General features: G+C 33.0%; 2 protein-coding genes and 1 long non-coding RNA gene across 3 annotated transcripts; 2 read left to right on the forward strand and 1 right to left on the reverse strand.

Moving 5' to 3' along the window:
- The first annotated feature begins 7844 nt into the window (after positions 1–7844).
- On the forward strand, positions 7845–10454 carry LOC129957686 (piggyBac transposable element-derived protein 2-like). The gene has a single exon (XM_056070142.1). It carries the CDS (start codon positions 8406–8408, stop codon positions 10257–10259), a length of 1854 nt encoding a protein of 617 aa, XP_055926117.1. The 5' UTR covers positions 7845–8405; the 3' UTR covers positions 10260–10454.
- Positions 10455–59750: 49296 nt separating this feature from the next.
- On the forward strand, positions 59751–88962 carry LOC129957422 (uncharacterized). Its single transcript, XR_008782763.1, has 3 exons — positions 59751–59992; positions 61698–61749; positions 85842–88962. It is a non-coding gene; the product is annotated as an uncharacterized LOC129957422 (long non-coding RNA).
- On the reverse strand, positions 67108–69653 carry LOC129957421 (uncharacterized). The gene is made up of 2 exons (XM_056069733.1): positions 69534–69653; positions 67108–69205 (listed from the first exon to the last, which is right to left on the reverse strand). Exon 2 carries the CDS (start codon positions 67925–67927, stop codon positions 67139–67141), a length of 789 nt encoding a protein of 262 aa, XP_055925708.1. The 5' UTR covers positions 67928–69205; positions 69534–69653; the 3' UTR covers positions 67108–67138.
- Positions 88963–144179: the final 55217 nt, after the last annotated feature.

The following is a 144179-nucleotide window of genomic DNA, read 5'->3' on the forward strand; positions in this document are numbered from 1 at the left end:
CTACGAATGCTATGAATGTCACAGAAGCGGCGCATCAGTTCTGAAAAATGACTCAAAGAGAATTAAACATTCCAAGTGTTCAGGATCAGTTAAATTAGACAAAACTTGCCCTGCAACAATGAAAGTGACAAAACAAACAATACATGAAGCTACAAAAATTATAGTGGAATACCAGGCAACTCATGTGGGTCATGAACATGAAGTAGGAAAATTATGACTGATAAATGAAGAAAGAATAGGACTCGCAGAAATGCTACAAAATGGAATTTCATCCAGTTTTGCGCTTGACAAAGTCCAACAAGAATATTCTCCTACTAAACGATACAAATTAACAAATAGAAAGGATATAAATAACATCCGAAGAGATTTTCGAATTGAAATAACAATAGCCCAAAAAGAAGATGCAATATACAAGGATATAATAGTACAAAAAAATGACAAACGAAAATAAATACCTATGAAAATCAAGATTAATTAAGTATAAAAGAAATTTTTCTTCCCTTCATATGCAAAAGAATACAGAAATATATATATATATATATATATATATATATATATATATATATATATATATATATATATATGCAGTGCAGAGATTTCACTGAGATAGTTAGCACTAAGACTTAAAACATTATAAATACTGAGTAAAAATTAAATAGATATTCACTAAAATTATTATTCTTGCACTCTGAAGAAATAAATATGGCCCATATTTATTTTTATATTTCACTGACTCCGTACATTTTCTTTAAATTTACCTGCGCTGAATTCAGCTTCATTTCGATGAAAAATGAAAATGTATTTAAATGAAATTTTGTAAACCAGATTCTCATCTCTATAAGTTGAAAACTCCAGCCACTACGGGAAAGATTTGCTACAGTTTTACATGCCAAAAATCATCTGTCATGAAAACAAAATTTTAGATAATCACAATTTTTTGTAACATTTGAAAGAATACGATTATGTTAAATCTGGGTTAAAGTAATCAGCAAATGATTTATTTCTTTTATAAAATGACATGAATGTTTTATATATAACTTCCATTTATTTTATGAAAAAGATTGTGTAAGCAGAAAATTTGCTGGTGTTTCGTAGAAAACATGGGATATTTTTGATAATCATGAAGAGCACAAAGAAAAAATGCAAGTATTTTTTATTTCTTCTTCTGTTAGTATGATGATTAAATAAAGTAAAAGTGATGAACAATGATTTGAAATCCAATTTTAATTATGAAAAAAGAGTGAAATATTTGTCTTGTATCTTATGTGTGCTCAATAAATACATATTTTAAGTCTATGACATTTATGCATCTCGGTGTAAAGCTAAATAACTTTTTTTCCCTGTAGTTAAAAAAATTAAATTAACAAATGAATTCGCTTTGCCATAACTGCATTCCATAAATTTCTATATCTTTCAAAAGAAATGCATGTGAAGTTAGGAAATATGAATTTATTGCTTCAATATATTCTAAAAAGATAATACAAAGTTAAATTAATCAAGAAATAATTCCTTAGGGTTAATTTGTTCAAAATTATAATTGAACAAAAAAAATCTTGAAAAAAAATAAAAGGGAATTTATTTGAAAAATACTTTATACTTCTTAAATTGTTTATCCTCGTATTTTAATATATCGATATTCTACGAAAGGGCTAATTATTTTCTGTCCATATGATAAAAATAAGTATGACTTTATTTTAAATAAACTTACTATTTTTTAATGAAATTTTCACACGTTTTAAATTCTTAATTCTTTACAAAAGTGGAACTCAAAAGGTGTGGAAGAAATGCTAAATAGGATTTTTTTTTTTTTTTTTTAAAGTCAGACAAATCGATCTTCCTACTTGAGTAGCAACCCTGTTAAAATCTGCAGATTGCTTGACAGTTTAACAGGTCGCAGGCCCCTGTTACTAAAAAACTTTTTTGAAGATCCCACATCCGAATTGTGGCTTTATTTTTTACACGTTCAGTCAGCAAGTTTGCATCAAGCTGTATTAAAACTAGAAGGTCAGACTGTATCGGCAATTGAAGCTGCTAAAGAAATCAATCAACTAAAAGACAATTTGACTCAGAAGCAGACCAATCAGTTTCTTCCATTTAGGGTCCGTCAATTAATAGTGAAATAGAAAGATAATGTTACTGACATAGATGAAGAGTTTGTGAAAAGGGCGACTACAGAATTTTATCAAACAAGACGTGAATATCTGGAGCAGTGGACTTGCTTTCAAAGAAATGGAGATATTTTATTGGGCAGAATTGAAAAAGGTCCCCGCATGAGAAGACGTTCAAAAATCTCTGGATGTATTAATTGAAAAGGATTATATTGACTGTAATAAAGATGCAGAAGTTTTTGACGAATTTTCGTTAATTTGTAACTAAATTACTTCGCAGAAAGTAATTGAATGGAATAATCTAAATGTTTCCACGGAAACTTGTTGGGTGGAAGTATTCAAACACTTTCAAGCCAACAATCTTCAGCATAATAACTTTTCTATTTTAATTGAATATATTTTATGTTTGCCTGATACAAATGCTCTAGTAGAAAGATTATTTTCTATGATGAACAAATTGTGGCCATCTGAGAAGACCCAGTTACACATTTCAGTTCTAAAGGGAATGTTGATAATTAAGGTGAATATAAAAAAAAAAAAAAAAAAAAAAAAAACGTGCCAAAAGTTTAATTCTTACTTAAAATCATCACCAGCTATATTAAAGCAAATTTGTTCCTCTGATAAATATAAATATAACTAAACGTTTCGGGTATATATATATTTTAATTCGTAACTTTTAAGCTAACTGACTTTTTCTGAATAAATAACTTTGAAAAAGTGTTTTTTTTAATTAACCTAAATATACCAATGTCACGTTATGCATGCATGAATCACTAAGTGAAGTTCTACGTAAACGTTTCAGACTGATGAAGCTAGGCCATTTCAGGCAAAATACGAATAAAATTAAGCTGATGGTATTAAGGTGAATGAAATAGTTCCTATTGAAAATAAAAATCTAAAAGGACTCTACTGGCCTTTAGGAAGAATCACTGACATATTTCCTGGTAAAGATGGTGTTACACATCTAATGAATGTGAAAACAGCTAGTGGTGAAAAATTACGCCCTGTGCAACGTCTGTATTCACTTGATATAAATGCAGTTTCTTCAGAACCGCTTCGACATTGAGCATTAAAAAGGTACAAGAAAACTTTCTCAATCTACGGAAAAAAATCTAAGAAAAAAGACTGCTGATCCTGTGAAATCTGAAGTCGATAAACAACCTGTACTGAACCAGAAAACCAGATTGGGACGAGAGATTAAGACTGTCAAGAGGCTTGATGTTTCATCTCTTAATTTAGTTTTAAGTTTTGAATTTTCAAACTCAAAAGGTGGGAGTGTCACGTATGCGAGAGAAATTGTATGCAACTCAACTGCGGAGTTTCTTGTCCTAAAAAAAAAACTACTTCAACTAGATTTTACACAATCTATCAAAAATAATCATCAAATTATGTATTAATTTCACTGGTTAATTCTAGGACAATTTAATTTAGTAACTAAATTTTTTGAAAAATAAAAATGATACTAATAATGAGCGTCATTCGGCAATTTGTAAAAAAAATATATTCATTCAATAGTTTGTTTCAAAATTAAATCGAACAATCATACTTTTATAAACGCTAATTACTCATAACCGTATCTGAAAATTAGCAATGAATATTTTCGCTAACTCTGGCGATTTATTGATTGATTGAGTTTTCTGGCGCAAGAGCCATGCTTGGCCATGCTGCGCCAATCTAATGGTAGAATTATAAAAAAGGTTTATAAAACATTCATTTATTAAAAAACGAGATCAGCGGTGTAAAGATAAAAACATATGCAAAAAGATGAAACATATACAAATAGAGTCGAAACTATGATTCAAAAGAAAACAAAACAGAGAAGTAATTTATTTAATCTTTTATAGCAGTAAAGGAGAAAAAAGATGCTAAATACAAGTGAAAAAACTAATAGCTTTTAAAAAAATTAAAAATATTTGGGTGGTATTTTTCACCCACCAGGTCTTGTAATGTTAAAGATACCGAAGTAAAAAAACGTGCACGATAAGAATTAAAAACAGGACATTCAATTAACACATGATGAACAGTAAAAGAAACTTTGCAACTGTTGCACATAGGCACATTTTCTCCAAATATGAGATGTTATGGGTGAAGCGCGTATGCCCTATACGGAGACGAGTGAATTTAACATCCATCTCACGTATAGGATGAACAGGCCACGAAGCAATGTCCGTTTTAACAGAATGCAATTTATTTCCGATCTGCAGATCCCATAACTTTTGCCAGGTAGAAGAGAAGTGATGAACAACAGACCTTTTGACATCACAAAAGGGAAGAGCCATGCACAAAGAGGTCGATGCAGATTTAGCAGCCAAGTCTGCCCTCTCATTTCCCAAGATGCCGACATGACTCGGAATCCAACAGAAAATGATTTGAAACCCATCATTCTGCAGCAATCGCAAAGTAAACAAAATTTTAATAGCAATCGGATGTGTCCGATTGTCGTAATGCGAAAGTGTCTCCAAAGCACTCATACTATCGGTGTAGATAATAAATTTACGCTGAGTAGAGGGTGAAATTTTCTGTAGAACACAGAAAATTGCCACCAACTCAGCAGTAAAAACAGAGCAAAAATTATGAAGACGGTGGCTCAGTGTATCAGATGGAAATATTATGCCACAGCCGACATGGCCATCTGATTTCGAGCCATCCGTGAAAATTGGATGAAAGGAAGAGTACTAATTGCGATGGTAGAAAAAAATCTGTTGGAAAACCACAGGAGCAGTTGAGAATTTATCGAATCCAATGAAAGGATTCAAGTAAGAAAACTGTGGGATATCCCAGGGTGGGATACTATAGACATCAACAGCTTTAACACGATTCGTGTTAAAGTCCGAGTCATGAAGGAGCAATTTGGCTCTCTCGCAAAATGGAAGGATGTGAGAAGGGCGGGCATTATAAAGTCGACGAAGACCTACTGGCAATGCCATTTGGCTCAAAGGATGTTTCGGAACATATTTCGTTCGGAAATAAAATGTGGCAGACAATTTCTGTCGCCTTAAAGAAAGGGGTAGTTGGTGACATATAATATATAGGCTTTCAACTGGAGATGTCCGGAACGCACCAGAGCAAATGCGCAATGCTGAATGATGGACGGTATCCAATCGCCTCAAAACAGATGAGCGGGCGGAACCATATACCATACATCCATAATCTATCCGGGAGAGAATGATTGCCTGATAAATACGGAGAAGGGAGGTTCGATCGGCACCCCAAGATGTTTTTGAGTGAACTTTTAGAATATTTAATGATTTCTCACACTTCTTCCGCAAATATAATATATGCGGAAGGAAGGTGAGTTTCCGATCGAGAATCACTCCCAAAAACCGTACTTCATTCACCACAGGAATTTGAATATTCTTAACCCGAATACAAGGATCCTGGTGAATGTTTCTTTTCCGACAAAAGTGAATGCAGCTGCTTTTCTCTGGGGAGATAGTGTGGCCATTGTTATTGCACCAAGCTACCACTCCATTTACTGCGTTTTGCAATTGTCGCTCTATTAGTGCCATGTTACTACCTTGGCATGAGATCTGCAGATCGTCGACATAAAGAGTTCCATTAATAGATGGAGGCAAATGATTTAAAATCTGGCTCAGATGAATAATAAACAGTGTGACACTGAGGACACTTCCTTGTGGAACTCCCTCAGCTTGAATAAAATGATTAGAGTAAAAGTTGCCAATTCGAACACGAGCTAACTCTGGCGAATAACGAGTTGAACTGGTGAAAACAAAGGCTTGTTATTTCCAAAATAAAAATATTAACAAAGAATTGAAACTTAAAAAGATTTACCGAAAAACAGGCGGAGATATTGGAATATTGTTTTTGCGAAAGAAAGCGACACCAAATAACCAGCCTTGGATTTATGGGGCAATTGATGAATTAGGCCCCCAAATATATCTAATTCCAGGAACAAGTAAATTTTCTGTCCCAAAATTGATTCTTTGTCAGAACAAAAAAATTTGAGGAATTCATTGACGAATCTTATAATGAAAGGCAATCGTATTCCATAAAAATAGATCATATAGATGCACAGTTTATAATGCACAGTATTGTGCATTACTTAAATACTAAAAAAATTTGAAGTCGATAAAGAAGTCTGCCTAAGAGAATTTTTTTTAACTTTATTGTGCAGCACATAAGTATCGTATATCTTCTGGACGGAGTAGAAAAAGATATTAAGAGGAAAATCAATAATCATTAAGAGAAACATAATAATACTGAATTATTAAAACTTTTCTCAGAATGAATGGAGAGAAAGATATCTTAATCTGTCTCTGGTATTTTATTGAAGTTTTTCCGGAACTAATTACAGAAGATGAATAATTTCGTTGCCTTTTTTTCTGCGAATATTTATTGCAACTCTGTGCAATGAGAAGATAACTAAAGATAAATCTAATTATTACAACTTCTTCAAATGAACTTGCATTAAGCACCAAGTAAAATGTTGCAGATACTCCAGAATGTGGTAAGATAAATTATGATTGCTCTATCTGGTTTCTTCAAAACCATCTATGTACCTTCATATAAGAACTATTTCATATCAATTACAACTCTGTGTCATTACAAAAATTGATACACCGATTGACACACAGGGGACCACAGTGCACTGCCGGTCTAATGGGTCTCCACGCAAGGCCAACACGGGGGGGGAGGGTGTTGGCTGTCCATGAGAAACAAGAAGCAGAGAGAGAAGGTGTAGGGTACTAGGTACCTCGGGATCGGGACACCCATACTCACCTATAGTAGGTCAGCCCCTGAGGGGCTATGTCTGAGAGAAAATTATTTTTTGCTATCTTCCTAGTTGGTTTTAGTGGGAATTTTAGTACCATTCCAGCGCTTCAACTGTGATATTCGAAAAGGCAATTGTTATAGACTATGTGAAATACAACGGGAGCACTTTAAGTATTTCTTATTTCATTTTTTTTTTGTATTTTATGTTTTATAAATTAATACTTTTTATTCCTGTTTTAAATATTTATTCTCAATTTTACTGTGTTAAAGTATATTGTATCTGCCAGATACAGCGGGACCACATTTTTTCCATTTGCATGTAAATTATTCAACATAATTTAAATTTCGTAAACTAACTATAAAAAAAAATTTTTTTTTTTTCCTTTACATGTATAATATGGCTTCCAGAAAAGTTTATTTCAATATTTTAGATACAGTTTGGTGCAGCATTGTCAACATCATGGCTCTTGTGCCAATAAAATCCAAAAATTCAATCGTTCAGATAAGGAATATTTAAAGGAAATTCAAAAGTTATTGACTGAGAGTGATAAAGAGGAACTGGAAACACAAAAAGTGCAAGATGAAGAGAAGGAAGATTCTTATACAGATGTACCTGAAAATATAGAGGAGGGCGAAGAAGATTCTTACAGTGAGCAGAACGATACTTATTCAAGTGCTGATAAATGTGGTGAAGAAAGACAGGATCAATATGTTGCTTTTAGAAAACACAGAAATAAGGTAATTGATTCAAATTATTGGAATAAAACATTTTCACTATTCGAAGAAAAAGAACTAAACACGACTGACTTGTGAGGCTTCCAGGTGTAAAGGGTCGAGCATAAAATATAATGACATTTTAGAGTTTTGGCAGTGTTTATTCGATAATAATATCCTAGATATGATTGTAAATTATACCAATCAGTATATTGATATTATAAAAAGTAATTACATGCGTGATGGAGATATTTTATATAGTGATACAACTGAAATCAAAGCTTTAACCCTACACTGCATCATGTTGCCATTTGGCTACACTGGCGATTTGTCATCTTCATGACCAGAAAAATGTAGCCATGAGGCAACACTGTGCATTAAAAGTAAGTTTGGACTTCTTTGATTCAGTTATCACCATTTATTCTCAATAGATGGCGGTAGGTGTCCGTGGATAACAGTAAATGGAGACATAGCAGTAGACTTTTGCAATCACATAAATGGCCATATTTTGAAATTTTTATTTACTATTAAATGTTTTCCTAGGTCCATTAAAAAAATCATATGCATAAAATGAACTATTAAAATTCGTTTATTAGGCTTTTTATGATAAAGCGAATATTTAAAAAAAATTTAAGCCACAATATGTATCTGTAGCCATTTGGCAACATCATGCAGGAAGGATGCGATGAACAATTCAACTCAACACTGTAGTTCAGAAAGCATGTGCTTTGTTTATACTACTTATGTTACATTTTGTCTTTCTTTTTTGTCTTTGCAGTTTTAATTATGAGTTTTGTGATATAATTAGAAGCAATTTATTTTTTCTTTGAAATTCTATAAGCTAGAATAATGGAAGAGCATAGGTCTGTTTACTTTGTTGATACAGATGGTAAAAAGAAATTATTGACAGATGAAATATGGAATGCTCTTTCGAGTGGAAGCGATGATGATTTTGATGATAGCGATGAAGATCCTACATTTAATCCTAATGTTCTCTTCAATAGAAATTCAGAAGATATTTCTGACAATAACAATGATTCTGAATCATCTGAAAATGAAGTGAATATTCAAAACGAAAGTTCGACTTCAGGTAACAAGACATTAGAGGAAAAAAGTAAGAAAGTTAAAAAGGAAAAAATTAAACTTGTATGGAAGAAAAAGTCTTTGCAAGTAAATCCTGAAATCATAACTTTCAGTGGAGATACACAGTTACCTCAAAATATTTTGAATTTGGAAACACCTTATGAGTTTTTTTCATATTTTTTTCATCCGGATCTCATAACTTTTATTTCTGAACAAACTATTCTATATAGTGTACAACAGACACCTGAGAAACCTCTGAATGTAACATCATCTGATATAAGAAAATATTTGGGAATTTGTATATTGAGTTCTGTATCAAGTGTTAAAGATTTTAGATTGTACTGGAATCCTGCTGTTGGAATATCTCTCATTCAAAATTCTATGCCCGTTAACGAATTTGAAAAAATAAGAAGATATCTTCATTTCAATGACAATAATGCATTTTCAACTGATTTGCAAGGAGGCCAGGATAAGTTTTTCAAACTGAGACCTTTGATTGATGAACTTCAAAAATCTTTCCTTTCCATTCCTATGGAAGAATGTTTATGTGTCGATGAACAAATGTGTGCTACTAAAGCTAGACACCATTTAAAACAGTATATGCCTGACAAGCCCCATAAATACGGTTACAAACTCTTCATTTTGAGTGGAGTATCCGGATTTGCATACAATTTCGAGATTTATGGTGGCAAAGAACTTGATGTTGCTAATATACTTCAAGAGCCTGATTTAGGAGCTAGTAGTAATGTAGTTATTAGATTAACTCGTCCTGTTCAAGAAAATGTTAATCACAAACTTTACTTTGACAATTATTACACTTCTATTCCTCTGCAAGTATATTTGAAGAAAAAGGGAATTTTATCTCTTGGAACTATTAGAAGAAATAGAATTCCAGACTGCAAACTTCCAACTGAAAGGGAGCTGAAGTTACAAGTTCGTGGATCCATCACTGAATTTGTGGCTGAATATGATGGCTGTGAACTGTCAAATGTATCATGGAAAGACAATAAAACTGTCACAATGCTCTCTACATTTGCTGGTACAAACCCGGTAAGTGAAGTACAGCGCTTTGACAGGAAACAAAAATGTCATGTAAAAGTAAATTGCCCTTACGTTATAAAAACTTACAACAAGCACATGGGAGGTGTGGACTTACTTGACAGTTTGATTGGAAGGTATAAAATAATAATGCGAAGCAAAAAGTGGTATTTTCGGTTGTTTTATCATTTATTAGACCTGACGATTATCAATGCTTGGTTGCTGTATAAGAGAGTGCACAAACAAAAGCGTAACAGTGAAAAGCCTATGAAACTTGTTACTTTTAGATTGCAGTTAGCAGAAACTTTGTGCTTACATGGACAAGTAAAATCACTAAAAAGAGGGAGACCATCAAGTGCAGAGGAAACAGTTGGAAAACAATCAAAAAAAGCTTGTCGAAAAGAGCCTCCAAAAGATATTAGATTTGACAGAATTGATCACTGGCCAGAGCATTCTACAAATAAACAACGATGTAAAATGTTGAATTGTAAAGGATTTACAAGAGTACAGTGCATGAAATGCTCAATTCCTCTATGTTTTTATAAAGAGAAGAACTGTTTTAGAGACTATCATTTACAGTAATTTTTCTCTCTGGAATGCATGGTGTAGCCATTTGGCACAGTTTGTTTTTTTATTTTTTATGCTTAACTGCATGATGTTGCCACTTGGCAACAAACTAACATTTAATTAAAAAATAATGAAAATTTAGACTTAATTTTTTTTAAATATTTTTTCATGTTTTATCATTACACTCTATTACATATATATTTTTTTCAAGGAAAAATAAAAAATCATGCAGTGTAGGGTTAATCGGACTTTTGTTCTTAATTGGAAAATTCATCATTGAGGAATACGCGTCAGAAGACATTGAGGAAATCCCGCCAAAAAGCAAGAAAACTCAATCTACTCAAGTGGAAAATACGTGCCATTCAGTCGGAGTACAAACCGATAATTTTGCAAATTGTAAATTTTTATTAATTGAATTTTTTTCAAATATATATTTTGACACTTTTAAACTAAATGTTATTTCATTTTTCAGTTCGTCCGATGGACAAAGTACAAATGACGCAATCTTTAATGAATATCGAAAAATTCATTAAATTTTATATAAATAATGGGTAATTTTATTTCATTATTGTTTAAATAATATTATTTAAATCATAATATAATATTATTTATTTCATATTTTTCTTTTTTTATTTTTTTAGATATTCAGGGACAATGGCCATCGGTAACAACGATGTCAACATGGCAAATATTATTCAATTTCTGTGCAACCACCAACATAAACATTTTCCAAAGTATGTTGTATTTATATGTATTTTTTTTTTTTTTTTGATATCTACAAAAATGCGTATTGAAAAAAATTGGAAATTTGTGAATATTTTTTTAATTTATAAATTAAAAAATATATATTTGGTTGGTTAAGACATTTATTTTAAATTTTATATTAGTTAAATTTTGTAATTTTATTATCAACGTTTATTTATTTGATACATAAATAAGATGTATTAATATGAATTTTTTTGATCTACAAAAAATGCGTACTAAAAAATTGAGAATTTGTTAATATTTTTAATTTATGAATTAATAAATAATATATTTGGTAGAAAGATTTATTTGGTAATTGTATTTTTTCTTTTTCAGATAAAACGATTATTGGTCTATTTCTCTTCTCTTTACTGAAGCTGAATACTGACTGACATATGCTGAAGAGTTTTATAAAAATTCTTTTCGGAAAGTCCTGCTTTAAAATAAAGGTACGAGTGTCTGCAGATCAGTGGACACAGGCGTTTACATTATTAAACTATTTATCTTCTCTTTACACGATACAAATGCTGAAGAATATCCAGGGTAAAACGAAACCCCAGATCCTAAAGAATTGGAAGGCCTTGCGTCATCTGTGGCTTCGGTCGCAGGGAGGAAGTCCGGTGACTCCTCTTGCAGAAACGGTAAGAACCGAGAGTACTCTCGAGCTAGAACCGACCACTAGAGAGTATAAGCATAAAGCGGTGCAAGAGCTGAAAGAGAGCTGGAGATAACGTTGTTAAAACGACAGAGTGATCAAGAGTATTCAGATGTCAGGGCCAAAAACCCAAGATTGCAAGCCTAACCGAAAGGGAGGCAATCAACGAGTGGGTAAGCCGTTCTACTGTCAGAAGCATAAAAACCGTTTTGCCGAAGTGAAAAAATTGTGGGACATTGTTCGTGACAAACTCACGACCACGATCATCGACGATGCCAATACCCGGATAACGCCGGACCTGAAGACAGCTGAAAAGCACTATAAGGCACTCTTTGAAACGCGCAATGACTTGTGCGGCCAGCTTGAATACGCAGGGAGAAGCAAATGTACCCTTCCGCCTGAATTTACACCTGATGAGAAAATGCGCGTCATCACAAGATGCCGCCTCCGTGGAGCGAGTGTTCCGGATGGCCTACATCCCGTGAGCCTCAAGCGGGCTCTTAAACGCGTCGTGGAGCGTGAGCTGGCCATCGTCTTCAATATATGGTTGAGGTTCCGTAAGGAGCCCATATTTTAGTGCGAACACAGAACGGTCCTCATCCCGAAGGCGGGTGCGACGCCAGAGGACATGGCGACTTGGAGGCCGATTACCGTCGATAATCTGCTTCTAAGGGTCTTCTGTAGTGCGATTGCAAAGGGACTCTCTTGTAGCATGCCTATCAATGAGAATCAGCGCGGGCTTGCGCCATGTGATGGCATAGGTGAGAACAATTTTCTATTCGCCTGTTTGTTCAGAGATGGGAATGTGTCAACACCTGAGACGGCGATAGTACTCCTTGACTTCACCCGTGTATTCGACTCAGTAGGACATGTCCACTTGTTCGCTGCTCTGGATCGCTTAGGGCTTTGCAAAGCGTACCAAATTATTTTTCGGTTTCTCTATAGTACTAGTATTACTAGTATCCAAGTGGGACGCGAGTTCTCTTAGCCGATTCGCTTCACGAGGGGTGCTATGCAGGGTAACCCGGCTAGTACGGAGTTATTCAAAGCAGTCCTGGACCCGCTCATATGAAGGTAGCTACGAAGTGATTTTGGAGTTATGCTCCGTGGGACTTCCCAGCGACTGGATTGCCTCGGTTTCACCGACGACATGATCGTCGTGGCAGAAAGCGTCCAGGGAATGTCTGGGCAACTGGCGATAGTCTCCGACTTTTGCCAGGAGTTCGGATTGGAACTGAATGTTCGGAAATGTAAATCTCTGCTGCTTCGGCGTACCCGCGAATGTGTGGTCGTGGATACTGTTGTCAAGTGGTCGGTTGAGGATAGATTCCCCAGGTAGTTGTCAAGGACACAATGCAGTACCTTTGCGTGGAAATCACTCCCTTACGGGGACCACGCACGTTCGACCTAGAAGAACGTTTAGGGGAAATGGTAGAAGGTCGGGGAGAGAGGTACCGGCCTTAAGTCGGACCAGCGTGTGATACTCCGTCATCGCCGTCAAGAAATCGAAAGTCTCTTAACTGTCTTCGAAACTGCCTTCTGATTAGAAAATTATATTATTACGTTATAATTAGCCGGCAGGATAGTTTCCTGTGCAAAATTGTTATATTTATTAAAAGAATTAAAATTAGATCCGCGGTAGAGGTAAGGGAAATGGATCACGCAACAGCTCCTTTCGACACTAAAACTTTTCGTTCAACTGCGCTGTTTCCATGGTGGAACTCCTTTGTCGTCTTTCTTCTCCAGCCACGTCGTTTGATGCCAGCCGATGGGATATGCTATGCCGTCCATATTCCAGGTTTGGTCCAGTTTCTGTTGAATTATCCTGCTCCTCATGGCTATACCTTCCGTAGCCCGAGACATCATCGGACATTCCTGCTCCTGTCCTGTGCAAAACTGATTCATCCAATTTCAAAGATGTGATTTGTGTGCTATATTATCATCAAAAAATAAAAATCGCCTGCTTTACTCTCAAGTTCAATCCTCAAAATTGGCTTTTGTAAATCATCAAAAAGTGATTTTTTTTAAAAATCTTCCTGTCTCAACAGGTGAAAGTCAAGATTTATATTTATTATGAAGATTTATATTTGTTATGAATTGTATTTTTTACTTACAATACAATTGCAAATTTTTTCATATTATTATTTAAAATATTACGAGTTTTCATTAAAAATATTCAGTTTTTAATTTTTTCAAATCTATTATTTAAAGTGTGTTGCGTTTGAAATTTATTTATATGCTATTAAAATCAAGAAAGATGATTTCCCCAAATAAATTTAACTCCGATGTTTTAAAATTAAAGAATAAATAGAAGATATGACACATTATATCAGAGAAATTTAGTGAGTACTTCAGAAAAAATTTGTTACAACTCCGATTGTAATTAAACTATGCTCTGGTATTTATTGTGTCAGAATATTTTTATGTTTTAATATGCATAACAGACCTTGTGAATGAAAAAAAAGTAACAGACCAGGGTTTTTATATACTGCATAATGGCACGTGATAGTTAGAATAATGTAGTAAATGCCTCATGGAAATTTTTACACCTCTGACAGTCATTAAGCTAACCTCTATTATCACATGTGCTAAAATACTTGTTTCTAAATACATTTTTTTTTGTCTGCTGTTGTTCCGCGAAAAAAGAGCGGACGTGCCTTGTCCGCGTCTCCTCTTGTAAATAAATTGTGCCTTCCCTGGGATGGATTAAAGCGAACTTAAAAATGCAAAGTGTCTTCTCTATCGTCGAACTTCCATCTGCTTTTAAAAAATATATGATTACATTATATATATCAAGGCATGCATTTGTTAAAACTCTGACACGACTGTATGCAGCCCCAATTCAAAAGATATAAATATCTGTTTTTATATCTTCATGAATTCCTTCAAGCTTTCACATATTGCATCCAAAATTTCGGAAATCGCAGAGCTTATAGTGTTCTTTGGAACACGGAAGAGATGACTTGGAGTTCTGTAATTACTCCCATTAGATAAAAATGCAAGAGTTAATTCCAGTTTAATTTTTTGCAGATAAATTGTCTCTCATCCATGTGTTCTGTCGTTGAATGGTAACTGAAATTCGGCAAAGCAAATTGTCGAACATCTCTGCAGTAAGTCATTAAAAAAAAGCCGTACTCTTCCGGATCCTCGGCAGCTAATTCTTTTATAGGAAGGTTAGAAGTGCCGAGTTAACCTCTTCTTCCAATCCATTTTTTCACCCAAGTACACTTTGTGGCGTTCATTTCTTTCCCTGCTTCCTCGGAGAGAATAGCAAGAAGACGAAGTAGATATCTTTTCAAAACATCTTTCTTGGTCAAATGCCTTCTTCGATGCTTCGTTCAGCCATGATGGTATGTCGATGGCTCAAATACTTTCAGACACGAGACTACATGAAATGAGAGTGAGCGCCAAAAGGCGATTCATGAAGCGATCTGAAATGCACTCTAGAATTTCGGACAAATTTATTTAACCTGTTTGAGGAATGGTTACGTGATCATCTTGTGGTAAATACAATTCTTTATTGCGCGCAATAGTTTGACACGTGTCAACCCACCTTAACGGAAAAAAAACTACTTCGTAAAGATGTCGAACGTCTGCGTCGTTCAAGAAGTCATTCTAGAAATCGTCAGCCTCGTTTTCGGCAGAGAAGCTCCTCTGTCAAAGAGAACAAATTCAGAGTGTATCTATCGCAGATCGGTATTAAAGGGATGCAGGCATTTTCATAGTGGAAAAAGCAGTACCGACACGTCACGACCTGATCAAGCGTCAAGGGGTTATCACCAAGGAAGCAATTGCAGATTCGGCGAAAAAAATTTCACAAACCTTTTCAATCCATTTTATCGGCAGCATCTCCTGAATGCAAATTTTTAGCTCTTTATCTAATTCGATGCAGTCGCCCAAGAGCTAATATCTAGTATGATATGCTAATAAGATGACTCGAATTAGTATATCATTGAAGAAGATGCATTTTTTTTATTTATCACCGCATATTATATATATATATATATATAATGGTTATGTTGTACAGTAAGGTTATTATTACTGTACAAGCTGATGTACACTATACGATAAGTATGTTCAAATTACGAGATGTTAATCGCCTTTTAATAAATATTCAAGTTATCCTCTAATCGTCACTGTGTGGATTTCTTTCTTGATAGATAGATTGAATTCATTAATTTAAGCTAATTATTATCTCAAGATATGGACCGTCTCGTGAGAATTCACCACTCGACAAATAAAGGAGGAAATGTCTATGAGCAAAGAAAGTATTCACACAATACTACATGAAAGGTTGCAATACCGAAAGGTTTCCGCGCAATGGATGCCGAAATACTTAACAGATGAGCAGAAGATTCATCGCATGTCCGTTTCTATGCAACACTTTATGCGATACCAAGAAATGGGGAGCCAATTGCTTTTAAGGATCATTGCTGCTAATGAAACATGTTGCTATCATTTTGATCAAGCCACCATAAAGCATGAACATAAAATAGCGACACCCTTCATTTCCATGGCCGAAAAAAGCTTGCTCGTCAACTAGAGCTGGTAAGGTCATGTTAACATTCTTCTTAGACGTCGATGGCCCACTACTGTTGGAATGACTACCTACGGGCACGACTGCCACGTACTGTGCTACATTGCACAAACCGGTTAAGAATATCAAGAACCACCGACGTGGCATGCTGTCTAATGAGGCTATCCTCTTACATGATAATGCTCGTCCTCATGTGGCTGCGACGTGCCAAGAATTGTTACCGCAATTCCGCTGGGAGATTTTCGAACATCCCCCTTACAGTCCGTACCTCTCGCCGTATAACTACCACAGTTTCGATCCACTCAAGAAAGCTCTGAAGGGCGGCGATTTGCCGACGATAATAAGGCCCAAGCTGCCATTGAAAATTGGTTCTATAATCAACCCCAGACTTCTTCACCTAAGGTATCCATCATATCGATGACCGCTGGGACAATTGTTTCAGCCTACAAGGTGACTTTGTCTGTTACATCTTTTCTTTGTATATTAATTTATATTACTGCCATTAAGCCATCTAACAAACCGACTGTAGAGCCACTTTCATTTAGGCGACCCTTATAATACATAATATAACACATAATGTATAATATAATACATAATGTATAATATAATACATAATTGCATCACTTTCAAAGAAAGCAGTTCATATTCTGAGTGATCCTTTTTGAATGCCCCTAATATACAATTTATAATGTTATAAAATGTGCTTTAAATTAAAATATGGAGTTTGTGGAAAAGTACCAAAACATGTTGCAAGATTCGTGATATCAGTCTTTTAAACACCTATCTGCCTAGCCCCACTGCTTAATGATTCTTTCAACCCTTATATTTTTAATAACACATGTTGTTGTTGTATATATAGATCATTGATATAGCTGTTACAGTTATTTAATGAGTGAATTGTTATTCTTGTGTGTTGTTTATTTTTACAATGAACATGTGCTGTTCTTAGTATAAATATTAATGTTTTTGTTACTTCTGCTTCGAAACTTTCCAGAAATTTTCTAGAATAAAATAAAACATCCAGATGAAAAATGCTTCTCAATGCTGTAAAATCATAATGCATCCAAGATATTATTCAAAATGTTTTCAGCAATAAGTCTGCATGAACTATTCTTCCAATCTTGCTGCATTTTCAAAATTAATCCAGTGTTTTTATCACTATGTTTGATGCAAAATTAATTAAAGACACGCATCCAATTTGCCATGTCAGGGTAACGGGAAAAATAGTATCTTCCCTATTGAAGATAAATATTGAACAAATTATGTTCTAATATTTCAGTACTGTAGATGATAAAATTATGGTTCTCTTTCTGGCCAAAAATTTAAATTGATGAAAAAGATAAAGAAAGGTTTTAGATATATATTGAGCTATAAAGCTGCACATGGTTTACTTATTACTGTTTAAAAATTCAAATGTCATAGTTGCAAGTGGGATTTAAGGGTAGATAAAATAAACATAGATGAAAATTTTGACTTTTGGGGAGAAAGATGGCAATGAATTCCAGGAATTAAAACTGTCACCACATTCTAGACATGTAAAGAGCAAACATTCAATAACAAAGTGCAATGTAAAACAATAATCTGTATGATATTCCACATTTCATATACTGCAGAATTTAATAAAATATTCACTTGTTGGAAGATAATAATTTTAAATGAAGAGATGAAAGGAAGTAAGCAAAAATTTCAATACTTGCTAACACATTTGAAAATTAGCATTAAGCTACTAGTAATATGGATTTTAACCAAATGCAATAAAAGATTTTTCATTGCATTATAACAAAAAATTTGGTGATTGATTAAAAAATGCTATACATTACGTATTTCTTGCATTGTACAATTTCTCCAACTGGGAGAGAGCAGGTGTCTCATTTAGTTCAGGCATCCTCTCCACCTATGAATGTGCTTATCAACTTGAAACAGTGAAAAGCAAATCCAAAGATTCAAAAGGATGCCTTTAAGCTTCCTCGCCACGTCAAGGCAGAGACACATTGAGGAAGTAGATTATAGATCCCCATAATAGATTTCATCACTTTCCATTTCCACGATATATATATATATATATATTTATATTCAATTGCAATGCCAAATGATGGGACTGCAATGGACAGTCATAAAAGAATAAACTGAACATAAGGAGTAATTGATGCTATTTTGAATATTAAGATTAATTTATATCATTGAAAACTGGCACAGATTGGATTGGATTTTTATAGTACAAAAGCAAGACATGAAAAATACTAATTCATTATAAACACAAAGAAAATCAAACAAAACTCTTAAATTGATGTGTCAAAACACCACCTACATATAAGTGAAGCATATCCTAGGATTTGTACACTTTCACTCCAGGCCCTTGATTTCTTGAAATTTTTCTAGCATTTCCAAACAAAATTTTTGAAAATATAATATTGTAATTCTTTAAAGCTTTATGTTTATTACAAAAAAATAATTACATTACAATGTTTCTTAAATAAATCAAAACAGTAACTAATAAAAGAAATTTTGATAATAACATTCTTTATCATTTTAAATGTACAATGCATTTTCTTTTTAAAAAATTGCCTAATAAAATGAAGATACCAATGCTTAAATCCATAACAATCTACTGAATATGGTTACTAGTTTTAAAATAAAATATAGAAAATGATTCATTCCCTGTTATTTAATCTTCAATATGAATGCAATATAAGATAATTACAATAAAACACTTATAATAATAATACACATTCGTGCAGAGTATTTTTGTAATAATAAACTTATAGCTATTAGCAAATCCCAGAATCAAAATGCTAAGAGCAAAATAGGCATTTTCACCTCTTTTTTTACTGATTTACGCATTCAAAGTACTCTTTCTCCTGAAACAATTTGAATTAGACAACAATTTTCAATTTATGGCTGAAGAAATTTTCAGATTTCGAGTACTTGAATGGCTATAAAAATATTCAATGATACCATAAAATATTATTTTTAGGGAACGTCCATGGTACAGTCAATAATTTTTCTTCTTCAAAGGAACACTTTTGTAACTTTGTTCCTTATTATTGCATCCTCATGAAATTGGTGTTGATGAAACAACTCACTTTCAGACAAACGACAGATTTGTTGAGATAGACAAACTCATTAATAAGAGTTGATGAACATAATTTACTATTATCTTGAAATTTTTCCATTACGACTATTTATATATAGATAATTTGAAAAATGATTATTCCAATGCAAAATGAGTCTTAAGAACTATTAGTGATATCTTGGGAAGCTTTTATATATTTCTCAAAAACATTTCACTTGTCTAAAGAAAATTGTCATATTTCATAAAGTCACAAAACAAATGCATAAATAAAATGACTTGAATAATTATGAATTTTTTAAACATGAATATGTGAAAAAATGAATTGTAACATAGTAAAATTTTTGCCTAAGAGCAGACGTACTAAAATGGTGGAAACCAAAAAATGTGCGCATATCCAAAGCAGTTCTCAAAATATTTTGAAAAATTGTAAAATTCCCACAGTCGATTTGCAATATACACTTTTTGAAGGACCATATTTTAAATTTATTGATATTTATGGATCTATTTTTCAAGAAGCACAAGCTTTAACAGTCATTATAATATCGCAGTTAGTTAAATATTAAATTTATTTTCAGATCAGACAATTTTAATTTAACATAAATTTTGCTTTCTTTAAAAAAAAATGGGGTTTTTTTCCCCAACTACTCAGATGATATTAAATTAAATTGCAGAAGGAAATCTGTACCATTTCTTAGTTAATATTCCAACAGTCCAGTAAATTAATCCTAAAATAAGGAAATTAATTAGCACTTACTATTTATTTACACAATGGCTCAGTGTTGAGCACTTATCCATACATTTATTTAATTAGGTGCAGAATATTTTAAGAATATCTATAAAATAATTCTTGCAGAGCTATGAAATAATCTTCCTTTTGGAATTGCATATATATAAAGTTTTTGAACCTCTTATTCGAGATACTGTAACATAATAAAGCTCTTAGCTTAATTCATTTGTATTTTTCTGTCTTGATTACTTCAACTTGTATAGAAAGAAGGACCCTTACTCTGTCATTATTACACAACTAACAGTAATAAAATTAATCTTTTATCTGATTAACAATTGTTTCCACCTAAAAATAAAAATCGATAATTTCATTGCCTTAAAATGTCTTTATGGTATTTGCATCTCACCAAATACTTAAAAAAATGGATTCAGCAGCAAATTTCCTTCGCCATAAAAATTTAGATGTACGTTAATTTCTTAGGGCAGGATCAACTAAAAAAGATTAAATGATTAATTGATTTTAAATATAATAGAAATATTTAAATAAACAGAAATATTTTTTGAAAAGCCATACTCATATTAAGGATAAATCTGAATCACATTGTTCCTCTGAAATTCCTGGAATTAAAATGCGAAAAAGTCTTTTGATATTAACAAGCTAAGATTAACCTAATATACAGTCCCCAATGGATTGGGTCTTTTTGAGTGGAGTTTCTAGCAAACAAAATTAAGTACATATCACAAACTACTCCAAATTCTGGAACAAGTTTTAATGTACATACATAAAAAGACCTTCTGAATCAATTATTAAAAGTCTTGATTTACGCAATGGAAAAATTTTAAGATAGTAATTAATTTACTTGGTTAATTAATCTATCTCAACAAACCTCTATCTTTGAGCTATTTCCATCGATTCTAATCTTGAGAAGATGCGATAATCAGTTACAGAGGTTTTCCTTTTTTTGTTGTTGTTGTACTTGCATTCTATTTTAAATACTTTTTTAAAGTTCAACAATGTCACTGGTTGTCTTTTCACTCCATACCATCAGATCATCTGCATCCATATATTTTAAAGATAATCCTCCCTCCCATCATGTTCTGCCAGACTATTCCCGTTGAATATTTCTCTTTAGAATATACTATATGCTTGGCTGAAATATACGTGCTTGCCAGAGTGTATCACACATTTAAAATTTTGGAGCATCCAGAATGCATTACACTTAAATATTTTTCCATCCGAGTCTCTCCTCGCAAGATATTATTGAAAAACCATATATTTTTCCCACATTTCATCACTCTTGTGTAATCGTATGAGTACAATGGTCACATCATAGTATGATATTGCTTTAAGTTTGATTTGCACAAGTTGTTTCAATCTTAATGCATAATGATTTTTTCCATCATGCAATTAACAGAAAGAATGTCAGTTAAAAAACTATATTTGAAAACACAATATTCTATCCAATATTTTGAAATATATTAATGCATTGGTTAGTAATTAACTAAAAAATTCTATAGTTATAAATTGATCAAGCACTGTTTGATTTCGGAAATGCAAACTTTGAGTTGATTTTGTTTTTTTCTGACTTGAATGATCGTTACATTTTTTTATATCTTGACAGTGAATAGGTTTTTGTTTGCCAATTTTGAGACTGACAACAAATATTTTGAAGTATCTTATGAATTATTCATGCCTTCTGTTTCATAAGGCACCTTGAAAGCAGCATAATATCTCCAATTTACTATCTAACAAAAGTTTTCATTTAAGTTTCCATTCATATATGAACAAAAGAGTTAGTAATCTTTTAGTGAACTTGCCTTTTATACATGGATCATCCTTGGGCAAGCTGTCAGAAAGTAAATTGTAAAACAATCCGGTGTTATTCAGCACTGGAAATGTCGTTTGGATCATATTCAGAAATTTTTGATAGAGCAGGATATCATTCCTGAACTGCTAACTCAATCAAGGGCTGACTTTCTTGAAATGAATGAGCCAGTCATCTAAACTATTAAATTTATATTATTATTTCTATTTGCATTCTTTAACTAACTGAAAAGAGGAGACTTTTATCCCTCTTCAATAATTACAAAGCTATATAAAGAATGACTTAATTTTTCTTAATCACAATTTTTAAACATTCTTTTTAGAAATATGTTCTCAGATGCATCTTTGATTTTATCTTTTTTCAAAACGGAGAATAAAGTTGCATGAGGGGAAAAAAAAACATATCTTTGCCATTTCAATTTAGCATCTTTTTCACATTTAATGCAATTTTCAACTTTATTGTAACTTTCCTATCTCATGATAGAGATAGAACACTGGCATATGCTAAGTCATATTTCTATTTACACTATTTTGGCAATATGGCCCATTTGCTTTAATAAAAAAAAAAAAAAAAAACATTTATTGTTTCCTGTTTCGCACGTCAGAATATATAGATTCTAAAAGAAAAAAAATGGAAGCAACATATCAATGAAACGCAAAAAATAATAAATACCGATACTATTCCAAGAAAAATCAAGCAATAGAAGAATAAAGTAATTTCCATTTATCACTTCAATTAATAACTGAAAAAAAAAGAAAGGAGGCTTTCCTTGATATTACAGCAAAAGCTTATCTAATCAGTGCAAACAATTAATAATCAACACTGACAGCACATGCAAACATTTAGTAACGGCAGGATCTTCAATAAAAGCTACTCATTACAGGAGATTTTTACTGTATTTGAACATTAGAAAAATTGTGTCAGAAAACATAAGATCATCAGACCACAGGAATTGACAAACAGTAGGAAAAATAGATCGGAAAGGACTGATTTGTTTCTAAAGTGAAATCTCGTTAAATGACATTAAATGTATATTTAGTTGTCCATGTAAATGTTAATATTTATAATTTAGCTTAAATACTAGTCAATATGTTTATTTCATTTAATATTTGGATTTTATAAACAGAACATATTAATTTTTATATAATATTTTACAGAACACTTAATAATAATCTGCCAAATTTAAATTCAAATTAATTCGGCATTTTTCTGAACATTTTTCAAAAAAGTCACCCATCTGGAAAACCCACTGGGTTGAGTATCATTAAGATAGCTTGTTACAATTCTACAACTAATTTCTGACAGGTTTTTCTAATGATACATCCCTTTGAGAATAAGTGTTTACATATTATTGTATTAAAGTAAATTTTGCTATTATATGTTATAAAGTTTACACATATCAAAATTTTTTAATGAAGATGTATATGTATACACTTGAATTTTTTAAAAGTAAATTAAGCTGACTTAGCTTTTAATGCTTTGTTTTTAAATACATTACCGGACAGTATTTTAAAAATCTTGTGAACTTCTTATTCTGATCACAATAAGTATGACACTCTACCCTTACCATGCAAGAGGTAACTGCTATATATATATATATATATATATATATATATATATATATATATATATATATATATATATATATATATAATGATAAAGCTGAAATAAACATTTGTGAAGTGAAAATAAACTATAACTGAAGTTAAACAATAATTCAAATTAGGAAAAAAAGCAAGAAGAAACAGCAAAAGAGAATGGAAGAATTACAGTGAATTGGAAAATAAATACCAGGCTAAAATTGGCAAATGAATAAAATCAAATAAAGACAATTCATACTTATTTGTAAAAAAAAAAAAAAAAAAATTCAGAAAATCAACGATTATTTGTTTAAGATTCAAGGAGAGAATATCCCAAGAAAATTTTAATTTGTTTGAATACAATAAAGAAATGCAGATTAAAATGACAGAGGCTTAGTGATCACAGATATCAATAAATAATTTAGTTTATTTATTTTTTTCCACTTATTTTTATAAGAGAATTCTTATTATTCTCCATGTAAATTGTTGCTTTCTTATTTTTAAATTCATGGTGAACATCCGAGATTCGACTATAAATATGCTGTAAAAATGTTTTCCTTTCATTTACCAAAACTAATATAAACAAACAAAAAAAAACATAATATATACATACAGAAATAGATAATGAAAAATAAAAACTGGCAGAAAATTTTCAAAATACCAATCCTTGACTAATTTGCACATAAAAGATTATATTTAAATCAACACATTAAAACATCTTACTATTAGGTTACATTTAATATTTTTAAACACACAAAAAAATACATTAAACAAAATAATTACTTCCTAGAATACAAATGGCTAGCTTTAAGTTTATAAATCAATTTGGTATATTTCTATTAACATACCACCAGTGAAAAATGACAGCATATGTTAAACATTTCAATTTAGTATAACAAACTGCACCAAATATTATGACTTTAAATTTTATAAATCAGGAGCTTTTGTTTTAATTTTTTTCACAGTTACGCTTCATAAAAAAAGATACTAATATAATGATTTATACAATCTTGCAATTATTAAATAATGAAGAAAGAACAAATTATTTCTAGGTAAAGAAATTCTTCAGAAAAAGATTGAGAGCATAGATATGACATGAAGAATTACATTATTCTATTTTACCTGTGATGCCAGGAAATAATTTCAGTTGAGTACAGATGCAAATCAGTCACAGGACTACTGTATACTAGAAGAGCAAAAAAAGAATGTGTGCACTAAGGGCATGGTCACAACAGCTGTTGCGGCTGACAGCAAAATTCACATTGCCCATGTTCACTTTAAACATTACGGTAATCAGCAATAACATGCGACACTGCAAATTCAAAGTGTTTTGGTTCTGCCTAACTTCATTCGCTAAAAAAAATGGACGTCATAGCAGAAGTACTGACACACTGGTAAAAAAACCTGTTCTAATTGACATTCAAAATTACTCAAGAGCTTACAAAATCCTCAAAGCTCTCAACATAAGAGAAGAAACTTGAAAAATGTTTTATTCATAAACCAGAAAAAAATAAATCAGAAAAATTATATATACAATTCATTAATATCAAAAATATATTGATAATGAAGGCGATAAAATTTTAATGTTTCATGTTTATTCATTGCTTCCTGCCAAGTTGCCTCATTTGAAGATTTTTTTATTATACTACCAAGTTATATAACAAGAAACAGTTTCATTTGTAACTAACTGTCAAGAATACAGAAGTTTAAGCTCTTGTTTAAAATACACATATTTATTAAAAAAATTTCAATTACACCAATTTTCAAAAAAAAAATTCATTTTTATTTACAGAATGCTAAACATTGCATAATAAATCTGTTTCTAATTTTTAAAAACTGCTATTTTTATTATAAACTAAATGTACCAAACACCTATTAATGAATGCATATATCATATATTATGTTCTATAAAATGAATGTCCATATTTATTCGATTTTGTAGGAAATATTTCAAGTGTTGAGATAATTTTTTAAACACTCCAGCAAATGAAAATTATTTCAAATTCAAATAATTTCAGATAAATACTGTCTTAAAAATCAACGAAATGATTATAATATATTAAATGAATACATTTAACCCACAAATCCCTTGAAATCTATCAATGACTAGTTATTACATATGAATACTTTTCTTTATTTAATGCTTTAGAATTTTTTCCATACCAATAAATAAATTTCATTTCATAACTAATTTTTATATAAATCTAAAGATAAGTCTTTACATCTTAAGTTATTAAAAATTAAAATTCGTTTATTGTAAATTCCTAACAAGAATTCATTACATACTGCCTAACAATGACAAAAAGAAAAGTTCAGAACTCATTCAGATTTTGCAAATTCTATCAATTTCTATAAAATAATACAAGCTTGCTATTTCAATTCCCCTTTGTAAACAATTATAAGAATTAAAAATAAATTGCATGTTTAAATAGAATTATTTATGATAATAAATTCAATTTAAAATATAAGGAAAAAGGGGAACATTGATGTATTTTGTTATTTTGATTTGGTGAAAATCGTTAAAGAACATGTGGTGCTGAATGATATTCTCTTCTGAAGCATTTGATTTTATCTAGAAGGTTGATAAATTAATTTTTATATTGTTCTGGGTATATACTCAATTTCATTTCTTTTCACTTAGCTCATCGCTATTAAAAACTATGGTTAGTTTTTTAATCATTTAAAAAAATTTAAGTTTTCTTCAACTAATTACAATTATATACTGTAATTAATGTTGATTATGTTATTACACTCATTTCATTTATGATTTCCACCTTTGCAATTTTGCTGACTGAAATTATTACTTTTTATCAAGTCTTGCATCATTATCTGCTATTGTCTTAAAATGTTCTTTAAGTTTGTTCTTTATGACATCTTTTTTTTTTTTTTTCCCTCTATCACAATACTTATTCATAATTTTTTTATCTATAAATCCCCATAACAGGTGAGAATTGTTTTTAATGCATAATTTGTTGAACATTATTAATGTTTTAGCTCAGATTACTGAAGTATCAGTGTCTTTGAAGTTGTCTATAAAGATGCATCTCCTCAGTTTCATGTTAGAATGCTAGCAAATTTACACTTAAACGGAAATGCCTTTTTAAAATGACAATTTGCAAGAGTTCTGCTAATAATATTCATAATATCAGTTTATGATAGATATGTTTTAAAGATAGATAACTGTTCAGTTTATTCAAGCTATTAACTGATAAAAATTGTTTCTTAAAGCTGTTATTTCAAGGCTGTTGGCAACTCTTCATTCCATTAGCACTCATTTCCTCAGCAAAATATGAAAATATACCTTTATTGGAAACATTTTATGTTAAATTATATTAATATTAGTTTATATATTAAATTATTTATACAAATTAAGCTCACTTAACACTTTCAAAATGAGCTTAATTTGTGCAAAATAAAGTTTTTTTGTATATAATTACAATATTCAAGCCTTTGCTTACTATCCCTTCAGCTAGAATAGAACTGCTATAATATACATAAAAAAGTGAGCTAAAATTTTTATAAAAACCAGAAATGAAAGGATCAGTAAGTATTTAAACTAGAAAACAAAAAAAATTTATAATTTGTGGAAATAAAACAAAATTATATATTATCTGTGTCAAGTACAAATTACACTAAATTATCACATAAAAGGTAAAATTTCTACTTATTAACAATTTAATATAAAACCCAGAATGAGCAAAATCACAGACATTTACAAAATTTTACTCCAAATAATGTTCAAATAAATTTAAAAATATTAATAACCTTCAAACAATTATAATATAACAAAACTATGAACTAATTACTACAATGCTTCTTAAGTCACACACACACACACATATATATATATATACAAACAGATAACCCACAAATGGAAGTACATAATAATCATGCACTATACGACATATTTTATTACGACAACTCGAGTAGCATTTATAGTAAAATGGCAATCTTTCATACAAAGCACAGAAGAAAGAAATGAAATTCTAAATGAAAGTTTGTTCAACTTGCACATAAAAATTTATTCTAAATTTTTTTTTTTAATAAAAGAGAAAATTGCATAGCAACAAAAGATAAATCACTGAAGATTTTATCTGTATTTTTAAGATAGAAAATAAAAATCAAGTTTGTGCAATAATATTTTCATAAATCATCCCCAAAACATAAAATTGCTTATTTTTTTACAATTCTACCTTCTGCAGGCACAGATATATTCTCTTTAATTATTATTAGAAAAAAATGAGTACATATAGAGATTAATCAATAGTAAATATTATTTAAATTATACAAATTTACCTATCATGAAATTTGATTTACAGGCATCAGAAGCACTGTTTATAAAGGTTGGCCGAGTGCATGCAAATCTAGCCCAAATTCATGTGAATATTGCCAATTATTTAAATGGGAGCATATATCGAATAGGCAATAAAACTGAAACCTTCCAATAGGTACACCTTGGGTGAAATTGTGAAAGAAAACAGGGTTGTCACTCAAATCTGGAGAAAAAAATCCCCGTGTTTTTCCCTGTACATATATAGAAGATACGAGGAACTTCTCAAACCCAATCAACAAAATCAAAACTGATTTTTTTTAATCTATCCAATTCACATTAAATACATATTTTAAGTAGCTTATTGTTTTTAAAAAAATTCTCTAATTTGAATAAGCTCACAATTTCACAAATAATAAACAAACCATTCAATAAACTCAAGTATGGCAGACAAAGCACCAAACTGTTTCCACAGAATGAATGCTGCTAATAAACAAAGAATGTATTCTATTCTTTCACACAGTTACAGAAGTCTCATGCATGCTCATTAGCTGCAATTCAGGAATATCATGGAACTGTCTTGCAAATTGAAACTGGAATCGTCTATACAGGAAAAAAAAAAAGGACGAGTTTCCACATTATACAATCACAAACAGTACTGATCATTGCTGGAAGCTATGACTACAAACTTTTATTGTTGCAATCTTTAGAAATCAACATTTTTTTAGATGGAAAAAAATAAGGAGAATTAAAATTCTCTGCATTTTCTTGGTTTTTAAGAAAAGTTTCGAATTCCCCAGTAATTTCTAGGATTTTTTAAAACTATTTTTAAATGCCCTGTATTTTTCCTGTTTTCCCAATGACGTAGCAACCCTGACAGAAGCACTGAATAACATTAACAGTACCACGATATGTTATCTAGCAACAAGCAAGAGCATCGCAACCATTTCATGTGAACATACTACAATTCTTTGATTCTTTGCAAAAGAGATAAGGATATAAAAAAAATAATAATAATAAACTTAATAGACATGAAAGTCTAGAATTAAAAAGAAAAAAATTGTCATGTTCTTTCCTTAGAATGAATAGACAGACAGAGAGGCAAAGAAAGTTTTCTGGTCAACGTTACTACTCACTTAGTCTAGGCCTTAATGAGTATAAATGAAAAAGATTTTACAGATGGCAATCTCACTTTGGCAATAGAACTTTGAAAGCCCTTGGCACATGAACCGGCATAAATACATTAGATTGCATGGAATTAATAAAAATAACAGACTCAGTCTAAGTGTAAATGTTAATTAAATACAATCAATTAAGCTTGTATAAATTTTTTCTGTAATTATGAAATTTTAAGGATTGCATTATTTATAGATAATTCAACTATTTATAAAACAATATCAAGAAATATTTTACGTGTTGAATTTAAATTTTCTTCTAAAAGAGCTATTGAAATATTCTCAAATATATTTATTACAAATTTATTTCACTTGCTTTACTTCATAATAAGTTGAAATTCTATAATTGATTTTTTACTCACTTTCCAATGATTCTTGAAACTTGGTACACTCTTTTGTTCTTTACAGCAGCATACTATTTTGATATTTTCAGAACTATCAGTAAATTGATTAATTAAATCCACTTCATAACAGTGTCTGGTAGAGAATTTAAAAAACTATACATTTATAATTTACAGATTAAAAAATAGAAAGTAATTAAAATAAATAATTTTTACTTTTAAAACACTAATAAATGTATAATATTAAGGATTTTTAGTTAAATCCTAGTTTAGCATACCCCAAGATTGTCATCAATATGATACCCAAAAATGCATGAGGAATAATTTTCCTATTAACTCTAAAACAGATTTTTTTTTTTTTTTTGTTTGTTGTACATCTATTACAAAATTTTATAAAAATAAAAGCTAAAATTAACCAAATAAACATTTATTATAGAATTTAAATTGTGTTTTAAAATTGAAAATATTAGCATTGCTAATAAAACATTCATTAAACATTATGAACAGATAATATTTTTCCTTTTGCAACTCTTATCAAATGATTTTACTCCAATTAAAATAATCTATTTATAAATTTTGTCAGAACAGAAAATAAGAAACCAAAGACATGACCTGAGCTTTTTGAATTTGCCTTCATTTTACAGTTTTTCATTTTATTATTATCGAACAGAATTCTTTGCAATTATTGTTCTTTTTGTGAATTCCTGTGAGTGTTCAATAATCCTTTGATTATTAGGATATAATGATTATATTATTGGAGAGGTTCGATAATGATGACGGACCTTTTTTGTATTTTAAAGATTTTATTGTTTCTCCGCTTTCGGGAGGTGGATTGAGCCTTGCCTTTCGGCGTTGCAGCTACGTCGATGATGTTACAAAGACTGATTTACATATACCACTAGAGGGCGTTACAAGTGAGAGGCGGGGCAACATGCTTACGTAACAATTATGATCACAAATATTATGAGGGATATTACATTTGAGAATTCAATGTCTACATTTAGAAATATATATACAGCGCCGACAGAATAAATTTACATCACTAAAAATTCCTTTAAAAAAAAAAAAGAACTTTTTTAAGGAAATTCCAAATTGTTACCAGTTTACATGAAGGATTAGTTGAACCAAGTAATTGTATTTAATCCTTTAAATTTCTTCAAAAGAAAAGCAACAAAGCTATTAAGAATGAATGTTTCCATTTTTCCTTGTGCTGTTCTTGTTATTCAGAAAACATATTGAATCTCACATACATAACTTTACAAAATTATTCAAAGCTCGAATACTCAAAAAGATTTATCACTTGCAGGATGACCAAATAATATTAAGAATATTTCCCATGTTGACAAAAATAATAATTCCTTACTTAACAAATGCCCAATGTGCACACTTCTAACTACCCCGATAGTAAATAAAAATTCTGTTCTAAACATATATTAAAAAGAAAGAAAAAAAAACTTTATAGAATGTTAAAATTTGCTTCAGTACTTTCTCTACAATTTTCATCTTAACAATGATGTTAAGAATTTTTTTATTGGATTTTCACTGACTTCAACAATATTTAATTTAAGTATTAATGAATAAGACATCTTTTAAGTTAATAAGGATGTCAGGATTAGATATTTAATAGATTAGATACAATTTCATCCATGATTTATTTTAGTACTATTTTATCCATTTCATTTAATATATTGCTTAAATTAATATTATCCATTTCATTAAATATATTACTTAAATTACTGTTATCCTTTTCATTAAATATGATAATGCATTAAATATACTGCTATTATTACATTAAATAACTGAAAATTAAATAAAATTCATGGAAAACCAGCATTAAAACTACATATCAGAAACAAAAGCATTATGCTATTAAAAAGGGTGGGAATCTGAACAAAATTATCTTAAACTTCATAATCTCAATCCTAAAAGGATAGAAAAAGAGAAAACAAGATAAAAAAAATCAAACCCTAAGAATGGAATATTGAATGCAAGAGTACAATAATTTTAAATGTGCACTTAACTGTATTCACAGGTAGCTAAGAAATTAAATTTCTGAAATTTTCATTTCTTTGACAAAAAGAAAAAAATGTACCTTGCACACATGATGCTTTCTCATAAATACTACATGGAAAGATTGATGATAATGTTGACAGTATAAATATAACAAAAATTATGGTTGTTATAAAATCTATACAACAGCAATATTTTTGCAATATAGGCTAGTGAAATTCAAAATCAGTAGACACAATTTTTGTCATAAAAAAAGAGAGTAAGCTTTGTCAGAATAAGAGAGAATACTATGTCAAAGCTTTGCATATTGTAAAACTTAAAGTATTATATCACAAATATTAAAAGATGTCTTATGCTTCTTAACTATAAAACATGCAATTTTGATGGAGATGGATTAGTTAGAAAATTTTACTGTATATAATAATAAAAATCTTAAGTATTAGCTAAAATAAAGTTATAATAACAAGTCTTTTAATATTTCATAATATAACTGTTCTATTGGTTACATTACCAGAAAATCAGCCAGTAAAAATCAAATCTCCAATCTGCTAAGCATGTGCATCAAATGACTAATTATATCATATGTATAAAGGATCCCAAAATAAAAAATGTCCTTAAAAAAATTAATGTATGTTTAGAATAATTGATAATATTGCTATTACTTTTTATTACATTATAACAATATAGAAAATTATTTAAGAATTAATTCATATTCATTAATATAAAGCCAGTTTATAATATAATATAGGACCAAGAACACAAAATGTTTTTTTCTTCAAATTGTTTAAGATCCTGTTCTAAAGAGAAGGCTATTGAGATTATCTGAAACACAAGAGTAATCGTATAAAAAAACTTGTTTATTAAATTAGCAATTAAATAAAACTGCACACAGAAAAAAAATGAAACATCTATTTATAAAACCTTGTATGTCCATAGACAAAATTTGTTAAAAAATGTCAACGTATAAAATAAAGTCCTTTCATATACATAAAAATTCTATTCATAATTTCAAATTGAAACTATAAAAATTTATATACAGTCTTACAAACTACGGATATTAAAAATACTAAACATATTATAAAATTAAACAGATAATGTGCATTAAAACTGAGAGAAGAAAACTGTATGTATAATAAGGATGGGAAGGGCAATTCTACAGAAGCTAAAATTCTTAATTCCAATAATTCATTCAGAAATTTTTTTAAGTAAACTTTTTCTTTGTCAGCTAATGGCAGATAATCCGTGATGTTTTACCTAAAATTGTGATAAATTTTTAAATTAAATGAACTTCCATTGTTACATAGCCATACATTCCAAGAACAGTAAACGATTGTGCAGAAACAAAACAAAATTAATTGGTGTTCTTTAAATTACCAACTCTACATCATAATAACCGTATCATTGCACCAAAATGCATCTTCGTTTTATTCATTATTTACCAGAATTACAAAATGAAACGCATAATCAAAATGAAAAGAGTGAAAAAAAAAATATTTACTTTTTGTCCTTGTACAATAAAGTAACCATACTATAAAATCATTGGGACTTTGAAAAATGATGAATTAGATTTAATTTTTGAAAATAAATCTTATCTCATTCAGATTTATTAGTATGAAATACATATGCAGAATAAGTCTATTTAATACAAATTCAGGAAAATCTCGAGTAATTTAGAATGCCTAATTGCGAATTTCTTTAGAATGGTAAATTTAAAATCATCTTTTTACAGGAAAAAAAAAAAAAACTCTTCTATTCTATATCAGATATGATGAAATTGCAAGGTAATGAAAGTGCATAAATCGAATAAAAATTAAAAATGCATATAATTAAAAATGCCGGCGTACAACTAAAAATTGTTATAGAACTTCTGCAGAAATTAGAATATCTGGGAAATCAAGTCGTAAATATATAAAATTGAAAAATAAAAGCAAATCCCTTTGTAATTATATAACACAAATAAAAAATAAACTTCATAGGTTGGCATATTAATCTCGCCGGCGAGAATTCTAAGCATATTTAAATCGCCATTTTCAAATATCAGCAATTCCAATTTAATTCAGTTGCCAGATACTAGAAGCTTAAAATGAAAACCGCGACGATCCAGTAACATAGTCTCAAATCTGGTATTGGAGTATTAAAGTTAAAAATAAGATTCTTCCCAAAATCATTGATGCAAGTGCGCCTCGAGGAAGTTAAAAATTCCTCTCGGGAAGTTGGAAATAAAAGAGTCACCAGAAAATAATCTCAAGTTTCCTTCGATTTTTGACATGACTGTAAAAATAATGATAAATGTATCGATTCTGTAGAGATTTTCCTATCATCATTGAATCTGTTCTCCTCATCGATTCACAGATGTTATGAAATTATATCGATTCGAAATACGACTTGTTTTCATCATTTCCATTTTAGTGCGAAAATTTTATTTTTAAAATTCAAACTGGGGATTTTTTAATTTTTTTTCCTATTTTGGATTCGAATAATTTCTATTCAAGGTTTAATAAATTATTTTTTCAATTCAAACTTAATTTTTTTTAATTTAATTTCTTTTCCTAAGTTTTGAATACAGATGCATAATTCTCGATTTCTTGAATATAGTGATGACTAATATTTTAAAAATTGTTCTTATGTAACCAATATCAAAAAGCCACAAATACCAGTGATCAATACTTTTCAAAGAGAGGAATGATTCAAATCCTTGATATGATCTGTTGAGGTCGTGTGTCAACAAAAATAAAATGTCCACAAACTTACTATAAAACTAAACCTTATTACATCATATATAATATTATCAAATTTACATCAACTTATTTTCATTCAAATTCTAGAATCGTTTTTAAACAACAAATTTAAAAGTTCTAAAAATATCACTGTTGCCAATCTGAATTTACAACTATTTACAAAATAAAATTTATAATTATTAAAGTACTCGTTAGTTACTTTTAAATAAAATATTTATGATTTATGTCGCAACATATTTTCTCCTACCAGTAACGAAAATTACGTTAGAAAGTAGGTAGTAAATATTTTAGCAGTAGTATAAAGTAGGAAATAAGTCAAAATTTAAATTTTGAATCTCAATGGCGTCTTCATAACTTTACCAGTTCGAGATTGTCTTAAGGCTGATTTAAGTTGAGACACAGTTTCCTTGGTTTGAATCTTAGCTGGTTGTGGCACAGGCGTAGTCTTCACGCAAGTTGGAGTTGTCAGCTGCTCTTCTTCGGGATTTTCTTGTGATAGTAGTTATGCTGGCTTTAATCTGTCTATAGTCACTACTTTATTCTTTATCCTCAGAGTAAAATATTTTGGTGAATGACTGATAACAAATTATGGACCTTTATAAGTGGGTTCGAGTGGCTCCCGTACTCTATCAATGCAAAGGAAAATGTGAGAAGTGGATTCTAAATCTTTATGTACAAATATTTTGGGGGTGACTTTTTCGTTGAGTTTCTATTGGTCTCATCAATTCCATAACATTTATAAATCATTTATAAAAGTACCTGGTCGCATATGCTCTATATTTGCTTCAAAGAATTCTCCAAGAAGTTTGATATTTTTTCCATACACCATTTCTGCTATTGTATAATTAGTATCATCGTGGTACTGTACTAATCGCATGTACTGTAATTTTGCTGTGCGTGATTAAGCTTCTTAGAAAAAAATCCAATTGGTTTCCATCTACCATTTTCAAGTTGTTGTAAAACCGCACCCACTGTTTTATTTGAAGCATCTGCGCACAATGAAAGAGGTAATTCTGGATTTGGGTCAGATAGCACAGCAACATTTTCCAAATCTTTTTTACATTTTTCAAACTGTTCAATGGCTTCCTTGTTCCAAGTTATTTTCTCATTATCTTTTTTCCTTGCTCTTTTTAAGTATTCGTGTAAAAAGGCTTGAATGCTAACAACGTTCTTCAAGAAACGATGGTAGAAATTAACCATTCCAAGGAAAGTTCATAGTTGATGAACAGTTTCAGGCAACTTAATATTGAGAATTACTTTAACTTTTTCAGGAAGAGGTTTAGCTCCTTCACTTGTAATTGAAAAAAAAAAAAACTTAAAAATTCCAGTTCCTTAACTCCAAAAATAGATTTAGAAATATTAAGTCTCAATCCATATTTTTGCAATGTTTCAAAAACTAATTTTAAGTGTTTTACATGTCTTTCTTCCAGTAGTAGAAGCAATTAAAACATCGTTTAAATATGGGAAGACAAAATTTAATCCTCTAAATACCTCATTGATAAATATTTGAAAGGCGGAAGGAGCGTTACGCAAGCCAAAGCTCATTACATTAAATTCATACAAGCCGAAAGGTATTATTATAGCAGTTTTTTGCTTATTAGCTTCATTAATGGGAATTTGGAAACATGCTTTATGCAAATCAATTTTGGAAAATATTCTAGTGTTCTTTAAAATGTGGTTGAAATCTTCTAATCGAGGTATAGGATAACGATCTGGTATGATTTGAGCTTTCAAACATCGGTAATCCCCACATGGTCGGAAGAAACCATCTTTCTTGGGCACCATGTGAAGAGGGCTGGACCATTGCGATTTAGATGGTCGTATAATATCATTTTCTAACATGTACTGGTACTCTTGTTTTGCTATATGTAATAGCTTGGAATCCAGTTGTCTAGTTTTGGCATAAGTAGGTTGTTCTTTTGTTGTGATAAAATGCTCAACATCATGTTCAAATTTAGATACTGTTAAATTAGGTTTAGTTAAATTTGGGTATTCTTGAAACAAATTAGCATATTTATAAGCTTTATCCAAAGTACTAATAACATCATCAACAGATATTGTTGTTATGTGGTGTCGAACGGACAGATTAGTTATTCCATCAATAAGTTGTTTGTTATGAATATCTATTAAAAGCTTAAATTTATTCAAAAAAGTCAATTCCTATTATTGCTTTATCAAATTTAGCTAATATAAAAGGAATTTTAAACTATCTTCTAAGTCCTAAATTTAAGTTCAAAATTTTAATTCCATAAGTAAGAATTTCTCTTCCATTCGCTGCGTACAGTTTAAAATCACCTACTGTTTTATTTCGATGAGTTGCAGGAATAAGACTAAGATCAGCTCCTGAATCCACTAAGAACCGCAGTCCTGTGTTTTTGTCCTTTACGAATTAACGAAACTTGCGGCTTTCATTAATATCAGCAACAGCGGTAGCCGCTAATCCTGTTGCATCCTGGAGTTTCCCACCTTTTCGCTCCAAGCACATGGCTAGTAACATTTCTCAGGTCGACAACGATTGCCAAATTTAAAATGATAAAAACAATATTTATCTTTCTGGTTAAATCGCTTAGTTGAACGACTGCGACTTCGAGAAATATTCTGGTGATGATTTCTAAATTTGGATCTAGAACGGAAATTTATTTGCATAGAATCAATTTTTTTGTCCTAATACAGCTATTCTTTCAAATAAAGCATCAGTATAGTTAACATTTGACGAAACAGCACAAACTTCCTTTTCAGATTTCATTTCATGAATTTTATCAGCCATCGTATCTAGTTTGTCTAAACTTTCTTCACTTACAAGAAGAATGTTTCGAATAAAATCGGGCATTTTATAAAGCCATAAAGATTTTAACACTTTTTCTGAAAAATCATCCACTCCTAAATTTTTCATCTTCTGCAAAAGCTGACTTGGCTTGTTATCGCCAAGGTCTATTCCAGTAAATATGCGCTGAATTCCCTTGTTTTCAATTTCCTTCAACATACAGTGGCTCAAAAAATAGAGAGTACACCTTACTTTTACTTGATAAATCATACTTTCAATATAAATAACACATTACTGGGAAGTGCAAACACGTTTTTATTTTTACACATAACAAGTGGTTTAATTTAGAGTAAAAATAAAGAAAAATCAACGAAAAACTTCTAAACTGAAAAGTTTTAGAAGCATTTTAAATAAACATACGCAGAATTTTGCCTCGCAAACTTGAGAATACACCAATGAAATTCTTGTAATATCTCGCATAGAAAGAATTTGTCAGTATTTAGTTGCATATCTTTTGCCTTTTATAATGGCCTCTAAACGTCGTGGTACCGATTCGACCAATTTTTGATGGTATCTGAAGATATTTTACCCTATTCTTCTTGCACCACTTGTTTTAAATGGGTTTTGTTTCTAATTTTGTGTTTTTGGACCACTGCGTCGAGTGTGGTCCACAGATATTTAATGGTGTTGATGTTGGGGTAATGTGGTGGTGTGTGTATCTGAAGATATTTTACCCTATTCTTCTTGCACCACTTGTTTTAAATGGGTTTTGTTTCTAATTTTGTGTTTTTGGACCACTGCTTCGAGTGTGGCCCACAGATATTTAATGGTGTTGATGTTGGAGTAATGTGGTGGTGTGTGTAACTGCTGTTTACCATGAAAAAGACACCATATTTTGAAGTTACATGCATTCTGTTTAGGGTGGTTGTCCAACTGGAACATGAAATTTCCATCTAAACTCACAGCTTTAGCACTTTCCTTTAGATTGCTTCAAAGTATAACCAAGTAAACTATATCGTTTATAATGCCATCTATAAAAATTAAATTTCCTACCCCGGATGAAGCCATGCAACCTCAAATCATGACGGAATCACCATCATACTTAACTGTAGGAGATAAATGTTTTAGATCCAAAGCAGTATTAGGCTTTCTCCATACAGTACGATGGCGGTCACTGCCAAAAATGTTGAGTTTTCTTTCATTACTAAATATAGCTTTCTTCCAAAGGTTATTGGTCTTCAATAGATGAGTTTTTGCACACTTCATATGCTTTTGCTGAAATTGCAAGCTGATGAACGGTTTCTCTCTAACAATGCTTCTTTTATATCAAGCTTTTGTTATGGCATTTCGCACAGTTTCAGCACTTACACTTCTACCTATGATTTGTAAAGTTTCTGCAACAAGTTGGATGAACCATATGGTCGCAGCAATATAAAGGAAAGTGTAAAAATTTGGGTTTAGATGGAAATTCGATTTTCCAGTAGAACAACGACCCCAAACAGAATGCCCGTAACGTCAAAATATGGTGCCTGTTTCATTGTAAATAACAGTTACACTCCCCACCACAGTACTCTGACATCAATGCCATTGAATATTCTTGGGTCATATTCGAAAAAGTGGTTCAAAACACAAAATTACAAACATAACCCCTTTATAACAAATGGTGCAAGAAGAATGGGGTAAATTATCATCAGATACCATTAAAAATTGGTTGAATCGGTACCATGACGTTTAGAGGCCATTATAAGAGCCAAAAGATATGCAACTTAATAGTGACATTTTGTTTCTATGCACGATATTGAAAAAATTGCATTGGTGTATTCTCAATTTTTTGAGGCAAAATTCTGCGTATGTTTATTTAAAATGCTTCTAAAACTTTTCAATTTAGAAATTTTTCCTTGATTTTTCTTTATTTTTGCTCTAAATTAAACCATTTGTTATGTGTAAAAATAAAAACACGTTTGCACTTCCCAGTAATGCATTATTTATATAGAAAGTCGGATTTATCAAGTAAAAGTAAGGTGTACTCTCAATTTTTGGGCCACTGTATTTAAAAGTCTTTCTTTCGCCATGGCATATTTATTAGGCTTAGTGTCCTTAATAATGTCCCATATATGCTCAACATACTTCAGTTCAAGCTGGGAAATCAAATAGTTGAATTTAGTTTCTTCAGTAGAAATTTTATTTATTTCAAACTGAGCTTGAACTTGATAAAACCAAATGTCGGGTTTTTCGTGCCAAAATGGTGAAATTTTTATGCTTACTTTATTCGCTTCTGCACCAATAGCAGTAGTTGTTTCAGTCGTAGAATGCCGCCATCCGTTGTCAACTTAAAACCAGGGTCACCAATTGTTGATTCTGAGCAGACCTTGAGTATTTGGGGTATATTCTGAAAAAACTGTTCACAACGAATACTATACAGATAATTCAAGCATTCAGAAACTGTTCACACCGAATACTATATAGATAATTCAAACATTCAAAAACTGTTGCATTTTCTTTAACATCTTCCTTCAGAGGAAGGGAATTAAGAAAAACTGGAAATACAGTATTCAATGGAACACCATTAATATTAGTTTGTATAAATCTAGTAACAACCCCACAAATATTGTCCTTAGCTCTGGGTTTGGTTTGGTTATATTAACGTCCCGTTTGAAGCAACACTAGGGCTATTTTGGGACGGACCTCGTAATTTGGAACCACGGTCAGATGACGAGGACGACATCTGAGCTGGCACCCCCCTCTCCACACCACACCAGCGGGAGGACGTTTGGTCATGACGGATTTAACGTGCAACAGACCCCTTTACACGACGGTTCTTCGGTGGAATCGGGTCACGAACCTGAAACCCTCCGGTTCCGAAGCCGAGACCTTACCACCAGGCCACCGCGGCCCCCTTAGCTATGGGATCTTCTTATGAAGCAATCATATTTGACAAAGCTGGTAGATATACAGGATATTGATCAAATACAATATCTCCAGCATTTTGAGCAAGAACTCCCAACCCATACACAGCATTACTTCGAACTTCATTCTCTTCCTTCATTCCACTGAGGAATACAGGTTGCAAGTGATTTAAGAATGCTCTCACACTCCCAGGTTACATTGAGCTCACAATGTCAGCAAGAGTACCAATAGAAAATTATTTTTCTGAAACTGTGCAGGCTTTTTTTTTTATTTTTCATTTTGACAATAAAAATGGCCTCAAACGAGCTAAATATGGAGCAAACTGATTCCAAGGTACCACTTTGATAAGTGATGCAATCATTTCACCAGCATTATTCCAAAAGCGAATTATCATATTCTGCTTCTTGTTCATCATCATCTTTATTCGTATCTTCATCTTGACATGTCAGTTTATTCTTCAATACATCATTTATAAGCAGGCAAATTGATTCAAGATAACTGGCATTCAAAGCATTGCCCTTTATTTTACCAATGAACTTAACAAGCAGCAGGGGAGGAGTCAGTGAATAAGAAACTGAGCTCCCCTGCCTTGTGCTATTGACGCAGCACTAAGATTTTGGAAGGGGAGTAATGTAGTGAAGCTTTATAAGCCAGATAACAGCTCCTGGATAGGAGTGATCACTTTTGTCTAGTGGTCATGTTACTCGGCAATGAACCCAAACGTTGCGAGTTCGGTCCTAGCTATTACCAATTCGCTAGAAATCTTTCTGGTAACAATCGATACGATGTGTTCAGTTGAAGCTCTTGAACCAGAATTCAGTCATGCATAGGAAAAGTCCCTTACATACTGATGCACGTTTCAGGAAAATACTTCCCACAAATGGCTGTGGTGGGACTTATTGATCACTTGCGGAGAGCCTCCCTAAACGAATTAGCAAAACGAGTTAGTTTGGAGTTCTCCCAATCCTAATGACCATCACTGGAAGCAATTTGAGGCTTGTCTCATCGTACGAAAACGAGACTTTTTTTCTCGCTAAAGTCTTCATAGCAAAATATTTGTCTCTTTAAAAGAAGTTTCAGCAGATATTCTATGCTCCAAATAAATTTCAGATGTGATATCCTTAAATGTATATAAACACCATTTTTCCATGATTGAAATAATTTGATATTCACATAATTAAATTATCTATGCCTGGTCAGCTTGAGATCTCCGCTGCTCTGAAAGATTGCCCAGTGTTTTAAAAAACAGATTCATGGCTTATTTCCGAGCTCTTTTAAAAATAAAAATGATTTTTTAAATAAATTGCCCAAGATAAATTTTCTTCATAGATTTGGAAAAGTATCTTACTGATGCACAGAAATTCATCCAAATGTAAATTTTTTTAATGTATAACAGAGCAAATTTAAATGTTGGCATCACGTATATACCAATACTTTCGTTAGCATATCATCAATGTTTTCGTTGTGTTCTGTCCATTCCTTGAGCCTTCAATCTTTGATTTTCGACCATGTGTTTTCCAGCAAGTGTTATTAATTCATAGTTTCTTTCTTTAATTTGTTGCTGACAAGTAAGGCTGTCTGTAATTATATTTTTTGTAGATTTAAGAAGATAACCCACTGTGAAAAACCGGAATTCACTTTTTCTCCAACTGACGATGCTGTAATCATGAGCAATGTGAAACAATTGAATATGAATACAGTTCAAAATAATAATTACTATAGCAGTAATAAAACTACCAATGAGCAAGTTATACGCCTAGGATCAAACCAATACCAAGAAATTAATGTAATCCTGCCGATTGCAGATAAATTGCAGAAATCGCCCCAATTAAACTCGTTCCTAGTGCGAGGTTTCGTCAAAAATATTATTAATAGGCATGATTTAATAGATAACATGAAATATACCCGACAAGACAAAATATTATTTACGATAAAGTACCCGATATGTGCTGTGCAGTTATTGTCACTAAATAAATTTACGAATAAAGATAACGTGACAGTTATGTTATGGGAAAACATCTCTTCTCGCTTATTACTGTTTGACATACCAACAAATACCCTGATGGAGCCGAACTAGCAGCCGAAATAATAGGATAAAAATAATCTTACTATAGTTGAAATGTGGATATTTTTAAAACAAAATGCTACAAAGGATATATCATCAGTCCTAATGACGGTTATGAGAACAACTCTGCCAGACTCCGTCAAAATTTGGTTTGTTAACCAGCGAATCTAGCAATTTATGAACTGCCAGCGACAATGCAACAAATGCTATTTCCCCCCATCCTACACGTGTTAATGGGAAAACTAATATTTGCTATCTTTGTTGAGTGACACACCTTGGGACTTGTCTAGGGTCAGAAGAATGTTTTAACTGAAACGGTCCTAATACCAGACATAAATCATGTCCAGCATATGTAAAAGAACAAAATGACGCTTGAACTGAAGCGCATAACTATATAACAACTGGCGAAGCTCACAGAATTTTTCAAGCATCAAATATTTTGATACTGTCAAAATTATTGCGGTCACTACTGACCTACAAGATTCTTTTAATGTGAAATTCGAATCATTTCTACAATCAATAAACAAAAGATTCGAAAAACAAACTGCCCTTTTTGCAGACATGCTTCAAAAATCCATTGAATGCATCCAGAATATGTGCAAAGTAATTGCAGAAAGTGTCTATTTCAAAAAGGAAATCCTACAGAATTTGAATCAAATGTCTCGTACCAAAATGCACTGGGATGCAGGCGGAAGTAATGATCAAGAGATTAGATCAAGATGTCAGTTGGCTAAGCTCTCCTCCTTTTTTTTGTTTTTTGTTTTGATTGTCTTTTACCAATGTTCAGATTTTTGTTCTTAGTTTTCCATTTCTTTTTTTCGCTTTCCATGGCTCTTTTTGTCACAGTTCACAAAACAAAAATTTGGTTCAACCAAACCTCCATTCTCTACATCTACTTTTAGGATTTTTCAAGAAAGTCTTGGATCACTTCACTATTCCAAACAAAATTATTTTTCGTACCCACCGATAAAACAGACCAGGTTTTGACCTCCTTATTAGTATACCAGCAAGTATGTCTGGTAGAGTTATTTTTAAAAAAGAAAATGAACCTCACCTGGAAATCCTTGCAGTTGAAACCCAAATCCGTAATCAAACCTTCACCTTTATGTTCCTCCCGGGTTCAATATGTACCTGCTTCTTTGACAGCAAAACTTGCAAACCTTCATCTTTCACGATTTTTACCTCCATCACTCTTTATGGGCTGTAAATCATCATTCGCCTCATAGTGACGACTTTGCCGAATGGCTCAATAATTCAGTTTTGTACTTCTTAACTCATCATGCCCATTCATATCATAAAATCAAGTACATAATCAATTCTTGATCTCACTTTATGCTCTCTCCAACTTTTTGAAGAAACTGATTGCTATGGTTTTGACTGTTCTTTCGAAAGTGATCATAGGCCCATAGTAGTTTCATGGTCCAAACTGAATACTGCATCTAAATATCTCAAAACTGTTAAGTGGAATCCAATCATTCCAGAAACAAACGAAATATTCACAGCAATTAAACAACCTACTATAGAAATGGTTGCTAGCAAAACTAAACATACTTCGAAAAAAATTTTACCCTATAAAGATTATCCACCGTGGTCGTATGCTGCTTGTAACAACCTCAGTCGCTTGTGAAAGTACATGTGAAAAAATGCATTGAGGAACTTGTCTGCCTCAGATTGGTTTAAATATAAAAAGTATAGAAGCAAACTAAAATTTCATCAAGCGAAAGATAGATAATGGGAAGATGTGAGCAAAATTTGTCAAAATTCTAGAATGTTTTTAAAAGTATTTAACAAATCCAATCATATTAACTCAAATATTAACACTAATGGAATCCTTTTCCATTTAGATGTATGAGCAATTCAGAAATTAAAAGTAAACTTTTTGCAAAAACTTTTTCAACGTATAAATATGAAGTGGAGCCTATTTCGGTGGATTTTTAAATAGTAGTATCAATATCTGGGAACTCAAAAGAGCCATACAAAATACGGGAATTTCCACACCAGGTGCAGATAACATCCCGGCAGCCTGCTTCAAAAACATGATGATGCGGCTCTTTGCAAAATCCACGATATTTTCCAATGGCAATTAATTTTCTCTTTAATTCCAAAAGATTGGAAACATGCCATCATATTTCCAATCCCAAACCAAACATAGATAAAACCAAAATAACCTTCCAATAGAACAAAAGCTGTAATTTCAGTTTTTTGTAAGATTTTCGAAAGCATCTTAGCCTGTCATATTACTCAATATTTAAATCGCTACAACAAAATCGGAGCAAATCAAAGCATGGTTTCATTCCATTCAGAGATAGCCAAACAGCAATATATAAAACTTATTCAGCAATATCTGAAGCACATAAAAAGGAAAAAAATTTGTTGGTAATAATATCGATCTTAAAAGTGCCTATGAGTCGGTTCCTATAGATGACATTCATAAATGTCCCCGACATGGCATTATAGACAAGATCGCTAAATGGATGCACAGTTTTCTGCAAGAAAGTACGTTTCAGATTAGATGGAGATATCATTTCTGATCCAAAGCTACTTCCTAAAGACCTTTCGCAGGAAAGTATTCTCTCCCCTATTCTTTGTATCCTTTCCTTGAATAATCTCTTTGAAACAATAGACACAAATGTCGAATGTTCCATCTTTGATGGTGATATTTTTGTTTTTTGTTCTCATCCTTCAATGGATTATATTAATACTTAATTGGAAAATATTTATAAATGTACCTTTTCTAATAAAATTTCCATTGACGCTAAAAAAAGGGCTGTAAATGATCTTTCGAGAAAACGTTCAATTTTTCTTCTCCCCTCAGGGGCTCACCTACTATTGGTGAATACGGGTGTCCCAATCCCGAGGTTCCCATGTATCTTTACTGCCTTTCAGTTTGCTCTCCTCTACACCTTCTGCGTTCTGCTGTGTCTTTCCTTCCCTCGACGGCAAGCGAGGGAGCTCTCCGTGAGAAGCTGTCGCCGATCTGTTTGCTTCTTGCTTCTCATGGACAGCCAAAAACCCACGTGTTGGCCGTGCGTGGCGACCCATTAGACGGGCGGTGCACTGTGGTCCCGGGTGTATCAATCGGCTGGTGCCTAGTCATCTGAGTGGCTAGTCTGCTAGGGATCAAGCGAAGGGGTTACTCCTTGGGCTTGGCGTTAAGGGTGGTCACTGTCCCCGGGGGTAACTCCCAGCGTATAGGTACCGATTAGCACTAAGGTAAGCGCCGAAGTTGGAAATGGCCAGAGCCGGTGGCTGCCTTCCCTCGTTGGACTCCGTGGTGGGTGGTGCCGTCGGGCCTGAATCTTATTTTATATCGTATGGGCTACCGCAAAAAATCTCCCTTCAGTGGGCAAAAAGTACCTAAATCTGATTTTAATCTTGATTACTTTGATAAATATTTTGTAATAAAACGACAATCGGAAAAAGAAACATGTCATACTGTATCCCCATTTCTTGTTGAAAAGGCAATATCTGCGACCATCGGTGAGGTAAAATCTATATAAAAAAATGCGTTCTGGAGATTTATTGGTAGAAACAGATTCCAAAAAACAATCGAACCACCTTTTAAAATTGAAAGCGCTTGCTCACATGCCTGTTAGTGTGAGTCCTCACTCGTCTCTGAACTTCTCCAAGGGTGTTATAACCTGCGGAGAACTATTTAATGTTCCTTTAGAAGAAATATCTGCCGAGTTAAAGAAACAAGGTGTGTCTCAAGTTAACCAAATAAAAATCCGTCGTGATGGGCAACTCCTCCCAAACAAGCATTACATACTGACATTTCACAATCCAAAATTACCAGAATATATATATGCAGGCTATATCAAATTACCAGTTCGTCAGTACATACCATACCCATTAAGATTCCAGTGCCACCGCTTTGGCCATTCGAAAGTTAATTGCCGCGGGACACTCACTTGTGCCCTCTGTGCTGAATAAGGGCATGACAGCCAGCAGTGCACGGCACAAGAAAAGTGCGTGAACTGCGGTGGAGACCATCCCTCTTATGCTCGAACTTGCCCCCGCTGGAAACTGGAGAAACATGTCACAACTGTCAAAATAAAGGAAAATTTATCATACCCCGAAGCCAGACGTAGGATTCTGACACAGACACCTACTCCTGGTGTCAGCTATGCTTCAGTTGCACAAAAAAACTTTTGCACAAACTGCAAATGCCAAAATTGTGTGAAACAAACAGTTAAAATTAACCCTCCCAAAAAATATCGGATTCAGATACTGATAAATCTACTAAAAGTGTCCCAGAAATTCATAAAAGAGAACCATCGACTTCAAGAAAAGCTCCAAAGAAAAAAACTAAAGAACTCGCAGATATTAAAGCTAGCTAAACGTGGCCTCTCACAAGTAGATCTCCCGGTGAAACTAAAAAAATTCTGCTCACGAAATTCAGTCGCCTTTGGACTAGCGACAAAAGGTATTGTCCACAAAGATTTAACTTCCATCTTTGGGGACAAAATAAGTAGCCCGACATTAAATTGCATCCCTCAGAGGATGAAGATGAACTTGAGATGAGTTGCGAATCTGAGGCAACTCCAACAAATGCTTCCAATTACTCTCCTTCTAAAAGAAGTTCTTAATGGGTACTTTCCTCTCGTGGAATTGCCGCCGCCTTCGGTCCAAACTTCAGGATATAAGGGCAATTTTCAACAAATTTCATCCCATCTGTTTTGGTGTTCAAGAGACCCTCTTGACGCCTAACATTCCCATCAAATTACGCGGATATAGCCGTGTTCGGAAAGATGCAGGCACTGGATCTCAGGGTTCTGGAGGCGTCTGCATCTTCACATCAAACCTTTATCCCAGCACACCTCTCAATCTGCATACCTCTTTTCAGGCTGTGGCTGTACAGGTTCATGTACGATGTTCGGTCACAGTCTGCTGCATTTATCTCCCGCCTCATGATATCATGGATCAACAAGACCTTGACACCTTAGTGGACCAGCTTCCTAAGCCTTTTATTATAATCGGTGATTTCAACGGACATAGTACATTGTGGGGCTCGGATAGTACAAACTCTCGTGGGCAGCAGATTGAACAGTTCATTGCTAATAACTGTCTCTGTCTGCTCAATAATGACGAGCAAACTTACTTCCATGCACCCACATGTAGCTTTCACTGTCTTGACCTAACTATATGCACTCCTGAACTGCTATCGTTATTGAATTTGACAGTTGGGGATAATCTGTACAATAGCAATCATTTTATTATTCATCTCCCAAGTTGATAACGGAGGTGCGACTATTAGTCCTCCGCGTTTTCTGTTCCAGCGGCCAGATTGGACTAAATTTTCCCAACTAGCAGTCATCAGTGAGGCTATGGTCAGTAATACTGAGATTTCGAAAGCAGCACAAAATGTCGTTGATACGATAATGAAAGCCGCTAACGTCACCATTCTGAAAACTTCCCCACGTTTAAGAAAATTTCGTAGATCGTGGTGGAATGAAGCCTGCCGCGATAGTCATAAGAAACAGAAAAACTCTGGAATCGTTTCAGAAGGTACCCTACAACTGCGAATTTGATCGCCTTTAAAAGAGCCATGGATTAACTTTGTTTCATCCATAACATCATCCACTTTCAGTAAACTTTTATGGAGAAGAGTAAAAGCCGCCAATGGGATCAATAAAGAAACTTCTATTCCTGTTTTAAAAACCGGGAATACGATGTATTCGAGCCCATTAGACGTTGCTAACATACTTGGCCAAGCGTTTGCGCAAGTTTCCGCAACCGATTCTTACAGCCCTGATTTTTTGGCAATGGGGTCAATTCACGGTCACTTGTCAGGTACCAAACAAACCGCTTCTGTTCAATTTTCAACCGTTCTGCGCATGTCGTGATGTCTGCCGATAACGTTGACACTGTTTACATGGTTGTTGACATTGTTTAGTAAATATTAAGCTAGCCGATCAATTATTAAAAACTTCTGATTTTTTTTAAGATATTATTTTGAATTTTTTTCTCCAAATTTTCTTAGTTATGTAATTTTATTTCTTATATTAAAATTTTAATTAGTATTTTCAATGGAATTATTGTTTATGCAAAATTAATTAACATCGCTTTTTAATTCGTTTGGTGCCGCTTTAGTCTTTCCTTTCCCATATCCCCCCCCCTTTTTTTATCCGAAGGATACATTTTGAAAAATGACTATGGCAGTGTTTTTGAAAAATTACATATGTTCGTTTTTACATATTATTTAAATAGTATTGAATGTTGAATTTTATGAATATAGTTCCCCCAGTTAGTTCTTTTTAAAAATAATTATTACTCTTAGATAAGTTAATATTTTAAAGCTTACTAATGAAATTATTGTATTTTTTTCTTATGTAATTACTTTTATAAATATTGAGACTTTGATGTTTTCAATTTGCTTAGAAGAAAGAACATGAAACTCAAATTAGTATATATTGAATAAATTATATTTACAATTTCAAATTATGAAATATAAAAGGTATGGATACCTTTTTTTAAATCTATGCAACTTAGGAATAAATAATTTCCTTTTAATTTGTAGAAATCATTAAAGGAAAACAAACAAAATCATGCTTTCATAATTTTTATTTACACATTACAAATATATATATATATATATATAGAGAGAGAGAGAGAGAGGGAGAGAAGGAGAGAGATAAAATATATATGATAATTATTTGAAAAAATATGATCAAATGTATGTTTCAATGTACTCATTAATACAAAAAACTAAAAAAAAAAAACTATTTACTATTTATCAACATTTATTTTTCTAGACACTTAGAAATAATATAAACACAGTATGACAAGAATGTCAATGTAAATGATGAAATCAATTTTATTCAACAGAAACATCCTAGATACTAAAGAACAGTTTTTTTTATCACTAATAAAAACATAATGTTGAACAGTATACTTTTAAAGCATAACATTTATGTAATTTTTTTAAATGCTAAAGTTACATTGATAAAAATTATATTGAATGAATAAACAAGAATAAGGTCATGATATATATATATATATATATACAGTGAGAGAGAGAGAGAAGTTAAATAGGATATAAAGAGGAGTTGAAAGAAACACTTTTATGCTTTCACAGAATTTTATAATTCAAAATTGATATGTTAAAGAAATAGAAAAAAATTGAAACATTGCTGGTTGTTGGTAAAGTTGGGAATAAAAATTATATAATAAATGCTGATATGGAAATTGATTTTCAATGAAAAGACCTTGATTTATTAAAATAGAAATCACTGAGGTGCACAGTGTTAAAACAGGATATTATGATAAACGTGAATTTCAGTTTAAATACAGTAAACTATTGACATTTCATTTTTAACAATAGAAAAGATGTTTGATATAAATTCACTTTGAATCCATCACAAATCTGCAAATGTAATTAGAAAACTAGTAATATTCATTTCCACCTAAAATTAGCATTATAGCAGTTGTTATTTTTGCAATAGGAGTTTGTTTACTTACATTAATTAAATTTAGATAAGATTTTGTAAAAAAATGCAATGTAATACTCATGTAAACATTTTAAAACCTTCTAAGCATATTCAAAATTATCAGAAATTTCATCAAATGTGAATGAAGTAAATTAGAAATGCACTCATGATTATGTTTGATTGTTTTCAGTGGCAAATCGCTTACCGATTTCTTTTCTTCGAAGAGTTTTTCCAACAAATTACTGGAACAGCTATATTTAATAAATGGACACACACTGAAGGAATTCTTCAAAATGATCGGAGCATATCACCGACTTCGAAGGCTTGAAAAAATCTATACCAAAGCTATCAACCCAAGTCAGGATTGTTCAAAGGAAAATAAAAAAAAAAAACATTTTATCATGAGAGTCACTCTTGTGTTTCGCATTAAAACATGCATCCATCAGCACACAAGTATTTCCTCTGTTAACACATAATAAGAGGAAAGAAAATGACTCAAAAATTATAACTTCGAATGTAAACAAAAAATCCGCTTCATACTTGGCGGAGAACGTTAATGGCAGACTGATCGACGAGAGCCGCGCGGATGAAACTTAAATGCCATGCGCAAGAGGTACATGACATGTGACTTTTACGTCACATGAATTGACCCCATTAAGAACCGAGCGGAACGGTTGCCTTTGCGCTTCAATGCCCGAAGTGCTATTCCATATAACTGTGAATTCAGGATGTAAGAACTAAACATGGCTTTCTTTGTCTCAGGACCATGATACCAGCCATGGGCCAGATGGAATCACGTATAACATGCTCCACCATATGAATACCATTTCCCTTTCCAATCTGTTACTGCGTTTTAACAGAATATGGACTGAGCAGAAATGCCCTTCACAATGGCGAGAAGCTATTGTGATTCCTATATTAAAACCTGGCAAAGAACCATCTGTCCCTCTGAACTACAGGCCGATTGCTCTTACAAATTGCCTTTGTAAGACTTTCGAGCGTATGGTCAACATGCGTCTTTTCGAATTAGAGAAACAAGGATGCATCTCCCCGTTGCAGAGTGATTTCCGTAGAGGTCTGTCTACTTTTGACAACCTCGTATTATTGGAAACCCAAATTCGCAACGCATTTGTTAGGAAGAACCACCATGTTTCAATATTTTTCGACATAGAGAAAGCGTATGACCGTGCCTGGCGCTATAGCATACTTTCCACACTTTTTAATTTAGGTTTCAGAGGTAACTTGCCTATATTCTTACAAAATTTTTTAACACGACGTTCTTTTCGGTAACTCTTATTCTAATAATTTTATTCAAGCTGAGGGAGTTCCACAAGGAAGTGTCCTTAGTGTCACACTTTATATTATTCATCTTAGCCAAATTTAAAATCATTTGCCTTCATCTGTAAATGAACCCTTTATGTTGACGATCTGCAGAACTCATTCCAAGGTAGTAACATGGCTCTAATAAAGCGACAATTGCAAAACGCAGTAAATAGATTGGTAGCTTGGTGCAATAACAATGGCCATACTATCTCTCCAGAGAAAAGCAGCTGCATTCACTTCTGTCGGAAAAGAAACATTCACCAGGATCCTTGTATTCGAATAAAAAATATTCCAATTCCTGTGGTGAACGAAGTACGGTTTTTGGGAGTAATTTTCGATCGGAAACTCACCTTCCTTCCGCATATATTATATTTGCGGAAGAAGTGTGAGAAATCACTAAATATTTTAAAGGTTCTCTCAAAAACATCTTGGAGTGCAGATCGAATCTCACTTCTCCGTATTTATCAAGCAATCATTCTCTCCCGTATAGATTATACATGTATGGTATATGGTTCCGCCCGCTCATCTGTTTTGCGGCGACTGGATACCGTCCATCATTCTGCATTGCGCATTTGCTCTGGTGCGTTCCGTACATCACCTGTTGAAAGCCTATATATTATATGTCACCAACTACCCCTTTCTTTAAGGCGACAGAAATTGTCTGCCACATTTTATTTTCGAACGAAATCTGTATCGGAACATCCTTTGAGCCAAACGTCATTGCCAGTAAGTCTTCGTCGACTTTATAATGCTCGCCCTTCTCACATCCTTCCATTTTGTGAGACAGCCAAATAGCTCCTGCATGATTCGGACTTTATCACGGTTCGTGTTAAAGCTGTTGACTTCTTTTGTATCCCACCCTGGGATATCCCACAGTTTTATTACTTAAATCCTTTCATTGGATTTGATAAATACTCCACTGCACCTGTTGTTTTCCAACAGATGTTTTTCTACCATAGCTATCGGTATTCTTCTTTTGATCTAATTTTCACGGATGGCTCGAAATCGGATGGTCATGTCGGCTGTGGCATAATATTGCCATCTGATACACTGAGACACCGTCTTCACAATTGTTGCTCTGTTTTTACAGCTGAGTTGATGGCGATTTTCTGTGCTCTCCAGAAAATTGCAGCCTCTTCTCAGCGTAAATTTATTATCTACACCGATAGCATGAGTGCTTTGGAGACACTTACGCATTACCACTATCGAATACATCCGATTGCTATTAAAATTCTGATAATTTTGCAACTACTGCAGAATGAAGGATTTCAAATTATTTTCTGTTGGGTTCCGAGTCATGTCGGCATCTTGGGAAATGTGAGGGAGACTTGGCTGCAAGATATGCACCAATTTTTTTGATCATAGGGCTTCCCTTTTATGATGTTAAAAGATCGATTGTTCATCACTTTTATTGTAATTGGCAAAAGTCATGGGATCTTCAGATCGGAAATAAATTGCATTCTGTTAAAACAGACATTGTTTTGTGGCCTGTTCATCCCATACGTGAGATGAATGTTAACTCGTCTCCGTATAGGGCATACGCGCTTTACCCATAAACATCTCATATTTGGAGAAAATGCGCCAATGTGCAACATTTGCAAAGTTCCTTTTACTGTTCATCATGTGTTAATTGAATGTCCTGTTTTTAATTCTTATCGTGCTCGTTTCTTTACCTCGGCATGTTTAACATTACAAGACCTGGTGGGGAAAAATACCACCTAAATATTTTTAATTTTTTAATATTTTAAGTTTTAGCCATATTTCATAGAAAATGTTTAACAAATCGGTATCGTGCAAGACATAATTGCATGCGGTGTTTGTGTCTCACAAAACTATATACTTTTAGGAATTAAAAAAAATTAACAGTAAAATTAATACATTATTTCGCTAATATAAATATTATAATTATATATAATAACATTACTAATTTCATATTTCAAAATAAATTGATAATTTCAAAATATTGTTCACCAAACTCGTAAAAGGCTTTAAAGATTGTAATTTGTTAAAGTCTCCTCTTATCTTTGTGTATTTTACCCTTTAAAAAGGTAATCCAATTCAGATCTCCAATAATCTCTACATAATTTTCTTAAAAAAAAAAAAAAAAAAAAAAAAAAAAAAACTTTCATTCGCGGGGTTTTTTTTCCCGGTTCAAACATAATTTTATAGCGGTATTCTTAAAAATGGCACAATCTATGATTTACCTTATTCATTAAGAGTGTAAAAATTTAGATGAGCCTATAAGATACTCTTAAATGATTCCCATAGCATATAAAATTACCATAATTTAATATTCAAATTAAATAATATAATTTCCAATTAAGAAAACTTTAAAAAATCCAATGAGTTACATACGTTAATATTATCTATATTTGTTGTCTCTATCCAGATTACTAAAAATTGAAAGTTATTCAAACAAAAATAATAAATGAATCAATAGTTTAATTTAATTTAACTTAGATCTTACTCCTCAAATATCCGATTTAGTCAATGTCAATAAATGATTAATGAAAAAATTAATAGGGAAAGAGAGTTTTTTAAAATATTTTTTTACTAAAAACTTTTGACGAAGGGTCATGCAAAAAAAAAGTTTCCTTACGCAATATGCAAACTCTTCCTGACGTATTCTGCAACTGACCCGCAGTAAATATTCGAAGTCTGATAGTTTGTCAGAGTGAAGAAAACGACATAACAATAGTTGTTTAATTCCAATTTGAAGCTGATCGTCTTAAAATGGAAGTTCAGTAAGACATTCGGGAGTTAGTGATTTGATTGCGAAAAGATGATTTGTTTATGAAAACAATCAGTGAAATCACTAACAAACCAAAGTATACAGTATAGTATATTATTGGAGGACGGAAATCGATCCAGTAGACCTTCGAAATTAAATAGTTTGCATAATAGAAATCGAACACATAACATAATAGAACACATCTTAATTAGAGTCATTTTTCTCTAACTTTCCGCACACCGAAGGTTGTCTTCTCGCTGATGTCTGGTACAAGAAATCAAGCAAAGATTCTGTAAGCAATAGTTCAGAGATTATCTGCATCATTACAGAATCCAAACTGAATCGGATCCAAACTGAATTCTCCTAGTCTCCAAATCTGAGACTAATTTATGATTTTCAATAGCCCTTTCTACATTGTGAAATGGACAGAGCGAGTCAAAGATGTCGAACGTGTCAAAGTTTATCCAGGTGCAAATGAATTAATTCGTGTCAATTAATTGATTTGCTCCTGGACAAGGTGCAAATCAATTAATTTGTCTGCATTTGAACCAAAGAACAGAAAAGGATCAATTACAAAAGTAATACACTAGGCGGAGATTTAGATATTTGATAGTGAATTTCATCAATAAGGAAAAAAAGATTCAAATTTCTATATTTTTTTGTTTACTTTATATGTTTATTTATGTAAAGGTATTTATTTAATGCAGCTGAAGACCCCGGTCGATGGCCAATGAACCGCAATAAACCTAAAGTTGGTTTAGATATTTATTTGTGACTTTGATTGATTGATTAAAATGGGTGAGAATGGGATTTTTGGCAAGAAAGGCCGTTATCCCCTAATGCCAAAAGAATTCATTTAATAGATGTTAAAAAACTTAAGAGATTGGAGAAGGATCTGAAGATATTGCTTATTAAAAACAGCTTTTGGAATAAACGTTTTGAATGAAGATCAATATTAAGTTTTGCAAAAAGATTTAATCTATGGGTTGCGTATTGGGAACAAAACAAGATGATATGTTCAATGTTATTTTCACGATTACAAATTTGGCAGCGAGGATAATTGTGTAGACAAAATCTATTCAACAGAGCTGAAGTTATAATCACCCAGGTTAAAATACGTGCAGTTATGATATCTTCTCTTCTGTTTTTGAGCCATGGATTAAGGGAAAACATGGTGGGAACATCGCCAATAGATTCTTGATATTTGTTATTTTGAAAAATGCGATTCGTTTTTATAGTGATGTTTTCTGATAATGGGAAATTAAATCCTCTGAAGCAATCCACTCCATCAATGGGTGCGAATCCGTGGCCATTTTTGGGAATTACATCTGCCTTTTCATTCCAATGTATCTGTGAATGTCTTGGAGACTACACCAAGCATATTTTCCGATTTAATTTCCCCCTGGCTTGAATTTTGCCAGATAATCTATGAATGATTTTTGGAGATTTGATTGCAAGTCATTTTAAAGCTTGAAGGGCCGAATAGCTGTCTGTGAATAAAAGGGGATTTTTTTCTTGTCTCTGAAAGTTCATCCAGAGCTTGACAAAGTGCCAAGTCATCGACTATAAATGTGGAATTGTTGGGGTGAATTCTATAGACGAAGGATTAGCTACAAGAAATACTCGCAATAGAAGTGAAATATTGAGATTTGGATGAATCCGTTGCGATAATATAATAATCTTGAAACAGTTTGCATACTTTCTACAAAGAGATTCTTGATCATGTAACTAAGAAAAGCTTTATTTTGAAAACTAAAGTATGAAAGATGAATTTCACAAAAATTGTTTTGGGAGACAATGGGGTCTGGCAGAGCAATAATATGATTTTTAGTAGCATTCAGGTATGCAAATAAATTTTCAATTATAATTTCGTCTTTTTTTTTAACTAATTTGATTCCAGGATTGGAATTATGATGCTAAATAGGTGAATAAGTGTCACTGGCAAGTTGCCTGAGAAAGAATTGCACAGCTAATCTTTTAATTTTTTTTTCTGATAGCATTTCCTGACCCGCGATTTTCATTAGAACAATATTTTTGGGCCATTTTGGCAGTCCAAGTGCTATTCTAAGGGTTATAGTTTGTATCGAATTGCAGGCTTTGCATTGTCCTGATATTAGTAATTCAGCTGTTGTAATAAAATAGACATAGGATGCTATTATTGGTTATGTTTACGACATTCGTTGATCTAGGGCAGTAAGTTTTATAAGCTACAGATTTTAAAGCATTAATTTTTCTAAGTGCTTTAGCTCGAATATTTTTAAATAAAACCCCATTTTGGTTTGTTTTCGAAAAATCGATACCTAAGTATTTAATACATTGTTTACAAGAGAGAGGGAAACCAGTATATGTAATTCTAGGAGTCGATTGCAATTTCTTTTTTGATAGGTCAGCATTAGAGCATTTCTCGGGGCTGATTTTAAGTTTCCAATAACTACACTTTTTTGGACGTTTTCCATAGTATTCTGAAGCTTCTTTGAAATGTAATCTAAAGATGTATAAGTACAAAAGATAAAAATGTCATATTCAAAAACTGAGCATTCCACGTCAACCACCACAGTTTCAAAGAAATCAGTAAGGAAAATTACAAAGAGTATGGGTAAGATAACACTACATAGAGAAAAACCTTTCTGAAGAGTTTTTCTCCTAGAAAGAGAATTTCTCCAACGAACTTGAAAAGTTTGGTTTTGGAGAAAGTTGTATATGACCTTGATACCAAGTTGTGTATGACCTTGCCTTTGATACCAAGCTGAAGGCACTTCAGCATAAGACCATCAATATAAACAGAATCATATGCACTTTTAATATCTAGACTAATTCCGATGAAGTATTTCTTTAGATTGTTGGCTTACGCTATGGCTGTATGAATTTTATATACTACAATATGATTGTCCCTGAGAGGAAGGAAACCATTCACAAAAGGAGGAATTTTTCTCTCAATTATTAAATGATGGTTAATACGCTGTATCAAAATTCTTCAAAATTAGATCTATGATGCTAAAATTTTTAAACCAATCTGCTGTAACACCATCAGCACCAGTGTAGAATTCCGTGCTTTTTTATAGCGAATCTGACCTCCTGTAGGTGAATAGGAGTATTAAAACAAGAAATGTGGTCTTCGCTATAGTTAAGTGGAATCGGCTACTTTCAGCAAAAAGATTGCTTTGCTGAAATGGATTTGCGACAAAACGATTATTATGATGAATGAGATTTGAAATATTCAATTCCTGGTTTGAATGATTGCAAAAGTTGTTGAGTATCGAGAAAAACATTCTATTATTCGTAGAAAGTTTGCAAATTTTGTCTCAATAATTTCGACTAGCCTTTTCAATATGAAAACGAAGTCTTGCTGCATATTTTTTGTGCTTTACCCAATCTGGTTCTAAAATGAAACGAAGGGCTCTTTTTCTAAATAGAATTTTCAATTTTTGAAATCTGTGACAAGATAGGTTCCACCGGGGGGATAAGTTTCAGTCGGCAAGGTATTACTTTTGTGTTTTCCCTTATAACTTCCAAAATCCTGCTTGTCAATGCATTTAGTTTAGTTCTTGTAGCCAATACTTTTGCCGCTTTCTTCATAGTCCGATTCCAAACTATTGTTTTTTTGTACATAGCACTAGGCTCTAAATTTGCAAATGTCATAATGACAAGGCAATGATCACTTTCAAAGGACAAATCAGAAACATAGCAATTAACGCCATGAGAGATAGATGCCAGGAAAATAGAGAGATCGAGTAGCGAAGGTGATCTAGTACAAGTGGTATACGTAGTTTTCGAAGAATTAAGGAGGACAAAACTGGAATTTTGAAGCCATTCTACGAATTCATTGCTTAGAGGAGATGATTTATTTGATTCCCAAAGAGGATGACGGATATTAAAGTCACCAAACATAAACGCCGGGACGGAGAAAGAGTTTTAAAAAAATATTTTACCTTTTCTATATTGAGTCCTTGAGGGGCTTATAAGTTAATGATACTAAAATTTAAGCCTTTATGATAAACCTCAACTGCAAGAATTTCATGGTTGCTATTGTGTAGAGCACTAATTGGGATGCGTTTTTTGGAATACCGGTAATTAAACCATCTTCAGGCCGATCTTGCCTGTCTAAATAAAACAAATTTTTAGTTGAACATAGAAAGTGATCTTCATACTTAACGAATGTTTCTTGAAAAATCCAGAATTCGGATGAATAAAAAGGAGAAACTTTGAGCCAAATTCTTTTGTTTTTAAGACCTCTACAGTTCCACTGTACGAAAGTCATTGTAAAAATGAAAACGACAAAAACTTACAAAAAACCAGTCCTAAATGAATTATGGGAAAACAAAAAAGTTTGAAGACACACAAGAAAAACAAAAGAAAAAAGGATTAAAAGGGGAAAGAGCGAAACAAAGAACTAACCAAAAACACCTGCATCCAATTGCACTGGAATAGCAGATGATTTGCGAATCTTTCCTAATGCTTTTTCTTTCTTGATGGAGAAAGATTTTCGCCACCAACGTTATTCATGGCTGTTAAATTATGTGACAGCGATTCCACCAATTTTTCAAAGATTCCAAAGACCATGTTAATTTGCTCTTCCATTTTAATTTTCATTGTTTGGAAGACAGATTCTTTCCTTTCATTCATTTTAATGACCATAGTATCCATTTTTTCGTTTATTTGTTCTTCGATATCTTTTATAGGAGCATTTATTTTGACAGCTGACGCGTAACGAGAATTCTTTGATTGTAGATTCGTCTTGCCTCAGCAGTTGTGATATTGTTTCTACATTTGAGCTCTAAAATGTCCTCCTCCTTGACATAAAATGGGCATTCTCTCGGTGTGGGCGAATGCTCGCCTTCGCAATTTATACATTTCTGTGGGGATTGACAAATGTCTGCTTGAATGTCGAAACACAGAGAACAAATCTTTTGTTTTTCGTATACCTTTGACGGGTGCATGAAACTAAAGTAATTTGTGCATTGCCGTGGCTTGTCAATAAATGATTGTACTTTTTGATTTGTGAACGAATTCTTTACTTCTACTGGCAAATGTGCTCCAAGTTTCGTTATGAGAACGGGTGATGTCTCCCGGGAGTCATTCTGTTTTATAAATCGCCTCACCTCAACAATTTTTTTGTTAACTCTTCAGCAATTTCTAGCAGTGGGACTTTTGTTGAGATATCATAGAGTAAAGAAATCGGGAGATTATATTTTCCCACATAATATCCGTCGCAATTGGAATGTTTACTATGTTTTCAAAATTAAGTAATTGGGCTGCACAAACAGGATCCTGGGTTCTAAACAGGATTTTTCCCTTGCGAGTAAATTTCATATTTTGTATGTTTGCATGACGCTTTATTTTCTCTTTTATGAAAGCTTGTAGGGTAAAGGGGTTTATTTGGGGAACTCGTAATTTAGAGTCCGCATTTGATATTACAATAATAATTTCTTCGTATTCATTTGGCCCAAGGCGTAAAACCAGTTCATTTGTGGATTTTCCGCTCTTGAAGAATTTATAGACATTGCAGATTGCTTGATATTTATAGAATAGCAAATATCCTTTTTTTCTACTTCATTAACCTTTGTATGGCTCAATTTTACTAAGTTTTGAAACAGTGGAATAAAAAAAAAATGGGCATGTCTCACCTGACTTCAATGCACTATTAGAGATGCATAATCCACGATTTTTTGAATAACAAATAATATTGCTATTGTTATTTTTAAATATGCGTTCCAAATATCTGTTATTTCGATCATATTATTAATTAAAAATTATTACTTAATATTAAATATAAAATTTATTAATTGTAATTAATACTTAATTTACTAATTTAATTAACGTGTGATTGAATTAATTTATCTGTTTCAGCTTACTTCTTAAATTTTTTTTCCCTCAAAACTATTTATTTAATTTATTTATTAGAGTGAACCATTTTCTGGAAAAGATGTTAAAAATATATGTCATTTCTTTAAAATGTTTAATTTAGTCCTATATTCTACCAATAGATGGCGCCAGCAGTAAACACAGTACCTGTAATCAAAGTCAATCATGTCACGAGCAATTAAAAATGATCTGTATGGAATAGCGCATCATCAAATACGAATATCGGTTACAACCGTAAAGTGGAGCGGTGACTTCGCACTTTACAGCGAAGCCTCGTACTTTCCGGTGAAATCACCGCTCCGATAAATTTCAGTGATATGCAATTCAATGATACGATACGATACGATAATTCCAATAACCGGTCCGTTCACTTTTCAATCCAATCACAGATTTCTTTCGAGAGCTTCCATTGGACCGATCGTATCGATTGTTACTTTGCAGTGAAGTCACCGCTCCGGCAAATTTCAGTGATATCGTATCGATTGTTACTTTCCATCGTGATCCAAAACCTGTAATCGAAATATCATCAGGAAGATCGTATCAAGGATTTGAATCACACCCCTCTTTGAAAAGTATTGATCACTTGTATTTGTGACTTTTTGATATTGGTTACGTAATAACCGCTCGGAAAATATTCGTCATCCCTAAACACATTTTCTAATCACGAGTTTCTAACTTTTATGAATGTAGCAAGATCTTCTCAAATAAACGTAAACAAACTTTAAATTTCACGGCTAATATCTATTTTTGACTTATTTTTTATTTTTTTTATAATTGAATAAAGCAGCATTCACACATCTGGCAATTATTTGTTTTACCTGTTTTTTCTTTGCGGATCTGGCAATTTTATGTGAAAGCGAAACGGCGGAATTGCATGTGAAATTTCGAGATCGGATATGAGATGCTGTCTTATTCAAAAGCGTATTTCTGTACTTCATAAGACGTATATTATTAGTTTGTGGTCTGATACCATTCCATGTAATTTTTGTAGGTATGACTCAGTTTATGATTTGTTTATGTTTATCTTTAGAAATCAATGCAATGTAAATTTAAGGTTATGTCATTAATGAAATTCTATCTCAATTCTAGTTATTACAGTCTCTTAATTTACTTATTATTAAATCCCTACACTTGAAGGCCGTATTTCCATTTGCGTTTGCTGCCTGTGCTGTTAACTCGATCAGGGAACCATCAAAAATACCCGCTCAATCTTTGAGAATGAGCAATGAATTTATTTCAAGATTACATTCAGTCCAGTTGGACGACCCTTCCAACTTTTACTGAGTAAAAAAAGGGTTTCGTTTTCATATTACGTCATTATTTCCCGAAGTGTGGAAAAAAAAACTATTAGTACACAATCATACCGACTATCGTCTACTTTCACAGTTTAGAAGTAATGTTGATATCAAAAGTTAAAATCCACAATTCAAATACACTGTCATAACCTCTGCTATTTTATCTCCTATCGTTACAAGTTGTCTACATATAGTCTGGCAGAAATAATGAATTAAAAGTCAAAATCCGTGTCATCCTAGCCATTGTTGCTCTATGTGCAGAATTGAATGTAGTTAATACCCATAACTTACTACTTTATATATGAAATAAAGTGATAGTTATTTGAATTCAGGATTTAAAAAGTATATATTAAGGAGAGTAAAACAATGGTCCTTAATTTGTGATGTGTAAACAAAAGAACACAAATTAAAGATGCCACTCATTGGCATGTAATGTGATTGAATGCTCGATCATGAATGCTTTGGATGAGTTGATAATTCCAAATGAAGATATCTTAATCCTTTCAGGCAATTATTTGGCCCTTACTAAACTAAAAAATATCACTTTTCATTAACTTAAAATTATTCGAAGTCTTATCTCAAAAATTCATCTAATAAAAAAAAATCTGAAAAAAAGTGGCTTTTATGTGTGCCTGACCATTTGGATATTTTATGGAATGAAGATGCAGCCATTTTTTCAAAGATAGTCATGGAATCCTTGTTTTCCTAAATTTTATTTCTTCACAGGATATGATCTTCAACTTGTGAATGAATACCATCCAAACAGCATTAAATACTTATCACAGGAGCAAATTATAACTGTACAGAGAGAGTTAAACAGAGCTGTATTTAAACTTTGTTTGGAAACTTTCCAGAGAGCCACCACCACTAAATAGATTAGAATAGATAGAATACAAGATGGATTTATTGTCTGTGTTTTTAGTGAAACAATCATAACTTTAAGTCTCTTGTACAGATTCAATCATTCCCATAATCCCTTGTGCATCAAATACAATCAAGTCAATGATATTTTCTTATACTGTTAAAATGTTGAAAATGTACATCTTACAAAATGGAATTTGCACTGTCAAAAGAGTTTAAAATTAAATAGCTAAAAATTTCATTTATTTTAAACTTTTGCAGTACACAAACATCATATAGCATCTTCATTGAAGTTCACAAATACTTTAACATCCATTATCTAAAGCCGTTCGGCATCTCGGGGATAATAGCCTTTGTCACTACACATTCCAGATTGTGTGCATTTAAGATTTAAATTTTCCATTTATTAATATATATTTATTATTTTTTAATGTTATAAATTGTTTATTAATGTACATTATTTGCTAATTTTTTTTATTGTAAATATGCATTTTTTTTTGCAATTTTCTAATACTTTTTATTTTTCCCCCCACTATTTAGTTAGAAGTAATTGAAAACTGTACAACTTGTCAACGTGAAAAATGGAACTTGAGTGAGTGTTTTTAAAAACTTTTTTATTTTATATAGCTATTGAAAAATATATCCTATTTCTTTTAGAAAAGTATACCTTAAAATAAATGTATTCTGAACATGTCTAACGAATGATTTTAAATATTCTTATTAGTGTATTGAATTAGGTTTCTATGGCAGACCTTGTTGTATTTAAAAACTTATTTATCACAAGTTACAATCAGATTAGTTGATATGTTTTATGTCACAATTATTTAAACATCCAATTTAGAGTATATTTGAAACTGTATAATTCAATTGAATGCTTTGGTATAATAAAAAAAAAAAGAAATTATAGATTTTAATAAAGAGATTAATCAAATTATGTTGATAATAATCAAACCATTGATAAAGAAAATTGAAATTATTTAATTAAAATCTTAAAGGAATATATTTATTCTCAAATTTGCACAATATCCGATATTAATATTACATTTGATACTATTAATAAAAATAAATTTCTTATTGATTATGCAGGGAAATTTCTTAAAAGTAACAAAAACCATCATTATCTGAAGATCATTTGAAAAGGATGTTTAATGAAAAAAAAAAAAAAAAAAAATCCATGAAACAAATTTTTTTTATGGAATAAATAAATCGTCTTTGAGCTATTTTCATTGCCTTTAACTGTTGCAACTGTAATATTTGATTGGTTATAAATTTGTCATAAATTAAAGTATTAATTTTTTGTGTTCAATAAGTTGGTCCTATTGCTTGTATATTCAAATTCATATTTAATTTTTTTGCAAGAGCATGGTATAAAATTTAGTTTTTTAGCAATAGGTCTTATTAGTTTTTTTTCTTTGTTTTTCAGTGAATAAAGTAAAATAGTATACATTGTATTTTTTTAAAAAGCTCATTACAATAAAATATTGTATTTTCTTTTATCAAAATCCTGTAAATATTCTAGCATTAATCACTTCTTTGTAGGAACTAACAAAATATTTTTAATATTATTACCACCAATACAATGCTCATTAAACCATTTGCAATTTTCCATTGTGGATACTTTTTTATCCTGGCTTATAAAAAATAAGAATGGTTAAACTGATAAAACTTATGATCTCTATTTAATTAGTTATAAAAAATGGTCTAAAAATAATGTATCATCAGAAAAAACCTTAATGATTATTAATACTTACTTATTTTAGGTAACAAATCTTAATTTTTTTAATAACTAGCTTAATAACATTTTGACTAAACAAAATGTTTTTTACTTCAAAGATAACACATAAATGTTTTATATAGTTTTCAAAATTTGAATAGGAAATTGAGGTGCATGTTTATAGAATTACTTTCAGAATTTTTAGAAACACCTGCATGACTTTTTTTTTATTTGATTATTATTGGGCAGAACTACTTGAAAAAGGTCTCTTGGTTCTAAAACTGGTTAGTTGCACAACTGTAAAATCTTTAAAATTTAAATCCTCTTATTTCAATATTTCCAAAGTTGACTGACAGAGAATCCGCATTCAATTATAGTTGTAATAACATTTTCTATTGACTAAATATATATTTAAATCATTTGTAGTGTGATTTGTTTTTGTACAGTTCATATTATATTTTGCACTTTCAGCTTGTTTTGTTACACTTCCTAACGTTACACTTTTTGTAATGTTTTTTTTAATAAGAAAATAAATTGGATTCATTGTTTAAAAAGGCATTATCATTTACTGATTTTTTTAAAGAATTTATTCACACTTTGATTTATCAAAGAAAAAATTTTGTATTAATCAAAGAAAATTAGTTTCAAATTGTTATGACAAAATGAAAAATGTTTGGTCTCTTGTAATATTGCATTTAGAAGAAAATGAGTGCAATTATATATTAATTGAGTTTAATTCTTTTAATAATATCAAATTCTTTATAATTTCTGAGTTATGATCCATCAGAAATGGTTAATATGGTAGATTTCTTTTTCTTTTTTGTATGAATACTAATTAAAAGATAAAAGCTTTATGGGAAAATAGTACACACTTTTAATACTTTCTCATTGTTAAGCTAATTTAGAAAAGTGTTAATCTTTAAAGTAACCTTTTTTCTTATAATGAAAGAATTGAAAACTTAAGAATTTTTTATAACTCAATGAAATATATTTGATTATTTAAAATATGCTGAAAATAAGGATTGTAGTGAATTCATAAAAGAATCAAGATTGTCTATATCAAAAATATTTGGCTTACTTTGAAGATTGAAAGATATCAAAAGAAAAAGAAATTCAGCATGATAAAAGGTAATCATCTTTTTTGATGATTTAAATGTACTAAAAAACTTAGGGAGAACCAGTTGCAGTTGCAAAGGGCAGTTGATAAATTGGGAATTAAAAGTATTGAAAAACTAGCACAGAAAGCAGAGTTGACATTTGATGTAAAATGTATTGACCAATCAAATAGTTTTTGCTACCTTAACAAAAGAGGGAGAAAAAAAAAATCAAAAAGTACTGAGGAAAGTTTAAATAGAATGCATAAAGTGTTAAAATAATATTACCCTTATCCTTTATTTCTAATGGCATTTTCTGTATTTGGTGCATTTCTATGTATTCAAACAAAAAGTTACCCATTTCTGGGAAAAAAAGTTGTAATTTTTGTACTCTTCAATGTTATAAAGAATAAAATTATGAAAATCTGAATACTGTTTATTCTTCTGAAATATTCCTAATCAATAAATTTGCAAAATGTCACTGTATATTTTTCTTCAGTTTAATTTTTGTTTTATGTAATTATTTATTAAAGCAAAACTTGAATGTTAGTGTCTGAATGGGAAATTTTTTGTTTAATTATTTTCTAATAAATTAATAAATATAGTAATATTTCTATATATATATATATATATATATAATATTGTTATATTTCTAATAATTAATAGATATTTTCTAATAAATTTAATTATTTATACTACACCAAATCATTATATTGCAAATCGCCTTAAAAGCCTAACCTTTTAGCGAGAGTAGCAACAAAAACCCATAAAAAAAGACTTAAATTTTTATGCAGGGGAAGAGTGAAGACCTTAAATTTATAATATAAAGATGGCATGCAATGTGAAAAGATGAGCCTGCAATAATGAATCATTAATCATTTGTTATTTCTTACAGATGGAATGAATTTATTTAATTCGAAGCCACATGCAATAGTTGTGTGTTTTGTAATGTTTAGCAATATTATTTTTGCATGCTTTCTAGAAAACTACCAATTTTTTTAAGTTTCAGACTATAGCTTGCAGAGCATCTTGAATTCTTAAAACTAAAATAATACCAATACCAAGCAATTTAGAATTCCATTGGATTGTTTATTCTTTCAACATAACAACGTATCTTACAAGCATTGCCAGATTCCAGAAGGTTTACAATGGATCATCAGCTATTATACAAAAAATAAACGAAATATTAACAAAATATGTTCATCAAAGAAAAAAGCATTTGCTTTTACTTTTTAATAATATTTTAACAAAATAAAAATAGTAGCAGTTATAAAATGATTGAAAAGGAATTGTCTGCTAAATGTCTATTAACAGATTTAGATTAGGATATTTACCGAACAATTATATAATACTTTGAAAGACTTCTGCATATCATGTTTGTACCCTCCCCTCCTTCCCTGATTTCACTCCCATCATCTTTATAATATTTTTCTAAGTGACATAATAGAATACCAACAAAATAAACTAAACCTGGTCTTGTCCTATCATTAAATAAGTCAAAGCAACCTATAGTTCTCTACTTGGAAATATTTCCCTACGTTTATTATTATTCTCCATACATCCTTTTTCAACACAAGGTGATTAGGATAAATACAATCTTCTGTTTACTGCTATCCTCATATTTTCCCTCCTCTAAAAAAACATTAGGATGAAAGGGGTATTGAAATTAAACCTAAATAAATTGAAATAAAGCATTTTTGAATAATGCGGCTTAACACTAATCAGTACATCTAAATTGATAATTGAATAATTAAGCTATATTTGGGAATTGAAGAATATAACAATTATACAAGCAATTATTCACAAAAATATAACTGAAAAGTGTAAAAGCATTTGAAATTATGTTTTAAAGTGCATTGATTGATAAATCACAATGTTTGTTATACGCAATTCTTTTATAGCATCTCTTTATCAACACAATTCAAAATTTTCACAGTAATAACTGTTGAAATTTATTATGTAAGTCCTTTTTAATTGGTTTAAAGAGCATAACTAAAAATGCTTTTCAAAAATTTCATTAAAAACTTTTTAAAGACATAATGCAGTTATTTTTATTGATACTAATAATGGAGGTGTATTCATCTGTGACCTGTTTGTTGGTGCACTACAGGCCAGACTGCTCAACATAATTTTATAAAAAGGATACAAACCTGGTTTAGGTGGTAGGAAATTATACATCAAAGCAAATTTTCGAAGGTAGAATTTATTTTATCAAAAATTAAATGAAATCTGAAGATATTATTAGTCAAAAATATTTGTAACACTATTTTGAAATTCAAAAATCATCTTCTGAATAATGTGTAATTTTTCTCTAGTTTTAATAAATTTTTAGAAATATTCTAGATGTGATATGGGTCTGTAGTTTTCACTTTTGAAATTGAAATGAGACTTGCATCCGGGTCATTCCATTGTGACTAACGTAACATTGGAAATATTTCAGCAAGCTATAATATGATAAAATACTCTAAAATAAATTCTGAAAAATGCCAATAGCTTTGCATATCATCTAAAACTAGTAAATCTTACATATCCATGTAAAAATAATTTTAAAGGATTAATTCTTTCAAAGTATTAATTCAATTTTGGTTGTGTGACTAACGTAACATTTTTGTTACCACATGAAAGATATGTTAACTTTGGCACAAAATTCTTCTGAATTTTAATAATGGAAAAATCTATAATTAATTATAGAAATACATGAGAATGTTAAGTATGTAGTAAGAACAGTTTTAGGGTGATAAATAATTAACAATAAACATTTATTGATATTTTTATAATTTTATATGTGTGACTAACGTAACAATTGGATCTTGAACTCGGTCACAATCTCTTGAGACTCAAAAATCTAAAATAATATATTACAAATGTTCATTAATTGATTTTATACACACACAATAATACCATAGATGACAGAAAAAAATTTTTTAAAAAATTAATTAAAATAATTATGAATATTACCTACTTTCTTGTCCAAACTGTCTAGAAAATGTTTTGACAACTAAAAATGAAAACAACACTTATTTTTTCATTAAATATGAATGATTTTTATTATTTACTGGTTTGTGTTTTAATACAAGAAAAATTCAGCTTTATTGAAAGAAAATTTAAATTAAAAATACAAAAGAAAAAGAACAGAGATACCCATTTGGATACTGAGATAGAGATTCAAGAAATTAATTTAATCGTAGTCCTTTCTTATTTTTATATAGGAAACTAATGTTCCTTCTAGTTTCGTAGTTTATATGGAAAGGTAAGTTTCCCATTAGCTGGATGGGACCAGATAAAATAAATTTCTTTTCCATCATTTGCACATCATCTGCACTTAGCCATTTAAAACCTACATCAGTCTCATGCAAAAACTTTATTTTGCACATTTCTGAGTTTTTATCAAACTCAATTATTCTACCAATATACCAGTTATCATCATAAAATATGCTGTAGTAATTCTCCAATTCAATAGAAATTGCTCCACCAGTTAAAGAACAATTCACTTTTGTTTCCATCAGATTGGGTATAGTGCTGAGTGGGATTTCATCTCCAGTGTTTAAAAACATGTCAGCGTCAAATGAGCTTGTTGTTTTCCTCACACAGTGACAAGACTGTATGCCTTTCAGTTCTTTTATGGACTCAAATCCATTTTCGATATCAACCAGTTCTTGTAAGATTTCTTTTTCTTCAATAAAAAGGCATGTTATATTTGTGTCTGATCTGTTTGCTACTTCTTTAAAAAATTCAAATGCATTTTTAATTATTGTTTTTCCTTGCAACACCTTTTTCCACACATGCCGCTTCAAAACAGCCCCTATGCCATCATGTGGCCCTTTTCCATGGTATGAAGCACTGAAGTTCCATTCAACATATAACGCATCAGAAAACATCAATGACATGCGGTACCTGTTCTTAAAATGTGCTGCGGCACCATCCGACCAAATGTTTATGCTTGTAATTTTAAAATTCACCATTTTTTTAATGTCTTCAATTATTGCTTTATTGAAGATTTTAACAATCGCAGAAGTGTGCCAATTGCAATCGGATATCACAGCATAATATTTAGTTTCCAAATTTTTATCTTCTACTTATCTGAAATAAACGACTGCAGTGTAGACTGTTACAGATAAATCTTGGTCAGTCTTCCAGTGAGCAGCCATCACTTCATTCTGGTGTTTAATTTCGTAATTTTGAGAGAAGTCGATCTGCATTAACAGCTGACCTGGAAGTAAACTATCCTTTTGTTTTCTGATCTCTTTTGCTTGGCGACTGATATTATAGATATGCTTTAAGAGGGTGGTTAATTGTGAAATCAGCTCTTCAATGATTTTTTTAGCTTCAAGAACATTTTCTTCTAATTTTCCTTTGTTCCATTGATTTACACATACTTTACCTTCATTTAAATCCAATTCCTCATCAATGAATTTTTTTAATTTGCATTGGGCAATTTTTACACTTTTGTTTCATACAATCAGCATTATTTTTATTGCAAACAATTAAATCAAATATGTCATTTGCTGTCTTAATATTATTGTTTTTCCATTTGCACACTTTTAGAAGAAAGGCAAAATTTTCACAATATGGGCAACAGCAAACTGCTTGATCTTTACATCCGACAGTTTCTACTTCTGAGGGTCGAAGCTCACAAAACTTTGACAATCCTATTTCAATATTAGGATGATCAATTTTGAACAATTGAAAAGCATCTTTTAAGTTGTACATTAGCAGCCGTTTCTGCAAAAGTGTTCTTTTATTTGCCTCTGGATTTAAAACTGATTTAACATCTTTTTTTCCTAGAAGTTGTCTGGTAATATCATCTCGATAGTAAAATACTTTTACACACTCTTTAGTATCTTTAGAAAGGCCATAATTCTTTACAGGTTTAGTAGATGGAATTATAAGTCCCAAGTCTGAAGCTATTTTCTCCACAACTGCTTGCTTTTTTACTTGGACTACATGGCAAAGATTTTTTAATTCTTCTCACTGCTTTTCCTAATGATTGTGGTGTTGAATATGCTTTGGTTGTAGGCTGTTGGCTCAAAGAGGACACAGACTTCTTTTTCTCTCTCATTTTTCTCATTCTCAGTTTTGAAGCTTCAGCTTCTTTTTTCTTTAATTTCTTATTATCTTTTCTTTTAAGTCTTAAAGCTTTCATTCCATTCTTTGCTTTAGCTCTATCTTCAAGCTTTTTAACCTCACTCTGCTTAGCTCGACTTTTCTTTCAGCCGCACTTGGTCGGTCCATTTTAATTTCTGAAAAAAAAAAAAAAAAAAAAAAAGGCGCACTTTATCTATCTTAAAATACTTGCAATAGTTGGAGAAATTTAATAAATTGATCTTATTTTAAAGAGTCAATTTATGTGACTAACGTAACAAAAATATTTGTTACGTTATTCACAGCTCTAAATCCTTAACAAATACTACTACTTTAAAATTTTTAAATTACTCTTATAACTTAACAGTTTAAGGAAATAAAAATACTGAGTGCATTATTTGTCATCTAAGAGAAAAAAATCAGAATTTTGTGACTAACGTAACAAAGAACAGCTTGGTAAAAATTTACTGAGAAAAGTATACATACCTCTTCAGATATTCAAAATCTATCTTCTATATAGGGAAACAACAGTACTAGCTTCCATAAAATGTGTTCATTGAACAGGAAAAATGAGTTTAACTGCCTAAAATAGTTGTGAGCATAAGTAGAAAATATAGGCTTAGAAATCATTACAATCAAGCACGTGTTCTTACCAAAATACAACTCCAAGCAGCCATTTTTGGCAAGTTCTGTTGCCAGATTCAGAAACTTAAAATAATACAGAAAAAAAAATTTGTATCACAATTGCAGTTACAGTGAAAATATTTTTTGAGGTAGGAGGTAACATTTTTCATGTAATGACCCATCATTGTTTTATTACGAAATTAGTACAGTTAAATTGGCGAGATAGTGATTTTAAATTTATATTTACAATTCATGTTAATAAATATTTGTGCCAGTATTATAAGGAGCATTCCAAAAGAAACGAGCCAGAGGCTTGGGAACAAAAATCGTTAAATGTATGTCAGAAATATTTGTCCTGATTGTTGAGGCACTTGTCCCACTGCGACATAAGGCGGTAAATGGCTATCGCTGTCTCGTAAAATTCGCGGGTCTGCTTTGGGAACTAGTTCAGAAACTGTTGCTTTACGTCGTCGTCCGAGGTGAATCCCTTTTTTAAAGGGACCAGAAATGACGTAATCGCAGGGAGAGAGGTCTGGACTGTTTGGAGGATGGCCGAGGATCTTTCACTTGAATTTCTGCATGAGTGTCATATGTGGTATCGGATTGTGGCGCAGAATGGCACCACGGATGAGCGGGCTTGGTCGCTTCGATTTAATCGCTTGGCGAAGAGTGGTCAAGGTTTGCGAGTAACGCTGGACATTTAGTGTTGCCCCATGCTATAAGAAGTCTTTCAGAAGGGCTTTTCTGCGCTTGTGCGGATGACTTTGATTTTTTTTTTTTGATGGTGGTGAGCTGTGATGCTTTTATTAGAGGCTTATTTCGGTTCTTGTTCGAAGTGATGACACCAAGACTCATTTCCAGCCAACACTCGCTCCAGGAACTCGTTCCCTTTCCTGGCATAGCGCTTTAAGACAGTGGGTCATTCGGCATGCTTCTTGTTGTGGTTGAAGATTGTGGGGCAACCACTAGCGTGGTGTGGCTATAGCGGACACATAAGATTTCGTGGTCAGAGCGGACACTCCGAAACTCATCGTGGTTAGAGCGGACACATTTTTTCCCCATCTTAGAGCAGATAAAGGGTGTAGATAAATAAATAAATAAATACTTTTAAATCACAAATATAATTTAAAACAGTATTTTAAATGGCAAAACTCTTTCACGTGGGATAACGTTTTTTTTTTTTACCGAAGTTTTCTGTTTTTGCACTCGATTATCGAATTACAAAATACATTTTTGCCAATCAAATTTAATTATTTATATTAAATTCTTAAGATATTATAGTGAGAATGCATTTTAAACATAGCGAAATGTAATAAGAATAAAAATTTTCAGAGAAATACATAAAAATTAATAGTAATTAACAGTATAATGAAGAGTATGAACGAATTTCAGGGATTTTGTGGAGAACTGTATTTTAGAGTCAAATATTAGAACAGCTGCTATTGCCATAAAATTAGTTTCATTAATGCAAGTAAAAATAAATACTAGAAGTAAAATATATAAAGCAGATACAAGTAAATAAAAGAAAAATAAATACTAACTAACCTTTATTATAAAAGAATAAAATATCATTTACCATTGGATTTAGTCCAACCTAGTTACAAAACTTAGATTTTAGACATTTTTCTAAATTGTTTGATGTTTCTAATTCTTTTAGGATGTTTTCAATTCTTTCATCCAATTTTACATATGCTTTTTTTCCTTTTTATTCCAGCGTCGCATAATTTTCTGGATTTCAAATTAAAAGACACTTTTTGTGTTTCTTCGTTTAATATTTTAATTAATAAGTGGACATTAGGCTGGTTTCTGCCAGTGGTTGCATTTAATTTGGAATTCCACCCTTCAACAGAATTATTTGTCCTATGACGCTCGCTGTCCATATACATTCCATACTTGAATGGGCATATTTGGATTATCCATCAACTGTTCGACAAAATAATCAATGAATGTGGCAAGTTTGTCAATGCTAAAAACTTTTTCCCCATACAATGCTCCAAGCATCATCTATGTTTTCTATTGGCAAGTAAGCTAATGCAGAAATCATTCTACAGACATTTCTTACATCTTCGTTCTCATTATATTCCTTTACTAGATCTATTTCTTGTATCTTACGCTACAAGCATTGATTAAAATGAAAGTTACAACCGGAAATAGTCGAACTGGGAAATTCTAACATACAACTATTGATGGCTGCGGCTTGAAAATCCAATTTTATAATGTCCGACTTCCACTTAGGGCACCAACGTTTCACTTCCTGAAACATTGCTTGTCTCTTATCTGGAAGGAATGCAAAAAGCGCTGGATAAACGTTGGTTTCAGTTGCTGTACTCCTTAAGGTAACCGACTACGTTCGAAGGAAATTTTTTGAAAAATTGGATTTTTTAAAAACTATTTATGGTTTTCAGATGTATTGTCAATTAAAAACACTATAAATACAAAAAAAAAAATTATTTGAAAATAAATATATTTTGAGAAATAGGAAAATTTGTGGTGAATTTTAATGAGATTTAATCAAAACGGTTAACACTCTACACAAAATTGTACTGCACCAATCCTATTTTTCTTTGTACATAAGTTATAGAATATGATGGTGAATGAAATGAACCAAAATCTAAGAAAATTTTTTAGATGCAAATAAGTTATGGGTATAAATATACGTACATATGCATTTTTTCCATAAATTCATAACTAAATTTTTCTAAAAACACCTATAAATGAAAAAGTATTTCACCAACAATAAAACTTTTGGTTCATTTCATTTCTCATATTATTTAAAACATATGCTGAAATTTTTATGTAAATATCTTTATTAGTTTTTGAGATATAATGTTAGCGGTGGAGATTTTTTATGAAAATTAAAGTTTTGAGAAAATTGAAGTTAAAGTCAAATTTTAGTTGAAAAATATGGTTCCTGTAATTAAAATTGCTTAAAATTCCCCTGGATGATAGGTCAGGCCTTCCTTTTCCTCAATACGTAGGCATTTTTTCTTTCGGAGGACAGAAGTGTTTTTCTTTGAGTTTTTGCTTTTGTTAGTGAATGTCTTTTAGAATCATGAATTCGCGGATGTTCAACTAAAGACATTCCACTTAGCATATAATGCCCTGCATTCAATTTTAAATTGTTTAAAATTTCTAGTAAGCCTTTCATACCGTCATTAAACTGAAGCACAGTTATAAAGGAACTGTAATGTTTGCAATTCGACAAAATGCTCTTTCGGAACAAAATTCCATAACATGCCATTAAAATTCTCGTTGGCATTTTGTGTTTTTCCATGTAAACGCTTACACAGTAATTCCTGTTCACATAGTTTCATATAAACAGGTTTCACTTTGTTTATTATTTGTTGTGGAAGTCCTAATGATTTATCGTGGAATGTTTTGTTATTGGATTTTTCTCGTTGATGCTTGCACCAACTGTCGACACCTTTAGGACATTGTTGTGGAGGTCTATGATGGCTCTACAATTGAGAACTAAATAATGCGTTGTAAATAATTTAAATTAACTAAGGAATTGTGGTGTAGCTATAAGGATGAAAACGATGCTTCTATAAAATGCGGTTTATTTCTATGAGAAGGGGCATGGAGTCACCCCACTACCAACGGTAAACATCGTGTTCCAAGTTCTAAACAGTTCTGGCGGGTCATGACCCGTGCAGTTACAAAAAAAGGAGCAACCCTAGAATGGGCGCTTGCCAACTTGGCGCGTTGGTAGAAAAGTACTGAACATGCCGCCCCCGTTGAAATATACATTTCAACAATTACATCAATTACATTTTTTGTAAAAACAAGGGAGACAATTAATGCAGTAAATAAATAAAAATAACAGAATGACATTAATAATTCTTAACAAATACGAATAGTTGCACTAGCACTGAAAGAGAAAATACAAATAAAATAAATAACTCTAAATATTGCAGTTTTCAGACATAATATTCACAAATATTAAAGAGAATCTTACAAATTTCAAGGTACACATTTAGAAATTAATCATGCAAGGAGAAATTAAGACTTGCAATGGCAAAAGTGCAGTTTTAGAAATAGATCGTTTATAGATACCAGAATGAGTTTTAACATTTACTACTCTTACTACATTGTCTTTACCATAGAATACATTTACAATTCTACCTAAAATCCATTTACAACATGGAAGATTTTCTTCTTTGAGCAAAACCATGTCACCAATTTTTAAATTTTGGTTCTTAATTATCCCTTTATGTCTTTGCTGCAAAGTACTTAAATAATTATTTTGCCATCTTTTCCATATAACTTGTACCATTTTTGAGGTTCTTTGCCATAAATTCAATCTATTATTTTCCGTTTGTTAAATTAGGTTCAACAATGGATGTGATTGGCCGACCAATGAGAAAATGTCCAGGTGTCAGAATTTCCAGATCGTCTATGTCACTAGACAAAGGAGTAATAGGACGGGAATTCAAAATTCCTTCGATCTGATGCAGAATAGTAAAAATTCCTCATATGTTAACTTTGAAACTCCAACAACACGTTTGAGATGGTATTTGAAGGATTTGACACCTGCCTCCCATAAGCCACCAATGTTAGGTGCTCTGGGAGGAAGAAATTTCCATTCAATGCCCTCTTCAGATAAAAAATTAGATAAATATTCATCATGTTTAGTTACCATAAGAGATACTCTCTTTAATTCAGAATTACCACTTACAAAATTCTTACCATTATCACAAAAAATAAATTGCGATTTACCTCGTCTTGAAAAGAACCTTTTGAGGCATGCAATGAATGATTCAGAAGTTAGATCAGAAACAACTCTACTGTAGAAAGAGGTCCATGCAGCATATTTTTAGGATTTCTTAAATTGTTTCAAAACCTAAAAAGAAAACTTACAATACGAATTAATTTAGAATATTTGTTAGTAATGCATAAAAGTAAATCTAAAAATGTAGCATCCACACTTAAAGTTAGTCTTATTAGTCTCTCCTTTCAGTTCATGAAAATATTCCTCATCAGTAGGAATGTTACTTTTATCACTAAGTTCAACAGTAACTTGTTGAAGAAACTGTGGACCATTCCATCACAAATGATTGTTCATAAGTTGATGAGGAGCCATACCACGTGAAATAATATTAGCAGGATTTTCACAAGTTTTTACATGATGTCAAGAAAATTCTTTCGTCAGCTCTTGGATGCGGGAAATTCTATTTGAAACAAACACCTTAAGCAGATGTGATGAAGTATTAATCCAGGCCAGCACTATAGTCGAATCTGAGTAGAGGCAAATTTTATCTATTTTCAGGTTAAGAGATGACACAGTTTTAGAAGCGAGCTTAGCAAGAAGCTCAGCAGCGCATAGCTCAAGACGGGGTATTGTCATCACCTTAATTGGAGCAACTTTAGATTTGCTACATAGTTTTACATGATTCAATATAGTAACACAACGAAGATAGATGACTGCACCATAAGCATCTTTCGATGCGTCAGCAAAACCATGTAGTTCAACTTCCTTGATGGAGTCAGTTAGAATGCAACGAGGAATTTGCATCTTTGTAATATTCCCTAAACAATATCTGAATATTTCCCATTCGTGCTTTTCCTGATGTGGTAACACTTGATCCCATTAAATTTTGTGTAGCTACAATCTCTGGAGGAAGATCTTTGCCTTTACTGTCACTGGTCCTAGAAGAACAAGTGAGTCAAAAAGTTTAGCTATATCAGCCAAAACAGTTCGCTTTGTGGGAATGCTAGTTGATGGAGTTGGAGTGACATTGAAACCAAAGCAGTCTTCTTTTGGGTTCCATTTCAAGCCAAGTGTTTTAATTGTATTTTTATCAGAATCACCAAACTGATAACCTTGATCTTCAGACGGAAAAGAATTCTAAAAGCATTTCATTGTTTGCGCACCATTTGTGCAAATCCATGCCACCAACTTTTAGAAGAGAAATCAATTCTTGCTGTAATTTTATTGCATTAGAAAAGCCATCTGCATCAGAGAGAACATCATCAACATAAAAATCTTTTAAGATTACAGCATATGCTAAAGAAAATTTGTGTTGCTCATCTATTGCTAATTGGTTTAGCACTCTCGTAGCTAAGTAGGGAGCAGATTTGGTGCCGTATGTAACTGTAAGAAGCTTATAAAATGAAGGTTCCTCAGAACTCCTAGTTTTCCAAAGAATGCATTGAAAATTACACTGCTCAGGATCTGTCTGTACATTTTCTTGATATCAGCAGTAAATGCAACCTTGTGCTTTCAGAATCTCAATAAGATTGAAAACAAGTCATCTTGAACTACACCTCCTTTTAGCAAACAGTTATTCAAAGATACACCTGAAGTAGATGCAGCTGAGGCATCGAAAACTACACGTAACTTTGTTGTACTACTATCAGCCTTGTAAACGCCGTGATGAGGCATGACATATTTTACATTCTCACTACTATCTAATTTTTGCATATGACCCAATTGTTCATACTATTTCATAAAATTGCAATAAAGATAAGCAAAATTCGGATCATTATTTAATCGCTTCCGTAGGCTATCTAATCTTTGTTTTGCAGTTTGAATGGAATTGCCTAATTGCATATTTTTCTTAAGAGGAAGGTTAACAATAATTTACCTTTCTCATCCCTACGATAAGTCTGCACGAAATTTTCTTCGCATGCTAATTCTGCTTTGTTTTTAGATGTAGGCATATCTAAAATATTTTCGACTTCCCAAAATTTCTTTAACAAATTATCTAAGTTATCTATTTGACAGATTAAACCACAATGCTGTGATTCTTGTTTACCTTGAATTGTTCCACTTAGTATATGTCCAAATACAGTTTCTTCAAAATTAACGAATTATTTATATCAAATCTATTTTCTTATTAGATACTAAAGAATATTTCTGCCCCTATTAATATATACACTTTTTTGGGGGAAAAGAATTCCGGTTCTGCTAATTTGACGTATGGCGAAATTTCTATTCCTTCTAAATCAATAGATGTGGATGGCATTAGATGGCATTTTCGGAATGACCAAGAAACCTAGTGTTGCAGTAAAAGAACCATCAGAGTTCAAAATAGTGGAGATACTTTTTCTTTTCACATTAAGAGTAGTATCGGAAATACAACACTTGGGATTATTCGATGGCTTAACAAATAGACTTCGTGCTTTATTTTTCTGTTCACTAACATCCGAATATTTAGATTTGTATGGAATATTGCGTCCAACGGCATTTAAAACTTGATATCTTCTTTCTAAAAATTCTATGAAATCATCAAAATCAGGAACTTCCTTGTTTACTAAGGAAAATTCAAACTGCTTTCGAGATTCGCGGTATAATTTTTGCAAAATTATATTTATTAAAATAGCATCTGACAATTCATTACGTTCATATTTTAAAACATTTAATGCTCGTAAATTTTTCAGAATACAATCTATTAAATTGCGTAAGTCTTTCGTAAATTCATGAACAATTTTTTCTTGATTAATTATATCTTTGATATGGGTGTCTACAATTACGCGTTTATTTTCGAATCTTTCTACTAAAACTTTCAGAAGAAATCATATGTATCTTCAGAAATTTCTATCAATTTTGCATCATTTCTCAAACATGAACGTAAATAGTAGCACTTTTGGTTTTCAGTTCAATTGGGATTATCGTTTATTAAATTTAGGAATTGTTGCTTAAAGGAATTCCATTCTTCTGTTTTACCGTTAAACAATGGAAGAGGTATTTCCGGTAATCTAATTCAAGTAACTTTATCTATGGACTCATTAATAATAGCACCATTTGTAGAATTAGAAACAGAAGTAGATTTGAGATCATGTAAAATGTATTTGAGGCTTACCTCTATTTTCAAAATTTCATCATCGAGTTCGGATAGATTGGATTCCACTTGATCGAAGTCATTGTCCGACACAGTCCTATAATATTCGTTTCTCAGTTCTTCAAATCTTGTACTTGTTCTCGAAAGAATAACCTGTTGGGTAATCACTGTCGATTCAGTTAAATTTTCTCCTTTTTCAATGAATGTTCGCAGTTTTGTCAACAGTCCTCTAATACTCCCCTTTCTTCTATTTAAGACAACTTAATCACTTGCCATAACTAATTTGGATGGATATCAAATCGAAATCCAGTGCGTTCAGGTTCCGACGGACTAAAAATGTTGTGGAGGTCTATGATGGCTCCACAATTGAGATTGAGAACTAAATAATGCGTTGTAACTAATTTAAATTAACTAAGGAATTGCGGTAGCTATAAGGATGAAAACGATGCTTCTATAAAATGCGGTTTATTTCTATGAGAAGGGGCATGGAGTCACCCCACTACCAATGGTAAGCATCGCGTTCCGAGTTCTATACAGTTCTGGCGAGTCATGACCCGCGCAATTACAAAAAAAAGGAGCAACCCTAGAATGGGCGCTTGCCAACTTGACGCGTTGGTAGCAAAGTACTGAACAGACATTCACCATGCATTGGGTACTTTTTGCTCGAGCAATAATGATAAAATGCTGCGATAACAGCACATTGCATAGATTTTAAATTGCCTTTATTACTACGAATTGCAATTCCGTAGTAATTTTGTAACTTATCGATAAAGCGATCAGTAAGTTTTCCTTTTCCACCTATTTCTTTTGTACATTTTTTCAGTTTTCGAAGGCGAGTTCCTACTCTTTTTTGTATGTGGCCAATACATTCCAATTTCTTTACAGTGTCTTTACCATAAATGTCTTTTACAGCATCATAGGCCTTTGAATCTCCATCTCCATAGTAATCAGTATAATTTAAGTTCCGGTTATTTTTTGAACGCTCAAAAATACGGTAGGCTCCAACCGTCTCCATGCGTGCAGCTGAACCATTGTGGTTTTTACACACATGTGGCTTATTTACAGTTTTTTGCTTTCATGAGAAAGTTTTGCAAATTCTGCAGAACTGAGATAGAGCTTCAATATGCAATACTTTGCCGGTATCGATTGATATGCAACTTACAAGGCCATTCAATGAGAAAAAAACCCCTCTTCTGCCAAGTGCCATCTACAGACACTCCGCAATCTACAATGTTACGCTGCGAACATTTTAAAATTTTTATTTGTTCAGCTGCATTTTCCATACTTTTTTGAGCAGCTTTAGATGCAGCTTTCAGAATTGTCAGCTGTTGCCTTCTGAAAGTTGCTTTAGAAAGAAAAGGCATATCTAACATGGATATCAGTTTTTTACCTGCTGTATATCCTTTTCCTATAAACCTTAAACCATATACAAATAAAGTGTTCACTTCATTAGCATTGTTTATCTTTTTTGAAGAAGAAAATCCTTTAGCAAATATGCAATTCTTTCATTTTAACAAAAAATTTGAGCACAAACCAAAACGAGAATCTTCTAAGCAGAGTTCCTTTTTTAAACACATGGGACAACATAATATTGTTAACACTGACACTAAAATCTCAATGTTCATTATTCGATTTCCACATAGTTCATTAGGATGTGAAGAATCTTTCAGTTGCAAACAGCTTTTACCACTGAGTTTTGAAGAACTTGCAGTAGTAACCTCAGTAGAAGTAGCTGGAATTTCACTTTCAGTATCTTTTTGAAAATATCCAGAATTATGCTGATTTCCGGAAAATTTTCGCTTCTTTGAACGATAATTTTTCTTATGACCCATTATAAATGAAATTTTACGTTGAAAACTGCAAAAAATTTCAAGGAAATTCAAATTTTTGCCTTTTTAAACAAGCAAAATAAAATGAAAGCAAGCACGAGATCGTAAACACAACAACAAGTAAACAGAGATGTTGCCATTTGTTCACAAAGAAATAAGGAAAGTATGTATTAAAAACATGTGGCTTGTCGCTAACAACATTAAATAAAACTATTTTATAAAGTAAAGGAAAATATCAAAATTTGGCAAACTAAAGTATAGTTTTGGTTTCAGAATTCTCCTTCCGGTTTCGGAATGCCACTTCCGGTTTTGTTTTGTTTCGATAAGGTATTTTATAATCGCTATAACTTTTTTTCTAATTCACTTAGGAACAAAAGATAAACTGATTTGGAAAGAGGAAAGTCTGAATTACAAGAAATAATAATAATAATAATAAAATCGCCAATGTAATCGACAACCAGTGTTTTCAACGTAGTCGGATACCTTAAGTCGACGTGTATTGTATATATTTGAGCAAACTGTTTCGGACGACTTTTAAATGTTCCATCTAAGAAAAAAAGTCTTTCCATTTTCCAAAAGGTACCGAGATTCTCCTCTTTCAAATACTAAAATCCTGTTACCTTGGTCATTTTGAAAGTCTGAACGAAGAAATTTTCCCCATTAAAAAGCATAAGTGTATCGTCTGCAAAGAGAATGTCGTTGGCATTTTGGGTAGCTCCAAAAGCCTTTTTCCTCTCCTTATATAAGACAGTCTTGGCATTGGAGTATGTTGGTATTTTAGTAAAGAAATCATAACCTTTCTGATATAATTCTGAAAGTTCTTGAAATATCTGAAGAACGGGAACTGATGTTTCTTCTCGGACTCTTTTTCTGCAAGTCTTTAACTTCCTTTTAACTTCGATCTCAGCAACGTTTGGCACGCGGGAATGTTCAATTTTCGTCAGTACTTCGTATTGAAAATTTGTCTTTACATTTCCTTTACAACGATGTGTCTTTTCTTTTACACATACCCAACTCATTCCTAATCTATTTTTTCGGTGTACATAAATGGTGTGGGTAATCATCTACAACTAAACATTCTTTTCCTTTTTTGTAGAGAGTAATTTTGTTGAAATGGCTATGGGTTCCGTCACAGATTTTTTTGACGATATAAAACGACATACACACTTCATAAGGATCAAAGATCTACTGAGAAAATGAAAGGCCTTCTCTCTCAAAAGTATCGGCTTATCTCTACAGTAGGTTCATATCTCGAAACTACACAACAAATGACATGTGACTGATTAGGAAAACAACACAATAGGTGCAAGAATGTCCGCTCTGTCCACCCAGCTCCCCTTACTTGTCCGCTGTAACCACTGTCCGTTCTGACCACGTAACCCCACTAAGCGCACACTTTGCGCCAGTTCAGTCTTCCTTTTATGATGGTGTGAATGCTACTGATGCTCAATCCGACCTTGGCAGCTACGGCTTTTGCTATAAATCGGAGATCCTAGGTAAATGCTCTGTTATTAGCTGGTCAATGTCATCGGTAATGCGGTTTGGTATTCCAGACATCTGCTAGAGGCATCCTTCCTTCCTCGAAGCACTTGTTAGAAATCTGCAAATTTAATATTGAGAACACATATTAAATTTCACAAATTCAGATTAACAGATCATAAGACAGAAGAAGAATCTATTTCCTTATATAATAAAATTTAATATTGTTTAACGTTTTATATTAGCCATGTGAGGTTTCATATTACTACGCATTGGCTTTCAAAGCAAATCAGTTTCTGCTCAGAGATATTTTTGCCTTAATTCTATCAATATCAAAGAATTTTTGAATATTAACAATCTATAATATGAAGCATGAGAAATATTTAAGCATCACAAGAACCGTTAATAGAGAAAGTTATATATTTTGAAAAATTTGGATACAAATCATGTAGAAAAAAAGCCACAAAGCTGATGAATGTTCAATTTTATTGCAAAAAGTATTCAAAACATGTAAATTTGAATATTAATATAAAAAAAAAACTAACATTGATGCAAGAGTTATGCTTTCAACATAAAATGAATATCTGACGAATTTATGGAATTTAAGACAACTCGGATTCCTTGCTGACAAGATTACTGCCGCTCTAAAAGAAGGCGTGTCTACAATATTATTTCGGTGTCGCTTAAGGTGGACTCGTTGTCAAATTCAAAATAGATTTGGTAGAGACACTTGCTTTAGAATCATCCACCTACAACAAAACTAATCTTGTCGATAATTTGCTTAACTAAACTGTCAATCTCCCAATATTTCTTTTCGAGTTTTCCTACATGATCACAGAAACTGTTCTATTCATCCTTCGTTACGTTTAAAAGTCTATTTATAGCTAGATGTTTGCAGTTATGTTGAGTTCGACTTTAACATTTCTATTCCGCACATATTTTTTTGTGGATGCCCATACCATTTCGATGGTATTTAAATCACAATGATATGGCGGAATTCTTCATACATCATGACCATTTACTTTTAAAATTTCATCAACACAAAACATCTTGGATTGAGGAGCGTGGGATAGAACTAAATCATATAAGTTCAGGCTTCCGCATATTAATATCAAATGGAATATAACCTCCTTCTAACCATTCTGATAACTTTTTCTTTATGGAATACTTTAAAGGTACAGGATTTAACACTTTTGTGTGGTAAGAAGCGTTGTCCAAGCAAATCGCACAATGGGGAAAAATATTTGGAAGAAGTTTTTCTTGTAGCCACTTGGAAAAGTTATCATAGTTCATCTGGCCCTTGGCTGTTCCAGACTGAAAAACTAACCTTGCTCCTTCTATAAAGCCATCCTGGTTTTCTGCGTGAACAACAATCAATCATTTTCCAGCAGTTTGGTAACAGCTCCAATCTTGTCGAGCCGCCAACACTTCGCAAATGACAAGTTGCTATCGATCCATGTTTCATCTAAATAGATAACTCGTTTGTTATCCCACCCCATTTTTTAATATCTGTTAAATACCTGCATCTCCATTTTACGATGTCAGGCCTTTCCATGACCGTCTTCTTATCGCTTAATCGCTTCCATCTAAATCCAATTTCCTATAGAACACGTCTTAGTGTTCCACTTTCCAGGGAAAATTGATCTTTTCATTAACAGTTCTGGAGAAGAGTTCGTAGAAGAGGTATTTCAATTCTGCCATAAAAATCGCTGAAAGTTTCTCTTATAACACACGAGTCAAACTCATCCAAACTGGTAGAAGAGCAAATTAATTTTCCAATGCGTCTTCGCTTCGAAGGTGACTGTACATTACCAGAATTTTTCACTTCCCGCTTCATACGATTAACAGTTCCAGTCGATACATCAGTCGCTAGCGCAGTTCTTTTGATCAGTTGAGAAAGTGGGACACTTAACTTGTTTTGGGAACATTCATTTTCAAAATATCTCAAAAGATTCATGACTATTTTACTTACTGTGGTGACGATACGACTCCCAGGCATTATGTCACTGATATTTAGATGGATGTAAATCTAAAAGGTCAGAAAAGCAAGAATAAACGCAACCCACTTCAAATTCGTAAACAATGACGCTTCGCGAAGAAAACTTTTCGCCGACGCATGATTATAGCAACTCTAGCACCTCTTTTCGTCAACCGCGTTTGAAGTGGACTCGTCCGAAGACGAACGCCAACAATCTTGAGGTGGATTTTATAATAATCTCGCTACTCTATGAAGCTTTGTAAACAAGCTCAGCTCCATCCACAAATCCATCTGCTAAATCTGCGTGTACGACAGGGAGACATTAATTTTGAACTGTTATTTGAACGAATACCTTCAGTAAAATCATCTTGCCAACATTTACTGCAAATTAAATTTCCGTCTACTCAAGTTTCGTGGATGTAAACTAAACAACGTTTGCTCCTCTTTGAATTTTTTTATTGCTCTAAAATATTTACATCTCCAAAATACAATATCCTTTTTTGATCACTTTCGATGAAAATCTTTTGATAATTGATATATTTCTTCCATCGAAAATTCGCCTCAACGACTCTCTTTTCCATTCAAAATTAGTGTTTTTCTTTAACACTGAGAGCAATTTTCCGATAAAGGAACACATTTCTCTTTTATATTAAAGCTCTGTATGATTTTACTTATGACACATTTGTCAAAATCTTCAATTTTGCAGTTTCGAAATGGTTTTTTTTTTGTGTGTGTTTTCTGGGAGTCGAGAAGACACTTGTTTTATTGTCATTAAACGATTTCATTTCCTCTTTTATTTTTTAAACTGCCGAAGCTGAAATCCCTGTCGTTTTCGGCAGTCCTCTTAATAACATTGATATTTTTAGCGAATTTCTGCTTTTTTTTTCTTCCTCATAACCCTCTATTACATTCTGAACTATAGCACGCGCTGGAGAATGCAAAATGTCTTCCCTTTTTAAAAATAGTCAATTTATATCACAAATCTACAATATAGTCAACGTAAGTGACAGGCTCTGCTTGACAGCTTGGATCAGACATATAAAACAAAATAAGAGATAAAATTTATCGGAAAATTGACCGTAGTACAAAGTGAAATGGCACTTCTATCCGATTCTGTTTACTCCAAATGAAATGCAGCACTTTTCTTCACCCCAAAATGTAGTGAAATATCTCGTTTCCATGTCAACTGCCACCGATTTTAGAGTTATTAGGATTTTCTAGGGGCGGTAATCCAATCGCGCTAGTAGTAAAGAAAGCTTCACCCCCAAATTACACCTTGCCTGCATATGGTAATTCCACTAGCACTAATCTTGGCTCATTATTGAAAGATGAGAATTCAGAAGGTACGTGCTTCGCAGACGGTAACTCTTCGTAAGTTGAAGTATTTTTCTTATTTGAATTGCAATTCCTCTTCGCCGAAAATCCTACATGTTTAGAAGGGATATTTCTTGATAAGTTTTATTCATCAATATCAGGTTGTTCACGAAGAACAAGTATAGACTCGCGAATCGTACGAAGACGATTGCCACCACCACTATATCCACGAGACCACGATGAAAGCTAGCTATAACTGTAATCAAGAAATATAATTGCCCTTCTGGGATCTTCCTGTTTTTAAGTTAAAACTGAAACCTAATAAGTTTTATTTATTTTTTTGCCCAAGTCGCCAAATTCGTCGCGAAGCTCGGGGAGGGGGTATTAATCAGGCATCCGATCAGCATCCAATGAAACTGTTCGTTAAGTTATATTTCCTTCGACGGAACTAACTGTGTTGTGAAGCAGTATTACAGATTCGTAACAATTTACTGTCATAGCTATGTTACTACATGGCACATGTTAGCGATTTTGACTTAACCCCTTCGGTAAAAAGTGAGTTTTAGATTACTGCCAACAATTCAAACGAAGTCAAAGTGATCGTTCCGCATGATAAGATTGTAAACTGACCCCCCCCCCCTCATTCACCAGCTGCCTCACTGAGGCGCCAATACAGTCAATGATATGAGGGGGAGAAGAAATTGAGGAATGGGTTTATGCTGCATGCTATGGTTAGCAATGGAACATAGAAAGGAAAAGTGGCTGATTGATAGGAAGCTCAAGCTCAATGCTAGGTTTTAAATTTATTGAACTTAACTGATGTAATCTATTTAAAAAGTTTCTTTTTGTGTAATGGCATGACTTGACCCCCCCCCCTCCCTTCTCATCTTATCTGATAATAATATGCCAATCAAATTGAAAGCAGATTCCTGTTTATTTGACTTGTAGCATGAGATTAAATAAAACACAAAAGCAACCCGTTGAAAAAATTTGCTTAATGCTGCAAGATGCTGTTTTTAACATAGTATAATTGTACACAACTTCTCGCATATCTTATGTCTATTGTCTATATCATAGACAATGTTATGTCTATGTGTCGATTGTCACTTCAGATAAAGAAACGGTCAATTGTGTCTACCAAGAAGTAATAAATTACTGATTTCAGATTGATGTAAATAAGTGATTTTTAAATATCTTAGAATTCTATGCTTTTGCTTTCTAACATTTCCATATATATTTCTCTATTATGGAAAATTTTAATTTTTGAAATTGATGATTTACTTTTTATTTATTAGTGAAAAATTAATTTTAGAAGTTCATGCAATTTGAAATAATTTAATTTTACTTTCAGTAATGAGTGAATTTATAATTTCTAATTATCAGCAGAAATGCATTACTATATAGCTAAAGTAGCTGCAATCATGTAGTGGTCCCAAAAGAATAACAAGGTGATTCTTTAAGGTTGTTGAATAGGGGATGTAACGCCCTAGCTCTATTTAAAATCGTGATGCCAATAAATTTTGCGATAATGCCAGGTAATTCATAATAATTATAATTGATGAATGGTAAATTGTAAATAAGCTCTCTGTGTCTGTAAAATACAACGCTAAACATTATTATTTGCAAAATAATCATTTAACATTAACCAAGTAACTTTCTCAGTAAGCTTAAAATTAAACCGAACTCTACTTAATTTTATAGATTTAAGCATGAATATTTTTGCTTTAAAAGTAATTGTATCTTTTTCGTTTTTTTAATATTTTTTTTTTTTTTATTATTTCTTTAGGAAGAAAGTCATCAATTGTATGAAGAATCAACAATAGGATCCAAATTCAGTTGTTACAATGAATGTTCATCAAAAATTCATCTTGTGAAATCAGATCGCTGACAAAATCAAGATCATAAGAGTAAACATATACTCTGAATAATATTAGCAAAATCTTTTTAAATTATAATTTAAAAGACGTGAATAAAATATGGGTTTGTTGGTATTCAGTAAACATGCAATGAAACTATTAATTGTTATATTAAAAAATTATGGGTATAAGAGAAGTAATATAATCAAACATACAGTCAAACAGCAAAATTTTATTAATTTAAATAGAATTTTCTGAAAAATTATCTGCAGTGAAAGCAGTATATAAAAAACCCCCTTAATGTTGGTTAAGTAAATTTGAAATGAGATACTGTTGATAAGATTGCATAAAAATAATTTCTGAAATTCTCTAAAATTAAGTAAAAAAATCCCACAACAAATTTTTTAATATTTAAAAATTGTTTTAATTTTGAAGTAGTATAAAAATTATTTTTTACAATAATATTATCGAAATATGTTGCAAAAACGCAAGAAAATTTTACTTGCTCTTACTAGGCTACCAATAAAGTTCTTGCCGTTTTTAATGACCAAAACGAAGATAATTTACAGAAAGTGTAGCCTATTCTTAATACTTGAAGTAATCTCCATCGGCATTTAGCACCTCCTTGCCAGCATGTCACCAGCTGTGCAATCTTCTTGCAGTAAAACTCGAGGAGGTTGGACGCAAATAACTCCATTGCAAATATATTTCATTGGTGCAAGATTTTCCGCCAAGATGATTGCCGTCCAGACAGTGGAAGAGTTGGTAATCTGATGGCGCAAGTTCCATAAGTGGCTCAATCACCCCTGATGTATCAGTTTGAAGGTTCAAAGAAGTATCTTGTGAGAAGGCCGTTTTTGGATCAGCAGATTGATCTTAATTTGTTGTCCCTTAGGTTGAATCGGACACCCGTTTATATAAAATCTTCATTCGTTTTCTATAGAACGCCATTCTTTACTTTCACTGATGCCACCTATCTATAAAATCGATATGTATTTATATAAAATCAACCAGTTTCTTTATAAATTTTAAAACAAAAAAATCTTTTTAAATAACAATGACTGGAACAAATTTCTTTCTGTTTATAGTTGGTTCGAATAATTACAAGAACATGAAAAACAAAACACAGTTACCACAAAAATTCGCAATAATAAAAAAATCTTCATTGAAACTACAGTCATTTAATTCGTTCACGCTCTTTACACTTTTCTGAAATTGCAATATTTCTGCTGCTCATTTAAAATGTTCAGTGGAACTTTTTTGGTTTCTTGTGTTCATTGCAACTGGTATAGAAAATATTCAGTAAGTGGTTCAATCATTCTTCAGGTATCAGTTTGACGGTCCGAAGAAGTTTTTTTGTGAGAAATGTGTTTTTGGATGTACAGATTGTTCTAATTTTGACGAAAGTTGATGTTGTAATTATAGTGTTAATCCTGTGTAACGAACACCACTTTTGTGAAAAATCGTTTTTTTTTTCCTTCTTTAGAACTCCATTCTTGTCTTTCACTGACGTCATTTTTCTATAAATTCGATGTGTATTTATATAAAATGAGTTGCTTTCTCATATGAAAATGTGTTTCTAATATTTGGTTTTAAAATAATTTTTAATTTACAACGAATGGAACAAATTCCATTCTTTTTACGTTTGGCACAGTATGACTATAAACAAGAAAAAACAAAGCACAGTTGCCACAAAAAATCTTCATAGAAATTGCAGTCATTCAGTTTCGCTCACGTTCGTTAACATCCTCGCATACTGCAAATTTTTAGTTTTCCATTTCAAATGTTTTGCGAATGTGGAACTTGAATTATCTCTCGATTCTATTATTGTCGTGTCTGGCTTAGGAAGGTTTGAAAGTCTGTAGGTTTTTATGGCACAAAGGTTAAATATGGGATTGCTACACGAAACGTTCGTGATTTAAGAATCGTACAGAAGAAACAATTAAAAATTGATTAAAACCACAAAATTAAGTCATGTCAATCAACTGAATATCTTTTCAAAAAGGAAATAAATTAATGAGTTATGTCCTAAAATGTCTTTTAAATGGACTGTAATGGAGTCAATTCACGTGACGTAAAAAATGAATATTTTTCGCAATGAATATTACTTAATTGTTTTACATTAATAAATATACTTAAAAAAATTTAATTTTATTTAAAAAAATATATAACTGAAATTTCAGTGTTCAGACGTTCAGCGAATGCGGAATCTGCTTACCGCTCATCTCTAGTAGTTATTGATTTGTGTAGTTAAGAAAATTCAGTAAGTCGCTCAACCATCTTTGATGTATCAGTTGGACGGTTAGGAGATCCGAAAAGGCTGTTTTCGGATTTGCAGGTTCTGAATTGGATGGCCCTTGTTGAAAATATGGTAGTAGTTCTGCCACGGAAATAAAATCTTTCGTTTTTTTAGAATGCCACTTTATATATTCATGGCCGCCACTTTTCTATAAAATGAACGTGTATTTATATAAATTCAGTTCCTTCATATAAAAAGTACTGATGTATGAGTCTTAAAATAAAAACATTTTAAATTAAAAACTGGAACAAATTTCATTATTTCGACAATTGGTACGGATATTTGCAAGAACATAAACTGTTGCCACAAATTTTTCACAATTATAAAATTCAATGACTGATTTCAAATTACAAGCATTGAATTCGCTCACATTCTTTACCACCCTCGCACGTTGCAATTTTCTTAAATTGCAACACTTTTTGCTGCTCATTTCAAACGTCAATGGAACTTTTGCTTATCGTTTGACTAGTGGTTATTGGTTTGTTTGGTATAGAAAGAATTCAGTAAGCGGTTCAAGCATCCTTGGGGTATCAGTTTGATGGATCAAAGATGTTTCTTGTTAGAAAGCTGTTTTTAAATGTGCAGATTATGTTAATCCTGTATAACGTGACCCCTTTTGTATTTTATACTTTCTTGGACGCCACTTTTCTGTAAAATTGATTTCTGTTTATGTAAAATCAGTTCTTTATGTGAAAAATAATGATTACCGACGTGGGTTTTTAAATAAAAATCTTTTCAAGTAATAACGGTTGGAATAAGTTCCATTCCGTTTACAGTTGACACGGATAATTATAAGAACATGAAAAACAAAGCACAGTTACCACAAAAAAATATTCACAGTAATACAAAGTCTTCTTTGAATTAACACCCCTCAGGGGCACATCTTTAGGTTTGACGGACTTCACGACCCCGAGATTTTCTAGTGATCTGCTTTGCTTTCCAGATTTGCCAGTTGCTTTCTGCTTTCTTTCTCCGTTACGTCGATGGGAAGCGATGGAACTCTCCGGATTGGAGCTTACCCCAATTCAATTTTGAGAAATCACTGGAAGCGCCCCGAAAATAAATTGTTCCGCAATAAATTGTTCGTTGCCGGCCACGTCTTGCGATAAACCATTTAAGGGACAAAAGCGAAGAGTCAGAAGATAGAGATTTATAATTTCAAGGTGAATGGCGCGATAGACCGCACAAGTAAAAAGAACTATCCACACCTTTTCTTTATCTTTCAAAAACAGTGGCCCTGCCAAATCTATCCTCACAATTTCGAAAGGCGCACAGTCCGTTACTCTATCTGGTGCTAAAGGCGTGGGTTCGCTTGACATAGATTTTATTTAAAAATGTTTACAAATTACGCAATCGTGCAGGACATTTTTAATAGCTTTCCTAGACCTTGTGATCCAATATCTTTCTCTTAATAGGCTTTGCGTCAATTGAATTCCTGCATGATAATTTTTTATATATACAAATGTAATAAAAAGTTCGGTAAATACACATTTTCAGGTAATAATATTGGGTACAGAAAAGATTTCTCATCATTCTGGTTAATTATTTTTGTTTTTATTCTTAATATACCTTCATTGTCAAGGAAAGTTTCAATGAAATTGGAAGATTTTGCATCAGAAAGATAACAACTCTGCACTAAAAGAATTAACTTCTTCTCAGAATATTCACTTTCAGATTGCGAAAGTTCAGAGACTTTACATTTGTTCTTAACCTTACAGTTATTCACAAATCTCAGTATCCATGCAAATACTCTTAATCATTTTATTGTAATCCGATATTCTTTCTGCATACCAAGGGTACGTGTCTTCGGCTAGATTCATGTTTACAGATTTAGACTTTTTCCTTTCAATTTCCACTTCATTAGTATGACAAACAATGCTGCTGAAAGGCTAAAACTCATGGTTCTCTTTTAAATACGATGGACCTTCCCACCATTTCGATTTTAACATTTCTTGTGGGGAACATCAACGCGATATAATGTCGGCAGTATTCATATCTCTTGGCACATGACGCCACGAATACCAGTTAGTTCTCTGATCTGTTTAGTGCAATTGGCAACAAAAACAGACCAATCTCCACATTCTTTGATCCACCACAAAGCAACAGTGGAATCTGACCAGAGTGTGACTTTAATGTCTAATGCATCGATAGCTTTGATAACAGAATTAACAAGTCTGGCCCCGATAGATCTAAATCGTCGCCATGATGACAAGAGTTTTGGTTTAAACTTTCATCATAGCAACGGCAGAATGGAAACATAAGTTTGCCATTACATCTAACAGGGTGAACAGGTAGATCCTCGGGGAGGTAAGACACAGCATTTTACAATGCCGAAGTAATCATGAATATTTCGGAAATTATCAGTAATAATTTTGGACTGCCCCACAGGACATAAACAGTACTTATTAACCTAAAGGGAGAAGATTTTATTAAGGAGAGAATATATTTAGACATAAAAATGCAGAAAACATACGCAGAAAAAAAACCTGCATTTTTCATATTAACTTACCCACTTATACAGTGAAGTAAAATCAACATACTTAATCGTCTTTTCTAAGAACAACTTCACTGCATTTGTCGTACCACCGTAGAAGGCATCCCTTGGTACTAATCTGTCTTGCAGCTGATAACCTAGAAAAAAATTCTTTCTATTCTAGGTTATCTTTTGATCTGCGTTTAAAGACGTGTTCGAATTCTTCGATGACTGTATAACCTTGATTCCTTAATCTGGCAATTGTTTCATTTGTTTTTTCAAACAAAATCTTCATATTAACTCCAGATAAGGAATTTAAAGTGTCTCCTTTGAAATATTAGTGGCAGGTATGGTAAGAACAGTCATAGAATAAGAATTCATTTTATTGATATACAGGGTGTTCCAGAATTATCTTTACAAATTCAAAAATTCATAACTTTGAAAATAAACAAGATATTTATATTCTGTCTTTTACATGTATTACTGCAACTAATAAAGTTTTTTTAGTACGCTTCAACATGCGCACCATTGGTGGCCCTAAGCACTTCCAGTCTGTAATCAATTTCAAGCCAGGTACGCTTTAACAAGTCGCCTGTGATTGTACTAAAAGCTTGTGTAATGCGGCGTTTCAAGTCATCAATGTCATTAACCGGTGTCCGGTAAACAATGTCCTTTAAATAACCCCACAAGAAGAAGTCGAGGGGTGTTATGTCCGGAGACCTTGGTGGCCATGGAATTGGGCCACTCCGTCCAATCCATCGGTTGGGAAAAGTTTCGTTGAGGTGTTCCCGAACTGTTGTCAACCAGTGTGGTGTTGCACCATCCTGTTGGAAGTAAACAATCGGCTGTAATTCTTCCAACTGAGGAAGAGCAAAGTTTTGAAGCATATCCAGGTACACGCAGCCAGTAACTGTGGTTTCTATGAAGAAGAAAGGACCAATGATTTTGTTGTGCATAAGCCCACACCACACATTAACCTTTGGGCTGTCTCGTTGAAGCTCGACTACTACATGTGGGGTTTCAGAACCCCAAATTCGTACGTTGTGGCGGTTTATGGTACCAGACACATGGAACGTGGCCTCATCACTGAAACACACCTTTTTCAAGAAATCTTCATCATGCTGAATACGTTGTAACATGTCTACGGCAAATTCCACACGTTTTGGTCGATCTGTTGCTAACAGTGCGTGCAGCAACTGTACCTTATAGGCATACAGATGCAACTGTGTATGAAGAACCCTGTGGATTGTGGTTGTAGGCATTTGGAGTTGCCTTGAAGCCTGACGAATTGAAGTTTTCGGATTGTGCTGGAATGTTTGCCGTATTCGCTCCACATTTTCTGGACTTGTGCTGGGTCGTCCGGCTCCACTTTTATGCAATACTGATCCAGTGATCATGAAGCTTGTGTGCCATGCACGGATGGAGGGTCTGGCTGGTGGGTCTCTTTGGACTGAAGTTCCGTTGAACCCGTGTATCTGATTTCGTCTCTATGAACCATGACACGCATTGAGCTTTCTGTTGTGGTGTCCACATCTTCACTTATAACTGTTCAGCCTATTGAAAAAAAAAACTTTATTAGTTGCAGTAATACATGCAAAAGACAGAATATAAATATCTTGTTTATTTTCAAAGTTATGAATTTTTGAAGTTGTAAAGATAATTCTAGAACACCCTGTATTTCTAATACAAGGCGGAGAAAGAAATAATTGAGATTATTTACTAAAATATATTTGAATAAACAACCTTGCGCGAAATTGATAGATTGTATTTGTTCACAAAATCCATCAATAGACACCCCAGTTGATTCTTTTTTCTCTCCGTTTATTCAGTGCATGCTGAATTTCAAGATTTTGTTTGGTTGCAATGAAATCCAGCCAGTGTATAGGATCTGGACTGTAATTGGTGCTGTTGATGTATCCACGCACTGGTACCATAGTTATTGAATCTTTCAGAATGTGCTTTGACCTGTATGTTACCATACAAGCCGAGACAATGGTCACCTAGCGGAAAGAAAAAAAAAATTATTTCAAGCTTAATATTTTAAAACAAGTAAATTCAACAAAACATATGATTATTTAAAAAATAATTACTAAAATGGGTCCATGCCTGCATTTTCGAAACTGCTTCCTAAACTCTAGGCAGTACCTTCTGAGTGTATCCACATCTTATCTACAATTTTTTTTAAAATTCAATATTTTAATATACTTTTTAACAAAAAAAATGTACATAAGAAAATATTGAAAAAATGCTTACTTGTTTGGGGAGGGACTTGGCCAAGATGTTAAGGCGCTCTTCAAGATCAGTCCTGAACTTGACTCTTCCTCTTGGAGTAAAATTTACACCCAGGTATTTGAAGTTTTCATCAGCACGGAAGGGACGCACAGGTCTATTGCGAACAAGCAGAGTAGATTTGGAGTCAAAGATGACTTGCTTGTTCTTGCCATCAGCCTTCCAAGATATTGTGGAAGACTTCGCAATGGAGATGTTGAGACCAGAGGCATGAAGGGCAGGAAGGATCTTGTTGGCGATGTTGTTAAGTCCAGTAATGGAATCAGCCACAAGAACAAGGTCATTTGCATAGGCGATGTGGTTTATCTTCCTTCCGTGCAGCACATATCCTTCGTAATTAGGAATAGATCTTAGAACCTCCTCGAAAACCAGAAGCAAAAGAAGTGGGGACAAAGGCTCACCCTGGCGGACTCCTCTGGTGGGCTTGACAGGATCCGGCGAAATTTGGCCTTGAAAGCAGAGGGAAGTCCTGGAGTTCGCATAAACAAATTTTAAGTACTCGACAAGAGTAGGCGAGACTTGTCTGGCAGCGAGAGCGTCAAAGATGGCGTCGTGGCTGACAGAGTCGAATGCTTTCTCCATGTCGAGGACAGCCAGAGAGATAGAGCTGAGACGTCGACAGGCGTCTTGAAGAAGGTCGTCAAGCAGGTGGACAGCCGACGGATCCCATCCTTGGGGCGAAAGCCAAACTGAAGACCGTCGAGGGATGGATCCACTTGGGACAGAAGACGAGTGGCCAAGATCTTATGGAATTGTCGAACAACCACAGAAGCAATGGAGAGAGGTCTGAGATGGGAAGGAGCAGCCGAGTCGTGTTTCTTTGGAATGAAGATGGTGCGGGAATCGAGTAGGAAGCCAGGCACCCATCGTAGCAGGAGGAAGGCGGAGTAGACCTTGTACAAGACTCTGTTAGGGATCCGGTTCAAGGTTCGAACGCTGACTCCGTCTGGGCCACTGGACGATTTAAGTGGAAGCCTGGCAGACAAAACTTCAGCAGGATAGATAAGGAGATCGCAGTCAATTTCCGTGTCGCTGGGAGGACCAAAACAGGAGATTGAGGAGGCAAAACTTTGAAGAGAGGACTTGGTGAACAGATGGGACCAAACGGCGAAGACATCTGAAGATTCCAAGTTCACAGAGATGGAGGATTTATCAAACAAGGAGTTGAAACTGTTGGATCTATTTTTCTTATAGAGGGCTTGAAGACGGGCGAACTCTCTCTTCTTGGCTTTTCGTTTGGAGGCGATGATTGGTTTAGACTTCTTACTGGCTCGCTTCTTCACAACCTTGTCACCCAGATGGGATGGTGAAAGCACAGTTGTTAGGTAGGAGACCAGCAGAGACTTGACATTAGCCGGATCTATGAAAATTTGTTGGAAGGCCTTGTCCAAGATGTTAATCTCCTCCTCAGATGGTTGTGGGCGGAGAGACAAGTCTGTATTCAAGTCGTCGAGATAGTAGAGTGGTGAACCAATTAACAAGGTTTCTTCATGGAGGTTCCAGGGATCATCAGCGGTGGAAGGCTGGTCTGCTGGCTGGATGTTAGGAGCAGGCGGTCCTTAGCTTCGTCAACATCCTCAATGGGGCCAACGTCACTATCCGGAGTAGGCACATGCAGCTTTTCTGGAACCACAGGCAGGGCAGTAGCTGGAGCGACATGGACTGGAGAGGCAGCCGGAGCAGGTGGATGTGGTGGACAGGCTGGAACAGATGTTAAAAGCAGCAACTTCTCCTCAACCAGTTTCTTCTCCTTCAATCGTTCTTTCGTCTCGACTTCATTGATTCCAGAGTCCTTGATGGAAAGAGGTTATGCAGAGTAAGGTTGATGTTGGTAACCTTGGAGGAGTAAGACTTCTGCACAATTCTGGCTTCAGCATCATCAAAATCAGCATCATCAGCATCATCAAATCTGGCTTCAGCATAAGACGATGGATGTCAGGATCGGTCCACCTGGCTTTCTTCTGACAACTAGCTGCGTCATCGTGAAATTCATAGGGGTGGGCACTCCTCTTATGCACCCGAAGTCCAATCTTTGACATGAACGATCTAGAACACCACGGGCACTTGAATGGCAAATCAGTGGTTAAGTTCGCAGACGTAGAAGAGGGCACAGGATTCGTTAAACTTGACAGCGAACTATCTGCAATAGTATACTCTGAATTTGTGCGATTTTTTGTAGTCGTCAAGTTTACCTCTCACACCAGGGGACTAGTCCGGAGGAGAGGTGGCTGAGGCTTAATTGCGTTGGTTACTCCCAGGCGAACCTAGGAGCTTTCCAGCGGGGGCACGAGGAGCCCGCAATACGCCAACAGCCACTCCTAAGAGAGTCATAGTTACTCCCGCCTACATACTAGATATTAGCTCTTGGGCGACTGCATCGAATTAGATAAAGTGCTAAAAATTTGCATTCATCAGATGTTGCCGATAAAATGGATCGAAAAGGTTTTTGAAGTTTTTTTCGCCGAATCTGCAATTGCTGCCTTGGTGATAACCCCATGGCGCTTGATCAAGTCGTGACGTGTTGTCAGTACTGCTTTTTCCACTATGAAAATGCCTGCACCCCTGGAATACCGAACTGTGATAGATACACTCTGCATTTGTTCTCTTTGACAGAGGAGCTTCTCTGCCGAAAACGAGGCTGACGATTTCTAGAATGACTTCTTGAACGACACAGAAGTTCGACATCTTTACGAAATAGTTTTATTTCCGTTAACTCAATCAGGCCTCGAACAAGAATCAGAAACTGCACTTACCTGAGTTAATTCATAATTAGATATCTCGTTTTGGTTGTCCAGTAACTATTACTTAAACATCTGAATGATATTGTAGACACAAATCGAATACGTACTACCTCGAATCGAATACGTACTATAATAGACCACACGTATCCACTATGAGATTCACATAACATAAACATTTTGATATCGAATCTGGCCCTTGTAAGTGGTAAGTATTGGGTCTAAGGAAGTCTCCCTTTATACAGCAATAGACTTTCATTAATACATATATTTTGTTCGGGTGTATAAACTTCCGAAAATTTTTTCTGTAAGTGATTTAAAACGGTCCGTATTTTTTTAAATTTTGGCTGAGGATCAGAAGAATCGGTGTTTTCATTCCTATCAAAATGAATAAATTGCATAAAAAGGTCAAACCTTCTCGAACTCATAGGTTAGAAAAACTAGGAGTTTCATTTAACTTTCTTTTTGACCAATACATTCTTACAGTTGGTTTCATGCAACATTTTCCCTGATATAGAATGCACTGGCAGAACATGAACATCTTTATACTGGGATGCAATGTTTTTGACCATAAAAACTTGGGCACTAGAAGCAGAAGCTTCAGAATCACACAACATGCACGTTACACAACCACCTTTATACTCAAAATATTCTTTTATGTGAACTTCATCTAGCAATAAAGTCACAATTTTATCTTTCTCCTGCAAATATTTAAATTTCTGTTTTATGTACTACAAAAAATATGAATCTAGCTGTTCTAATTGTGGGCTTACACTATACTTTGAACACAGATGATTTATAGTATTTGGATGAGGCAGAACCTAATATCCACTTTGTCTTAGGAATTTATATGCAGACGGTGCTATAGTATACAGTAAAGATAAAAATATCATTATATCAGATGAATATCTGCTTGCATATTTATTATTTCCAAGAAAAAATTATTGCTCCATCAAAAAATTAATTGCTTGCGAGCGAACTTCAGAATTTTCCGAAAGGACGTTTATTAAGTCGCATATTAACTGGACTGTATCTTTTACTTCAATTTTCCCTTTTAACTCATACATAAAATTTTCTAAATGATCTAGAATTTCTATAATTGTACCTGATTTACTTAAGACTAATGGAAAAGAAAAATTGCCTAAACTTCTAATAATTGAAGTAAACTTCTAAGAAAAATTGCCTTAACCTCATGATCTGCAACATATGCATGGGCTTCTAATTTGGAAGAAATTAATAAAGAATGACTTACCTTAGGAGCTTGAGAAGTGTCTAGACAAATAAAAATTATTTCATTTGCTTTTTGAATTACACTCCATACATTTGATTTAAAGTTTTTAAATTTTAAAATTAAATTAGAAAAAGTGTTGATTTTTTTTAACTCCTCTTTTTTTGCTATGTCCTAGCGACTGCTATTTAAAGCTGCTTTTAAGTTTTCCATATCCTTACGTGTTGCCCTATCCATTGGAGATTCTCTTCTTGCTTTTTATTCCGAGGAAAAATATGAGGGTAAATTAGGAAAAATTGAAGGTACAGCACCAGGTACAAACCTAGAAAAAAAAAGTGGAATTCATTAGATAAAAAAAATTAATAATTTTATAATACATGAACTGAAAGCTAACGTATGTTGGACAGTATTAAATAAAATCATACTATTACATAATAAAATTTAAAATTAACAGAAACATTAATTCATCCAAAATAAATAGTTCAATATTGTGTTGGAATATCTAAAATAATTATTTATACTACCATTCAAGTAATACAATATTCTACATGAATTAATCAATTGATTTTACAAGGTATGAAAATTTCATTTAAAAACAGTAACTTTCTTTTCATTACTTTTTTTTAAAAAGTTTAAGATATTTTGTAGAAGTTGCATTCATTTATAATTAAAGATTGTGTATAACTATAATCATAAATAATTATTTATAAATATCTATTAATATTTATAAATAATAAATATTAATTTTTTTATATATAATCTGATGATTTATAGATAAACAAATAAAAACTACATTTTCTAAACCTATATGAGCATGCAATTCATATTGTTTTACAACTATATCTAACTTTTTTACATAATATTTTAGAACAAAATATAAATTTAATTTGCTACAATCTATAGTCATGATATATATAATTAAAAATTAAGTTTTATTATTCATTAGATGATTTTAAATTTTTTTATAAGATCATAATAACAATAAATCACTTAAGTACTTTGTAAGATTTTGGTGATAATTATTACATATTTCTAAAAAACTTACCTTTTACACTCCATTGGTACTTGAATAAGTTCTCCTGTACTGGTATTAAACGCTTCTCTAACTGTTAAAAACTGATTTTCTGGAAAATGTTTAGCACAGACCTACATATATGAAACAAATATTAGTCCTAAGTCAAATTTTAAAAAATATATATGAAGTATAATTAAAAAGATACAGAAACAAAACATTTTAAATATTAAGAACAAATAAAAAAAAGACTATGAGAAGTAACAATAAAACAAAGAAATTTTTTATTTAGCTCAAGCAAACAATACCAAAGTAATTGGAAGCATAAGCAACTAAATGTAGAGAAAACAAAATGACAGAAGATAAATGGGAGTTATACATAATTTTAAATGTTTCACAGACCAAAAGAATTAATTAACTAGAAACTGTACAAAAAAGAATCAAACTTACCTTACTATATTTAGTTGGTACGAAATTGTCCAGCTTTATTGCAGAGATCCATGCTCTTCTAGTGTTTTCATCACTTGGAAACGAAAATACTGAAACATTGGGGCTATTTTTCGTGTAATTACTTTTACAATTAGGAACACAGCACGCACTAGGCATCTTTATTACAATAAATTAAAATTAATATGAAAAAAAGATCAGAAAACTTTTAAATAAAACCAACAACACATCACCCGCACTTCGCTACGCCAACATCTACCGTGACTAACCGCACTCTTACACCAGTTGCCTTTAGAATTTTCTAGAAAATTCATCCAACCTCATGACGTCACGGGCTGAACGCGTTGGGAGTTGTGAGGCCTTGTATTACGAAGGTCGTGATGGTGTCCCATCACTTATGTGAGCTATTTTTTGCCCCGTTCTACACAACTGTACTTTTATTAAATTAATATTTTGACAAAATGTATGTTATGTAATAATTGTTACTAAATTTAACTATGAAACTATTTAACTGTTCAATGGTTATCATTGTTTCCAAACTCGTACCTGGAGCATATGCCGGTGCAGGTGATTGAATCGGGATCTCGTAAAATGTCGTCAACCCTAGTCGTCGAGGCACCACGTCCATTCCTTGTTGTTGCATTTTGCAATTGGACTAGTCCGAAGAAGAAAATTTTCGGCGTTTTCTCGCCACGTACACGTCGTCGTCTCGTTGCCCATCGTCATCGATATTTTTCAATAATCGACATTTTGCATCAGGTTTCAAATAGTAAAAAGTGTCGTTCATTGCATCTGCCGGGACCACGTGCAAGGAAAATAGTTTTTTGCACCGTCAAGACGGCATAAATCGTTTTTTTTTCTGGCACGACGTACGTGGAATGGGGTTGAAGCACGTACTAATCGTTTTTGTGGAACCACTTGTCTGCCACTCGAAAGTTTCTGACGTGGTCTTTATTGGGGTCCAACTGGTAAAACAGCACGGGTGCCGCAGTGGTGTTATAGACGTGGACGTATCCTGACGGCACCGTTCGTTGCTCAAACGTGAAGAAAGCCTTTACCAAAAACTGTTGCTTTTCGTTCCAAAAGTGTCGGACTCTTAGGTCCGTGTTGTGCCCTTTGAGCTTCAAGGGTTTCTGGTAGCGTTCTTGCAATCTTTCGAAATGAATGTTGTCTGGCAAAAACTCGTTGCATTCTGGTCGATTCGACGGCCGTTCTGTCAAAATTATCCAGCAAAATTTCATGCTTCCAAGTCATTGGCGCGCCATCGTAAAGCCGATAAAATTTCATGACGGCATCTTGTTCGTAATCCTCGGGCAAAAGTTTAAAAGTGAAACATGTCACCTTTCACCTTTTTTTTGCATTTGCAAAACATTTTTGCAGTTGCAAAAAATAATCTTTTGTTTTGGGATGGAGCAAGGGTTCGGAGGGCGCTACGGCCACCGGCCCTGGAAACACGTCGGGAATCTCTTGGACGTTGAATGCCATCTCTCGAACAAGTCGTTTGTCGTGTGCCGTCGTGCCAATGTTCCTTTTCTGTAGTCGTCCACCGGATGTCACGTGACGTTTTTCTAAAAATAGAGTGGGTGGGTTTAACCTTAACACCTCTCCATGCCCCTGCGACTATAATCTTTACGATTATTTAAACAGTTGGGTGGACATGGAGAGTGAGAGTAGATCCAGACCCCCGTGCTACTTTATTTAAATCAAATACTTGGTTACAGAAGAACAAAAGTATTTACAATATGTACAGAAAATGTTCCTTTTGATATACAGATAGGTTACATTGCTGGTTACAGTTGCGGTCACCTCTACAAATGTGGGGACCGTTCTGGTGTATAAACACATTTGGTTTGTGTTGTGAATTACATATTCAGGTACGACAATTGAGAGGAAGAATAAAAATAAAGGAAAATAAAAATATTTACAAAGGATTTACAGATGCGGTCCCATTGGTAGGTCCTTGAACGGTACCGACTTTTTTTGGTGCGGTCTGATTGTAGTTTTGCAGTGGACCAAGTAGAGAGCAGCTTCTTGTGTAGTTAGATTTGGCCTTGTAGTTTAGGGCGCTGTATAGGATGTCTTTTGAAATGGCGCTGTGCAGAGGTCGATGAATGGCTTCTGGCTTTGAGAGGACTGAGTTGCTTTGGGGAGGCCTGGGTTGATGGTGTTTTGGCTGCGGTTGACTAGGTGGGTTTAACCAACCAACATCATTTCAATTTTGTATAGGAAAACTTTTTGAACGCCGCCTCCTCACGCAGTCCTCTTTGAAACAAATCTTGCGCTGACACAAAGCGGGATCCTTTTTTTCCCATACTTTTGTCGAAGTTTTGTGCATGGGATTGTGTCGTTCTGCCTCTGCTCTGACTCGATTTCAAATTTCGTCGACACAGTAGAGACTGGTGGCATAAAAATTAAACATGGGTGGGTTTAACGAGCCAACATCATTTCAATTTCGTATATTAAAAATTTCTGAATTCCATCTCTTATAGCAAGCCACCTCACGCAGTCCTCTTCAAAACAAATCTTGCATGGACCCAAAGAGGTATCCTTTTCCCACACTTTGGTTGGAATCTTGTGCATGGGATGGTGTCGTTCTGCCTCTGCTCTGACTCGATTTAAAATTTCATAAGAAGTTTCGTCGACGCAGTAGAGATTGTTGGAGTAAACCTGTTCCAGTTTTTCCTTTAACCAACGATCCCAATTTTCTCGATGGGATCTCACAAGCGATCGTACGCCGTCCATGAGGACGTACTCTCGCCGCCAAGAAGTACGGAGTTTTATGTCTATACATTTTCTTCAGTACCGGTTTGAAACTGGCTACCGGTCGTCGAAACGATGTCTTTTTAGGGGCAGTGGAGGTAGAAAGAGCAGACATTGTAGCTTTAATTCTTTCACGGGTTGACGACGAGCAACAGAAGTCAGGCCAGGATCTCGTGGTGGAGGATCGATGAGGAGAAGCAGCTGCAGCAGGTGGGCGAGGATCGTCTTTTTCTTGCAGGGCGACTGCGAATCATCGTCTTGTCTGGATCGTTTGCCGGAACGAGGCATCTCTTGATTGCTGTTGGGCGAGTCGTTGGTCTTTCGAGGCATGTTGTTGGGAGAATCGTCGGCTGTGGAGGAGGATTGTTTTCGAGGCATGCTGTTAGACGAGTATTGCAACGGCGAGTTTTCGATGGTGCTGCAAGGCATCGGTGAGTTTTCGGCAAACATAATCTCATATTCGTCTAGAAATGGCGTAGGAACTGGGCTGTAAAAACTGTTCCAGAATAAGCGGTGTGACGAGAGATTCCTTGTTGCAGCCAAAAATCTTGGTGTCGTTTGAGAAAGTCTCAGCAGAAACCATGATTCAAGAATAATTTTAAAATGTTTTCCACACTGACACTTATACTGTTAGGGAGCGGAAACGACAAGTTATTCTAGAAAGTTTTAGTGATGATGCAACTATTTTTTTTCATGCGCCATTCCTTATCGGAACGCCCCTTAGGGGCTCACCTACTATAGGTGAGTACAGGTGTCCCAATCCCGAGGTACCCAGGGATCTTTACTCTCTTTAGGTTTACTCTCCTCTGCGCCTTTTGCTGTCACCTTTGTTTTTTCTTTCCCTCGACGGCAAGCGAGGGAGCTCTCCATGAGAAGCTGTTGCCGCTCTGTTTGCTTCTTGCTTCTCATGGACAGCCAAACACCCCACGTGTTTGCCGTGCGTGGCGACCCATTAGACGGGTGGTACATTTCGGTCCCCGGTGTATCAATCGGCTGTAAAAACTGTCAGACCAGCCATTTGGCTGGTCTGCTCAAGGGGATCAAGCGAAGGGGTCATCTTCTGGGGCTCTGCGTTAAGGGTGGTAGACGTTCCTGGAAGTGGCTCTTAGCGTATAGGTCTTAGCTAGCACCAAGGTAAGCGCCGAGGCTGGTAAGATCTAGAGCCGGTGGCTGCCTTCCCTTGTTGGGCTCCGTGGTGGGCGGTGCCGTTGGGACCCGAATCTATTGTCCTTTTTGTATGGGCTTTCAAAATCTCACCGCTGTTTCCGCTGATACTAAGTTTTTTGTAATGTCTACTAATGAAACGTTTCATGAAATTTCTCCATTTCTTGTAAATAAACTAATCTTATCACACATTGGAGAGGTAAAAAACATAAAAAAGTTGAAATCTGGTGACTTACTAATAGAAGTAGCAAATCCATCTCAAGCAATAACTCTTGGTAAACTAACAACATTAGGTGACCTAAAAGTTAACGTCTCAGTTCATAGAAATTTAAACTTTTCAAGAGGAGTAATTTCTCAACCAGGTCTTAAAAAGCATTCTGAATCTGAGCTTGTACATGAGTTATCAGATCAAAAGGTTTGCGCAGCTCGACGAATTAATATCAAACGTGATGGCAAATTAATTCCCACACAGCATGTTATTCTCACCTTTTCTACTCCTGAGTTACCAAAATCCATTAAAGCAGGCTATTTGAGATGTCCGATAAAACCTTACATTTCTAACCCGATACGATGTTTCAATTGTCAAAAATTTGGTCATTCATGGCATGCCTGTAAGAGCCCAACAATATGTGCTAAATGCTCTATGCCCGGACATGATTCCTCTGACTGCATTTCTGATGACTTTAAATGCAAAAATTGTCAGGGAGATCATCCAGCATTTTCAAAATCTTGCCCTCAGTGGATTTTAGAGAAAGAAATACAAACAACAAAAGTTCGAAAAAACATCTCATTTGCCGAAGCTAGGAAACTAGTTTCACCGATCGCACCCCTAAACCAGGACTTGCTTATTCCTCCGTTTTAAAACAATGCGCACATTGTGGTTTCATAGCAAATTCAAATAATACAGGGAAAAAATCATTGCAACCAGCAATATCACCAGCTTCTACGTCTTCTGATAATCCTTTACAAATAGAAAAAGAGCCGTTAACTTCTATGAAAACAATTTCTGTAACATCACCTTCTCAGAAAAATAAACCCCAATCTCTTCAGCAAAAATTAACCATTAATATACCAAATCACAAGAATAACTCCAATGTCAAAACACCAGAACCTATAAAAGAAACTAAGGCAGCTAAAAGAGCTCGTCTTGCTGCATTAAAGAAAAATAAAGATTTACAAAATCGAACTGTATCTAAAGATGATTTTTTGAAGAAAACGAGAAAGGCAACAAAATACTCACCAAATATTGACCCACCGCTTAGTATTTATCCATCGGATGATAATATTCTGTCTACAGCTAGCGAGACAGATTCTTCCATCTTCTCCAAAAAGTTCCTGAGCTTGCTGTTCTTTTCCTTCCTTTTGCTTTTCAGCATGGCAAGCTTTGTTTCTTGGAATTGTCGTGGTATTAAAAATAAAATTTCAGATTTAAAAGACATCATTAACTCTCGCCAACCTTCCGTCATTGCCCTCCAAGAGACTTATCTTAAGCCGGGAGAAACAATTTCATTGAAACATTATAATCTCATACAGAAAACTGGTTCGGGCAATAGAGTTTCAGGAGGAGTAGCTTTGCTAATCTCGAACTCGTTCCCGTCCTCCCCATTAACTTTAAGTACTTCATTGCAAGCAGTAGCTACTCAGATTCACACTCACTCAATAATCACAGTTTGCAGTCTATGTCTACCACCAAATACATTCGTTGATCAAACTGACCTTAATAACCTCATATCACAGCTTCCTGAACCTTTTATAATTCTTGGAGATAAGAATGGCCACAGCCCCCTCTGGGGGTAATACAGATACTAACGCTCGTGGTCTGCAGATAGAGAAGTTTTTAAATGATAACAATCTTTGTATTCTTAACAAAGATGAATATACGTACTTTCACAGTTTCCCTTTAATTATATCAGATATAAGAAGACAAAGTTTTTCTATTCATCGAACATCAAACTATAACTTTAACTCAGCCAACTGGAGTAAATTTAATTCTCTCGCTATCATAAATGAAGAAATGGTCTCTAAAAACAATATTGATACCGCTGTTAATACTGTGACTGAAATCTTAATTGCCGCAGCTGATCTCTCGATAAGTAAATGCTCAAACACTTTTAAAAAACAAAGGAAGGTCTGGTGGAATTCAGATTGCCACGAAGCACACAAAAAACAAAGGAAGGCTTGGTGTCGATTTCGCCGAAACCCAACAACTTCAAACTTAATAGAATATAAGCGAGCCAAAGCTAACTCGCGTCGAATACAAAGACGTAGCAAGCGAGAATCGTGGGAACGGTATGTCAATAGCATTAACTCTACAATATCAAGCAAAAAATTATGGGAAAGAGTAAAATAAACAAGTGGCATTTTTTAATCTAAAAGTATACGAATTTTTTATAATAATGGTGTTCCTGTTACATCTTTAAAAGACATCGCAAACTGCATTGCTTCCGAATTAGCTCAAATTTCAAACAGTAAAAATTATTCGACTCCCTTTTCACACCATAAAACTAAAGTTGAAAATCAAAAACTTAATTTTCGATTATCTTCATGTACACCCTACAACACAGATTTCAGTTTCTTTGAACTAAAGCGTTGTCTTTCGGAAATTCATAAATCGTCTCCCGGTCCAGATAATATCAGTTATCTTATGATACAGCACCTATCTAATACCTTCTTACATAACTTGCTATTTCTCTACAATAGAATTTGGCGTGAACACTCTTTCCCATCATCTTGGCAGGAGGCTATTGTTATACCTATTCTAAAAACTGGAAAAGAACCGTAAATCCACGTAATTACCGACCAATTTTGGCTCCCAGTCACGTGATCGAGAAAAAAAAACCTGACGTGAGAATCGCATGTAAATCACGTGATTCCTGTGTGATTTCAAAGAATTTATCATATCACGCCAGAATCACGTGAAACCAATTCTTTGGAAATGCGAGCAACAACAACAAAAAATAACATTGAGCATGCGCAGTGACTGACAAATTTTAGAAAAAGCCCTTCGAAACAAATGTGTTTTCATCATTTGCCCCCATACTTTAAAAGCATCGCCATGATTTTTTATTGCGTCGAGTGTAATTTGCCGACAGTTTTGCTGAGCTGCGGACACAATTTGCTCGTTGGCGACATTTCTAGATTCGTGCACTACGCTTTTTGTCCGTTTTGTCTCCAGCCGGCTCATCCCGAAGACATTTTGATGGCCGTACATTATCTACAGGCTACCGAATATTTTTCAGAATGGACTGGAACTTTTCACATTTTCGGGATCCAACGTGTGGATCTGATATGCGGGCACTATACCGATCGTCCAATACGTCCCGTATTTAATCAAGAATAAGTGTATCGAATGCTCCTTCCAAGCCCGCCTGAACGATAAATTAAAAGTCGTTTGGCATTTAAAAGCGGCTGATTTTTTCAAAGAAGGTGGAATGTATTCTTGCCCGGATGATCATATCCGCCACAGCAGTGACTCTGGCTTTGACGGCGACGTTGCTGCAACGTTCCTCACGTTCCAGATAGCCCGACTGGACAGATCGATTTGTCAAAAATCCATTGGGAAAGTGACGACGATGCTGCAACATTGCCTCGATCATCCCGTTCCAAGCGTTCCTGTCATCGATTTGACGATAGACTGGGACTGTGACAGCGATGCCGAAACATTGCCTCGATCATCCACTGCTTCACACGATGCAAGTATTCCTGCCATCGATTTAAGAATGGACTAACTGAGTTTATGCATGGACAGAATCGAATTTTTCAAAGAGGACTGTTGAATTTTATCTTACAATTTTATATTGTTTTCCAAATTATTTTTTTTATACATATTGAATCAATAAATATTGTTTGTTTGTTAACCATTGTGTCGTTTCGATTCTTCATACACAATGATTTAGATCATCTCACACAAAAAAAAGAGGTCTAAGAAAATGGGGAGAAAAGAAGTCTCGCTGCAATAACAAGCAGTGAGATTTCTTTTCTCCCCATTTTTTTAGACCACTTTACGACCTAGGTCGGATATGTAGAAACAAATCGAATTAAATTTGTAGAAATAAACAAATTTGATTTGACTATCGAATAAAAATTCTCGGTGTCAAACTAGCCTAAAAAATGGGGAGGGGGGAAGGTCTTGCTGCAACGACTTCAATACTTTTCCACTGATGCAGAAACAAGATTCCGCTTTCTTCAAGATTTTTTTTAACGATGATAATTTTATTTTTACTAATATAATGCACGAATAACTATTCTCTATAGTACATCAAGGCTCGAATCTCTTGAAATCTCTTTGCCTCAGCAAGAATCTGAATCGCTTTGCGACACATTGATGACTAATTCGTCCACAATTTCTTCCATTAGTCCATCTTTTTTCTAATAACTGCTTTTTATATGTTTTATGTGTTCACACTGTTTCTTCCATTCGTTCGGTGTTATTTGTAAAAAAGCATTTTTTAGTAATAATTGCAGATTGCTCAAACTTAAATCTCTAGTTATGTTTTTTTCACGAATGCAACGTTTTACTGATGACCATATGTACTCAATGGGATTCAGAACGCAATGATAAGGAGGCAGTCTTGCAATTTCGTGCCCAGCTTCTAATAAAATTTGGTCCACCTTGTATGTTGGGGATTTTGGTGCATGCTTTGAAATTATTTCAAATAACTCCGCTTTTCGTATGGGGAATTTTCTTTTTCTCAACTATTCAAGCATCGCTCCTTTGGTTGAATATTTTGTCGGAACGCGATCCTTTTTTTTACAAAGTGGTAGGTAGCATTGTCCATGTAGATAACACTATTAGGCTTCAAATTCGGCAAACGTTTATCTACAATCCACTTTTTAAACAGATCGCCATTCATTTGTCCATGGTAGTCTCCACTACTTGATGAAGCTTTGTAAACCAGCTTAGCTCCATCAATAAATCCATCCTCTATACCTGCATGTATGACAGTGAGACGATTTTTAGAGCTGGTATTTGTACGACTACCTTCAGTGAAATCATCTTGCCAACATTTTCCGTACTTCAAATTTCCGTTTACCCAAGTTTCATCGATGTAGACTAAACAACGCTGCTCCTCTCTGAATGGGATCAATTCATGTGACGTAAAAGTCACATGTCAAGAACTTCTGCGCATTGCATTTAAGTTTTCATCCGCAACGCTTCCGTCGATGAGTCAGTCATTAACGTTCTCCGCCAAGTATGAAGCTGATTTTCTTTCCTCTTAATATATGTTAAAAAATGAAATACTGGTGTGCTGCTGGATGCTTTTAACAAAAGAGTGATTGTTATGATAAAATGTTTTCGTTTCCTTTCAATAATCTTGACTGGGATATTTAGCTTTGGAATAGAAGATTTTAAGCCTTCTTCGAAGGCAGTAATATGCTCCGATTATTTTAAAGAATTCATTCAGTGCGTGTCCATTTATTAAATATAAGAAACTGAAATTCAAAGCTGTTCCAGTAATTTATTAGAAAAACCCTTCGAAGAAAAAGAAATCGGTAAGTGATTTGCCGTCAAAAACCAATGAGGACAATCAAACAATGCATCTTCTAATTTACTTTATTGACATTTGATGAACTTTCTGATAATTTTGAACATCTTTAGAAGTTTTTAAAATGTTTAAAGGAATATTATATCACCTTTTTCCTGCAAAATATTATCTACATTTAATGGATGTAAGTAAACAAACTCCTGTTGTAAAAAATATCACTCCCAGTTTAAAATTCGACCTGACAAAATGCTAAACTTGGGTGGAAGTGAATAAATTTCTTAAAGATTTATTTAATAAGGTAATCCTTCACTAACGACTTAAAATCCAGCTTTCTTATTGATTGTTATCAGCATTTATAATTGATGTATTTTAGTAAGAGTGCTCTTAATTTGATAAATTGAATGCTATATATATATATATATATATATATATATATATATATATTGTTACAAATATGAAATGTTGCTTCCCAGCAATAATGATCGTATGGTTGCGAAGAGACGTTCACATTCTATCTGGACGCCAAAGGGAAAAGCAGGAATTCGAACCCCGGCCTTGGCGACAAAAATTGGTATCACGAATCCTCAAATAAAAACTAGTTTCGTCGAGAAGTTTCCAGAATAGGACCAGAACATTGGAGAACACTCTGTGACGTCACATCCGGTCTTCAAGGTATAAATAGACAGAGCCGCTGATCGTCAGTTAGTTAGTCTTTCGGAGTGAAAGCGATTATCTTGATTGCTTTGCAAACTGAGTGATTTTGTTCGGACTACGTCTGTTTAAAATTGTGAATCATTGTTTATTTTGTGCTGCAAATTTGTGCGATTTTTGTTGTCATCTGTGCTTCCTGTTTTATTACTTTTAAAGAATAAATTACTATTTTTCTAGTATCCTGCTTGTCGGACTGTTCATCTACACACACACCGGACAATTTTCGTAACATATATATATATATATATGTGTGTGTGTGTGTGTGTGTGTGTGTGTGTGTGTAGGGTCGTGTTCCCAATCGAAAGAAGACTACACGTTTGTCTCTTCCATATTTTAATAGACGAACACAGGACTACATGAACATTAAGCAAAAGAATAAAAGTATAGGGTTGGCTGCAGTTTAGGCGAACATAGAATGGCTGTTATCCTTCAACTTCGACACTCACACTCTCTCGCTCCAAGCGTCTCTTTTCTGCCGTTTGCCTCGCTTCTCCGTCTAGTCGGAACACTACTGCCATCTGCCGGCGTGGGAGGGGGGGTAGCATAGGGGCTCATACTGCAGGCCGTCCTGACACTTCCAGCTGGCCATAGCGGAGAGAGAATTAGAAGAAAAAGCCTAAAAGGAACAAAAAACAGACTAAAGTACGTAGACGATAACATGGAGAAAAAAAACACAAATGCTTCTTGTTTGGTGCAGTAAGTCGGTGTTTCAAGTGTCTCTGTACCAAATTTTCATGTTGTCGGCTGCAGTGGAGATAGAGTTTGGTCCGTCGTGCTGACCAACTTTTTTAACATCATAGTGGTCATTAGGCTTGACTTGTAACACTTCATACGGACCAAAAAATTTTGGTCGTAGTTTTAAGCCAGTTCCAAACTGGGTTCTTCGTATTGCCACCAAATCACCTTTCTTATACTGATGAGCAGTTTTCCGGTTCTTATTGTAAGTACGTCGATTCTCCTCTTGAATTTTTAGGATGTTCTTCTTGGCTTCATCCCGGATATTCTCTATCTGTTATAAAAGAGTCGATGTTCTCCTGTTCGAGAAGCTCGGGGATGTGTAAATCTTGCTTGGTTTTGAGCTTTACTCCTGTTAAAAGCTCAAAAGGTGTTGTTTGTGTACTCCTTGAAACTGTAAAGAGTCTTTTGTACTGCGGGGACGAATTTGAACCATTTGGTGGGGTCATCAATAGAAAGTTTGGCTAAAACTAGAATAATTGTACCATGAATTTTCTCCACTATCGCTATTTCTCCATTATCGCGGGGAATTCTGGTTGTAATACTTAAATGCTGAATTTTTTCGGTGTCACAATATTCTTGAAACTTTAGATGTGAATGCACTACCTTTATCTGTTATGATCCGATTTGGACTTCCGAATGTTATTTCTTGTTGTTTGAGTATCTCTATGGCGTTTTGTAAGGATGTAGATTTAACAGGATAAATCCAAGTAAAATTTGTGAATGCGTCGACCACTGTAAAAATGTGGTTGTATTTTTTATTAGTCGAAGGCAGAAGCCCTAAAAAGTCAACGTGGTATTACTGAAATTAACATCGTCTTTTGGAATGGGGTTTAATAATCCTTCACTTTTACCTCGCTTTTTGTTCACGAGAATACATTCAATGCAATTCGATATGACATCTTCTACGCATTTACGCATGTTTGGGAAATAAAAGGTTTATTTTAGACTATTTTCTGTTTTATTTATACCGAAGTGTCCTTTAGAGTGGAAATTTTTAACTACTTCAGTATGCATTTGTTGAGGGACCACTAGGAGATCAGAATCGTTAACAATTTTATACAATATGTTATTCTTCAGAATAAAGTCGTTAATTTGTTTGCCAAAAGCAGTTTAATGGAATTGATATATTCGTCAGCTTTTTGACAGTGGACGATTTTGGAAGTCAAGTCATCATGTGTTATCACCGTAATATGATATCGGCGTAAACAATCTACAAGCTTCATTTGCTTCCCTTGGCGATGTACAATTTCATAATGAAAATCTTCCAAAAACAAAGTCCATCTAGCAATTTTGGGTGTCAGCTGTGTTTGCTCATAGTTTTTTGAAATGCTGAACAGTCTGTTGCAATTTTAAACTTAGTGCCTATAAAATAGTTGCGGATAGTTTATAGCTTAAAGTTTCAATATATAGTTTATAGCTTATAAATAGTTTTAAGCTTCAATAATCGCTAACACTTCAAGTTCGTAACTTGAGTAAGTTCCTTGGGGGGGGGGGGGGCTTGCTCATGTAATGAATTGGGTGAAGCTTATTATAGTCAGATCGCTGCAAGAGAATTTACTTGCGTCAGTATGCAATTCTAATTCTGTACCCTGTATATGCAATACAGGATTTTCAGAAAGCTTTTGCTTTAAAGTTATGAATGCTGATTGTTGTTCGGGACCAAAGTAGAATACTGTTTTGGCACGAAGTAAGTCGCTTAACCCTCTGAATTCCTTTGTTCTTTGAAACGCAGTTCTTCTAAAATCCGACGCGGCCGAAATTCTCTGAGAGTTCATTTGCAGCGTGGGGAGAGTACTAGTATCGCCCTATTCGTATAGTCAAATTACTGCTGGAGAATATGGGGTTGTATACAGAATTTAATAATGCTTTATATTTTTACTTAAAGATTTTCCAGATGCTCCGTTTTTTTTTTTTTTTTTTACCGCTGTGTTTGATTACAATTTATTAATTACGGAAAGACGCATTTGATGTTGAAGCATAATGTTGAAGTAGTATATTTGCATATTCATTAAAATCATTGCTGCATCAGAAAATTTAATCATTAAGGAATTCCTTCTCCCACTTTTTTTTTCTTTTTTTTTCATTTTAAGAATTATTGATATAAATAACTCACTGTAAATATTTAAAAATTCTTATAAATTTAAAAAAATAATTTTTATAAATTTGCAAATTTTTAAATTAGTTAATTTACACAGCAATTGATTGCATTTATTTATTAAAATATAAAGAGAAAAATGTTCTAGTGTTGAAAACTTATTAAGATATATGTAAATCCATATCTAAGAAATAACTTCATTGACAATGTAAATTTTCAAAATTGACTAAAATTTAATGATTTAAAATGACAGAACAGTCAGTAACACAGGGCAAAAAATATTTTTCTGGTCTATATATACCACTTAAAATTTTGCAGGTATGATGCCAAAACTATTCCAAATCAAAACCTTTTTTTTCCCTTGCAAACGACTCTGCCTACCACAATAGCTGTTAAATACCAAAATATGAATACTACGGAAAAAATGTCCTATTTTATAAATACAGCAATCAAACTCCGAATTTCTAACCAAAGAAAACGTTTGCTAGCATTTTTTTAAAAATTATGATCTTTAATTTAAGCACTACACAAAAGATATAATATCAGCCAATTTTCAAACGATCTGCAAAATTCTATAAAAAAGGAATATTTAATTTGTTATTTTATAATTAAAACTGCTTTAAGGACTGGTAGGGAGAAGATTGAGCCCCGAAAAATAATGAATACTATTTTAAACACAGTTTTCTGAAACAATAAGCATTTTAATTCACTTGTTTTTTAAATTTATTATTTTTGCATACTTTCCAATATTTTGCGCTAAAGTAAATAATTTTTGGCACAATGCTAAAAGTTGTAATTTAAAAAATTTGGTATGCATTCATTATTTTTTTAAAAATTAAGTTATTCTAGTTTTTGTGTTACACTCACAGAATTTCAGAAATGAAAAAAAAAAAAAAAATTACAAGCTTGGAGTTTAACTTTGTATAATTACAAGACATAGTGCATACATTCCATTTTTTAAAAAATACTTTTTTTTTATTCAAATGGCTGATGAAGTCCTTAATTCCCCGAAGAAACTAAAAAATCGTAAACATATGTTTAAATCCAAATAATCAAGGAATATAATGGATTATATTTGTTACACTATCACCAGTTATCCCATTACTTTGTGCGAGAATAAGACCTATTCAAATCATAAGATCCTGTTTCTAACAAATAAAACCGTGAAGTGTAGCATGGGTCATTTTGCTATAATTAATTTTATTTTATGAAAAATTCATTTCTACTGCTGAATAGGACTGTTGCTTAATTTGAATGTTTATCACTTAATACTAAAAAAAGAGATCGACAGTTATTGGCCTGACAAATAAAGAGAGATATCTAATATTAACACTATATAGAATGGACTACATTATTGTATTTATATTTTAAAAAGCTCTAATTGGCTGTTGTAATTAACCTTTCTGAGAAAAGTGTTCGAGAATCATTTTTAAAATACGTTGCATTTTCAATATGATTTTTATTAAAGCACTAAATTGTTACATATTATTTTTTTACATTTATAAAATGAAAATTAGTTGAAACTTTTCACAAAAATTCTTGATTAGTTATATTTTATATATTATAAATATGATACTAATTATCAATAAAACAGTTCTGACATAAGCAGATCTTACAGATTGTACATTCCCACGAACTATCAATTGAACGTCTAGCAGCAGTTTTCAAACCTAGCTTTCTGCAACGTACACAAGTTCTCTTACGGCTATCAATTTTTCTTTTCTTGTGGCTGTGTTCTTCCGTGCGACTAAAATCAGAATGAGCCCTTTTGCGACATCCTTCCTTTTCAAGTTCTTCAATGAGTTCTAACTTGAAATCATAAAGTAGATAAATTCGTTTTGTTGGAGGAGAATTCGTTGCCTTCATTAAAATAAAAGCGTTGTTAACAGCTGTATCGAGGAGAAACGAAAATATGTAGCACCACCATTTCGATGATTTTCTCGCAACAGAAAAATATTTTCGGCTAAATCCACAGCTCTCATGTTTTTGTTATATTGTGCGAAAACAACTGGGCATTGAACTGACAATTTTTCTGCTCTTTTTCTTCTATACACCTCGCAAATTTCATTTTTCGAACTGGTTGAAATGATAGAAATTTGTTTTTTATCTAACCAACTGGTACAGAGCAAATTTGGAGCATCTTTGCATTGAAAAGTGGAAATGGTATGGATTTCTTTTAATTTTAATGTTTTCATTTCTGAGGGTAAATTTTTTCTATTAGGCATTACAATTCCACAAGCAAAAATTCCAATTTTATGTAAATCCAGCGATAAATTTGCTCTTGAGAAAAAGCTTTCGAAATGTATATTGTATGGTTTTTATTCTCTAACCCTTTTGTAAGGTGCATAACTACGTCGTATCCCAATAGATAAGGTGCACCTACGTAGATAAGGTGCATATCTACGTCGTAAATAGTTATATGCGACGAGGTGCATAACTCGTCGTATCTCTGAGAACAAAGAATGGATCCGACAACACTCCATTCTTTGTTCTCGGAGTGTTGTCGGATTTTCCGCAATACATTTCAAAATTCAAGGTATATCCGAAGTGTGAAGTGCATGGGTGATTTTCATAAAATTTGTCACATTTCAGATTTGAAGTTCCAGTTTTGTCAAAAAATTAAAAATGATTTACATTAATTCTTTATGGGTATGAGCTTTGTTATAATATAGAGTATTGTAAAAAAGTTAATGTTTGCGAGTTTTTTTTTTAATTAACTGAAATTAGGTGGTTTTTGTACTTAATGTACCAATATATCTCAAGAGTGTTACTATTTTACTTTAATTAATAAAATTTTATTAAAAACTGAATAAAGTTTGTGTATTTAATGGTGAAGTAGACATATCTGATATTATTTACAGATATTGCTGAAGAGTATTTATATAATGATTTTCTTTATTTTTTTCAGAATAAAGACTCACGAGTGTTACACTGTTGCAAATTTAGAACCGAATATTTCAGTTAAAAGTTATATTTTTATATTTGTATTTAAAAACATGTTAATAAACTTAATGATATTTATTAGCCTATCACACCATAAGTATATAATTATTGAAATTATTTTTTTATGTTCTAAAATTTGAATTTTGGTTACAGTAACACTCATGGGGCGTGGTAACACTCTTGAGTGTTTATAAAAATATATGTTAAATAAGAGGAAAATATCTTGAAAATGATATATTATATAGGGAAAGAGGATTCAGGGTTATCAATTTGCTTTATTGTAACTGGTATAATTGAGAATACTTTGTAAAATTATACAATCTATGACTGCTCGTAAACATCTATGCTTCCTTTAAATTTATAATATGCTCGTTTGCCATTCAACCTTTACATCGGCCCCTCAGGGGCTCACCTACTATAGGTGAGTACGGGTGTCCCAATCCTGAGGTACCCAGGGATATTTACTCCCTTCATACTTACTCTCCTCTACGCCTTCTGCTATTTGCTTGATCCTTCCATCCTTCGACGGCAAGCGAGGGAGCTCTCCATGAGAAGTTGGCGCTGCTCTGTTTGCTTCTTGCTTCTCATGGACAGCCAAAAACCCCACGTGTTGACCATGCGTGGCCACCCATTACACGGGTGGTGCACTGTTGGTCCCCAGTGTATCAATTCGGTCGGTAGCTAACCACCAGAGTGGTTAATCTGCTAGGGATCACCTTCTGGGGCTCTGCGTTAAGGGTGGTAGACGTTCCTGGAAGTGGCCCTTAGCGTATAGGTTTCGATTAGCATCAAGGTAAGCGCCGAGGCTGGGGATGCCTAGAGCCGGTGGCTGCCCTCCCTTGTTGGGCTCCGTGGTGGGCGGTGCCGTCGAAACCCGAATATGAATTGCACTTTGCATGGGTCTTTTCGAAACGTCTTTGTCCGGATATTCAATTACTGAAAATACTCCTTTTATCATCTTACATACTGACAAAACCTTCCATAAAGTCTCGCCTTTTCTCATTCAGAAACTTATTGCCTCAACCATTGGAGAAGTCAAAAATACTAAGAAACTTAAATCTGGAGATTTATTGATTGAAGCAGCCACAAAATCGCAAATATCTGTTCTTAAAAATTTGAAATATTTAGGAGAATTTACTGTGGAAACATATGCTCATAAATCATTAAACTATTGCCGTGGTGTTATTTCCGAACTTGACCTCGAATCTGTTTCAGAGTCTGAACTTGTAAGTGAGCTAAAAAACCAAAAAGTTTGTGAAGCCCGCCGAATAAAAATAAAACGTAATGGTCAACTAATTCCAACGAAGCACATAATCTTAACTTTTTGTACTCCTCAGCTTCCAAAAGCTATTCTTGCTGGTTATGCACGATATAAGGTTCGCCCTTACATTCCTACTCCTTTACGATGTTTTAACTGTCAGAGATTCGGCCATTCGAAAAACGCTTGTCGAGGTAAACAGACTTGTTCCCGCTGTGCATCAATCGGACATTCCAGTACAGAATGTAATGCAGATCCCAAAGAGTGCAATAAGTGGAAAATGGAAAAGAAAATTCAAGAGTTCAAAGTAACTAAAAATTTATCGTATTCTGAGGCAAGGAAACTTGTGTATCCCCAACCTTCTAATACATCAGCTTCATTACCATACTTACAAGTAGTCAAAAATAAGATTTCTGGTTGTACTCAGACAGATGAAAAATTAACTCGAGTTGTTTGTCCTCCACTTACAAAGTTAAAATCTTTAACGACTAATAAATCACAACCAGATATTAATCCCTGTACTCCCGTCATTACTCAAAACCTTTCTGCACGAACTGCAAAGGATCTTAAGAAAAAAGAAAAAATCAAAATTTAAAGAGAGAACTAAAAAAACGGAAAGTCAAATGTCTCTAGTTTGTGAAGAAACGGACTTTTCAAAGCTTACAATCGATCCAGCATTTGGTGAAACTTGTATTCCTCAGCCAATTGGTAATGAATGTGAAACTACTAATGTCTCATCCAATGAAATACTACAGGACCTGCATACATTTAAAACTGTTTTATATAAGAAAAAACATAAAAAACATCAAAATTCTGAAAATATATCGAATTCTAAATTCTGGAAGACTTCACCTCGACAAGTTTCCCAATCTATGCCAGTCTCTAATTTTAGCTCTTCGCAGACCATAAATTTCAAACCAGCTAATAAAATGGATGAAACCAACTCTGAGCTTGAAACCATGTCCACAGATAAGCCCAATCAAAATACTGACTCGGAAATAGAATCGGATAATGCTATTGAATACAACCCACACGAAATAATTGATGAAACCCCACCTGCTCCGGAACCTTCTACCGATTTCTCCGCAGCTAATAAAACTGTTTTTGGACAAAGTCCCCAAAAATGTACGGTTCAATGGGTTGATCTTAAAAAATTTTACAATGAATCTTCAAATACACCTATTCATAAGAAATACATTAAAAAACATCGAATAAAAAGATTACAATGAATTTTTTAACTTGATTTTGTAATATATTGTATCTGTTTTAACGTTATGAGATTTGCATTTTCACGTTTTCATGAATATTTTAATCTTTTAACATTTTAGGAAAATTTTCCTTTCTGGGATATAATTTGCATTTTTAAGAATACTGATACTGTTCATTATTTTACTTTCATTTTATAACGAGAACTTGTAATTTTAAATTGTATGTCTGAATTGTACTTGCCATATTTTTCAATACATATGTCTAGCACAATATAGTGTTTATCTACCATACGCTTGGCGCAGTAGAGCCAAACATGGCTCTTGCGCCAGAAAAATCCAATCAACCAACCAACCAACTTTACATCGGATCTGGGAATATTGCTACAATTTGATAAAAATTAACATCTGAAATATCAGACTCATTTAACTTGAACAATGTATTTTTTTCTCCACAGTTTTTTAAATACATAATTCGTACATCACCATCTTCATCAAGTTCAGATTTGCAAAGCCCTACATATCTATACTTTGTTCTTTTCCTTGATCCCCTTGCAAATTCTACTAATACAAAAGTTTCTTTTTTGACTCCATGTACAGAAGGAATTTGTAGACATACATCCTCTTCCTGTGCAGATTTAACTAATCCACTTATCAGGTCATCATCTATGTCAGAAAAAATTGTACCATCAGAATCGCATTCACTTGATGTGTATATGCGGCATTTCTTTGTTTTCTGTTTTATCAAAATTGTTACCTTCCAGCCAAGATGACAGTTGCACAATTTACCTTTCTGCCATACATTTTTATGGCAGAAACAAGAAAGAGGTCGATGAAAAATTTGACCTCTCACATTGGCACACATTTGATGGATTTTTTGAGTTCCATCTGCTGCTTTAAGATCACTTGAAATTAATTTGGAAATATTCTTATTTTCCTCTTCTGTTACGAAAAAGATCTTCACCTCTGAGGTATCTTTTAGTTTCAAACAATATTCTTGCATCTGGAATATCCTTTCCGTAAGCAACATAGTCATTGGCTTTCCTTTTTAGTGCACTGCCAACACCGTCAATTGCTCCTTTCCCATGAGAGGACTCAAAGAAAGACCAGGTAATAGCCACAAAAGTGAGATCAATAAGGCGAGTTGAAAATAAGAAAAAGTTCGTTTTTTGGCGTTACTGAGTGGAAGGTTCATCAGAGAAAAAGTGTATGGTATCTACTTGAGGAAATTGCTCTTTGAGAAGTTTAAATATGGGATCCAAATGGGCCCATATTGCTGCTGGGCTATGGTCAAGTGAATCAAATGAAACAACTTTTTTGCCTACATAGAAAACTCCTGTGTGTAGAGTTGCTTGGTTGCGAGATGAACCAAAATGGTAGGACTGGATTTCCTTGGCTAATTTGCAAGAATAATTCTCCGAAAAATCCACGAGAATAGCTGCTTCATTGTCCATTAAGTTTTCTTTACATGATTTAAATTCTCTATTCTGATTCTTAATATTAAACAAATGCCTCTTAAAATCTTTCATATCCTTCTGGAAACTTTCTTTAAGTCTGCTGATAGTATCAGTTACGATTATTTTCTTTGATCTTTTATTTTCCTTTATAATTTTCTTTCCGGCAGCATCTGTTTTTTCAACTGTTTCTTTAACAATGGTCCCTTTCTCATATGAAATTTTTTCTTCTGCATTAATCATGGTATCAGAAAATGGTACGATTTTGTTCTTGCAAGAGACACAATTATTATACATGCACTTAACAGAGTTCTTATTACAAGTTATTAACTCGCACAATGAGTGGGGGTTGTCGTCACTCAAAAGGCCAAATTGTTTCAGCTTTTTTGCTTTCAGTTCAATATTTGTGTGAGTTTTACACAGACAAGTATCCCGTCCTATATCAGTAGGCTTTAGAACACGAAATGGTCTATACCTTGTAAAAGTGGTATATGAAACCTTTTTACTGATTTCACGTAAGAATTTCTTATACAGTGTTTTAATGGGAGCATTTAAATATCGCTTTTGTTTTTTCAACTTATTCTTGGTTATTCTTTCTTTCATCCCTGCTGTATTTCGACTTACATCATCTCTTACAAAAAATGATTCTATGTCTTTCTGGAATTTACTCTCACTTTCTAGTTGTTTCTCCACCATCCTTTTTCTTCCAGCCTGACCGACTGATCTGCTAGTCATTGCTTGAAGTCTGTAACGCTTAAAAAGACTCTGTGATAACATTATTTGGCTTAAAATATTTTTATCTTTTATCTTTCTGGCCTGTTGATAACTTTGTTTAAAGGATGAAGCAAGGGTGTTATAAAAAAGAAGCCGCCGAATCAATTTGCTTTTATCTCTTCTTTTTATTTTCTGAGCTTCATGAAATATCTTAGTGGCCTTAGATTTTGGTGTTAGTTGACCCTCGGGAGTACTCATAACACTTTTAGCTTCATTCTCTGTAACCTTTTTTTATACTTTGCAGACTTTCTTTTTTCTTGTTGGAGCTAATTCTTTAGTTGTTCCATTTCTTCTTTCAATTTATAATTTTGTCGAACACACTTTGAACGATTCTTGAGAACAACTTTTCTTTCACGAATTTTGTTGCCTGAAAGCTCCAGAGAATTATCACATGGTGGAATGGGAGATACATTCAAATTTTCTGTCACCATCTTCTGTCTCCTTATTCTGTCATAGACTTTCCACTTTCGTCTCTGAATGCGCTTCTCTCGTGCTGTCATTTCTTCAATTTTTTTTCTTTTAGCATTCCTCATTTTCTGTTTTTCCTTGTAAGCTGCTTCTCTATTAGGATCGAGTTTTCTTCTTTCTCTATAGAGACGCTGCATCTCAGAGGAAGAAAGCCTTGCCTAAAAATAATTATTTTTAAGCATTTGTGGAAAATTTGAAGCATAATACAAAAACAATAAATTCATATTAAGAGCTTAGAAATCAAAACAGAACATATGAAATTAAAACACACACACACACAAAAAAAATCAAGACGCAAATTGTCAAATTATCTGTGAATCATTCATATAAAAACATTTGATATTTAAACTCATAATTTTAATTCATAAATTAAATAGAAAAAGTACAATAAATATTAAAGAAATGCTCTGTTTCTGCTTTGAAGTTTCTAAATGGAACAATAATTCTTTTTATATTATTCTTAAACTCATGAGTGCAACATCCTCATGATATTAAAACAAAAAGTAATTATTTTTAAAGATTTACAGAAAATTCGAAGCATAATGCAAAATATAAGCGTTTAAATTAAGAACAAAAATTAAGACTGAGAAATAAATCAAAAAATAAAATCCAAATAATTTAAAAACAGGTGTGCAAGTTCTTAAAATTTTTGTGAAATCATTCATCTAAATAGACAAAGTGTTGTAAATATATTACAAAAATTGCTTTTTTTTTTTGCTTTAAAGTTTCTAAATAGAACAGTAACTTGTTGATAACATTCTTAACTCATCACAGTAGAATACTTCTTCCTCAAGAGTGTTACTTTTATAGAGTAAGAGAGATTTCACATAAAGATTTTGCTCTAAAAGAAACAACTTGCACATGTAAAAGTAGGGTTACTTCAGTAGACTAGCATACAAATATGCATCACATTTTAAGTGACACTTTTTTACTGATTAGGTTGAAATACATATTAATCACAGTAACACTCATGATATAAAATAAAAATACTCACCATAGTGAAGATGAATTTTCACAATATTTTTGAATGTAGTATCACAGCTCAATTTTTACCAGCAGTAAGTAAATAGAAGACAAACATGGCTTACTCTAGAACTGTTGCCAATCTTTAAAACTAAATCATTATAAATATATTTGAGAACCACTCTTGAGCAGCAGTGGGGGACAGATAATACACTGAAGTTTTAATGCACAAATTCAAAATATAATAAAATACTCACTTTTTTTAACTTAAAATATTACAGCATATATACTAATTAATATTTTATTGCTGTCTCACTTCTTTAATTTAAAAAATCCCAATGAAATCTTATTTTTTGGAGTTGGGACATGAAAAATTTCATGACTCTATAACCACTTAGCATTATAAATCATTAAAAACATAATAAAATCATCACATGTTATATATATTTGTGAAATAGAATAAAAAATCTGTTAATTTATTGATATAAGAATCTTTGAAAACTAGAACTTTTTATGATACTGATTACTTTAGTGCTGGGACATCAATGTGACAATTTATTTGAAAATCATCCAGTATCGGTTTCGTCATCGGACTCAATTTCGCTGTCATCACCAAGTAATATACTCATGACTTCATCCAAATCCTCTTTTTTGGTTAAATCATAACGCTTATTTGCCATTTTAACTCCTAAAGTAAAGAAAACTGTTTTAGGACTTCATGGGGAAACAAGGAATTCACATGTTGCATAAGTAGGCGCGCGTATCTCACAGATACAAATGACAGTAACGGTATATTTTTATCAATATGATGCTCAACATTTCAAATACGTTAAAAAGGTATGTTAATACTAGTTACATCATGATAATTTTATATTTAAACATAAAGTTCAATACTTACGTAGATGGGCGCGGTGTATCTCACAGATAAAATTCTTAAAAAAATATCGCTTGACCGACTGGAAAAACGAAGTAATATTACTAGCTGATATATGCTTATAAAAGCGGAAGATAGATGTTGCCTGGTTGCGCCATCTATACGTAAAGTAAAGAAACTAAAAAAATAGTAAGCAGTTGTATCTGTCAAATACACGCGTCCTCTTGAAGGTTAAAAGGAGTTGGAAATAAAAAAATATACAATAAATGCTGATATGGAAATTGATTTTCAATTAAATGACCTGTATTTTTAAAAAATAAATCACTTCAGTGCACAATGGTATAGTATGATAACAATCGATTTCAGTTTAAATACAAGAAACCAATGGCATTATATTCTTAGTAATAAAAACTGTTGCTGGACATAAATTCTCCACTTTAAAGCCATCATAAATCAGCAAATGTGTTTAGAAAACTAGTAATAATGTTTTTAGGAACCATCCATTCATTCATTTCACCATGATATTGCGATAGTATTGATAACTAAAATTCAAACAACCATAAAGAGATAAATAAGAAAAAAATTTTCACTGGTTTTGCTATAAATAATTAACTACAGTTTTTAAATATGGTTGCAAGTGATACAGTTAATTACAAAAATGCACTGAAAAATTATTTTTATAAATAATGTAATGAAACAAAAAATGATACTTATCAGAAAGAAAGCTCTAATAAAAATAATAAATTGATATCTTGTTATGAGACATGATTGCCTAGCAAGAACCAAACAATATGAATTGCTAATAGATATCGGAAATTTTAAGGTTAACAATACAAAAGTAAAATTTTGTAATGCATCTTATTATAATGCTAAAAACTAAAAATCAAAAATTATTTAATGCTAATCAATGGTTTTTGAAAGTTACACAACATGCAAGTAATAAAAAAATATAGAATTGACATTATGTAAACACATATAAGGTAGAGCTCCTGCAAAATATTTGTACATTTTAATTCTTGAAATAGCTCTTTCTACTGTAACTCCTACATTAGATATCTTGCAATTATCAATTCTTTCGGTTACATCGAACTGAATACAGTCCCTCAAAAATTTAGGACATTTTAATTTAAATCTTATTTTTAGAAGTTCTTGTTCAATTTGAAAACCTTTATCTGTCATCACAACATCATTTGGTTCTAACATATCCATCATGTTTGCGCCAATAAGTCAGCAGAACGCTCCGCCTACAAATTTTGTAGCGCCACCAAGTGGTGAAATGATATAGCCTTTTCAGTGTGTGTATGTATAGCACAGAGAGTGTGTGTTGTGAGTGTTGACAGTAAAGCAATGGAGATACAGTCCAAAAGTTTGTGTTTCATTTATATGTGAATGAGTTTACCAAAAACTGAGCTATCGAGGGCCAAAACATGGTCCAGTTCGACGGAGACGACTATGCATCTATTGTATAGTGATTTATTATTTGAAATGTGTGATTTATTAGTGGAGATATCGTCGATGATGACGAACTTGGTGTGAAAATACCAAGAATGAGAGTTCTCTTGTGGATAACTGGTCTCGAGTGACAGCAGTCCCAGCAAAGAGCTACGGACAATATTATCCTTTGAGTTATTAACTAATTAATTTCCCGAGATGAAGTTAATTTTGTTTTTGATGAGTTATAATTAATTTCCCGAGATGAAATTAATTTTGTTTTTAGATGAAGTTAGTTTTGTCTTTGATGAGTTATAATTAAATTCCCAAGACGAAGTTAATTTTGTTTTAATGAGTTTAGAGTAAAATTGTGATAATATTATTCTCTTGAATTATATATTTAAAATGGCGAGTTTAGCAAAATTAAAGAAAGATGAATTAAAACTCGTTGCCGAGGAGATAGGTTTGGTTGTTGCGGAAGGCTTGAAAAAGAGTGAAATAAAACATTTAATTGAGGAGAGATGTGTTCAAAAATGACAACGAAGTTGTTAAAGATGCTATAGATCGAGTAATAGGGAATAGAAACCAAAAATCCGATCAGGATAGTGAAATAGAACTAGAGCGTCTCAGATTAGAGAGAACTAAAATAGAATTACAATTAGCGCAATTAAGGACTGATGAAAATTGTTGGGATGAAGCGAGCGGACTATTTTTCTCGCGTAGGAATATCTGTGTGACTCCGCTTCTGGCGCTTCGTTCGGGCACCATTCCTCCCGCGAACAAGATGCTGTGTGTGTAATTGTAAATACCTGTGTTCTTTTCTTTTCGTTTTCTATGTTCAATAAATGTGCTGTCTTCAAAAATCATGCTGAGATTATTGAAAAGTAACAACAAATTGGTAGCAGAGGTCCGTGGTTCTGGTTCGTGGTAAATGTTTCGTTAAAATTTCTAAGTGAACTGTGTGACTGAAACGAAACTGTCAAAAACGAAATTGCAAGCATGGATAAAGTAAATGTCCCTGAGCTGAATGAAACTAACTATTTCATTTGGGCATTGAAAATACAGGCAGCGCTGAGTTTGAAAAGATTGAACTCTGTTATATCCGCGGTGAAACCAGATAATCTAAGTGAAAAAGATGCAGCAGAATGGAACCAGAAAAATTCTGACGCCGTTGCTTACATTAAGTTATCATTGTCAGACGAACAGGCCCTACAGTTCACAGCAGAAGAAAATGCAAAAATTCTTTGGGATAAAACAAAGTCAACATTTACGGGTCAAGCAGAAGACCGCAAAATAGATGCCGGCAATGAATTGAAAAATCTTCAAATGAAAAATAATGAATCGGCAAACGATTATGTTGCCAGAGCAAGAGGAATTGCTACAAAATGTCATTCTTTAGGACTGGATGTCACACCTAGGGAGCTCGTTTATTATACAGTGCGCGGGCTGAAAGGAAAATTCTCTAAAGTGCGAGAAATTCTCAAAACCCAACGTGACAAGTCAATGGACGAAATATTAGAAATTTTACGTGAAGAAGAAAATACCTGTTATTCGCCGACGAGTACTCGCGCTGAAGGAATCAGTGCGGAAGTGTTTTATTCTAGAGAAAACAAAAGTTCTGGTGTAAGGCTCTGTTACATCTGCAGACGCCCAAATCATATCGCCAAGGACTGTTTTTACAGGAATAAAAATGCTAGTAGAAGTGCTCCATGTAATGAAAATAATCAAAGGAGAAATGCACAACATCGGGCCAATCAATCAACAAAACGACGAAGTGTTAGTGATGTGTTTACTACTTCTCATCAAGAAGAAAGCCTAAGTGATAAAATATGGTTGCTGGACAGTGGAGCTTCTTGTCATATGGCCAAAGACAGTATGTGGTTTGAAAAAATAATCCCTGAAACAAGGGATATTTATTTAGCTGGTAAAGACTCTAAAATTTTGTGTGAGGGAATCGGAACAGTTAAAACAAAAACTGTAAGTATTAATCCTAGAAATTTAACAATTACTAATGTTAGCTATGTTCCTGAACTAAGATATAATTTATTGTCAGTAACTTGTTTGATGGATAAGGGTTGTAAAATTAAATCGAATAATAATTGCATGTTGATTTTTGATAAAGATAATAATTTAGTTACTAAAGCATTTAAAAATAACAATAGATTAGAATTATATTTGGAACCATTGTATAATTCAGAGTGTTATTTTTCTAAACAATCCACTAGTAATTATGAGATTTGACATTACAGATTATGTCATTTAAATCCTAAATATATGCTTAAAATGAAAGATTATATTGATATTAATGATATAAATGATTTTAGATGTGAAACTTGTGACATAAGTAAGATAACCAGAAAAACTCATCCTAATATTGATGTAAATCAAAGTTCTGAAATTCTTGAATTGATTCATGCTGATCTGTGTGGTCCTATTAAACCTGAATCATTAGGTGGCGCAAAATATTTCATGATATTGGTGGATGATTTTTCTGGCATGTATTTTACTTATTTCTTAAAAAATAAAAATGAAGTGTTTAATATATTTTCACAATTTAAAGCCAAATATGAAAATTTAACCGATAAAAGAATTAAAAAATTAAGAACTGACAATGGCTTAGAATTTGTAAATGAACAACTTGATACTTATCTTGCTAATTCAGGAATATTTCATGAAAAAACTATTCCGTACAATAGTGAAAGTAACGGTAAAGCTGAAAGGGCGAACCGCATTCTTTTAGAAAGGGCTAGATCTTTGTTATATGAAAGTGAGCTTCCATTAAACTTTTGGGCCGAAGCCATTAATTGTAGCACCCAAGTGTCTAATGTAACCCCACGTAAAGGAAAAGAAAAAATACCCCTTGAAATTTGGACAGGTAGAAAACCGAAAGTAAATTATCTTAAAAAATTCGGCTGTGTGGCTTATTTTCACGTTCCGAAAGTAATGAGAAATAAATTTGAAGTTCCAGGGAAACGTGGTATAATGCTAGGATACGCTAGAGAAAGAAAGGGTTAACGAATTTATGACATCAAAAGCCGAAAAATAATAGAAGAGAGATCAGTTAAATTCAATGAATCTTTAAAAGGTAGTACGTATTTGGGGAAAACGAAAGCAGAAACTTGGGATATTAATTCACTTCTTGAAACTTCTCCAGCGGCATGCGAGATAAATCAAAAAGTGAAATATCTAGTTTAGAAATTCCTGATGAATCGGCAGAGGATGAGAATAGTGATTCATCAATTCTATACCATAGTAGAACTTCGCGTCAGACAGACGCCGCTATAGGGGATGAAAACGAAACACCAGATGTTGAATCAAGTAGTAATAATATCGTAAATCAGATTCCAGTCAGACGTTCGGAAATGCTCAAATCTAAAATGTCAGCTAATGTAGTTTATAACATTCCGAATACATACTTAGAGGCAAAAAATAGTGCTGATTGGAAGAACTGGGAAAGAGCAATGAAAAATGAATTGGATTCGTTAAATAAACATGAAGTTTGGGAAATAGTAAATAAGCCTGCAAAAACAAAATTAATAAAAAGTAAATGGGTATATTCTTTAAAACAAGATAACTCTGGTGAAACAAAATATAAAGCGAGACTTGTAGCAGCAGGTTTTAATCAAATAAAAAATAAAGATTTTTCCGAGTCTTATTCACCCGTTGTGAACATCGAATCTTTCAGAATGTTAATGGCACTTGCATCTAAATTAAATTTATTTTTTAAGTTCTTTGATGTTAAAACTGCATATTTATATAGCGATATTGAAGAAACTGTTTATATGTTACCTCCACCTGGTTATGAAAAATTAATTGGAGATGAAAAAGTTTGTAAGTTGCAAAAGAGTATCTATGGCTTACCACAATCTGGTAGAAACTGGTATATGACTATAAAAGGTGAATTAGAAAAATTAGGATTGATGCAACTGGCCTCTGACAATTGTGTATTCATTAAAACTGTTGGTAAAAATATTTTTATATTATGTATGTATGTAGATGATTTAGCAATTTTTTCTAATAATGATGAAATGTATCAAGAGATTGTAAATAGCATCAAAAGCATATTTGAATTACAAGAGAACAAAACCGGTAAATTTTTAGGTATAGAAATTGTAAAACATGAAAATGGTATTGGTCTGTGTCAATTTGAATATATTGAATCATTATTGGTTAAACATAATCTAGAAAAATGTAAAAGTGTTAAAACTCCAATTGTAAAAGGAGAAGATAAGAGTTTCCCTTCCACAAATGAACTGGTTGACATCACGATGTATCAAGAATTAATTGGTGAACTTTTATATTTAGCTAATAGAACGCGGCCTGATTTATCATTTGTAACAACATATTTGTCACAATTTAATCATAAACCAGAAAAAAGGCACTATAATTTAGCTAAAAGAGTTCTAAGATATTCAATGGGTTCAAAAGATAAAAAATTGTTTTATGACAGTAAGTTTGGTTTTCTTAATGCAAGTTCTGATGCTAGTTGGGGGAATGCAGAAAATGGCAAATCATTTTCTGGTGGTGTAATTAAATTAGGTAATTCATTAATTTCATGGAAATGTCATAAACAAAAAAAGTGTCAGTCTGTCAACATGTGAAGCTGAGTTATTTGCTATTTCTGAAATATGTAAAGACATTATTTGAACTGTAAACTTATTAACTGAGTTAAACTGTAAACAATTTATAAATAATGCTGTAACCTTAAATTCAGATAGTCAAGCAGCAATTCAGTGGATTAAGTGCACCACGTCTTCAAATAAATCAAGACATATGAATTTACGTTTTCATTTTGTGAAAGATTTGTTGAAAGATAATGTAATTAAATTAGAATATGTTCAAACAGAATGTTTAATTGCAGATTTTCTTACAAAAGCTGTTAGTGAAGAAAAACTGAAGTATTCTGCGAAAAATATTTCGTTAATTCCTTAATTTTTGTATGTACATATAATTTTTTGTATTGTTGTGTGCATTTAATTTTTATGTGTATTATAAATGCTCGAAAAATGTCACTCGCAGGAGGGGTGTGCTGGGATGAAGCGAGCGGACTATTTTTCTCGCGTAGGAATATCTGTGTGACTCCGCTTCTGGCGCTTCGTTCCGGCACCATTCCTCCCGCGAACAAGATGCTGTGTGCGTAATTGTAAATACCTGTGTTCTTTTCTTTTCGTTTTCTATGTTCAATAAATGTGCTGTCTTCAAAAACCATGCTGAGATTATTGAAAAGTAACAACAAAAATAGTATTCAGACTTCCATTAATGTAGAGTGTAAAACCGAACCAGAAGAGTCACTGGATAGCTTATTAAAGTCTGTGAGAATATTGTGTATTAAACCACCGAGCAAAGCTCAAGATTGGGGTTTCTTTTTTACTTCGTTAGAGAGAGCACTTAGTACTAAAAAAGTTCCTGAGAAGTTTAAAGCAGAGATTTTATTAATTTTATTAGGAGAAAGAGCTTCTAATATCCTAACTTATATTGCTGAGAAAGATTTAAATAATTATGAAGAAATTAATTGTACTAAGAGAATTTGAGCCAACAGCGCAAGCTGTTTTAGAGAATTTTAGAAATGCTTATAGAGATAACGAAATTCATGTGCAATTCGCGTCACGCTTAATGACGAGTTATGAATATTATTTAAAATTAAGGGGTGTTACAGATTTTGAGACCCTAAAACAATTGATAGTTTCGGATAAATTATTCCAAACGCTGGACAAAGAAACAGCAACTCATATTAATATTAGACAAAATCAAAAGTGGTTTACACTTCTCGAGTTAGGAAAAGAATGTGATTTGTATTTTGCTTCCAAAGGCGAAACCATTAATGAGACGAGAAGAGGGCAAAATTATAGCAATAAATTTAAACCTGCATAAAAAGTATTTTTCAATGAAATGAAAAATAAAAATTGCGATTTATGTCTAAAGAGCGAGAATCATCCTTTGTATGCTTGTCCTCAATTTAAGAGACTTTCGGTTCTTGAACGCGTAGAAGTAGTGAAAAATAAAAACTCCTGCTTCAAATGTTTATCGCCTAATTGCTGTGTTAAAAAGTGTTCGTATAGAAATTGTTTCTGTGGCAAGGCTCACAATAAATTAGAACACTTTTCAAAACAAGCAAAAAATGTTTCGTCTTCGAATGTAAAAACCGCTAAGTCATAAATAATTCGCAATTGGAGGAGGAATATTTGGATCAAGATTCTGTTTCCCCCAATGAGTGGAGTACGTCTTTCGTTGCAACAAATCCAATCGTAAATCAATATGTAGTTTTGTCTACTGTAAGATGTTTAATAAAAAATAAGATGTTCGCAATGGCAGGAAGTAAGGTGCGTTTTGGATAACGGCTCTCAGTGCTGCCTCATGAGTCAGAATTGTATGCAGAGGCTAGAACTCCAAAGTGAAAAAATAAATCAATCTATTTTATGTATTAATAATGCCTCGCTGGTAGTTAATCGCAGAGTTACAGCAACTGTGGCTAATAAAAATAAGTTTCAAAAGAAATATTTCGTTGTTAGTGGTATCAAAAATAACAGATTTAATACCGAATAAGATGATAGATATGCGTGTACATATTCCAGAATCAATTGACCTTGCGGATCCTAATTTTAATATTCCGGGCAAAATAGATATTTTAATTGGCGCTGAATACTTTTATGAAATAATAAAGCCGGGAAAATTAAATACTAAAAATGAGAATTTGTCGTTACAGGACTCTGTATTTGGGTATATATATTGTAGGAGGTAGCGTTTCGAGTTCAATTAAATTAAATTCTAACTATTGCGGTTTAATATGTGGAGCAGAAGAATTAAATTCAAACTTAAGAAAATTTTGGGAGATTGAGGAAATAGGTAATGGATTACCTAAAAGTAAAGATAATGCTATTTGTGAGGAGCATTATGCGCGAACACATAGAAGAGATGAGACAGGAAAGTATACTGTGTCGATGCCATTTAAAGAGCACTGGTCATGTCTAGGGAGTTCAAAGGATATTGCTCTAAAACGACTCGAATCGCTGTGGACTCGCCTGTCTAGAGACCAAAAATATCTGAAACTATAAACTGACTCTCTGAAGGAGTATGAGGAGTTAGGCCGCATGAGCGAGATACAAGATGAAAATGTTGAACCTGAAGTGACATATTATATGTCTCATCATGGCATCTATAGGCCTCAAAAAACGACAACTAAACTACGTACCGTGTTTAATACGTCCACCTTGACTAGTAGTAGAAAATCACTGAACTCAATTCAGTATAACGGCGGAGTGATTCAAGACGATCTATTGACATTGCTAATTAGATTCAGAAAGCATATATTTGCATTTACTGCAGATATTCGTCAGATCTATCGTATGATTAATATAGATGAGAGCCAAAGAAATCTCCAAAGAATTTTATGGAAAGTGGGAGCTAATGAGCCCGTTAAAACGTATCAGCTAAATACGGTTACCTACGGAACGGTTAGTGCTCCATATTTAGCCATGAGAACACTTAAACAAATTTCCATTGACGAGGGAAAAAACTTTCCAAGTGCTGCATCAGTCTTGTGTCATGACTTTTACATGGACGACGTTTTAAGTAGGTCGAGTACATTGGAAGAGACAAAAACTTTGCAACATCAACTTGTTGGCATTTTAAAAACTGCCCAAATGTCATTACACAAGTGGTGTGGAAATACTTCTGAGCTTATTCCTCCTACGGAGAAAGAGTATGAGTTCTCATCTACGGATGAAATTAAGACTTTAGGGATTGCTTGGAAGGCTAATACTGACTGCTTTACCTTTAAAGTAGATTTACAGCATAATGCCCATCCTACCAAAAGGTCGGTCTTATCCATTATCGCCAGACTTTTTGATCCACTTGGGTTATTTGGGCCCGTGATCACGAAGGCAAAAATATTCATGCAACAATTGTGGTTGCTCAAGATTGATTGGGGTGAAATACTTCCCTCGAAAGAAGCTAGTGAATGGCAAGAGTTTGTAACATCTTTAACAAACTTAAACGACATTAAAATAGAAAGATGTCTTGTTATTCCGAACGCGGAAGTGAATGAGCTTCATGGATTCTGTGACTCGTCTGAAAAGGCATATAGTGCTGCAATCTACGCCAGAACAGTCAATTCAGCGGGTGAAGTGAAAGTGAAGCTAATCGCGAGTAAATCTCGTGTGTCACCAATCAAGCAGGTAACTATACCTCGTTTAGAGTTATGCAGTGCCGTTCTGCTCACCAAATTGATGTAGAAGGTAAAAAATGCATTAAAATGGATATTACGTCAGTATCATAGTATTCGGATTCTACAATCATGCTTTCGTGGATGAGAAAAGAGTCACGAGACTTAAAAACATTTGTTGCAAAGTTGTTTGAGTGGCTATTATTCAAGAATCCACAGAACTGAATCAGTGGCATCATGTTCCTTCCGAAAAAAATCCCGCTGACGTCATTTCAAGGGGACCTGATCCAACGAGAATGCAACTAATTGACTTATGGTGGTTTGGTCCAACCTTTCTCCAAGAACAGGTTGTGAACCTTCCTGGTGATTGCAACGACATCCACGATCCATTGGACAGTTCTGTGCAGAACATGGACGTTTCTTCTGAGAAATTTTATTTTGCAGAACTCAAAAAATCCGACTAATTGCTGTTTAGTTTCAGCTGTGGACTCACTCATCATTTTTAGATAATATACTTAGTGTGTCAAATAAGTTTTATAAAATAATTAAAATATTTGCCTTTATTTTAGATTTATAAGTAATTTGAGAAACTCGAGCAAAATGTCAGGTTCTTTAACCACCGAGGAACTGCAGTTGGCCAAGTTGACTTTAGTCAAACTTGTTCAAGTAGCTGCCTTAATTGTGAAATAAAAGCTCTCGAAAAAGGTGAAAATGTTAACAAGAGTCGGGTAAGTTGCTTGAACTCATTTCTAGACCCAAACGGTGTCTTACGTGTTGGAGGAAGATTAAGTAATTCTGATTTGTCCTATGATAAAAAGTTTCCCATATTACTTCCAAAGAATCACAAATTCACTTTGTTAGTTATGCAATATTTTCATTTTAAATATTTACATGTTGGTGCACAAACACTGTTGTATTTGATAAGACGGGAATATTGGCCATTATCTGGCAGAAACACAGCCAGAAAAATTATTCACGAGTGTGTCATTTGTGCTAAAAATAAACCTAGAACTGTAACCCAAATTATGGGAAATTTCCCAACGAATAGAGTTAAACCTAGTTATCCTTTTACTCATGTTGGGATAGACTTATTAGGTGCTCAATTACTAGCACTCAATTAAATATTAATTCATTGATTAGGTTGCGTGATTTGTTTAAATAAATCAACAAAACTTTCTCAGCATCTACTGGATCTTTATTCAGCTACCAACACCTCGCACACTAGTACAGCGACTGCAAGTGGTTCAAAAAAACCCACGTTTTTTACAAACACCGTTTGGTTTACAGTTAACCTTGCATCGCAGTTAAAAAGATATAAAAGTAAAAATACAAAAACTGAAATATAAATTATGAAAATCATTATAAAAATTAACAATAATTAATTGCTTTTACATAAAATAAATGTGACATTTGTTACTTTATGAAATAGAATTTATGTGATTTCATTATGACCCTGTCAAGAATGATTCAGCCGATTTGCAGACAACAGCTTGACAGGTGCAGCCATCTAGTGGCCAAAATAACAATTACTCTTGTCCCAACATCACTCCCTCACCAGTAACTCAGTTTCGATAATCAGATACCATGGTAGGAGAAGTTTGACATAAATACATACAAAATTCAATGCTAACTTAGATATTTCATATTAACCATAATAATGTGTCTTAAAAATGATAAATTCCATAAATAAGATATGATAAATTTAGTAATAAGGATTAAATCAAAATTTCCTACATATATTTAAGAACTTTCATATAAAATGACATTACTGAATCATATTCTCATACAAGAGAATTTCTAACACAAAAGGAATTTTCAAGATATCCATTAATTTTGATGATGCTGAAAAAAAAAATATCTATCTACACCCAAAGTACTATACACCACAATATACCACAAATTCATACATATAACATTTTCTAGCTTATATTTACATAGTCAATGTGTTATGCTTTCAATGACATGAAATAAGGAACACAAGAAATTTTGTAAACAGTAAGGTGATGAAATCTATAATTCATAACAGCAATATATTCATGTAATAAAATTGGATGGATGTTTTTAATATCTGATGCTAATAATTGAATGTCAAATCACACAATAAAAGATACTTCCTAGTTGCAGAAATATATAAAAATAATTTGTGACAAAGAATGTTATGAAGATACACTTAATATATAAGATAATGTATATGTTGATACAGGACAAATCATGAAAATGGGTATACTGATGTAAAACAATACAATACAATAAAATTCAAACTATCAAAAATACATATTCATGTACTATAATGAAAAAATTGTTTACAAGAAATGAAACAAATATTACAGGTACCATAGTAAGGAAAAGAATCATTGTAAATACATCACACACACACATATATATACCTAAATACCCAAACTTCTTTAAGTGCAATATTTGATTTGCTTGTCTATACAATATAATGCAATACTCAGTATGTCTTAACACTACATTCAATAGAATGAATAAGAGCAAGAACTAACTATATTATGCAAAATTATATTATATTGGCAAAATTTAAAAGGTAAGCAATATATGTGGTGAAATTATTCATGTATTTATATATTCACAACATAATTAAACACTTAATGATTTTTAATACAGAATATAATTGAGCAAAAGGCACATACATATAAAATCTTTAATCTCTAAACCTTACTGGTTGTTTTATTTTTCGTCCACATCTGGAAGTTGTTTGAGTATCAGATGGAAGGTGGGAGTCTCTATGATCTGAATTCCCATCTGTTCGTTTAGCTTGTGTCGGCTTGTCATCTTTGTCCGTGACCAACAAATAGGCAGGTTTTAGACGGTCAATTGAGATATTTACATTTTTCTCTTTCATTGACAAAGTGAAAAATTTGTCAGAACGTTCAACTACTCTATATGGTCCTTGATAAGGTGGTTCGAGGACTTTTTTCACTCTGTCTATTCTAACAAAAACATGAGAGCAAGATTTGAGATCTTGAGGCACAAATATTCTTTGGTGCTTCACACTACTTGATGGTACTGGTTTCAGATGATCCATATACCTCTGTAACTGTGAGACAAAGGTTTCTTTGTCCATTTTGATGGTAGGTGGGTCGAAGAATTTTCCTGGCAACTTGATGTTAGAACCATACACCATTTGGGCAATTGAATGGTGTGTGTCTGCTCTGATGGCAGCTCTCAAACCAAGTAATACTGTTGGAAGAGATTCAGTCCACCTTATATTGTTATGTGCTTTTATAGCACCTTTCAGGGTCCTATGCTGTCTCTCTATTTTACCATTACATTGGGGGTGGTATGAGGTAGTATGCGATACTTTAGCACCACATATAGCAGCAAGACATCTGAATAATTGAGATTCAAATTGTCTTCCTTGATCTGTTATAATTTGAGCAGGGACTCCAAACCTACTAATCCAGTTGTTGTAGAAAGCCTTACTAACTATTTCAGCAGTTATGTCGGGTAAGGGGATTGCTTCTATCCACGAAGAATACTGGTCAATGCAAGTCAGGCAGTATTCCATACCTTCTGAAGGTGGTAGTGGGCCAATCAGATCTATGTGTACCACACTAACTCTTGAATCTGGAACTTGGTATTCTTCAAATTTAGACCTGGTATGTCTGTTGACTTTACATTTCTGGCATCTGATGCATGTCTTTGCCCATTCTCCTACTTGCTTCTTCATGCCTGGCCAAATGAATTTTTCTGTCATCTGTTTGATAGTACTTTTAACTCCAGGATGAGAGAAACCATGTAGTTGTTGAAACATCTGCATTCGAAATTCCTCTGGAATGTAAGGTCTTATATTTGAAGTGGAGGTATCGCACCAGAGTATCTTTCCTGATGGTAAAGTTGAGGGCTTAAACTGCAAAGAGGGACTTTCCTGCATTAATTGCTGCAATTCTTTATTGTGCACTTGCTTCTCTGCTATCACATCATAATCAATGATGGAGACAGTTTCAATTCTAGATAAAGCATCAGCAACTACATTATCTTTGCCCTGAATATGTTGGATGTTGGTTGAAAATTCAGAAATGTATTGTAGTTGTCGTAGCTGTCTTGGGGATGCTTTTTCGTTTTTCTGTTGAAATGCAAATGTCAGAGGCTTGTGATCAGTGTAGATGGTGAAATCATTGCCTTCTAACAGATGTTTGAAGTGTTTTATAGAAAGGTATATTCCTAACAGTTCTCTGTCATAGGTACTATACCTTCTTTGAGTATCATTTAGCTTTTTGGAGTAGAAAGCTATTGGCTTCCAGCTCTGATTTTCATATTGTTGAAGTACTGAGCCTACTGCAAAATCTGAAGCAACAGTACAAAGTGATAAAGGCAGTCCAGATTTGGGATAAGATAGAAGAGCAGCTTCAGCAAGATCTGCCTTGCATTTTTAAAACTCCTTATGGTGTCATCAGTCCAGGGCACTTTCCTGCGGTCTTTCTTTTTCGCCCCCTTCAGTAGTTCATGTAGAGGTGCTTGGGTCTTTGCTGCATACTTCAGGTATCTTCGATAAAAATTTACCATACCAAGAAATGTCCTCAGGTCATGAATAGTTGATGGTAGTTTGTAGTTGGTAATGGCTCCAATTTTTTCCGGCAATGGATGAGAACCTTCTGCAGTGATTAGGTATCCCAAGTATTCTACTTGGTCAGCTCCCATCACTGATTTGGAAATATTAATTCTAAGCCCATATTGCTGGAATCTGTCAAACACCACTTTCAGATGTTCCTTGTGTTCTTCTGAAGATGAGGCAACAAGTACATCATCGAGATAGGGAAAGACAAAATCCAGTCCAAATAGTACTTCAGTAATGAACCGTTGGAAGGTTGAAGGGGCATTCCTCAATCCAAAACTCATAACATTGAACTCATAGAGACCGAATGGTGTGGTTATGGCAGTTTTTTCTTTATTTTTTTCAGCAATGGGTATTTGATAATATGCTTTCACTAAATCTAACTTTGAAAAAATTATTTTGTCTTTTGGAATGTAGTGGAAGTCCTCAATTCTAGGTATTGGGTACCGATCTGGCACTGTCTGTGCATTTAGGCGTCGATAGTCACCACACGGTCTTAATGTGCCATCCTTTTTATTTACTAGGTGCAGTGGACTTGCCCATTGAGATTTGGAGGGTCTGATAATGTCGTTGTCCAGCATAAACTGAAATTCCTGCTTCGCCAGCTTCAATTTATTGGGGGCTAGTTGTCTTGCCTTTGAATAAACAGGTTGGCCAGTTGTTAGGATGTGGTGCTCCACTCCATGCTTGACAATTCTGTTTACCAAGTTAGGCTTGGTTAGATCAGGATATGAATTAAGCAGATTGAAATATTTGGAGGTTTTACTGACGGTGCAGAGATCATGATTTCCTTGAATAGTAGCAACTTCCCCTTTTATTGAAAGGTTTGTTACACCATCAATTAATCTCTTCTTGTGTAGATCTATCAATAATTGAAACTTTTGAAGAAAATCAGCACCTATGATTCCTCGGTTAACTTTGGCAATAAGGAATGGCCACTGAAATGGGCGTCTTAGGCCTAGGTCTAGTGTTAGCATTTTGACACCAAATGTTAGAATCTTTGTGCCATTTGCAGCATACAATTTATATTTAGAGGCTTGGCACTCACCTTTTGTTCTAGTCCAAGGAAGAATGGAAACGTCAGCTCCACTATCCACGAGGAATTGGCAACCAGTTTTTCTATCCCTGACGAATAACCGGGATTTGCGGCCTAAAATTTCGGCAGCAGGACTCGCCGCAGCGTCTACTGCTGGGACTGGTTTCCCGACTCATCCCAACTGCACGGCTGTACACATTTGCCAGGGAGGCACTTCTTCCCGAATTTGAAATGGTAGAAGCAGAATTTCCCTTGTGGATTGTAGCGGCGCCTCGATTTGCTGCGACTTCTACTCCTCTGATGGTGATGAGGGCTACGGTTCCGGGACTTTTGCTGTAACCTCATTGAGGCAATTTGGTCTTCAAGTGCCGCGATTTTAGCCAGGAGTTGGTCTACTCCTGGTGACTCCTTCTGCACCGCTGCAACATCTGTTGTTCTCGGTGCCATCTCTACGATCTTGTCGGCCATAGTAGCTAATTTATCGAGCTTCTCTTCACTGACGATGATAACACCCTTGACTGAATCAGGCATCTTATCCAGCCACAGGGTGCGCAACGCTTTCTCCGAAACGTCCGTACCAGCAAGAGCAAGCATTTTTCTAAGAAGTTGACTTGGCAACATGTCACCTAACTCAAGTCCTGTGAGAAGACGTTTGATTTTTTTATTCTCACTCTCGACGAATATTTGTAATAGCCGTTCCTTTGCCGCCGTATATTTGTTCGGGGAAGGATCTTTCACAATGTCCCAAATATCATCTAGAACTTTTGGCTCCAATTGTGCGACGAGATGGCTAAACATAGTCTCTTCCGATGTAATCCTGCAAATCTTGAACTGAGCTTCGACCTGGTAAAACCATATTTCAGGTTTGTCAAACCAAAACGGAGGTATTTTTATGCTCACGCCGCTTGCTTCCAAAACTTCTGTGTCGGGCATTTTGAATTATCCAGGAGGTAGAAATTAATCCAGGGTCACCAGTTATTAGGTGCTCAATTACTAGCACTCAATTAAATATTAATTCATTGATTAGGTTGCGTGATTTGTTTAAATAAATCAACAAAACTTTCTCAGCATCTACTGGATCTTTATTCAGCTACCAACACCTCGCACACTAGTACAGCGACTGCAAGTGGTTCAAAAAAACCCACGTTTTTTACAAACACCGTTTGGTTTACAGTTAACCTTGCATCACAGTTAAAAAGATATAAAAGTAAAAATACAAAAACTGAAATATAAATTATGAAAATCATTATAAAAATTAACAATAATTAATTGCTTTTACATAAAATAAATGCGACATTTGTTACTTTATGAAATAGAATTTATGTGATTTCATTATGACCCTGTCAAGAATGATTCAGCCGATTTGCAGACAACAGCTTGACAGGTGCAGCCATCTAGTGGCCAAAATAACAATTACTCTTGTCCCAACAGACTTTTGTGGACCTTTCTATATTAAATACAAGGAATCTCGAAAAGAGCAATTTCAAAGATTTGTTTATTACCATGTAAATAAAATCAATGTATATCTAGTGTAATTATTGTATTTAGTATTTAAAATGATATATAATGTATATTTAAGTTGTTCATAGTACATATTGAAATATTGCATATATTTTCTTTTCATAAATGTTTTGTATACAATGTTCAATTTTATTTTAAAAGTGTAACATCTTTTTTGTATTTTGTACAAAGATAATTTTTGAAATTTTGCATTGACCAATTAAGTAATGTGTTAAATTTTTATTTCTGCAATGTTGAGATTTTGAAATGATATTTCAAGGGGGGCGGAATGTTGGCACCAATAAGTCAGCAGAACGCTCCGCCTACTAATTTAGTAGCGCCACCAAGTGGTGAAATGATATAACCTTTTCAATGTGTGTGTTGTGAGTAAAGCAATGGAGATACAGTCCAAGAGTTTGTGTTTCATTTATATGTGAATGAGTTAACCAAAAAAAAATGGCTTTTAATAAAAAGCTCTTTGTCAGATATGCTACCACAGTATAATGGTGAAATAAAGCTGATGGTTCTTGAAGGCATTATGCCTATCAAACCTTTTAAAGTATTTGCATTCTTATAGAAACTGAAAGTCATTTGCTGTTCTGCTCGGCAGTCCTTATTTTCTGAACGGAATTGTTTCGGCATGGTTTCAATGACTGATGAATTTGGAGGAAATATAGGTAACAATTTCAATTTTTCGTAAAAAAAAACTGTTGTTACAAAATTAAAATACCTTGAAACAATAAAATCTGAAATTTCATACAAAAGAGATAAAAATTCATTTGAAATTCCAGTCCTTAATTTAACAAGGAACAGAAAATATAAGTCAACTGGGCGCTTCGACGAATTCAATTTTTGAAGATCTGTTTCAAAATTCAAAAAAGAAAATACAGAGAAAAACCTTTTTTTAGTGAATCCTGTCAATACCCTCATTTTAATGTCATCAACAATATTCTCTGGAATGAAGGCCTTTCTTCCTTCAGAATCTATAAGTTCTTGCAACTCATTTTCCAAATTGCTGATCTTGTTGATTATTTCAGTAAAAGTCATAGTTTGGGAAGAAACAGAGTGCATTCCACTGAAATCAGAATTCACATAATTTTGATTAATAATCATTTCTGTTGCATTTATATGCTAAACTAAATGATATGCATGCATTTTCAAAATATATACTTATTTCTTATAAGCAGCATTCAATTTATCAAGTTAAAAGCACTTTTAATGAAATACATCAATTATAAATACTGGTAACAATCAATAACAATAAGAGAGTTAGATTTTAAGTCGTTAATGAAGGATTAACTTATTAAATAAATCTTTAAGAAATTTCTTCACTTCAACCAAAGTTTAGCATTTTATCAGGTCGTAATTTTAAACTGGGAGTGGTATTTTTTGCAACAGGAGTTTGTTTACTTACATCCATTAAATTTAGATAAGATTTTGCAGGAAAATGTGATATAATATTCATTTAAACATTTTAAAACCTTCTAAGGATATTCAAAATTATCAGAAATTTCATCAAATGTCAATAAAATAAATTAGAATTGTACTCACGATTTTGTCTGATTGTCCCCATTTGTTATACGAACAATCTAGAAATCGACTCTCTTCATGTCAACCTTTTTGAGTCCAATCATAGGCTTTCTTTCTCCGTCTATGTGGTTTGTTGTTTACTGTATTGTGATTGGTTAGAAAATTACGTGTTTACTTACATTATAGGTAGAAGACAAAGAGCGGAATTTGTATTATTAAATTATTGTTTATCCAGATAAGTGTGAAATGAGACGAAAATGTTTTTTCCCTCCTACTTTCAATCTTATAACACGCATTTTAAAAATGATTTCCACGCTGTCTGTGGCATTTTAGAAATTTTAGCGAAGATAAACAGCAGCAAGGACAGAATAAGTATTGAAAGCTACTGTATTCCTGGCTTTCAAGGTTTTAAGAAAACAATTACAATTATTTATTAAGTAATATTTAATACTGTGTAGTAATTTAAAATTTTTCCATTAAATTTGTGCCTGTCTTAAAGAGTTATTTAATTAATGAATTTTTTTACAAACAGTTCACTCTTTTTAATTCTCTTAACCTCCATTTGACAAACACAAATTGTTTTATGCATTTTTGTTATTTTATCTGAATTAATATTCATATAATTCTTAGTATTTAATTTAGATATAATTAGCTAATAATTTTAATGAGTGCTAAGAAACAGAATTATTGAATTTTTTAAGAGTTCATAGAATTATATTTTAAAGATTTTTAATTTAAAAATTCTTAAAACAGAAAAAGAGATTCAACATACAAAAAGGGAAAATAATTGCTAAAATTGCATTAAAATAATTTTTAATAAAATTATAAATGTATAATAACTTTTCCTTATATAAAAGATGCGATTGTAATTTCGATAACATTGTCATTTCTCAAAAGAATTAGTGAATATTCCTTAAGTCGTATATTATAGTATTATAAAACTATTGTATATTGATAATATAGTTTTATTAATTAAATTACAAGTTGTTTAGTGTTATTTTTAAGTGTTTCTGTAACTAACTGAAAGGAATAAAAAATGTTGTATTACAAAGGAATTTAAATAAACATTTCATTCAGCAGTTATTTTCAAACATGACTCCATTGCTTGAAATTTGATTTTTAAAAAATTATTGTATTGTATTTTTAAATTATTGTACACCTTAAAAAGTTGCCTCCCCCCACTCCTCACGAAGTAGATAAAAGTTTTCATTTTGCAAGGAATTTCTCTTATTTATATTGTTTCACTGAAATTTCTTTTTCGTGTTTCTTAATAATTATAAATCTAGAGATCAATTAAACAATATGCATGTTAAAAATTAACTTTTTTCACCATATATTTTAATCACCACTGTTTCATTTAGATTTTAACCTTGTACGTACTTGAACTTTTATTTTTGAATTTGTATGTAGATAACTTTTTCTTTTATATTTTATCATGTCTGGTTTTATAGTTTGGTATATGATTTTACCATTTGCTTGGCGCAGCATGATCAAGTATGGTTCTTGCGCCAAAAAACCCTAACGAACCAACCATATATTTTAATAATAACTTTAAAAAAGAATTTGTGTGTTCTTTATTGAATAAAAACATTTGTAGATATTTGAAAAGGAAGAAGAGAAAGGAATTGCATTTCAAACCATCATAATATGCATTAATTTTAACCAGTGAATTTTAAAATGCATAAAGCATTATTTTGTAATAGTGAGTTTTGAAATGTAAGGAAATTTTATGTAGACATCTTTTAGAAAAATATAAAAATTAATATAAATTAGCTATTTGCAGAGAAGTGTAAATAATGAAAAAAAGCATGCCTAATGATTTAGTGGATTAAGGTACTTTTTCTTTCTTTAGAAATACCATACAAAATCATACAACAGAATTTATAAAAACAAAAATAGCTAAATAAAAAAATAAGCTTCGATGAAATAATAAGATTAAATAAATTTTATTTCTACTAGCTGGAATTAAGGATTGCTATAAAGTAAATATTTTGTGAAACTGTCTTAATGAATTCCTTAACCAAATAATTTTACATTACTAAACACTTATGACATGAAATTTACACATACCATTCTGAGGTCCATTTCTTGTTAACTGTGTATTTCTGCTATTTATTATTCTTTATTCATTATTTCTTAAAACAATTGGTAAAGAATCATAACTATTTTCAATATATTCAGTTTGCATCTTAGGCAGTTGGCTGTCTATGTTTTCATTTATATATGCTTACTTGATATGTTCTCTATTTACACAATTCTTCTGTGACATTTATTTAAACAAAATCTGGAAGATGAAAAGCATACCTTAGTGACCGAGTTTGAATATGTTTTTGAAACAGTTGTAGAATGATTCAAAGCTCAAAATGGCAAGAATAAGTATTAAAAGAAAGAAAAAAAACTAGAAAAGCTTATTATTCTAAATTCATGTAAAAAAAAAACAAATATATATACATATATATGTCAAAGAAATAGACCACAATTGTTTTCTAAATTTTGCTTATTTATTTATGCTTTTTTTTATTACTACTCACTCTAGATTAATGAATTTAGAAAGAAGTATGAGAGGGGAAAAAAAAAAAAAAACTCGCGTGATGCAAATGTAAAAAAAAACCAGAACAACTTACTAATATTGTTTTTAAAGGGACTTCAAACTTCTTATAGTCGATCCTACCTATTACCACAACCTTAATTTGCAGTTTGATCAAAGAAAATAAGCTGATGCTTCCATTTTTATGGTTATAATTTTTTAACAATAGCCCTTATACACATCTATATAACTCTCAACAATGATAGCTGGAATATCTTGGGACCTTCCTTTAATGGCAATATCATAAAAAAGTAATAAATATTTAAAAAAAAAAAAAAACCCAGTTAATCAACACTTTTTTGAAATACTAGGCAAAAGCAATCAACATTTTCTTTTCTTTTGCTTGTTCAAATTAATGAATCTTGTGAATGAATCAAATGAATGAAATCCACACCTTTTGATATTACAATCAGTGAAAATATAATTATCTTTATTATTTTCAGTTTTTCAAATCATACAAATATTAACTATTAGCATCTAAATATTACAATGACTCATTTTCACAATGAAGTAATAAAAAAATGAAATATACTAACCATCAGTATAGTCCTATTTTATAACATTTCGATTTTTCCCCTTTAAATATGATTAATATTAATTAGTTTTATCTAATATGTATAGAGATAGAGAAAGAATACTCTCGTGACCGATTGGTTCGGTAAAATGAATGATTGCTAGATATTTCGATAAGATATTTTATATAATATGTCCATGTATACCTTAGCCAAATAATATACCAATATTATGTCATACCAAATCTTTCTATTTTGATCATTAACAATGGAGGGGGGGGAAAAAACTGCGATAAAATATTAATAACAATAATGAAAATGATTTACGAACAACACAAAGTATTATCGATAAGATAATTTAAAGAATTTTATTATGATATAAAAATTCTTTTTGTCCTGTGGTATTTTCGCAAATTATTTTAGAAAAACGCAAAAATTTTGTTTTTAAATTAAAATTTCTAAGGATTAGAAAATGTTCCTAGGGTTTCACTTCTTTAAAATACGTGTCCAAGTAGCTCTAGGTGAAATGGTCTGGCCTATAGAGTAACAACACATCACATTCCTATTTGTGATTATATATAAATAGAGAGAGAGAGATTAAAATATACAGGTTTATTTGATAGATAAAATGAGTTGCTTTCTCTTCCATACCAGACCCAGGAGGTGGAAAGCTCTGGTTCGCTTTTTTTTTTTTTTGATGAATTGTCAAAATCAAATTTGAAAATTCATCGCAGAAGTGTGCCCAATTAGAAATCTAATCAGGCCTAGTCCCCATCATTTGCACAGATATGCAAATGTTATCACATAAACATAAATTCAAATTATGTTAGCACTCAAAGTTTTCTGTAACAGTTTCAAATATGAGTTCTCTGAAGTTAGTAGCATCAAAATTTTTATCGACTTGTAAATTATGGTATTTTTGATATGCAAAAAAACAAATGAAGAGTCCGCAGTTGTAGCTATCTTTTTGAATCATATGGCGTGGAGTAATCAATTTCCAGTGCTCCTTTGTGTTCAGTAGTTTTTTAATTAATGCACTGCATTCACGAATTAATATGCAGATATCTTCATTTACATTTGGGCCTAATGGATCATATAATTCAAGTATTTATTTTCTTTTATATTAGCTATTAAAAGAATCCAATGATTATTTAAATTCGCCAGAATTAATAAAAAGTTCATTTTCTGTATATCCTGAATTATTGGAAAGTTCAAAATACCTTTTTCATGGAAGAGTAAAGTTGAATGAATTGAGTCTATTGTTTTATACGATTCTGAATCTTTAGTTAATTTGAAAAAAAAAAAAAAAAAGGGCATCAATGATTCCATTATATAAATATCCTATCTTAAAAGATGGAGAGAGAGATTGCAAATATTTTTCTTCGTCTGTTGTTACACTTAAGTTAAGCGATTTCAGCATATAAATGGAAATGTTACATTATTTACTTTAATAATTGTTTCACATGGGTTCTTCTTAATTTTGTCCAGTTTAAAAAACAACATTAAAGAACACATTTAAAGAAAGCGAAAATAGACATATTCAGCGTCTCGTGTCA

Source organism: Argiope bruennichi, chromosome 11 (assembly GCF_947563725.1).
Source record: "Argiope bruennichi chromosome 11, qqArgBrue1.1, whole genome shotgun sequence".
Taxonomy (NCBI): domain Eukaryota; kingdom Metazoa; phylum Arthropoda; class Arachnida; order Araneae; family Araneidae; genus Argiope; species Argiope bruennichi.

Coding starts and splice junctions, on each gene's coding strand:
- LOC129957686 (XM_056070142.1), top strand. CDS start 8,406: ATGGAAGAGCATAGGTCTGTTTACTTTGTTGATACAGATGGTAAAAAG.
- LOC129957421 (XM_056069733.1), bottom strand. CDS start 67,927: ATGGTGAATTTTAAAATTACAAGCATAAACATTTGGTCGGATGGTGCC.